We start from the raw sequence: 135,592 nt of genomic DNA, 5'->3' as shown, positions 1-135,592 counted from the left end.
TCTAGCATTGTCTTGCATTAGGAGGAACCCAGGGCCAACCGCACCAGCATATGGTCTCACAAGGGGTCTGAGGATCTCATCTCGGTACCTAATGGCAGTCAGGCTACCTCTGGCGAGCACATTGAGGGCTGTGCGGCCCCCAAAGAAATGCCACCCCACACCATGACTGACCCACCGCCAAACTGGTCATGCTGGAGGATGTTGCAGGCAGCAGAACGTTCTCCACGGCGTCTCCAGACTCTGTCACGTCTGTCACGTGCTCAGTGTGAACCTGCTTTCATCTGTGAAGAGCACAGGGCGCCAGTGGCGAATTTGCCAATCTTGGTGTTCTCTGGCAAATGCCAACGTCCTGCACGGTGTTGGGCTGTAAGCACAACCCCCACCTGTGGACGTCGGGCCCTCATACCACCCTCATGGAGTCTGTTTCTGACCGTTTGAGCAGACACATGCACATTTGTGGCCTGCTGGAGGTCATTTTGCAGGGCTCTGGCAGTGCTCCTCCTGCTCCTCCTTGCACAAAGGCGGAGGTAGCAGTCCTGCTGCTGGGTTGTTGCCCTCCTACGGCCTCCTCCACGTCTCCTGATGTACTGGCCTGTCTCCTGGTAGCGCCTCCATGCTCTGGACACTACGCTGACAGACACAGCAAACCTTCTTGCCACAGCTCGCATTGATGTGCCATCCTGGATGAGCTGCACTACCTGAGCCACTTGTGTGGGTTGTAGACTCCGTCTCATGCTACCACTAGAGTGAAAGCACCGCCAGCATTCAAAAGTGACCAAAGCATCAGCCAGGAAGCATAGGAACTGAGAAGTGGTCTGTGGTCACCACCTGCAAAACCAGTCCTTTATTGGGGGTGTCTTGCTAATTGCCTATAATTTCCACCTGTTGTCTATTCCATTTGCACAACAGCATGTGAAATGTATTGTCAATCAGTGTTGCTTCCTAAGTGGACAGTTTGATTTCACAGAAGTGTGATTGACTTGGAGTTACATTGTGTTGTTTAAGTGTTCCCTTAATTTTTTTGAGCAGTGTATATAACCATTGAGATTCCAACTCCTATAGCTTAACTGCACCCTTCTCTTCTTCAGCCCACTCTGAAAGAGCCTGTGTGTTTCTATGGAAATCTTCAACGCCAAAGGTCAGATACCAATGAATTCTGATGCTTGTTAAAACAAAGACCTTTGCAGTTTGTTTCAAGAGAGAGGGAAGCAATGTATGATTGTTGTGCGATGTGCAATGTTGTTGTGCAATGTTGTGTGGTATCATGCTTTATACCCATGTGGGTTCATTCTAAATAAAGTGGCCATATTGTCTTTGGTTTAGAATGGTTTAACTGAGAGGTTTTGCTTAAACAGAAGTGTGCCTCTTATGTTATAGTGCCTCTATTATGTGACGCTGAATATACAGTATGTTGCTTGGCAGAGGAAAAACCCTTGAATTCTGAGTGAAACAACTCAATGGCAGCCATCTTGTTTCAGCAGCCTACAGGTCCTTTTGTTACTCATATGAGGTCTGAGCACTAAAACACATGGCATGAGTGCGAACCTGACAGATGGGGCTAGCTGTGGCTTTCAATCCAATCAATCCATCCAACTACATGAAAATTCATGAAGAAAATGTATGTTTAGCTGTATTTAATCACTCATGTACATTTGGACTAGTCTTTCTGATATTGGTGTAAAAGTTACCTCACATATAGGTTTAATACTGTTAGAACACATAGTTATTTGATTCATTTAGAAATGACATTGGGAAGAGGGGAAACTTGCCTTTGTGTATCTCTCTGTAATCTGAAGTGGGAATTCCCGCAGATGGGCACCATGTTGGTATCAGCTACCACATTTAGGTTTTAAAGCACAGTAAGAGCACATTTCTTAGATTAATTTCCTGTCTAAATAACTTTGGCAGGAGGGGGAACTCGCCTTTGTTTCTCTCTGTAGTACGAAGTGGGAATTCCCGCAGATTGGCACCATGTTGTGTTGGTGTGTGGGTGCCATGTTTTTGATCGTCCCATTTAAAGACATTGAACCCTGACCTTCACAGAAAGACAACTCTGACACGTAGTGGGGAGAGTTCACACTCATTAGGTCAAAAGCTCACCTCCTTCGCTTTATTACATTGAGGATGTGGGGGTGGGAATTCTGACATCGCTGTCACCCTGTTTCCCATCATTCATCTGTGATTGGTGACCTTTCGGGACCCCTTTTCAAACTTTTCCTTTTAAAGATTAGGGCTCGGGGATGGCTGCTCAATGGCTGGAATCGTCACGGAAGAACATGTGGTGAAAAAACAAGGCGACTCACAAAAACAAACAAAAATCACATAAGTCATCCACCCCATGTGCACACTTTTATGTATATACACAGACATGTCTACACTACACGCACACACTCAAGCATGGATGCATGACACACACACACACACACACACACAAGAGATCTGGCCACCCAAGGCTAACAGTCCCAGAGTTCCGGCATTTCATCTGTGATTGAGATCTGCTTCTATGTGTTGGTGTATTTATGAGTAAAACTGCTGTCCAGACAGGGGAAGTGAGCAATCTGCTCCCTCATTACCCTTGAACCAAGGCTCATATGGCGAGTGGGTGATATTAAAAAGGAGGAGAAAAAATAAAAAAAAGTATTGGAGTGAGGCCAGCTTCCTCCTCCTTCCTGTGTGAGGTGGGTGTGTGGAGAAGAGAGAGAGAGAGAGAGCGCTGAACCAAACCTCAGGGCTGGTGAGCTGCAAAACGGAAAATGCTCATGAGCATTTCTTATTATTTCTTACGTCCAGGCAGTCCCTCCCTGTTTCAGACCATTTTCTCCTGCATGCCTAATGAACACAACCCAGGGTTTTCTCTGTCCACCAGGTCAGGATGAAGTGCTGAGTACCTATGTAGTTAGTTTCCACTCGGCTAGTCACTGGTCAAACCTGCCCTCGTGGTCAGCTCATGGTCAGCCGGTCTGGTCAATAATCAGTTATGTAACTTCCACAGGCGATTATAGAGAAATTAAATGTTAAAAAATGATTGTTACGAAACCAACTAGTGGAAGTGTACTGTCTACCTGTGCACCTAATCACTATATATATATTCATTACTAACACAATATTAGAACAAAGCATCCTTACTGGAATAATGGGGCAAAAGATAGTCAGCTATTTACAGTATCCAAAAATCTGATTCAACATGATAGAGAGCCATAAGTAAAATTAAGATTCTTAGGTGCTATCTTGCCTGTAACAAAAATGTAAAATTCTCATTATCATACTCATTATCCTACACATTATCATATGAATCACATACTAAACGACAATGCTAATGCATGTTTTATATCTCAAAAGTTGACTCAACATGCATGGCATTTAGCAGATGTGCTATATCAGTGACTAATTTTCACAGAAGAAACGTGACACGCTGCTCTAATAATAATAATAATAGTCATAATAACAGGGACAAACTAACACCTTGGCATAACACATAGCAGTGGCAATGCTCACAGGAGCCCATGAGAGAGAGGCAGCCATATGGCCAACACAGTGAGAAGAAGTTCACAGTTTCTCCGAATCTGGATCAGTTCTGCCTTTTAGATCACAGAGCATGATATTTCATGGACGGGGGGAACTGATCTTAGATCAGCACTGCTACTCTGAGACACTTGATACGGCCCCTATATTGGTGTGGGATTGAATCTACATACCACTAACTTTGTAAATCACAGATTATTGCACGACTACAAACATTCTCTCAATGCTGTAATATCGCATGTCATGTGCATTGATATCAAGTTTGTAAATGAGAACTTGTTCTCAACTGGCTTACCTGGTTAAATAAAGGTGAAATAAAATAAAATTAATGTTTAAGCAGATGCTCATGCTCAAGTCTTCTGCAAACTGAGGAATAATATAGGGCAATAATGTCCATATTTCATTCACACAGGCATCAAGACGTGTCACAGTTATCCATTCATCTGCTATAGTAATGTGGGGTGAAGTCGTAACTCTAATTCTATTTCCTTTTATTCTCAAGTCTATTCTTGACCGGTTGGGGGTCATCGCTGCACCTGGAGGAACACAGTGTGAAAAAGGGTTTTTACAACAAAGTTCACTGGCTCTTGGACCCTAAATGACTGAGTAGAGTGAAGTTGCAACTAGACTGACCTTGGGTCAGTTGAGCATTTTCCCCAGTAATGGCTAAGGTTAGGATAGGTAGAAGGGAAGCTGATCCTAGATGTGTACCTAGGGTAAACTTCCCCCTGGACCTTAAACGACACCCATATTCTCAGGCCCTCCACTTAAAATTAGACAGCAGCTGTTCCAGGATTATTGTATTCTGAGACAGATTCCTAAAATACCCATCCAGAATTATCTGGGGGGCAACGCAGAGAGGAGGAATGAAGCTGGAAGCATTTTGGGAAGTGGGTGAGTAAATGCCTATTTTGAACTGTGAGGAGCCCAGCATGGTGACATGGTGGTGGTGGAAGGTAAGTGTGTGTGTGGATGTGTTTGTGTGTGTCATTTCTACGAGGTCCCCTGACAGAGAGATTTACGGCAGCCCTGAACAAGCAACCTATTTCTGGGCTGGATGAAAAACACACTGGGCTGGATGGAAAACACACAGAGAAACACACACACTTTTACCCTCCTGTGGGTGTGAAAGTGACATGGGTATTCTACAAACAACCACTGTGGAACAACTCTGCCACCCATTCCATAGACTTATATTTCATTACATGGTTATACATTTCCTTCAATACATTTTGTCATTTTCAAACAATCATATCCTATTCTAGTGAGTCTCTGCGCATTGACATCCTCATTCATTTTGATCTAATTTTCAACACTGGGCAAGTGCTGTAAAAATGTGACTGAGCAAAGACTATTTGTGGAACGTCAGTGTGTTTTTAATGAGAGTGACCTTGTGTTCGGGGAGATATGTTGTATTATTGATATGTGCTAGCTCCTTCACTGAGCTCATTTCTCTGTCTCCACAGGGGAATGGAAACACTCACTCACCTACAGCCTGGCTGACAGCCTTAGGAGTTGACTATGCACACAGTCAGAAAGAGAGAGAGCGAGAGAATTAACAAAAAAAACAGGGGAAATTAGAATGCTATTTGGCCCAAAACAGAGAGTACACAGTGGCAGAATACCTGACCACTGTGACTGACCCAAAATTAAGAAAGCTTTGACTATGTACAGAATCAGTGAGCATAGCCTTGCTATTGAGAGTCCGCCGTAGGCAGACCTGGCTCTCAAGAGAAGACAGGCTATGTGCACACTGTCCGAAAAATGAGGTGGAAACTGAGCTGCACTTCCTAAACTCCTGCCAAATGTATGACCATATTAGAGACACATATTTCCCTCAGAATACACAGACCCACAAAGAATTTGAAAACAAATCACATTTTGATAAACTCCCATACAGTGCATTCGGAAAGTATTCAGACCCCTTCACTTTTTCCACATTTTGCTATGTTACTGCCTTATTCTAAAATTGATTAAATTGTTTTTTTCCCTCATCAATCCTAATTTTTCCTCATCAATCTACACACAATGCCCCATAAAAGTGGTCCCGTGTGGCTCAGTTGGTAGAGCATGGCACTTACAACGCCAGGGTTGTGGGTTTTATTCCCACGGGGGACCAGTATGAACAAATATGAAAATGTATGCACTCACCACTATAAGTCGCTCTGGACAAGAGCGTCTGCTAAATTGCTAAAATGTAAAAATGACGAAGCAAAAACAGGTTTGTTGACATTTTTGCAAAGGTATTAAAAATAAAAAACTGATATCACAAAAGTATTCAGACACTTTACTCAGTACTTTGTTGAAGCACCTTTGGCAGCGATTACAGCCTTGAGTCTTCTTGGGTATGACGCTACAAGCTTGGCACACCTGTATTTGGGGAGTTTCTCCCATTCTTCTCTGCAGTACCTCTCAAGCTCTGTCAGGTTGGATGGGGAGTGTCGCAGCACAGCTATTTTCAGGTCTCTCAAGAGATGTTAGATCGGGTTCAAGTCCGGGCTCTGGCTGGGCCACTCAAGGACATTCAGAGACTTGTCCCGAAGCCACTCCTGCGTTGGCTGTGTGCTTAGGGTCGTTGTCCTGTTGGAAGGTGAACCTTTGTTCCAGTCTGAGGTCTTGAGCGCTCTGGAGCAGGTTTCATCAAGGATCTCTCTGTACTTTGTACCCATCTCCACAGAGGAACTCTGGAGCTCTGTCGGAGTGACCATCGGGTTCTTGGTCACCTCCCTGACCAAGGCCCTTCTCCCCCAATTGCTCAGTTTGGCCGGGCGGCCAGCTCTAGGAAGAGTCTTGGTGGTTCCAAACTTCTTCCATTTAAGAATGATGTATGGCCACTGTGTTCTTGGGGACCTTCAATGCTGCAGAAATGTTTTGGTACCCTTCCCCAGATCTGTGCCTCGACACAATTCTGTCTCGGAGCACTACGGACAATTCCTTCGACCTCATGGCTTAGTTTTTGCTCTGACATGCACTGTCAACTGTGGGACCTTATATACAGTGGGGAGAAAAAGTATTTAGTCAGCCACCAATTGTGCAAGTTCTCCCACTTAAAAAGATGAGAGAGGCCTGTAATTTTCATCATAGGTACACGTGAACTATGACAGACAAAATGAGAATTTTTTTTCCTGAAAATCACATTGTGGGATTTTTTATGAATTTATTTGCAAATTATGGTGGAAAATAAGTATTTGGTCAATAACAAAAGTTTCTCAATACTTTGTTATATACCCTTTGTTGGCAATGACACAGGTCAAATGTTTTCTGTAAGTCTTCACAAGGTTTTCACACACTGTTGCTGGTATTCTGGCCCATTCCTCCATGCAGATCTCCTCTAGAGCAGTGATGTTTTGGGGCTGTCGCTGGGCAACACAGACTTTCAACTCCCTCCAAAGATTTTCTATGGGGTTGAGATCTGGAGACTGGCTAGGCCACTCCAGGACCTTGAAATGCTTCTTACGAAGCCACTCCTTCGTTGCCCGGGCGGTGTGTTTGGGATCATTGTCATGCTGAAAGACCCAGCCACGTTTCATCTTCAATGCCCTTGCTGATGGAAGGAGGTTTTCACTCAATCTCACGATACATGGCCCCATTCATTCTTTCCTTTACACGGATCAGTCGTCCTGGTCCCTTTGCAGAAAAACAGCCCCAAAGCATAATGTGTCCACCCCCATGCTTTACAGTAGGTATGGTGTTCTTTGGATGCAACTCAGCATTCTTTGTCCTCCAAATACGACGAGTTGAGTTTTCACCAAAAAGTTCTATTTTGGTTTCATCTGACCATATGACATTCTCCCAATCCTCTTCTGGATCATCCAAATGCACTCTAGCAAACTTCAGACGGGCCTGGACATGTACTGGCTTAAGCAGGGGGACACATCTAGCACTGCAGGATTTGAGTCCCTGGCGGCGTAGTGTGTTACTGATGGTAGGCTTTGTTACTTTGGTCCCAGCTCTCTGCAGGTCATTCACTAGGTCCCCCCGTGTGGTTCTGGGATTTTTGCTCACCGTTCTTGTGATCATTTTGACCACACGGGGTGAGATCTTGCGTGGAGCCCCAGATCGAGGGAGATTATCAGTGGTCTTGTATGTCTTCCATTTCCTAATAATTGCTCCCACAGTTGATTTCTTCAAACCAAGCTGCTTACCTATTGCAGATTCAGTCTTCCCAGCCTGTGCAGGTCTACGATTTTGTTTCTGGTGTCCTTTGACAGCTCTTTGGTCTTGGCCATAGTGGAGTTTGGAGTGTGACTGTTTGAGGTTGTGGACAGGTGTCTTTTATACTGATAACAAGTTCAAACAAGTGCCATTAATACAGGTAACGAGTGGAGGACAGAGGAGCCTCTTAAAGAAGAAGTTACAGGTCTGTGAGAGCCAGATATCTTGCTTGTTTGTAGGTGACCAAATACTTATTTTCCACCATAATTTGCAAATAAATTCAAAATGTGATTTTCTGGATTTTTTTCCTCAATTTGTCTGTCATAGTTGACGTGTACCTATGATGACAATTACAGGCCTATCTCATCTTTTTAAGTGGGAGAACTTGCACAATTGGTGGCTGACTAAATACTTTTTTCCCCACTGTACATAATATGACATTTGAGATGTATTTATTATTTTGGAACTTCTGAGTGTAATGTTTACTGTTAATTGTTATTGTTTATTTCACTTTTGTTTACTATCTACTTCACTTGCTTTGGCAATGTTAACATATGTTTCCCATTTCAATAAAGCCCTTAAATTGAATTGAGAAAGGGGTGATGGGAGAGAGATACAGATATAGAGATACAGAGAGGTGGGGAATGAGGGTGGGTGGGAGGGGGGATTAGAACGAGAGAAAGAAAGAGGTGAGATAGATACAGAGAGAGGTGGGGAGGGAGGGAGTGAGGGAGAGATGAGCTACCGCTAGCTGAGGATCAATAATTAAAAGGTCATGTGGAGAGAGAGAGAAAGAGAGAGAATGATAAAGAGAGAGAGGCTGCTGTTGCTAACAGGAGCATGCTGGAATGTTGTCCTTAAAGGGGCAACAATAACAAGAGTAGATAGACGACTTCAACACTAATGCTTTAATCTGCCATTAGAATGCTGCCGTCAAAATCCCTCTTTAAATAATCATCATGTTGGGCCATAATAGGGTATTCTAACAAATGCTTATGCACTGTGCTTTTATTCAGGCAAAACTGCAATCCAATACAAAGAACGGTATTTGCCCCCTCACACTGTGAGAATAGTAATATTAATGATGATTTAACACACCAAACATTGTTGTTTTTCATTAAATTAATCATTAACTAAACATAGACATATCCTGCAGTATGTCCGTTTGAATTGCCCATTATGATACAGTTACATAACCGTTTCATTTGTTTGTGCTGTTCATCCAAGACAACATGTATGATAGCCTAGCAGTTAACAGCGTTGGGCCAGTAACTGAAAGGTTGCTGTTTTGAATCCTTGAACCGACTAGGTGAAAAATCTGTTTGCGTGCCCTTGAGCAAGGCACTTAACCCTAATTGCTCCTGTAACTCGCTCTGGATAAGGGTGTCTGTTAAATGTAATCAAACCTTGTAGTTTTGCATTTCCCCACTAATGGTTAAGGTAATAATTGGGGGAGGGGAAGCTGATCCTAGATCTGTACTTAGGGGAAACCTTACCCCAGAGCTTGGAAGCAGCAATAGTCTTGTACAGTCAATGGCTCTCACTGTGATAGATGATGCCCAGCCAGGTCCACCTGAGAACGCTGAGTCATTCAGAGCATTCCCAGCATTCAGCAGGAGACTTCTCAGGCCTTGCTGCATGCCCCAATTATTTATCTATGGTCCACAATTAGCTCTACTGTAATCTTCTCTGGGTCACAGCACCTTACCTTATCCTGTTTTAACAGTCTGACACGATTGTAAAATGTGTCTTGCGAGTTTTATCTGAAAGCAAGTCATAGATACGGCTTGGGGTTCTCATGTCCTGGATAAATCAAGTTTATTGAGGTAATGTCGGAAGTGCCAAGCTCTAAGCTCTTGCTTCGGCCTGCACTGAAGTGGCTCTATTGGGCTGTTTAGCCTTCATCTCACACAGAGGGGATATAACAGAGAGTAATAAATGCAGCTTTGAACTCTCCAGCTTGCAGTCACTTTCATTATTCAATGCCAGAGCAACTGCTGGCTATGCATCTTCTTTTTCCCATGCCAATTTCCTCACAGGAAGAATTGGATAACTAAGGTTTTCTTTTTTGAAGTCCTATCAAGGTCTTAGAGGCTCCTCCTTCAAGTTAAGTGCATTACAGTTTGGTACTATTTTCAGATTGTGGTGAATTTTCTAAACTCTTAGTACAAAACTCCAAACTGGCAACACTTATAACGCAGCCAGTCTTACATTCAAAACCTTTCATTGTGCATTCATTTTGTTTGTAGACATCTTTCACCACATAACCATTTATCTAAAATATATAAAAGTTTACTGTGAAATATAATGAGTACATTGGTTTAAATCACCAAAACACAACTTAATGATATCTTCTCAATTTAGCTGTTTTAACAACCAGTTAATCCAATAGCAAAAAATGCAAGATGCATGTTTCGAAATTGCCCTTTAATGTGCTGAAAGTAATATGCTACAATAATGTACATTACACTGCTGTTCACATTAGGCTACACACTTGCATTACCCATCAAAATTGACTGAAAATCACATTTCCATAATTTCTATCCCATGTGTGATCAAAGCTGTGTCCAAAGAAGACATCTTTCACAATCATTGATACAAAATATGAATATATTGTTCAGATATAATTACACTATAGTTGTACTGTAATTAAATGAATTGGATTAAATAAACATTACGTTTAGCAGGCACTAGTTTGCATCAAGCCTGTCTTGAGCATTTGGCCATAAGTTCTCATCGACACAGTAAGTCCGTGCTCCTGAATTATTACCAACTCATTGACTGTCCAACTCACGGAAATGCGATGCTTGACCACTGCTACACACCTTTTCGACACGGGTATAAGGCCCGCTCTCGCCCTCCTTTGGAAAATCTGACCACGACTCCATTTTGCTTCTCCCCACCTACAAAACAGACTCAAGAGGGAAGTTCCGATGGTCAGGTCTGTACAGCGTTGATCAGACCAATCAGAATCCACGCTCCAAGACTGTTTTGATCACATAGACTGGAATATGTTCCGGGTCGCCTCTGGGGATAACATCAATGAATATGCCGACTCAGTCACCACACTCATTAAAAAAATGCATAGATGATGTGATACCGATAGTGTCTATCAAAAACCGTGGATTGATTGCAGCCTTGTAGGGAAACTGAAGGAGAGAGATGCTGATCATAAACACGGCAAGGTGACCAGGGACAATAGTATGGTTAAATAGCACAAATACGACCTACACAGATCGATCAAGATGGCGAAACATGGAGGAGCAATTCAGCGGGTTTGGACACGAGGTGTATGTGGCAGGGGCTCCTAACGATCATGTATTACAAAAAGAAAGACAGCCACGTCGCGGACACCAACGCCGCCCTAGCAGATGAGCTAAACACCTTTTTCCTCACACTTCAAGCACAACGACTACTCTGAGCTGCCGAGGAGAGTCCTCTGAGGACAATGAGGGCTACGTACTTACGATCTCCACGGAGGACGTATGTAAGTCATTCAAACGTGTTAACCCTTGCAAGGCTGCTGGCCCAGACAGCATCCCTAGCCACACCACTCAGAGCATGTGCAGACCAGCAGGCTCTCTCTAGCTCAGGCCACTATCCCCACCTGCTTCAAAATGTCCACTATCATCCCAGTGCCCAAGAAAGGAAAAGTAACTGAACTGAATGACTACCGACCCGTAGCACTCACCTCAGTCATCATGAAGTACTTTGAGAGGCTAGTCAAAGATCACACCTCCTCCTCCCTCATCAACACACTCGACCCTCTCCAATTCACCTACCACCCTGACAGATCCACTGACCACGCAATCGCCATTGCACTGCACACACCCACCTGGACAAAAGGAATGCATGTGAGGATCCTGTTCATCGACTACAGCTTGGCCTTCAATACCACAGAGCAATCTAAGCTCACCACAAAGCTCACGGCCCTGGGTTCCTATGCAACTGGATCCTGGACTTCCTGACAGGCCGCCCCCAGGTGGTGAAGGTAGGCAACATTACCTCCTCAACACTGATTCTCAACACGGGGGCCCCACAAGGGTGCGTCCTCAGTTCACTCCTGTACTCTCTGTATACCCACGACTGCGTGGCCTCACACAGTTCCAACTCCATCATCAAGTTCGCTGACGACACGACAGTAGTAGGTCTGATTACCAACAACGACGAGGCGGCCAACGGGGAGGAGGTAGGCACTCTGATGGCATGGTGCCAGATAAACAACCTCTCCCTCAACGTCAGCAAAACAAAGGAGCTGATTGTGGACTTCAGGAGGAACCAGGCTGGGCACGCCCCCATCCTCATCAACAGGGCCGCCATGGAGACGGACAAAAACGTCTAGTTCCTCGGCGTACACATCTCAGAGCAGCTGAAATGGTCAAGCCACACAGACACTGTGGTAAAGAAGGCACGACAGTGACTCTTCAACCTGTCCCAGAGGGCCCCCACAGTGTTCTACAGGAGCACTATGGAGAGCATACTGTCGGGCTGCATCACAGCCTGGTACGGCAACTCCACCGCCACGGACCGGAAGGTGCTACAGAGGGTGGTACACTCAGCCAAACGCACCATTGGGTGCACACTGACTGTCCTCCAGGACACATGTAACACCAGGTGTAGCAGGAAGGCCAAGAAGATAATCAGGGACCACAGCCACCCGAGCAATGGCCTGTTCTTCCTGCTTCCATCACTTAGATGCGGGCAGTACAGGAGCATCATGGCAAAAACTGAAAGACTGGCCAAGAGCTTCTACCCCCAGACCATCAGGCTTCTGAATAGCCATCACTAGTATATTACGGTATTACAGTACTGTATTAGCCAATGCAATTGTGAAACCCCAGCAACTTCATTTTGTTTAGGGGAAGCATTTGTAACATACAGTACATCTCTGATCTTGACAATATCAGATTTTTTAAAGGTGCACTATGCAGAAATTTCCTGGTTGCTAAAATTCTACCAGTTTCCTAATTTCAGTTTATGTAACAAAACAAGCAATTATAGTGTAGAGAATCATTGTACCATCAAAACCGCTGTGAAATTTATTTTCCATAACCAAAAATATAGCATTTTCAGCTGTTTGAAGCTGGTGTACAAAACCGAAAGTAAAAGACGCAAAAACAAAACTTAAGAATGGGAAGCATAGAAATAGCACACATAGAACGGATATACCGCTTCTTAGATTTTTTTCAATGAGAATGAAAGATCTATAACATTTCTTTGTGAATTTGGTCAGGTCGCCCAAAGGAAGCTCACCCAGGGGGGCCCATCTGGGATTTATGGCACCACAACAGGCATCTGAGATCTACAGCAGGTTGGTACTTGATTGATGAATTAAGGTCACTAATTAGTAAAGAACTCCCCTCACCTGGTTGTCTAGGTCTTAATTGAAAGGAAAAAACAAAAACACGCAGACACTCGGCACTCCTTGGATTGAGTTTGACACCACTGGTCTACCAACCTGGTCTCAGAGCATTTCGTACTATTCTGTAAGTAAATCCGCAACATTCCATTTAGTATGATATATTACGTTTCGTATGGTATGTATTAATTTGTGGATGTCCATCACCCATTTTGTATGATATGTTATGAATTACAATTCGATTTATATGTTACGAATTCGCAAAACATGCAATATGTTACAAATTTGCAAATGTACAATATGTTACGAATTTACTAAACGTATGATATGTTACGAATTCTAGCTAGGTGGCTAACTAGGCTAAGGGTTAGGGGTTAGGGGTTAGGGTTAAGGTTAGGGGTAGTGTTAGCTAACATGCTAAATAGTTGCAAAGTAGCTCAAAAGTAGTAAGTAGTTGAAAAGTTGCTAATTAGCTAAAATGTTAAAGTTGCCCGTGATGAGATTCGAACTCACAACCTTTGGGTTGCTAAACGTTCACATTATACACCTACTCATCCACCCCAACCAACCACTCTACATTTTGTTTTTGCCTTACGTAACCATCTGTGTTATGTAACCATACCAAGCGTAACATATCATACTAATTTGAGTGTCCCGTATTTACCTTAACTATGTTAAATCTAGTCTATGAGACCAGGCTGGGTCTACAGATTTCGTATGCTAACACATCGCATGCTGTTAGATTCGATTCAGCCGAACGAGTAGTTCACCACAGTAGACCTAAAGGAGGCTTATTTCTACATCGGAGTTTATCCTGCACAGGAGATATGAGGTTTGCCTTTGAGGACATAGCCTACGAATATCTCACCTTATCATTCGGACATTCACGAAGTGTACCGAAGCTGCCCTACCAGAGAGAGGCTTAAGAGTCCTGACGTACATCGATGACTGGTTGATCTGCGTGAACACTCGGGCTAGAGGCAACGGAGCACACAGCCCAGCTGTTATCGCACCTGCTCGCTCTAGGCTTCAGGATAAATCATGCCAAAAGCTTGCTCTTACCAACCCAGCAGAAACTCTTGTAAAACAAAAACTGTAGCCTGTCGAGCAGCCCTCACTGTGGAGAGCGACAGCTTTTTGCCACTGCCTCTCAGTGTTTCTCCCAGCAACATCAATCACAAACTGTATGTGTCTGAGGCTTCTTGGGCTCATGGCCTTCATGATTGTGGTAGTTCCACGTTGTCTCTTCCTCATGAAAGACTTCCAGTGTTGGATGACCTCACTCCACTTGGACCCGTCTCTCCACCGGCACAGGAGCGTGCCTCTCTCTACAAAGTATCTACTGGCACTTCAATGCTGGAGAGACCCATCCCTGTTGACGCGGGGCTGCCCTACTGTGAGAGTTATGACGCGCAAAGTAGTGACGACGGAGGGTGTACGGTGAACGGCATATGGTCAGACTATGAGTATAGCCCATAACAACGTTCTTGAGCTCTACACTGTGTTACTAGCCCTCAGGCACTTCTGTCCATTCCTACAAGGACAATATTACTACGGTGGCATATATCAACTGTGAAGGAGGAACACACTCCTGTCAACTTCACTCTCTGGTGAGAGAAATCTTGCTATGGCGCAGCGAACATCTGTTGCCTCTCAGAGCAACATGTGCCAGGCAGACTAAACTCAGGTGCGGATTTACTGTTACAGGGGAACCACCACCAGGGGAGTGGCGACTTCATCCCAAGTCGTAGAGGAGGTGTGGGGGCGTTACGGCAGGGGTGCTGTCAATCTGTACGCGTCGCAGGAAAACGCTCCACTAGGTGTGGACGTGCTGGCCCACAAGTGGCCAGACGTGGTTCTGTAAGCCTTCCCTCCCGTGGGCCTGATCCCCCTACTCTGGACAGTGAGAGCAAACAGTCTATCCCTCATCCTGATAGCCCTGCATTGGCCAAGGAAGCCATGGTGGGTGGAGATTGTACCTCTCCTGTGCGTGCAACAATGGTGCCTCCCACAGTGCAGGGATCTGCTATCCCAAGCGCAGGGCAAAATATTCTACCCTTATCCTAAGCTGATGGATCTCTGGGTCTGGCCCGTGAGATGTCCAACTTAGACTCGGTGGGCTTGCCTCTGAACATGGTTTCCACAATTCAGAGTGCCAGAGACCCTTCTACAAGAGGTCTTTACGACCTGAAGTGGAGGGTATTCGAGAGGTGGTGTGAGAGATGCGAGTTGGTCCCCTTTCAGTGTTCCATCCCTGCCATTCTCTCCTTCCTACAGGAATTGCTCGACAACGGCAAGGCATCTTCCACTGTTAAGATCTACTTGGCGGCGATTTCAGCCTGCCATGTAGGACTAGGGGAGATGTCGATTGGGGCTCACCCCCTGGTTCGTCGTTTTATGAAGGGAGAGTGCCCTCTCAGTCTGGTCTCCAAGCCACTTGCCCCATCATGGGACTTGGAGACGGTGGATCTTAAGACTGTCTTATAAAATGACCCTGTTACTCACCTTGGCCACTGCCAAGCGCGTTTGCGACCTGTCTAACAGAAGACAGAGGGTGTTCTTTAATGGAAGCCTATCCAACATAATCCAGGTAGAATCAGGAATTCCCCAGGGCAGCTGTCTAGGCCCCTTACTTTTTCAATCTTTACTACTAATGACATGCCACTATACACGTCAGCTACTACAGCGAGTGAAATTACTGCAACACTTAAAAAAGAGCTGTGGTCAATTTCAGAATGGGTGGCAAGAAATGTTAGTCCTAAATATTGAAAAAACTAAAATAATTGTATTTGGGACAAATCATTCACTAAACCCTAAACCTCAAATAAATATTGTAATGAATAATGTGGAAATTGAGCAAGTTGAGGTGACAAAAACTTCATGGAATAACCCTGGATTGTAAACTGTCATGGTCAAAACATGTTGATAAGATGCAACAGTAGCTAAGATGGGGAGAAGTCTGTCCATAATAAAGTGTTACTCTGCCTTCTTAACAGCACTATCAACAAGGCAGGTCCCACAGGCCCTAGTTTTGTCGCACCTGGACTACTGTCCAGTCGTGTGGTCAGGTGCCACAAAGAAGGATTTAGGAAAATTACAATTGGCTCAGAACAGGGCAGCAGGCTGGCCCTTAAATGTACACAGAGAGCTAACATTAATAATGTGCATGTCAATCTCTCATGGCTCAAAGTAGAGGAGAGATTGACTTCATCACTACTTGTTTTTGTAAGAAGTATTGACATGCTGAATGCACCAAGCTGTCGGTTTAAACTACTAGCACACTGCTCGGACATCCATGCATACCCCACAAGACATGCCACCAGAGGTCTCTTCACAATCCCCAAGTCCAGAACAGACTATGGGAGGCGCACAGTACTACATAGAGCCATGGCTACATGGAACTCTATTCCACATCACGTAGCTGATGCAAGCAGTAGAATCAGATTTTAAAAATAGATACAAATACACCTTATGGAAGAGCAGGGACTGTGAAGAGACACGCACACAGGCACAGACACACGCATACACATACACATGGTAACACACGCACTCTACACACACGTACACATGGATTTTGTATTGTAGATATGTGGTAGTAGAGTAGTTGCCTGAAGGCACACACTTAATGTGTTCTGAAAAGTGTTATGAAATGCAATGTCACATAATATATTTTATTGTATATAACTGCCTTAATGTTGCTGGACCCCAGGAAGAGTAGCTGCTGCCTTGGCAGCTAACAGGGATACTTAATAAATACAAATACAAACCGTAACCATCAGTTACAGTGAGGGAGAAAAATATTTGATCCCCTGCTGATTTTGTACGTTTGCCCACTGACAAAGAAATTATCAGTCTATAATTTTAATGGTAGGTTTATTTGAACAGTGAGAGACAGAATAACAACAAAAAAATCCAGAAAAACCATGTCAAAAATGTTATAAATTGATTTGCATTTTAATGAGGGAAATAAGTATTTGACCCCTCTGCAAAACATGACTTTTCTTGTAGTTGGCCACCAGGTTTGCACATATCTCAGGAGGGATTTTGTCCCACTCCTCTTTGCAGATCTTCTCCAAGTCATTAAGGTTTCGAGGCTGACGTTTGGCAACTCGAACCTTAAGCTCCCTCCACAGATTTTCTATGGGATTAAGGTCTGGAGACTGGCTAGGCCACTCCAGGACCTTAATGTGCTTTTTTTGAGCCACTCCTTTGTTGCCTTGGCCGTGTGTTTTGGGTCATTGTCATGCTGGAATACCCATCCACGACCCATTTTCAATGCCCTGGCTTAGGGAAGGAGGTTCTCACCCAAGATTTGACGGTATATGGCCCCGTCCATCGTCCCTTTGATGCGGTGAAGTTGTCCTGTCCCCTTAGCAGAAAAACACCCCCAAAGCATAATGTTTCCACCTCCATGTTTGACAGTGGGGATGAGGTTCTTGGGGTCATAGGTAGCATTCCTCCTCCTCCAAACACGGCGAGTTGAGTTGATGCCAAATAGTTAAATTTTGGTCTCATCTAACCACAACACTTTCACCCAGTTCTCCTCTGAATCATTCAGATGTTCAATGGCAAACTTTAGACAGGCATGTATATGTGCTTTCTTGAGCAGAGGGACCTTGCGGGCGCTGCAGGATTTCAGTCCTTCACAGCGTAGTGTGTTACCAATTGTTTTCTTGGTGACTATGGTCCCAGCTGCCTTGAGATCATTGACAAGATCCTCCCGTGTAGTTCTGGGCTGATTCCTCACTGTTCTCATGATCATTGCAACTCCATGAGGTGATATCTTGCATGGAGCCCCAGGCCGAGGGAGATTGACAGTTCTTTTGTGTTTCTTCCATTTGCGAATAATTGCACCAACTGTTGTCACCTTCTCACCAAGCTGCTTGGCGATGGTCTTGTAGCCCATTCCAGCCTTGTGTAGGTTTACAATCATGTCCCTGACATTCTTGGAGAGCTCTTTGGTCTTGGCCATGGTGGAGAGTTTGGAATCTGATTGATTGATTGCTTCTGTGGACAGGTGTCTTTTATACAGGTAACAAACTGAGATTAGGAGCACTCCCTTTAAGAGTGTGCTCCTAATCTCAGCTCGTTACCTGTATAAAAGACACCTGGGAGCCAGAAATCTTTCTGATTGAGAGGGGGTCAAATACTTATTTCCCTCATTAAAATGCAAATCAATTCATAAAATTTTTTACATGCGTTTTTCTGGATTTTTTTGTTGTTATTCTGTCTCTCACTGTTCAAATAAACCTACCATTAAAATAATAGACTGATCATTTCTTTGTCAGTGGGCAAACGTACAAAATCAGCAGGGGATCAAATACTTTTTTCCCTGTATGTCGATCCTGACTAATAACAACAGTCTCTCCTGCTGAAATCAGTCAACTTGAAGGATAGTACTTGCATGATCTCATCCACTGTGGCTCTCTTTGTTGTCTCAGCATAGAAGTAGACAAAAATAAAAAAAACTGCATACCAAAGTTCAAGGCTGTAAGCGATAGTCTAGAAAGTCAGAAACCTACACAAAACCAGATGTTAAAACTGAGAGGTAAGTTAAATAAAAATCTCTCTCAGGCAACATGTATAATGAACAATAGCTTAACTAAATAGTTTTTTGTGAACAACAATGCTATTGAAATATTTCTAATGCAAATTAATTATCAATGATATCTTATTCAGTGCCTCCACTTCTTTGACAAGTGCCTCCCCTTCTTGGTAAAGCAACAAGGTTAGCAACATTGGAGCGGTTTCAGCATCTGAAGTGGTTTCTGTCACCCACTCAGCTCCCTTCTGCTTCTCCTGTCCAACACCAAGCTTCTCTGATGCATCCATTTGCAAGTCCACTGACACTGATCCTGAGCAGCAGCCCATGCTGACCAACAGACAAGAGTAGTGGGTATCTTGTAAATAGTCTACCTTTGGATTTAAACAAAGGGTTTATTTTAACCCTTGAACGCAATATACTGTACATATTAGGATACATATGAATACATACTTTGTCATTCTTCCTCCTCAACCCTCACCCCTCCGCTAGTCACGTCTCATCCCTGCACTAGTCAAACATTACATTTCTGCCACTCTTGTTGATCTCTAGGCTTTAGCTCAACACAGTATTGTGGCGCACAGAGGCGCAGGAGACCTGGGTTTGAACAAAGTCAGTTACACTATGGCTGCGTTTGACCAATCAGATCAGCTCTGAAAAAGATCTGATGTGAAAAGATCTGATGTGATTGGTCAACAGACCAATTAGTGGAAAAAATATCAGAATTGGGCTGCCTCTCTAAATGCAGCCTATGCTCACTCAGAAGGTGAAAATGGTATCAAACATATTCTAATGCATTAAACATGAAAATTAATCAATATATTTGACAAAGATGCCAAAATAATGTTTCCATCTTAACAGAGCGATGGATGAGATCAACTTGCTCAACTTGCTAGAATCAGTCTAGAATATTTTCTCATGCCTTTCCTTTACAAATATAAGTTAAGCAGCACCAAAGCAACAGATGTTGACCCAGAGGTTCAATTTATGTCTACAGTGAGGGAAAAAAGTATTTGATCCCCTGCTGATTTTGTACGTTTGCCCACTGACAAAGACATGATCAGTCTATAATTTTAATGGTAGGTTTATTTGAACAGTGAGAGACAGAATAACAACAAAAAAATCCAGAAAAACTAATGTCATAAATTTTATAAATTGATTTGCATTTTAATGAGGGAAATAAGTATTTGACCCCTCTGCAAAACATGACTTAGTACTTCGTGGAAAAACCCTTGTTGGCAATCACAGAGGTCAGACGTTTCTTGTAGTTGGCCACCAGGTTTGCACACATCTCAGGAGGGATTTTGTCCCACTCCTCTTTGCAGATCTTCTCCAAGTCATTAAGGTTTTGAGGCTGACGTTTGGCAACTCGAACCTTCAGCTCCCTCCACAGATTTTCTATGGGATTAAGGTCTGGAGACTGGCTAGGCCACTCCAGGACCTTAATGTGCTACTTCTTGAGCCACTCCTTTGTTGCCTTGGCCGTGTGTTTCGGGTCATTGTCATGCTGGAATACCCATCCACGACCCATTTTCAATGCTCTGGCTGAGGGAAGGAGGTTCTCACTCAAGATTTGATGGTACATGGCCCCGTCCATCGTCCCTTTGATGCGGTGAAGTTGTCCTGTCCCCTTAGCAGAAAAACACCCCCAAAGCATAATGTTTCCACCTCCATGTTTGACGGTGGGGATGGTGTTCTTGGGGTCATAGGCAGCATTCCTCCTCCTCCAAACACGGCGAGTTGAGTTGATGCAAAATACCTCCATTTTGGTCTCATCTGACCACAACACTTTCACCCAGTTCTCCTCTGAATCATTCAGATGTTCATTGGCAAACTTCAGACGGGCCTGTATATGTGCTTTCTTGAGCAGGGGGACATTGCGGGCGCTGCAGGATTTCAGTTCTTCACGGCGTAGTGCGTTACCAATTGTTTTCTTGGTGACTATGGTCCCAGCTGCCTTGAGATCATTGACAAGATCCTCCCGTGTAGTTCTGGGCTGATTCCTCACCGTTCTCATGATCATTGCAACTCCACGAGGTGAGCTCTTGCATGGAGCCCCAGGCCGATGGAGATTAACAGTTATTTTGTGTTTCTTCCATTTGCGAATAATCGCACCAACTGTTGTCACTTTCTCACCAAGCTGCTTGGCGATGGTCTTGTAGCCCATTCCAGCCTTGTGTAGGTCTACAATCTTGTCCCTGACATCCTTGGAGAGCTCTTTGGTCTTGGCCATGGTGGAGAATCTGATTGATTGATTGCTTCTGTGGACAGGTGTCTTTTATACAGGTAACAAACTGAGATTAGGAGCACTCCCTTTAAGAGAGGGGGTCAAATACTTATTTCCCTCATTAAAATGCAAATCAATTTATAAAAAAATTTACATGCGTTTTTCTGGATTTTTGTTGTTGTTATTCTGTCTCTCACTGTTCAAATAAACCTACCATTAAAATTATAGACTGATCATTTCTTTGTCAGTGGGCAAACGTACAAAATCAGCAGGGGATCAAATACTTTTTTCCCTCACTGTAGATATCCACCTCCTCACAGTAAGGCAGACCACTATGTGAACTCCAACTAAACTACAGATGGCATCTCCATACAGCCTTTCTCCCACACAAACTGTATCATATGATAGTCTGTCAAAGCCTGGTAAAATGATAGTGGTATTGTAAGAGCTTACTGTATGTGGTTAGCCAGATGTCTGTATTGTTCAATAACCTGTAGAAATATCAATCAATCAATCACATTATTTTATAAAGCCCTTTTTACATCAGCAGTTTTCAGAAAGTGCTAAATAGCATGCTGGCACCTCTATAACAGTGATGCTTCTGATACTAGGGGTGAGGTGGTACTCAGAGACGACATAAATTACATTGCCTTTTAGATGACATGACATCTTTCCACCTAATTATATGACATTACAGTAGCGGAATTAAAGGTGTGTGTAAAGGCCCAATGCAGCCACTTTTATATCAATATCAAATCATTTCTGGGTAACAATTAAGTACCTTACTGTAATAGTTTTCCATTAAAATGGTTGAAAAGAAACAAAAAATGTTAGCAAAAAAACTATTTCTCAAGCAAGACTTTTTGCCAGGACTGTCTTAACATTTATGTAATGATCAGAAGGTACCTCTATAATGTTTAACAATGAAAATGTGAAGGTTAAACTAAAGAAATGTAACTGTTTACCTTGTTTCCTCCTTAATTGAAGAGGGCTATCTGTCTATTTCCTGGACTGAGTTTTGACAGGCAAATGGGATGCGTTCAAGATTTATTGAGAGTTGTGGGTATAGCAGAAGTAGCTTATCCCGGGGGAACGTACATGATTATATCCCAGTGTTCTATTGAAGCTTAAAACATGGTCTAGCACTGTTATCGAGGTGTGGATATTGACCATGTGGAATATATTACCTGAATGTGTTTGTATTCCTTTTCATACCTTTATTGAAGTTGATTGTCAATTATGTAATTGGTATGTTTGTGATGCATTCTGGGTAATGGGTGTCCTATTTAAAGCGCAACAGAACGCAAAAAAGAACTTCCCTGGTTGAAAATGGTCTATATGGCATCGATATTAGTCAGACACATTTATTACAGTGCCAAAATTGACAAAAAAATGTAAGTAGGACAATTTTGGTCATAAAGTCAGTATATTCCAAAACAACGTTTTGTGAGATTTGTCATCGACCTCAGTTACACAAATCTCACAAAACTCTGTTTTGGAATATACTGATTTCCACAAAGGTTAGGTTTGATTACAATCATGCCCACGCTGATTGTGCTTTATCCAATCGTACCGCAGAACCTGGCAGTGAGACCTGCCCACATTACGCAGCGCCTCAGACTTGTTTACAAGACAACATGTTGCCAATGTCATATTGAAAGAACACTTGGCCCCTAAGCCCTTTATCAAGTGGCCACTTGCTGATCTGTTTGATAGTGATCACTCAAGTCTGCTACAGTTTTCGGCAAAATTAGAATTGTGACGATGCGCACTTGCAACCCAACTGCCACGTGTCAATATCCAAAATTCAAAACCCATTCGCGAGCATATTTTGTCCCACCGCATCCTGTTTTGTAACATGATTCATTTTGAAACACTGCCAGACAGAAGTACACTCTGGTAATACAGTAGATAATGAGAAAGTTGTAAAAAACTAAACAGCACCGAAGCACACGTCGCCAGTGACTTGATAAGCTGATTTAGCTAACGTGACCTGCCTGCTCAATGTGCCTGCTAGCTACTATTAGCTAGCTTCATTGACAAACACAGAGATGGAACTTAGCTGGCTATCTAGTGATTTTGAGCACTGATAAACAGCGTGTAGCAGCTTGTGCTTTATTTACGATAGTTTGACAGCTTGCTGATGATGAAGTTGTAGACATGTTCTCAAAATCAGTCCTGAGCGCATCCAGCAGCAGCTGATTGTACTGTACTGTCTGTCTGCAATACTGCACCAAACACCTTAGCTAGATGTAAAATTGTACACCTAACACCAGATTTCTTGATTTACAGTATTTTGAGGAATTGATAGTGGGCTATGTTGTTGATATCGTGACTCAAGAGGGACAAACAACAGTAACTGTCAGGGTACGATAAAGTGAACACCCACATCGAATGTCAACTACCCAGAGAGGCAACAGTTAATGCTGCCACATGTTGACTGGGGGATACTGGGAGCTACCACACATATGAACACCTCACTATTTTTTAAACTGCAGAATAAATTCTTTATAAATATTCCTTACAAAGTCACCTCAATAGCTAAAACACACATGGACTGTAGTGGTTCCCATCTTAACCTGTTATAATTTAACCCCAAGGAATGAGAATGTTAACTGTGCCGAGGCAACAGTTAATGCTGCCACATGTTCACTGGCAGACACAGAAACCTCTTTTGTATGGAGAACCTGCAGGCCTGCATGCTACAATTACTCCACTTAATAAAACTGTTAAATAGATTGTGTTTGAAGCATGACATAGTGCTCGAACGAGGGTCCATCAGCAGCAGTTGAGCTCTGTCCTTACTTTACATATGAACACACTGATAACGATACTGTTGAACTGAAATGTAGGCCCTTATTCAATCTAAACCGATATCCGTAGCTGCAGCACTGTAGATAATTAAATGCATCTAAACATATATTTTAGAGCAAAAACTAATGGATAGTCATTAATTAAATTAATTATTGAATATTGAGAGGGGGACATATTCCTACAGCATGCTGAGGTATCCGTACACCACAGGAAGCTGCTGAGGGGAGAACGGCTCATAATAATGGCTGGAACGGCGCAAATGGAATGACATCAAACACCTGGAAACCATGTGTTTGATGTATTTAATACCATTTCACTAATTCCGCTCCAGTCATTACCATGAGCCCGTTCTCCCCAATTAAGCTGCCACCAACCTCCTGTTACGTACACCATGCTCATGTAAAATAGTTGGGTAGAGGCATAATCCATAATATACTGAACAAAAATATAAACACAACGTGCAACAATTTCAAAGATTTTACTGAGTTACAGTTCATATAAGGAAATCAGTCAATTGAAATACAATACAATCCCACAGGTGAAGAAGCCGGATGTGGAGGTTCTGGGCTGGCGTTGTTACATATGGTCTGCAGTTGTGAGGCCAGTTGGACATGCTGCCAAATTCTCTAAAACAACGTTGGAGGCAGCTTATGGTATCGAAATTAACATTAAATTATCTGGCAACAGCTCTGATGGACATTCCTGCAGTCAGCATGCCAATTGCACGCTCCCTCAAAACTTGAGATGTCTGTGGCATTGTGTTGTGCGACAAAACTGCACATTTTAAATTGGCCTTTTATTGTCCCCAGCACAAGGTGCAGCTGTGTAATGATCATGCTGTTTAATCAGCTTCTGGATATGCCACACCTGTCACCTTGAGATGCTTTGGGATGAGTCGGACCGCAGAGTGAAGGAAAAGCAGCCAACAAGTGCTCAGCATATGTGGGAACTCCTTCAAGACTGTTGGAAAAGCATTCCAGGTGAAGCTGGTTGAGAGAATGCCAAGAGTGTGCAAAGCTGTCATCAAAGCAAAGGGTGGCTACTTTGAAGAATCTCAAATATAAAATATATTTTGATTTGTTTAACACTTTTTTGGTTACTACATGATTCCATATGTGTTATTTCATAGTTTTGATGTCTTCACTATTATTCTACAATGTAGAAAATAGTACATTTACATTTTAGTCATTTAGCAGACGCTCTTATCCAGAGCGACTTACAGGAGCAATTAGGGTTAAGTGCCTTGCTCAAGGGCACATCGACATATTTTTCACCTAGTCGGCTCGGGGATTACAACCAGCGACCTTTCAGTTACTGGCACAACGCTCTTAACCACTAAGCTACTAAGCTACCACTAAGAAAAACCCTTGAATGAATAGGTGTTCTTAAACTTTTGACCGGTAGTGTATATCTGTTAAAGGGTTATTTAAATTAATGACATATGCATTGATTATGTATAATTTTCCTATTTCTGAAGTAAATCTCTATTTTTGATGTAAACGGCATCGTATAGAAGGGTCCAGACACTTTTTGTTTTGTTTAGGCTTATTTGGGTGTTTTTGGCGCTTTTGTTCATGTCTTTTGCATGCCCTGATACTGCACATCGAGCAATGACGAAGTGAATCGCGGCTGGGTTAAGTTTCTCAAAAACAAGCCAAATCACAAAAACAGTGTCTGGACCCTTCAATAAAATGCCATTTTACATCAATAGAGATTTACTTCAGAATTAGGACAATTCTTCTTTAATAGGTTTAGATGTAGCAAAATAGTTTTAAAACTATCCACAATAAACTCTTATGAATTTGAGAGTGATTATGTGACAATATAAGCTTGTTCTGTTCCAAATCAAGTGGCAGGGTTAGGTTAAGGTGGCCATTAGGCTGAACTACAGAATCTTGTGGCTTTAAGACGGACAAAAGAGGGTTGTGGCTTAGTGATGTAAAAAGAGGCCAAACTTGTCTCCGCAAAAGAGAGAGAGACAGATAGGGAAAGACAGAGAGAGAAGAGAGAGTCTCATCTATAAAGCATGAGGCTCAGGGTGGACTCAAGTGTATCTGCAGTGCTTTGTGAGAGAGGCGTGAGTATAATTTTGCAGTGTTACATTACTTCTCAGCATGTCCTCTACCAACACGCCTCTTCTTTGTCTCTGGTGTATACAGTACCTATCTAACTCCTGGCTTATTTTAATAATGTTGAGTCATACGTGGGTGGGAGGCTAGCCTCACTCACTTACTTCTTCAAGTGCAGCGCCTCTGTTTTGAGCTCCCTCTGCTTTTAAGATGAAAGAAGAGTGAGTCTTTTCCATTTAATCTCTAATTGATATCCAGAGCTTCCTCTCAAATTCCAGGGGTGGTGGGATTTCTCTTTGCGGATGTGTCAAGAGTACAACATTTACAGAATACACAGTAAGAACTTTGTCATTCCTCCTAAGAACTCACCCCTCCCCTAGTCATGTCTCATCCCTGCACTAGTTAAGTGTCACCAGGATGCAGTGGTGATGCACAGGTGGAAGGGTGGGAGAGGTGAGGCGGAGGGGTGATCCTTGAGTGAGGGTTGAGGTCTGAGGAGGAAGGGTGACGAAGTTCTTAATATATATTGAGTAGGCGTGACTTTGGCTGTTAAATATAAATAAACCCTTTAATTCCAAAGGTAGACTACTTAAGCAATAAGGCCTGAGGGGTTGTGTGTGGCATATTGGCCATTATAAACTGGGTAGTTTGGGTCCTGGATGCTGATTAGCTAAAACACTTTCAACCATGGGTATATCAGACAATATGCCTCGGGTATGACGCAAAAATACTTGTTTACTGTTCTGGATACAGCCCTTAGCCGTGGTGTATTGAGCATATGCCACAAACCCTCAAGGTGCCTTATTGCTATTCCAAATAACCCACTAATGAAAAGCATTTGAAGTTCCTAGAATTACATTAGAATCCAGTCTACATTCTTGTGAATCATGGTAAGTTTCTTCTAACATTTTGATGGAACCGTCCTTGAATTTGGTCGATCTTCCATGATAATGTAACAACAGAAACTGTGTTCTTCGTAGTTTAGTCCTAGTGACGATCAATATAAAATAAAAGCTTGTACAGTGCTTTCGGAAAGTATTCAGACCCCTTGACTTTTCCACATTTTGTTACGTTACAGCCTTATTCTAAAATTGATTCAAATGTTTTTTCCCCCTCATCAATCTACACACAATACCAAAGCAAAAACAGGTTTTTAGTAATGTTAAAAATCACATTTACATAGGTATTCAGACCCTTTACGCAGTACTTTGTTGAAGCACCTTTGGCAGTGATTACAGCCTCAAGTCTTCTTGGGTATGATGCTACAAACTTGGTACACCTGTTTTTGGGGAGTTTCTCCTATTCTTCTCTGCAGATCCTCTCAAGCTCTGTCAGGTTGGATGGGGACATCGCTGCACAGCTAGTTTCAGGTCTCTCCAGAGATGTTCGATCGGGTTCAAGTCCGGGCTCTGGCTGGGCCACTCAAGGACATTCAGAGACTTGTCCCGAAGCCACTCCTGCGTTGTCTTGGCTGTGTGCTTAGGGTCGTTGTCCTGTTGGCAGGTGAACCTTCGCCCCAGTCTGAGGTCCTGAGTGCTCTGGAGCAGGTTTTCATCAAGGATCGCTCTGTACTTTGCTCCGTTCATCTTTCCCTCGATCCTGACTAGTCTCCCAGTCCCTGCCGCTGAAAAACATCCCCACAGCATGATGCTGCCACAACCATCCTTCACCGTAGGGATGGTACCAGGTTTCCTACAGATGCGATGCTTGGCATTCAGGTCAAAGAGTTCAATCTTGGTTTCATCACACCAGAGAATCTTGTTTCTCATGGTCTGAGAGTCCTTTAGGTGCCTTTTGGCAAACTCCAAGCGGGTTGTCATGTGCCTCACCATAAAGGCCTGATTGGTGGAGTGCTGCAGAGATGGTTGTCCTTCTGGAAGGTTCTCCCATCTCCACAGAGGAACTCTGGAGCTCCGTCAGAGTGACCATCGGGTTCTTGGTCACCTCCCTGCCCAAGGCACTTCTCCCCCGATTGCTCAGTTTGGCCGGGAGGCCAGCTCTAGGAAGAGTCTTTGTGGTTCCAAACCTCTTCTATTTAAGAAGGATGGAGGCCACTGTGGTTTTGGGGACCTTCAATGCTGCAGAAATTTCTGAACCCTTCCCCAGATCTGTGCCTCGACACAATCCTGTCTCGGAGCTCTACGGATAATTCCTTCGACCTCATGGCTTGTCAACTGTGGGACCTTATATAGACAGGCGTGTGCCTTCCCAAATCATGTCCAATCAATTGAATTTACCACAGATGGACTCCAATCAGGTTGTAGAAACATCTCAAGGATGGTCAATGGAAACGGGACGCACCGGAGCTCAATTTCGAGTCTCATAGCAAACAGTCTGAATAATTATGTAAATAAGGTATTTCAGTTTTTTATTATTAATAAATATGCAACATTTTCTAAAAACTGTTTTCGCTTTGTCATTATGGGGTATTGTGTGTAGAGTGATGAGGAAAAATGTATTTAATACATTTCAGAATAAGGCTGTAACGTAACAAAATGTGGAAAAAGTCAAGGGGTCTGAATACTTTCCGAATGCACTGTATTTTTGACATGGTCACAAATGCATTTATGCCTTGTCTGATCTATAACAAGTGGTCCATTGTCATAAGTAGAGTCAGAGGTTTGACTTAGTCTCAGCTAGTGGGCCTATTAGAGGTTCTTCACCAATTATCCACAGTATATATAGTAAACCCTGGATTGCTGCTGCCATGTATTGGCCAATGAGAGGCTTTGAAGCCACCGGTCAGCCATATATATTGGCACACCTCAGATGAAGCAGTCCTCCAGAGGAATGAATGGAATTCTACAGTATTTCAAATAAATGTTGCAAGGGCAAAATGACATGCATTTAAGTATTTTCTTTGTAGTGGGGTAGTAATTTCTATACCTTCCCAAATATTTATGACGGTGGGGGTGCCAAGATGGAGGCGTGGTGGCTTCAAAACAGCACCCCGCCAGTCATATAGTGTATATATAAATAATTGGTCTTCACACGTAGACTTTTCGCATTAATACCTTTGCCTACACATATTACTGCAATGTAAACTTGTGAACTTGTCACGTTTCGACTGCTATCTCCAAAAGGTAGCGCGCGCCACTCAGTTCAGCATTTAATATTCACCAACAGCTGCCGTTTTATTCCCAGAATCAATTCTCTTGAAATCGCAGGATTTTGATACATCTGTGAAAGATAGCACAGGAACAGTGAACAGATGTTTGTCATTAGCAGAGGAAAAACATCCCACCGATCCTCAAACAGCTTCGGCAATTACCACCTGATAGCTACCCTTAAGAGGCTGTGACTATTTAGAGCGCTAACTCTGGATTGAAGTAGAGGGAAGCCATTACTGTTGTGATTATTCCAGGTGTATTTCACGAAACCGTACCAAAGGGACTTGCTGCACATTGAGGAGTCATTCTTGTTTTACATAAAGTGAGTAGACCAAAGAGAGAATGATATGAAACGGAGGTGCTTTTCGCTAAATTGTGGCAAACAGGTGTGCCCTTAACTGATATGGCCTCTTGTGAATAACAATGCATGTAAATAGACTGCCAGACTAAATTATGAGAAACGAGTGCCAAATGTTCATGGTAAGGAAACTGAGGAACAATTTGAGACGGTATTGCATAATTACTTACATAGAGCCAGCGAGGGGAACGATTTATAACGTTTATCATGGTTCATGAAGTATGCATACCTGTATCTGTATACAAACCACATTCTTGTATGGGGCGGCAGGTAACCTAGTGGTTAAGAGTGTTGGGCCAGTAACCAAAATGTTGCTGGTTCAAATCCCCGAGCCGACTACAGTTGAAGTCGGAAGTTTACATACACTTAGGTTGGAGTCATTAAAATTCGTTTTTCAACCACTCCACACATTTCTTGTTAACAAACTATAGTTTTGGCAAGTCAGTTAGGACATCTACTTTGTGCATGACACAAGTTATTTTTCCAACAATTGTTTACAGACAGATTATTTCACTTATAATTCACTGTATCACAATTCCAGTGGATCAGAAGTTTACATACACTAAGTTGACTGTGCCTTTAAACAGCTTGGAAAATTCCAGAAAATGATGTCATGGCTTTAGAAGCTTCTGATAGGCTAATTGACATCATTTGAGTCAATTGGAGGTGTACCTGTGGATGTATTTCAAGGCCTACCTTCAAACTCAGTGCCTCTTTGCTTGACATCATGGGAAAATTAAAAGAAATCAGCCAAGACCTCAGAAAAAATAAAGTGTAGACCTTCACAAATCTGGTTCATCCTTGGGAGCAATTTCCAAACGCCTGAAGGTACTACGTTCATCTGTACAAACAATTGTATGCAAGTATAAACACCATGGGACCACGCAGCCGTCATACCGCTCAGGAAGGAGACGCGTTCTGTCTCCTAGAGACGAACGTACTTTGGTGCGAAAATTGCAAATCAATCCCAGAACAACAGCAAAGGACCTTGTGAAGATGCTGGAGGAAACAGGTACAAAATTATCTAGATCCACAGTAAAACGAGTCCTACATTTACATAACCTGAAAGGCTGCTCAGCAAGGAAGAAGCCACTGATCCAAAACTGCCATAAAAAAGCCAGACTACGGTTTGCAACTGCGCATGGGGACAAAGATCGTACTTTTTGGAGAAATGTCCTCTGGTCTGATGAAAAAAAAATAGAACTGTTTGGCCATAATGACCATCGTTATGTTTGGAGGAAAAAGGGGCAGGCTTGCAAGCACCATCCCAACCGTGAAGCACGGGGGTGGCAGCATCATGCTGTGGGGGTGCTTTGCTGCAGTCTCAAGACATCAGTCAGGAAGTTAAAGCTTGGTCGCAAATGAGTCTTCCAAATGGACAATGACCCCAAGCATACTTCCAAAGTTGTGCCAAAATGGCTTAAGGACAACAAAGTCAAGGTATTGGAGTGGCCATCACAAAGCCCTGACCTCAATCCAATAGAAAATGTGTGGGCAGAACTGAGAAAGTGTGTGCGAGCAAGGTGGCCTACAAACCTGACTCAGTTACACCAGCTCTGTCAGGAGGAATGGGCCAAAATTCACCCAACTAATTGTGGGAAGCTTGTGGAAGGATACCCGAAATGTTTGACCCAAGTTAAACAATTTAAAGGCAATGCTACCAAATACTAATTGAGTGTATGTAAACTTCTGACCCACTGGGAATGTGATGAAAGAAATAAAAGCTGAAAGAAATCATTCTCTCTACTATTATTCTGACATTTCACATTCTTAAAATAAAGTGGTGATCCTAACTGACCTAAGACAGGGAATTTTTACTAGGATTAAATGTCAGGAATTGTGAAAAACTGAGTTTAAATGTATTTGGCTAAGGTGTATGTAAACTTCCGACTTCAACTGTAGGTGAAGAATCTGCTGATGTGCTCTTGAGCAAGGCACTTAACCCTAATTGCTCCTGTAAGTCGCTCTGGATAAGAGTGTCTGCTAAATGACTAAAATGTAAAAATGTTGTATCAGATTGAACAGCATCATTCTACTTATCTGACCGCAACTGTAAAGGAAGAGTTCAAAAGACAAGAAGCTTTAACCCTTACTATGGCTCTATTGAGTGTGATAAGCCGATTGTTCTCTTCTTTGTTTACTTGTACTTGTTTTTAGTGTCCCTTTCTCACTCTGGGGTGTAGTTTCCCCTAGGTACAGATCTAGGATCAGCTTCACCTCCCCCAATCCTAACCATAAACATTAGTGGGAAAAATATAAAACTGCCCCAAGATCAGTGTCTAGGGACAACTTCACCATACTCCCCCTTTCTCATCACCAAAAGGAATCAGGTCAATCTTCTGCCTAATTTCATAAACTGAAAGGTTTATATGTGGGCAGAGCACGACTAAAGGTAGTGTTCACAAAACAATGTCTGCAATGATGAAATGAAAGAATAGTCTTAGTGTTTTAAAGTTCCTTTAATGGTTCAATTGGTATAGGATTTGGAAGCATTTAGTCAGCAGCCATTCAGCAAGAACCAACTAATCAATGTCAACAGAGAAATACAAAGGCAACACAAAATAACTCAAACGACAACTAGGCAAAGACAGGTCATCACATTGAAAGATACACAGCTCTAGTCATACTGAACAGCATGCTGAAAAATCGAATTTGTAGAATTTTGAACAGAGGAAATCACACACATGCACGCGCTCACACACGCACGCACACACACACAAAGATTAAAAATGAAGGCTGTAGGTCAACTATGACAGGTATAGTATCCACTAAGACACCTTTGCATTGTTGTCTTTAAGATGAAAGCAAAACAATGCATAGAGAAATTAGGTTTAAGAAAGTTTTAAAACAAGAGTAAACATTAAAGGACAAACTTTCGTCATAGGCGGACACTGTAACCGTTTGTTGGCGATGTATGTAACCATGATCGCTGAGGACATTTGATCCTGAAATTATTGCCAACAGGATAACATGGATGACATTTTTTTAAATAGATGGCTATTTTTCTAAAATGTTTTTTAAAGCGCTAGTAGCTTCCATAAACTTAGAGAATGTACAAGCAATGGTCATTGTGGCACAGCTTTCAAGACCCTCCCAGATCTACTTAAATGTACACTGTTAACCACAAGGCAGGCATGCTTGGTTTCAAAACATTAAGTCACAATTGTTTAAGTTAAGCGAGTTAAGAAAATGTACTTACACACATTAAATATAGAGCATGTTACTACAAAAAAAAACTGAGTCGGATTGAAAAAACTCACAAAAAATATTCAATTGAATTGAAAGATTCCAGTTGCAATCGACGAACACAGAAAACAGATCAATTTTGTTCCCAGCACGTCAATTGCTGAAGGGTATGAGAAGGCAGTAAAAACACTGTAGTTTATTTTGCGAGTATTCACCATGTTTCTAGTAGCTCCATGGATGTGGTTAGAGTTTATATAATTACATTAGTGTAAGTCAAGAGTAACCTTGGTCCAATCTAAAGAGTGACAAGATTATGCTCTTGGATACTTTTGATAACGTTACGCGTTTCAATCCGTGTAGATTTTCTTCTAATGAAGATTTGTTCTAATGACAGTTTGGGAGAGAGTAAATTCTATCAATAATAAATTAGAACTACAGTATGTCCCTCGTCAGACACCTTTTAAAAATCATAATGTTACATTTATTTGACAGATAAAAAAATAAAATAATAATTGGCACAATCAATTCATTATTATTGTATTTTCCCTCTAATATCTGTACAATAAAAAAGGTTGTATAATTTGGCAATAATCCCAAGACCTTGTCTGCTTGGGGAAAGGCCATGCACCTATGTATACTGTATGTGTGTTTGTGTGTGTGCTAGTGTCATTGATTCTAATGAACCGAATGGGAAGCCAAGTTGCCATCTCGACAGCCTATTGTTCAAATCAACAATAAGCAGGATGAAGTACAATCGGTTTGAAAGAATATGAAAACAATTCAACCTTTCCACCTCCAGGGACCCTGTGTACAGTTAAAAAAAGTAAAAAATTAAACCAAAGAAAGTAAACAAAAATAATGAATTATCTTCCTGCAAGGTCATTAGTTAAAACACTCACGCTTCTCTCTTTCATTTGACCGAAAAATGATGTCCTTGGTCAGTTCTACCATTGAGCAGAGCAGATACGAAACAACACTGCACGATAAGAAAAAAAGAAAAGAAAGACAAAAAAACAACAAGGTTTTGCATTCACACAATTTGTAAGTGTTTTCATCGACTTGCTCGACACCAAGGCCCTAACCCATGGTAATGCATACCTACTGTGTCTGGGGCAATGGTGTATCCGTTTGTATGGGTAGGAGGCTGAATGAAAGGGAGGGGGAGAGAAAAGGTAACCAACACCCAGTGCTCCCTCCCACCTTCCATCCATCACAGGTGCCCATCCGCTCTCCAGAAACTCAACAGTGTTGTGTTGGTCGGTGGAGTTTGGGTTGCCGTGGACGATGGGGGAGTGGCCCAGGGTCACTGCCGCCGGTCTTCGGTTTCTTGTCGTGAAAAAGCCATCACCACATCCTCCGCACCTGGTGACCCACAACCACAATCAGAGGTCAGGAGATAAACAACACAACAACAACAAACAATCTAGATATTCCTTACACCTATACAAGTCCTATTAGATATGTGAATAAAACACTTTCTAATCATGAGCATGAGTAACATAACTGAATCTACATTACATTTGAATAAACTCTGTTTTTAGGTGGAATTTCTTGAAATCTTTGCTTGTATGAATGAATAGTACATCTATTCTTATTGTTTACTTTCTGACTTTGAGCTCATGCTGGGTGTGTCCTTGACATAACTGATGTCATCATGACTGAGTGTGGTGAGGTTAAATAAGGTGAATCACCAAAGCGACATTTTCAGATAAACTAAGAGCAGCACACACTACACTATATAACCGTGCCACAAGACTTCCACATCGCACATGGAATAGGAAAGTCTCTCGACACCACTTGGTTTAGGGATAGGTACTGTACCTAGGTATTCCAAACTACTGTTATGTTCCCTACAGTCCAAAGACACAGTCTTCTCAATCACACAACCCAAAATCAAGGTCTCCATAGGAGTACCCAGCTGCAGACATAATCCAGTCCTGCGTCCTGCCCTGATAAGCAATACATCTGAGGTCTTAAACGACCCTTCGATCCACATTTCTATTCCAATCCAAACTGCGGGAGGCATGGAATACCTGTGGAGAGCTAACGCTCGAGTCCAGCTGGTGTAGCCAATCTCACTAAGCCATGATAAATCATTGCGAAAAAAGAAAAGCAATGCTGTGCTGTATAGGTACCAAAAGGCAGACAAATGCAGTGATCGCTGCTGTATATTGGGAGGTCCGGCTTGTCTTCCTTTTGCATTCTATTTACTTCTAACAAGTTGAGGGTTAATCAATACCAATCCCAGATTACAAGTTCTGCCATGCCAAAGTCAACAAGAACATGCCAGGGTGTGGAATTGGGAGAAAACGACTGAAAACCAAACTCTACACCAAAACCTCAGTCTGGGCACCTTCAGACCGCCCTGCCCTTTTTCCGCTGAGAGTTATGGGACCCATCTCGTCCAAAAAGTTGACTCAAGTTTGCCAAAAAGCACCTGGATGATCATCAAGACTCTTGGAAGAACATTCTATGGACAGATGATTTAAAAGTATAACTTTTTGGACGACATGGTTCCAGTAATGCCTGGCGAAAACCAAACTCTGCATTCCACAGTAAGAACATCATACCAAAGGTCAAGCATGGTGGTGGTGGTGTGATGGTTTGGGGATGCTTTGCTGCCTCAAGACCTGGACGACTTGCCTTAATAGAAGGAACCATGAATTCTGCTCTGTATCAGAGAATTCTACAGGAGAATGTCAGACCATCCGTCTGTGAGCTGAAGGTGAAGCGCAGCTGCGTCATGCAGCAAGACAATGATCCAAAACACACAATCAAGTCTACATGAAAATTGCTAAAAAGCAACAAATTGGAAGTTTTGGAATGGCCTAGTCAAAGTCCAGACCTAATCCCAATTGAGATGTTGTGGCAGGACTTGAAATGAGCAGTTCATGCTTGAAAACCCACACATCACTGAGTTAAAGCAGTTCTGCATGGAAGAGTGGGCCAAAATTCCCCCACAGCGACGTGAGAGACTGATCAACAACTACAGGAAGCATTTGGTTGGAGTCATTGCAGCTAAAGGTGGCACAACCAGTTATTGAGTGTAAGGGGGCAATTACTTTTTCACACAGGGGAATTGGGTGTTGCATAACTTTGTTTATGAAATAAATATGTAATTATTGTGTTATTTGTTCACTTATGTTCCCTTTATCTAATATTAGGTTTTGGTTGAAGATCTGATAACATTCAGTATCACAAATATGCAAAAGTAGAGAAAATTAGAAAGGGGGCAAATACTTTTTCATAGCACTGTATTTTTTCATTTATTTCCTAAAGGTTAAACTTTCCTATAGGTAGGCTGAATAGGTTTGATGGTAACAAAATGAATATTGCACAGTCATACTTGAATGCCAACATCAGAGGAGGCAGAGCTGCCATACTTGCAACTGATGGATGGTAAGCACTTTTCAATTGATGGTAAATGGTTTGAATTGCCAGTAAATGCTGGTCTTGTTTCAGGTTTTACCAAGCCTTTTTTTGCTCCCTCAAACCGATTTGTCAAGTGCTATCAGGATGCAAATATCATCAACACCCATTTTAACACGTTTTGGAAAGTGGAGAGGTGCACTTGTAACAGCGGTTTCTTTTTTCACAACTTTGCTATAAAAAGTATCTCGCTTCCACAGTACATCGTTGCTTGTTAGATTGAATTATTACAGGGGGAAATGAAAGTAGGCCACACAGACTGTGCTTCCATATCTATTTGGCTCATAGGGCGGACCCTTTTCAGAAGATAGTGCGCAGACACAACCATGAGTAGAGCGACTGTGTTCAGTTTGGTGGTTTCTAAAGGGGAGATAATTAGGATGTTTCTATGGTGCTCTTGAGTCTGCATAATCTAAATAAGTGAGAGACTGGGGAGGGATCTTTTTAATGTGGACTTGCTCTTCCTTTCAGGTTCCCAGTCCCCTAGAGATCTCATCCAATGAGGATGTGGAAAAGAACAGCCCTATGCTACAAAATGGCCCTGCCAGGGAAGGAGAACGAGACACGGCACATCAGAGGAAATAAATGGCACAAATTCTGACCGAATTTGAATGTGGCACACATCCTGACCAATTTCATTAAAATATAATTGAACTGACATGCTTCTCCACTTCACCTGAAATGGACTTGGCCCATAAAATGGTCAAATTCAAATAACATTTAAAAAAGCTCATAAAAATGGCATACACAGTAAACATACAAGGATCGAATAAATGTAATAATACAATACAAATGATAAGGTGCAGGGAGAAGACCACAGAGAAGGTAATATTTAAGTGTTATTATTATTCTTATTCTTTTTAAATACATTTCGGGGGATCATTTCTGTTGGTCAAATGTAGGGCTGACCCCATTTAGTCGGCTGGTCGATTGTTTGGTCGATAGGCTGTTGGTCGACTGAGATTTTCTTTGTCAAGCAGAAACAAATATATTATTTTATTTCATGGCACAGGAGACACCCGTCTGATTCTCCCCTGTCTCAGTGGACTAATCCATTGCGGAGGCCGCGGGGATGGCACAGTCCAATAAGGGGAATGTGGCTAAGATGCACAAGACACTTCTCTCTCCAGAATGAGCTCTCTCCCGCCATTTTGTGCGCATTCATTGTTTCATAACTTCATTGTGTGAATTGTTTGCCCTTTGATTGTTAGTGTCTATCAATTCCCCATTACATATAGCACCAGTAGTATATTTACTGTTAATCCACATAATTTCGAATCTACAATGTTTTTTTGGTTACAGTAAGTTCTGTTAACGCATTTAATATATTATTATTCCAATCATTTACCGTTCTTATTGTCGGAGTGGACACTGTTTGCAGAGCTCACAACCTATGCTACACAGTTTTGGTATATTTCATTCTATTTACGAGTTGTCAATTTATTCATTGTCTTTTAAGGAAGTAAGGACGTGCAACTGATTACGTGTAGAAGTTGGCCTAGGCTACCTGACCTGCGTGCAAATGTAGGCCTATAAATGTGCCCATTTGGGGATGTCTGATAGTATTTCTGATTGTCTTAACTCACCAACACTAATGAGCTTTGGAGCTTCTCAAAGTACTTTTTTTCACCTCAAACAGCAAGTAAACAAAGTCTGTTTTTACATCCATTGAGAATGACATAAAATACATGATTTTATTTGTTGGCTTTATGTAGGCTATTTTTACATAGTTGTTACTTTTAGATTTGCATCATTTCAATTTAGATTTCTATAGTTTAGATTAACCAGATGACAATAATTTTGCGATACGAAGACTGAAACTGTTCCATAAAAATGTGCATATGAAAATCATAACTGGCATGCAGATCGGCAGAAATTGAGGGGGGGAAGTGGTGGGTCGGGAATAGTTTTGTTCTTATGGTTAGGCCATCTTGATCTCTGGCTCCCTTTTGAATCATTTGTGTGTCTTAATTATTTCATCAAACAGTGTGCTTAAAGCATCAGACAAGCTCAGTGCACATAGTTGATTTTATTAAAACACATAGGGTGTGTATACAGATGAAGTCGGAAGTTTATATACACCTTAAATTACCTTAATCCTAGTAAAAATGTCCTGTCTTAGGTCAGTTACTTTATTTTAAGAATGTGAAATGTCAGAATAATAGTAGAGAGAATGATTTATTTCAGCTTTAATTTATTTCTTCACATTCCCAGTGGGTCCGAAGTTTACATACACCCAATTAGTATTTGGTAGCATTGCCTTAAAATTGTTTAACTAGGGTCAAACGTTTCGGGTAGCCTTCCACAAGCTTCCCAAAATAAGTTGGGTGAATTTTGGCCCATTCCTCCTGACAGAGCTGGTGTAACTGAGTCAGGTTTGTAAGCCTCCTTGCTCGCACACGCTTTTTCAGTTCTGCCCAGAAATTCTCTATAGAATTGAGGTCAGAGCTTTGTGATGGCCACTCCAATACCTTGACTTTGTTGTCCTTAAGCCATTTTGCCACAACTTTGGAAGTATGCTTGGGGTCATTGTCCATTTGGAAGACCCATTTGCGGCCAAGCTTTAACTTCCTGACTGATGTCTTGAGATGTTGCTTCAATATATCCACATAATTTTCCTTCCTCATGATGCCATCTATTTTGTGAAGTGCACCAGTCCCTCCTGCAGCAAAGCACCCCCACAGCATGATGCTGCCACCCCTGTGCTTCACAGTTGGGATGGTGTTCTTCGGCTTGCAAGCCTGCCCCTTTTTCCTCCAAACATAACGATGGTCATTCTGGCCAAACAGTTCTATTTTTGTTTCATCATACCAAAGGACATGTCTCCAAAAAGTACAATATTTTTCCCCATGTGCAGTTGCAAACCGTCTGGCTTTGTTTTGGAGCAGTGGCTTCTTCCTTGCTGAGCGGCCTTTCATGTCGATATAGGACTCGTTTTACTGTGGATATAGATACTTTTGTACATGTTTCCTCCAGCATCTTCACAAGGTCCTTTGCTGTTGTTCTGGGATTGATTTGCACTTTTCGCACCAAAGTACATTCATCTCTAGGAGACAGAACGCGTCTCCTTCCTGAGCGGTATGACGGCTGCGTGGTCCCATGGTGTTTATACTTGCGTACTATTGTTTGTACAGATGAACGTGGTACCTTCAGGCGTTTGGAAATTGCTCCCAAGGATGAACCAGACTTGTGGAGGTCTACTTTCTTTTAATTTTTCCCATGATGTCAAGCAAAGAGGCACTGAGTTTGAAGGTAGGCCTTGAAATACATCCACAGGTACACCTCCAATTGACTCAAATTATGTCGATTAGGCTATCAGAAGCTTCTAAAGCCATGACATAATTTTCTGGAATTTTCCAAGCGGTTTAAAGGCACAGTCAACTTAGTGTATGTAAACTTCTGACCCACTGGAATTGTGATACAGTGAATTATAAGTGAAATAATCTGTCTGTAAACAATTGTTGGAAAAATTACTTGTGTCATGCACAAAGTAGATGTCCTAACCGACTTGCCAAAACTAGTGGCTGAAAAACAAGTTTTAATGACTCCAACCTAAGTGTATGTAAACTTTCGACTTCAACTGAAAATGTCAATAGATTGGTCGAAAGAACAGACGACTCTTGGTCGACCAAGATATATTTTTAGTCGGGGACAGCCCTAGTAGAATTTAAGGGAATTAGCTTAAAACTGCAACATTTTCTCTCTGACACATGGCAAAATGTGTAGAATTGCAGAAAATGTGCTTTAAAACAGCTACATTTTGTCACTGCGGCCAACAGGAGGGCCTCTAAAATACTTGGTCAGTGACCGCACCATTGGCCACACCCCATGACTCCGCCACGCCCACCACCTAAGCCCCATTTTGATACAGAAAAATCCCTGATCTTGTGGTTGCATAAGGGAGCTCGCCCTTGCGTAACAGGCAGCTCAGACCGAGCATGTGTCTAGCACAAGGACTCGAGCAGGCTGACCAGCAGAAGGGCTCAGAATAAACCGACAGAGATACAGGGCCGACGGCCATTAGAGTGGAATACACCACTGGACTACTGATGAACTGAAGCAGGATGGATCTGCTTTATAGGAGCCCTCTGTTTCGCAGTCATTACGTGTGGGCCGCACCCTGCTGCACAGTCAACACACACGCTCCCTCGCAGTGTCACACAAGCGCCAGCCGACAGGATAGAAACGTCAGGCCCTAGGAGCCGTTGCCTAGCGACCGAGCCAAATCAGATTGCATCACTGCCCGGCAGGCTGTTACCGCCTATGAGTAAACAGCTGCTGGCTAACGTTCGCTCCAATCCTGCTCGCTCCCTCCCTCCCTCCCTCCTCCTCTCTCACTGATCCCCTCGTCAGCCTGTTCTCTCTCCTCATCTGCCAAAGAAGCACCTGGGAATAGTTCTGTTCATCATATTCTAATACATGTAAATAACAGCAACCGAGCCATCTGATTTACCTGTAATAAATACATACAAATGTGTATGGTGGCTAACTATTCATACACTAGACTTATATAGGGTTAGGATAGATATACACAATATATACACAAACGTATGTGGACACCCCTTCAAATTAGTGGATTCGGCTATTTCAGCCACACCCGTTGCTGACAGGTGTATAAAACCGAGCAACCAGCCATGCAATCTCCACAGACAAACATTGGCAGTTGGATAGCCCGTACTGAAGAGCTCAGTGACTTTCAACGTGCCATCATCATAGGATGTCACCTTTCCAACAAGTCAGTTTGTAACATTTGTGCCCTGCTAGAGCTGCCCCGGTCAACTGTAAGTGCTGTTATTGTGAAGTGGAAACGTCTAGGAGCAACAACAGCTCAGCCACGAAGTGGTAGGCCACACAAGCTCACAGAACTGGACTGCTAAGTGCTGAAGCGTGTAAAGTGTCTGTCCTTGGTTGCAACACTCACTACCGAGTTCCAAACTGCCTCCGGAAACAACGTCAGCACAATAAATGTTCGTCGGGAGCGTCATGTAATGGGTTTCCATGGCCGAGCAGCCGCACACAAGCCTAAGATCACCATGCGCAATGCCAAGCGTCGGCAGGAGTGGTGTAAAGCTCGCCGCCATTGGACTCTGTAGCAGTGGAAACATGTTCTCTTGAGTGATGTGTCACACTTCACCATCTGGCAGTCCTACGGACAAATCTGGGTTTGGCGGATGCCAGGAGAACGCTACCTGCCCGAATGCATAGTGCCAACTGTAAAGTTTGGTGGAGGAGGAATAATGGTCTGGGGCTGTTTTTCATGGTTCGGGCTAGGCCCCTTAGTTCCAGTGAAGGGAAATCTTAACGCTACAGCATACAATGACATTCTAGACGACTCTGTGCTTCCAACTTTGTGGCAACAGTTTGGGGAAGGCCCTTTCATGTTTCAGCATGACAATGCCCCCGTACACAAAGCGAGGTCCATACAGAAATGGTTTGTCGAGATTGGTGTGTAATGTAGTGTACTTGCTCTCAAGACTAAGAAAGAATGGGAAAGGATTGGATAAGGTGTAGGCTAATCGATTTGTTATATTTATATACATCTTACATTGATTTATCTAACAAAATAATAAAGATATTACATGTTTCTAAATGTAAAGTTAAATGTAGAGTTATGATCAGCGAATGGAGGGACAGTCTTTCTCTCTCATCAGCTAGCATCCGCCCAGTGTCAGGTGTTCAATGCTAGCTACTAGATTACCATCCCCACTGGGTCCGTCCTTGGAAACGGGCCTGTTCTGACAGCACCTGCAGGCTATGACCTCCTTCACCTCTCCTCTCCCAACATACGTCAACATTTGTCAGAGACAAAACAAAGCGCCACACATCAAAATATTATTATAGCCCAGAGCATGAACAAATAAAAACATACTTTTTAACCAAATGTACTAAAGTAATATCGATTGAATATCTCAGACTGCCCATCTTAATATTTTCTTTTTATTGGCCAGTCTGAGATATGGCTTTTCCTTTGCAACTCTGCCTAGAAGGTCAGCATCCCAGAGTCGCCTCTTCACTGTTGACGTTGAGACTGGTGTTTTTTGGGTACTATTTAATGAAGCTGCCAGTTGAGGACCTGTGAGGCGTCTGTTTCTCAAACTAGACACTAATGTATTTGTCCTCTTGCTCAGTTGTGCTCCGGGGCCTCCGACTCCTCTTTCTATTCTGGTTAGAGCCAGTTTGTGCTGTTCTGTGAAGGGAGTAGTACACAGCATTGTACGAGATGTTCAGTTTCTTGGCAATTTCTCGCATGGAATAGCCTTCATTTCTCAGAACAAGAATAGACTGACGAGTTTCAGAAGAAAGTTATTTGTTTCTGGCCATTTTGAGCCTGTAATCGAACCCACAATTGCTGATTCTCCAGATACTCAACTAGTCTCAAGAAGGCCAGTTTTATTGCTTCTTTAAATCAGCACAACCGTTTTCAGCTGTGCTAACATAATTGCAAAAGGGTTGTCTAATGATCAATTAGCCTTTTAAAATGATAAACTTGGATTAGCAAACACAATGTGCCATTGGAACACAGGACTGATGGTTGCTGATAATGGACCTCTGTATGCCTATGTAGATATTCCATTTAAAAAAATCAGCCGTTTCCAGCTACAATAGCCATTTACAACATTAACAATGTCTACACTGTATTTCTGATCAATTTGATGTTATTTTAATGGACAAAAAAATGCTTTTCTTTCAAAAACAAAGACATTTCTAAGTGACACCAAACTTTTGAACAGTAGTGTATAATTAAGCAAGAAGGCCCGAGGAGGTGTGATATATGGCCAATATACCACAGTCAAGGGCTGCTCTTATGTACGACGCAACGCGGAGTGCCTGGATACAGCCCTTAGCCGTGGTATATTTGCCATATACCACAAAAACCCCAAGGTGCCTTATTGCTATCATAAACTGGTTACCAACGTAATTAGAACAGTAAAAGGTAATTGTTTGTCATACTCGTGGTATATTGTCTGATATACCACAGCTTTCAGCCAATCACCATCCAGGACCCAAACTACCCAGTTTATAAAGGATTATAGAGTTGTTATTTATTGCAATATTGAATGGGGCAACTCCCTGGGGTAATTTACTTCCCCAAGGCTGACAATTTTGTGTCAGAATGCTCACCATACTTGGTGATGGCTGGTGTAGGCCGTCATTGTAAATAAGAATTTGTTCTTAACTGACTTGCCTAGTTAAATAAAGGTAATATAAAATAAATAAAATGGAGACCAGATTTATTGCAATATTGAGGAAACTCCCTTAAGTAATTTGTATCATTAAGGGCAGTCATTTGGTGGTGGCTCACAATAAGTGAAAATCCTAACATTTTAATACCAGCAAAAAGGTGTGATGTGTCCGCACTCAAAAAGATGTTGCATGAAGCTTACTTCATAAAAATTTTATAAATTGGTCTGAAGACCAAGATAAAGAATAGCCTTCTTGCCATTGGCTACTGGATTACAGTTCATCATGGTCCATGGACTACTGTCACGGTAAAGAACTATAACTCTAAATAACGAACTTAGCTGCTCGTTAAGACTGCATGCGTTGCGTTCAGTAGAGCCAAACGGTAAAAAAGTATGGAAACTGAGGAGGTAGGTTTACTACCTGAACCTATCTAATAAAAATGCTCCATTCCTGTCTAAAAGTATTTTCAGCCTTTTGCGTCAAATGAGCGTGAATCTGGCTCCAAATTATTGTTACTTTCTAGGTTAATGGTCGTGTTTATTCAAGATAATTATGCAAAATGAAGGGTGTGTCCAGCAGCAGGGTTCTTTAAGCCCTAGGCCTGATTTTAATGAGTTAGCCCTTAAAGCGTTGACTCAGGACAAAATAACTACATTTACACACAGCACACAGTCTTCACCCACCAGATCCCGCTCTGAGACAGAATATCATCAGTGTTTCATCCTAAATAAATTCAGAGCATCAGCGTTGGGCGCAATGTTCCTCTCAGGCCTGATTAAAATAGCATAACATCCTATTTTTCATTTATGCTAATCTGCCAATTAAAACCATCTGAAATGCAAATTCATTGACCCATACGCTGAAAGAAACATGACTTGCAGCATATGCACCAGTTCCCTCTTACCTCTGACAGTGCATGCTCTGAAATAAATGTGATGATTTCTAATCAAGATATCTCTGTGTTTAGGCAATATTTCCAAACCGAGCATGACAAAGAGTGACAAGCATTACGATGCCCGAGACACTCACAAATGCATTCCAGTGCTCTAGTCTAGAAAATTCTCACATACAAGCTTGCTTGAAACACATCAAAAGGATGAGGGGACAGAGAGAGACAGAGCGAGAAAGAGCAAGGGGGGAGCATTGACTGTATCAGGCAAACAGAGGCCTCACTCTGTGACAGTGTCCTATTCTGCTACCACTGACCTCCATGCACAAACAGTTCACTGTTGCCTGTTCAAAACTTGCTTTTCCTTTATGTCGTTCTCATTAACGCTAACAGCAGAACCATTTCAGTCTTTGGGAGAAACACTTCAGTACTACACAACAATAATCTCACAGTCCCTATGCTGAATCTGTAGCAGTATAGAAACTGAATAGTGTTCATGATACAACTGCTTGGGGTGGTAAGATTTACATTTTAGTCATTTTATCAGACGCTCTTATCCAGAGCGACTTACAGTTAGTGAGTGCATACATTTTCATACTGAAAAGACCAGTCATCAATATAAAATCACACAATCTCCAAACAGAAAATGTGTTTCATGGTAAACACAAAGCTACACTTTATACATCAAGCTGGCTACAGGCTATGTCAAGATTGAGCATCTCTTTATAAAGAAGGACCAAGGCGGAACATTTTCCTACCAATACCCCTTTATATCACCAAACCCAAAACATTATGTACCTACAACAGCAAACTACAGTACTAAATGCTAATAACTCACAAAATGTTTTGATGCTAATTTGGCTCATAAGGTATCCATCATGTCCTCTGGAGTCTAACTCAACTTTCCGAGCTCTCTTTGGATCAATGAGTCCATGACTGACATATGACACCGTCACTGCAGGACAGGCCTAGACTCCCCCCTGAGAGTTCATACCAAACCCCCTGCAGTCAGCAGGTTTCAGACCAGCACCAAGGACCTCATCCTTTTTCAGCTGCATCTTTTAGTAGCTGGGCAGATGGATTCGGTTTCACTATGCAGTCAGTAAGACACCTTTAGCTCTTTGGATGAAGCCCACCTGACCTCATAGCTATGACCTCTACAAGTAATCTAGCTGTATGTAGTCCTATGCAGTTTTACATTGGCTCAGTGGTACAGAGAAATCTAGGATAGTGGATTATCCATCATTCTTATGGTAACCTAGTAACTCCTGTAGCTATATAGGCCTATATGTGGTGGGATGAAACAAAGATAGCTAGAAGATGTACCGTATATAAATGGCACTCGTCCACCAAACCAAGCATGCCAAGAAAGAGTCATTAATGTTTTATTTTTTGCCAAAATGATATAGCTATCCCTCCTTAGCCTGGGCAAAACATCTGCACCATTAATGTACGAGGACATTCTCTGCTACACATCTACCAATGTAGTAATGGCTCCCAGTGGGGCTTTGGCCTGAACTATAACTGGGTGATTAGACAGACAGAAACAACCTCCCTCTTGGAGATGTTGTCACATATGGCCCGTCTCTGTATTGTAATGTACTCTATTGGTAAGTAGGTCAAAGCTTGGTAGGACAGTTATGACATAGTAGAACCTTCACATACAGTGAGGGAAAAAAGTATTTGATCCCCTGCTGATTTTGTACATTTGCCCACTGACAAAGAAATGATCAGTCTATAATTTTAATGGTAGGTTTATTTGAACAGTGAGAGACAGAATAACAACCAAAAAATCCAGAAAAACGCAAAAATGTTATCAATTTATTAGCATTTTAATGAGGGAAATAAGTATTTGACCCCTCTGCAAAACATGACTTAGTACTTGGTGGCAAAACCCTTGTTGGCAATCACAGAGGTCAGACGTTTCTTGTAGTTGGCCACCAGGTTTGCACACATCTCAGGAGGGATTTTGTCCCACTCCTCTTTGCAGATCTTCTCCAAGTCATTAAGGTTTCGAGGCTGACGTTTGGCAACTCGAACCTTCAGCTCCCTCCACATATTTTCTATGGGATTAAGGTCTGGAGACTGGCTAGGCCACTCCAGGACCTTAATGTGCTTCTTCTTGAGCCACTCCTTTGATGCCTTGGCCGTGTGTTTTGGGTCATTGTCATGCTGGAATACCCAGCCATGACCCATTTTCAATGCCCTGGCTGAGGGAAGGAGGTTCTCACCCAAGATTTGACGGTACATGGCCCCGTCCATCGTCCCTTTGATGCGGTGAAGTTGTCCTGTCCCCTTAGCAGAAAACACCCCCAAAGCATAATGTTTCCACCTCCATGTTTGACGGTGGGGATGGTGTTCTTGGGGTCATAGGCAGCATTCCTCCTCCTCCAAACACGGCGAGTTGAGTTGATGCCAAAGAGCTCCATTTTGGTCTCATCTGACCACAACACTTTCACCCAGTTCTCCTCTGAATCATTCAGATGTTCATTGGCAAACTTCAGACGGGCATGTATATGTGTTTTCTTGAGCAGGGGGACCTTGCGGGCGCTGCAGGATTTCAATCGTTCACGGCGTAGTGTGTTACCAATTGTTTTCTTGGTGACTATGGTCCCAGCTGCCTTGAGATCATTGACAAGATCCTCCTGTGTAGTTCTGGGCTGATTCCTCACCGTTCTCATGATCATTGCAACTCCATGAGGTGAGATCTTGCATGGAGCCCCAGGCCGAGGGAGATTGACAGTTATTTTGTATTTCTTCCATTTGCGAATAATCACACCAACTGTTGTCACCTTCTCACCAAGCTGCTAGGCGATGGTCTTGTAGCCCATTCCAGCCTTGTGTAGGTCTACAATCTTGTCCCTGACATCCTTGGAGAGCTCTTTGGTCTTGGCCATGGTGGAGAGTTTGGAATCTGATTGATTGATTGCTTCTGTGGACAGGTGTCTTTTATACAGGTAACAAACTGAGATTAGGAGCACTCCCTTTAAGAGTGTGCTCCTAATCTCAGCTCGTTACCTGTATAAAAGACACCTGGGAGCCAGAAATATTTCTGATTGAGAGGGGATCAAATACTTATTTCCCTCATTAAAATGTAAATCAATTTATAACATTTTTGACATGCGTTTTTCTGGATTTTGTTGTTGTTATTCTGTCTCTCACTGTTCAAATAAACCTACCATTAAAATTATAGACTGATCATTTCTTTGTCAGTGGGCAAACGTACAAAATCAGCAGGGGATCAAATACCTTTTTCCCTCACTGTAGCATCAGCAGTTCTGGAGGAAAATAGCCTTTACATAGTGCATCAAACTACTTGTTAAAGGGATAGTTCACCCAAAGTACATGTTGGTTTCCTTACCCTGGCTCTCCTAGTTATTGATAGCAACAAGCGTTTCCTTTATGAGGAATGATTTGGTGCATAATTCCATTTGTCCATACAACTCTGGACTTTCTTCTTAAAATGATATATTGGGGCTGCCGCACATGAAAGCAGCCTTGTAGCACTGTAGCGTTTATCTAGTGTTATCTTTGGGCTCAGGGGGAAATTCGTAAAAGTGATTGAGCCACTATTCTTAGTTGTTATCTCCGCTCTTCCTAATCCCAGTCCTTAAAACAACTCCTAAATGACTAATAATTCATCATACTGAGTGGGTGGCATGCTGCCAATTGACTAACTCTGAATCCCAAATGGCATCCTATTTCCTATATAGTGCACTATTTTTCACCAGAGCACTATTGGCCCTGGTCAAAAGTTGTGCACTATGTAGGGAATAGGGTGCCATTTGGGACTCAGCCTACATATTTCTCGTGTGCACCTTTGACGAGTCATACTAGTGTATAATTGATGAGGCTCGGCTCTTCCCTGAACGAGGAGTGCATTATGGACACCGTACGGCTCCCAGACTGAGCTCTGCAAGCTGTATATTCAAGGGCAAAAAGGGACATATTGTACAGTAAGGCTTCATACATAGGCTTATTATGTCCTCCATCTCACAAAATCGGTAATTTTTTATTTTTAAGCAGGCACCTTCTACTCTGCAACTTATGATGCAATTTACTATGTTCTTCCTCATCACCTCATCACAAACAGAAGGCAGATGATGCAAGGACGCAGAGAGTAATCGAAAAATAAACTGCATGAGTGTGTTGGGAACAACGAGCATTGTCCTTCAACAAAAAAAGCATTTTAACCGCTAACACTCCCGGGAATTAGCCTATATGGATAGGGCTACACTGACCATGGTAGCAATTAAAAGGGAACAGTTTGGAGATTATGGGAACATTACACAGTTGATTTTATTTGCATTTTAAATTTGCTGTACTTTTCGCAGCATTTGTTTACAACGAAATCTGAAAATACTCTGGATACATTCAATAACATATTATAACATAATATTCATGGTAAATTTGGGGTAGGTGAAACATAAGACAAAAAAATGACAAGTGCTTGAGTGAGTGCATTTCCACATCGTAAAACAAATCTAATACACAGTGTCAACATTTATGATCACTATGTTTGAAGGTGAACAGAATTAACCTACGTTTGTTGTATTGTGAAGAAAATTTGTCGCAGACCACGCATCTGAATGCACTCATGACTCCATTCTATGCACACCAAAATCACATTCTGCTTCTCTGAATTGCCTTGTGAAAGCCTAACACTGTAAGATGGTATTTTAAAATTTAGCTAGAAATGTTGCCAATAGAACAAGCTTTCAAATTATGCCCACCTGACCCAGATTGCGATTTACAGTGCATTCGGAAAGTATTCAGAACCCTTGACTTTTTCCGCATTTTGTTACGTTACTGCCTTATTCCTGTTTTTGCTTTGTCATTATGGGGTATTGTGTGTAGATCGATGAGGGATTTTTTTTTTATAACCCATTTTAGAATAAAGCTGTAACACACAGTACCCAATAGTGACGAAGCAAAAACTGGTTTTTTGATTTTTTTGCAATTTTATTAAAGATTAAAAACGGAAATATCACATTTACACAAGTATTCAGACCCTTTACTCAGTACTTTGTTGAAGCACCTTTGGCAACGAGTCTTAGGTATGATGCTACAAGCTTGGCACACCTGTATTTGGGGAGTTTCTCACATTCTTCTCTGCAGATCCTCTCAAGCACTGTCAGGTTGGATGGGAAGCATCGCTGCACAGCTATTTTCAGGTCTCTCCAGAGATGCTCGATCGGGTTCAAGTCCGGGCTCTGGCTGGGCCACTCAAGGACATTCAAAGACTTGTCATGAAGCCACTCCTGTGATGTCTTGGCTGTGTGCTTAGGGTCATTCACCCCAGTCTGTTGTCCTGAGCACTCTGGTGAAGGTTTTCATCAAGGATCTCTCTGTACTTTGCTCTGTTCATCTTTCCCGCGATTCTGACTAGTCTCCAAGTCCCTGCCACTGAAAAACATCCCCACAGCATGATGCTGCCTCCACCATGCTTCACCGTAGGGATGGCCACTCTACCATAAAGGCCTGATTGAAGGGAGTGCTGCAGAGATGGTTGTCCTTCTGGAAGGTTCTCCCATCTCCACAGAGGAACTCTAGAGCTCTGCCAGAGTGACCATCGGGTTCTTGGTCACCTCCCTGACCAAGGCCCTTCTCCCCCGATTGCTCAGTTCGGCCGGGTGGCCAGCTCTAGGAAGAGTCTTGGTGGTTCCAAACTTCTTCCAGAATGATGGAGGCCACTGTGTTCTTGGGACCTTCAATGCTGCAAAAATGTTTTGGTACCCTTCCCCAGATCTGTGCTGTGACACAATCTTGTCTCGGAGCTCTACGGACAACTCTTTCGACCTCTTGGCTTGGTTTTTGCTCTGACATGCACTGTCAACTGTGGGACCTTATATAGACAGGTGTGTGCCTTTCCAAATCATATCCAATCAATTGAATTTACCACAGGTGGACTCCATTCAAGTTGTAGAAACATCTCAAGGATGATCAATGTAAACAGGATGCACCTGAGTTCAATTTCGAGTCTCATAGCAAAGGGTCTGAATACCTATGTAAATAAGCTATTTCTGTTTTTTATTTTTAATACATTTGCAAAAACTTCTAAAAACCTGTTTTCACTTTGTCATTATGGGGTATTGTGTGTAGAATGCTGAGGATTAAAAAAAAATCCATTTTAGAATAAGGCTGTAACGTAACAAAATGTGGAAAAAGTCGAGGGGTCTGAATACTTTCCGAAGGCACTGTACCGGGTGCCTGTGCCTCGACACAATCCTGTCTCGAAGCTCTACGAACAATTCCTTCAACCTCATGGCTTGCTTTTTGCATGTCAAGGAAAGAGCAGGTGTTTCTAATGTTTTGTGCACTAAGTGTATATATTTGTTTAATTTTGGCGACACCACTGCAGTTGACCCCGACTTTGAATACCACTGGCCTAGTACAACGCTGCTTCACAATATTTCATATAAACCAGCTTATCTTTTCACAATAGCCCAGCCCATAAGATCACTTTTCTCCAGAAAACAGCAACCACCCAGAGAGAGGGAGATAAGATTGTATTATTTCAGGTACGGTGTTACAGGCAATTTTCTCTGCTTGCCGCTGCTGGCCTGAGGCAATAATAAAATATATGGATAAACTAGACCCAAGACCCAGCAGGGTCACGGAAGAAGGACAGCGGGGGCTTTCAAGGCTCCCGTCACAGCCCGTTTTGGGATTGAGCCTGGAAGGCAACTGTTAAATCTGGTCGAATCAAGAGGACCTCATCCATGCATTATTTTGCTCCTTGTAGTACAGGTATAGCAGGCAGTGACTTCCATCACCCAACCAAATTCTGATTGCTATTGACTTGGCGCCCTCTTGTGTTGGATATGTGTACCGGCAAGAGGGAGAGAGAGATATGGAATATAGAAGCAAACCGGATGGACATCATGAAAATGATCGGAGAGGCTGAGGGTAGAGAAAGTTCAGGAGTAAAAACAAACAAAAAATAATTATTGTAAAATTGACTGTGCCCGTAAAATATACACTACCGTTCAAAAGTTTGGGGTCACCTAGAAATGTCATTGTTTTCGAAAGAAAATCAATTTTTTTGTCCATTAAAATAACATCAAATTGATCAGAAATACAGTGTAGACATTGTTAATGTTGTAAATGGCTATTGTAGCTGGAAACGGCTGATTTTTAATGGAGTATCTACATAGGCGTACAGAGGCCCATTATCAGCAACCATCAGTCCTGTGTTCCAATGGCACGTTGTGTTTGCTAATCCAAGTTTATCATTTTAAAAGGCTAATTGATCATTAGAAAACCCTTTTGCAATTATGTTAGCACAGCTGAAAACTGTTGTGCTGATTAAAGAAGCAATAAAACTGGCCTTCTTGAGACTAGTTGAGTATCTGGAGCATCAGCAATTGTAAGTTCGATTACAGGCTCAAAATGGCCAGAAACAAATAACTTTCTTCTGAAACTCGTCAGTCTATTCTTGTTCTGAGAAATGAAGGCTATTCCATGCGAGAAATTGCCAAGAAACTGAACATCTCGTACAATGCTGTGTACTACTCCCTTCAAAGAACAGCCCAAACTGGCTCTAACCAGAATAGAAAGAGGAGTGGGAGGCACCAGTGCACAACTGAGCAAGAGGACAAATACATTAGTGTCTAGTTTGAGAAACAGGCGCCTCACAGGTCCTCAACTGGCAGCTTCATTAAATAGTACCCGCAAAACACCAGTCTCAACGTCAACAGTGAAGAGGCGACTCCAGGATGCTGACCTTCTAGGCAGAGTTGCAAAGAAAAAGCCATATCTCAGACAGGCCAATAAAAGAAAAGATTAAGATGGGCAAAAGAACACAGACACTGGACTTTTTCTTTGCAACTCTGCCTAGAAGGTCAGCATCCCGGAGTCGCCTCTTCACTTCTTTACACCCGCTCGCTTAACCCGGAGGCCAGCTGCACCAATGTGTCGGAGGAAACACTGATAGGCTAATTGACATCATTTGAGTCAATTGGAGGTGTACCTGTGGATGTATTTCAAGGCCTACCTTCAAACTCAGTGCCTCTTTGCTTGACATCATGGGAAAATCAAAATAAATCAGAAAGACCTCAGAAATAAAATTGTAGACCTCCACAAGTATGGTTCATCCTTGAGAGCAATTTCCAAATGCCTGAATATACCACGTTCATCTGTACAAACAATAGTACGCAAGTATAAACACCATGGGACCATGCAGCCATCATACCGCTCAGGAAGGAGACGTGTTCTGTCTCCTAGAGATTAATGTACTTTGGTGCGAAAAGTGCAAATCAATCCCAGAACAACAGCAAAGGACCTCGTGAAGATGCTAGAGGAAACAGGTACAAAAGTATCTACAGTGAGGGAAAAAAGTATTTGATCCCCTGCTGATTTTGTACGTTTGCCCACTGACAAAGAAAGTATTAGTCTATAATTTGGTAGGTTTATTTGAAATGATCAGCTGCCTTGAGATCATTGACAAGATCCTCCCGTGTAGTTCTGGGCTGATTCCTCACAGTTCTCATGATCATTGCAACTCTACGAGGGGAGATCTTGCATTGGAGCCCCAGGCTGAGGGAGATTGACAGTTATTTTGTGTTTCTTCGCACCAACTGTTGTCACCTTCTCACCAAGCTGCTTGGCGATGGTCTTGTAGCCCATTCCAGCCTTGTGTAGGTCTACAATCTTGTCCCTGACATCCTTGGAGAGCTCTTTGGTCTTGGCCATGGTGGAGAGTTTGGAATCTGATTGATTGATTGCTTCTGTGGACAGGTGTCTTTTATACAGGTAACGAGCTGAGATTAGGAGCACTCCCTTTAAGAGTGTGCTCCTAATCTCAGCTCGTTACCTGTATAAAAGACACCTGGGAGCCAGAAATCTTTCTGATTGAGAGGGGGTCAAATACTTATTTCCCTCATTAAAATGCAAATTAATTTATAATGTTTTTCTTGATTTTTTTGTTGTTATTCTGTCTCTCACTGTTCAAATAAACCTACCATTAAAATTATAGACTGATCATTTCTTTGTCAGACATTCAAAATCAGCAAGGGATCAAATACTTTTTTCCCTCACTGTAATTAGTTAAATAAAGTCCACCTGTGTGCAATCTAAGTGTCACATGATCTGTCACATGATCTCAGTATATATATACACCTGTTATGAAAGGCCCCAGTCTGCAACACCACTAAGCAAGGGGCTGTCACGATCGTCGAACAGAGAGGACCAAGGCGCAGCGTGGAATGCGAACATACTTTTATTTTTAGAATCACACGAACAAAACGATACGTGACGTCCTTGGCAAAAGACACTAACCAAACACGGAACAAGATCCCACAACACACTGTGGAAAACAGGCTGCCTAAGTATGGTTCCCAATCAGAGACAACAAGCAACAGCTGATACACGTTGCCTCTGATTGAGAACCACACCGGCCAACATAGAAACAAATTAACTAGATAATTACCCTAGCACACAAAACACATAGAAACCACACACCCTGGCTCAACATAAGAGTCCCAGAGCCAGGGCGTGACAGGGGCACCACCAAGCAAGCGGCACCATGAAGACCAAGGAGCTCTCCAAACAGTTCAGGGACAAAGTTGTGGAGAAGTACATTATAAAAAAATATCAGAAACTTTGAACATCCCACAGAGCACCATTAAATCCATTATTAAAAAATGGAAAGAATATGGCACCACAACAAACCTGCCAAGAGAGGGCCACTCACCAAAACTCACAGACCAGGCAAGGAGGGCATTAATCAGAGAGGCAACAAAGAGACCAAAGATAACCCTGAAGGACCTGCAAAGCTCCATAGCGGAGATTGGAGTATCTGTCCATAGGACCACTAAGTCGTACACTACACAGAGCTGGGCTTTACGGAAGAGTAGCCAGAAAAATGCCATTGCTTAAAGAAAAAAAATTGCAAACACGTTTGGTGTTCACCAAAAGGCATGTGGGAGACTCCCCAAACATATGGAAGAAGGTACTCTGGTCAGATGAGACTAAAATTGAGCTTTTTGGCCATCAAGGAAAACGCTATGTCTGGCGCAAACCCAACACCTCTCATCACCCCGAGAAACACCAACCCCACAGTGAAGCATGGTGGTGGCATCATCATGCTGTGGGGATGTTTTTCATTGGCAGGGACTGGGAAACTAGTCAGAATTGAAGGAATGATGGATGGCGCTAAATACAGGGAAATTCTTGAGGGAAACCTGTTTCAGTCTTCCAGAGATTTGAGACTGGGACAGAGGTTCACCTTCCAGCAGGACAATGACCCTAAGCATACTGCTAAAGCAACAACTTGAGTGGTTTAAGGGGAAACATTTAAATGTCTTGGAATGACCTAGTCAAAGCCGAGACCTCAATCCAATTGAGAATCTTTGGTATGACTTAAAGATTGCTGTACACCAGCGGAACAAATCTAACTTGAAGGAGCTGGAGCAGTTTTGCCTTGAAGAATGGGCAAAAATCCCAGCGGCTAGATGTGCCAAGAGACTTGCAGCTGTAATTGCTGCAAAAGGTGGCTCTACAAATTATTGACTTTGTGGGGAGTGAATAGTTATGCACGCTCAAGTCTTCCGTTTTTTTGTCTTGTTTCTTGTTTGTTTCACAATAAAAAATATTTTACATCTTCAAAGTGGTAGGCATGTTGTGTAAATCAAATGATACAAACCCCCAAAAAATCATTTTTAATTCCAGGTTGTAAGGCAACAAAATAGGAAAAATGAGTGCTTGGCAGGGACAGGGAATAATGACACCTCTGAGTCACTGACAGCTCCACCCAGACAGCCTGTTGGTCTGGTGAGTAATCCCTCAGGGCTGGTAGACCAGAGAACAGGGGTGTGTTCACTAAGGTGAAACGTTTACAACATTGCAGGTAGAAATGTAACCAAACAGAAATTCCAGTTCCACATGGCAGACAATAAAATCTGTTCTACACAATGCTTTTCCATCTGCTGTGTGTATGTGTATGGCCCTTACCCTGGTCTATGTTGTGCTGTGGTAGCTGACTCATCTGAGCGTTGACCACGCCTGCATAATTCCGTAGAAACGCCTCCTCACTCGGCGTCAGCTGAGAAACAATAAATTCATAAAAAATGTATTATTCTTTTTTAAAAATGTTTTCCCCCCGTTTCTCCCCAATTTTGTGATTACTATCTTGTCTCATCACTGCAACTCCCCAACGGGCTCGGGAGAGGCAAAGGTCGAGTCATGCGTCCTCCGAAACATGACCCGCCTAACCACGCTTCTTAACACCCGCTCGCTTAACCCGGAAGCCAGCTGCACCAATGTGTCAGAGGAAACACTGTTCAACTGACGACCGAAGTCAGCCTGCAGGCGCCCGGCCCGCCACAAGGAGTCGCTAGAGCACGATGAGTCAAGTAAAGCTCCCCCGGCCAAACCCTCCCCTAACACAGACGACGCTGGGCCAATTGTGCACCGCCCTATGGGACTCCCGGTCATGGCAGGTAATGACAGCCTGGGATCGAACCCTAGGCTGTAGTGACGCCGCACAATTAATTAATTAATAAAAATGAATAAATTATTTATAACCGCAAGAGCTTTGAAATTGATAATGCACCAAATATCTATGCTACTAATACAATATGGGTATACGTACATTTGATCCCATCTTCTTCAGCATGAGCAGGACCCGCACCTTTTGCTGGACGTACATCTCTTCAGGAGACTTCCCCGGGGCCTCCTCGCGGTTCATCCCCCCTGCTCCTGTAGCTCTGAGACACAAAGTACATTTTCAGAAAGTGAAAGGCGTCCTCCAGCAATTTCTTTACTTTTCCTGTTGAAAAGCGATATCTCAAGTATAACTAGAGTAATGTACACACACTTAAGGGTAAAAAAATATGTTTTGAGCAAAATAGTGTTGTTTAGAAAGCTACAAACTACAAGGAGTAGGGCATTCAAGGAGTTGGTCTGGTGGTCTGATGTGATGCCGACCCCCCTATTTAAAACCACTGAGAGCGGGGCAATGATGATGCGGGAAGTCAAGGCCTATCCTGGGCTAACATTGCGTCCCAAATGGCACCCTATGCCCTACATAGTCTATGTAGGGAATAGGGTTCCATTTGGGATGCATCCTAAGTCAGTGCAGGTTGGTACGTCACAGTATAAACAGCTCTCATTAATATTGCATGGGTGTTTTCACAGAGCTCTCTTTCTCGCCCCTGCTTGCTTCCTCCGTTACTAATGACCTATTTTCGCAGTCAATCTGTGGAGAGATGGGAAGGATAGAAGGAAAAAAGGGAAGGAAAACAGAGGCGATAAAAAAGCCCTTCCATTGCTAATGCAAATGACAGAAGGGATAGGTTCCTTCGTGACAGGGTGCTGCCGATCACAAGATTTGTTGGTGTCGAATTTGATTTATTTCTCGTGGTGCACCAACAAATAATTCATTTTTTTTCTCCAAAAAAGCCTAAAGCGGTTTTCTACAAAGTGGAACACTGAAAAGGAAAGTAAAAAGTGGGATAACCAAGAAGAGGAAGATTAATCCTTTACAAATAAATTCCCCCGGGGTGGGGTATCACAGAAGAATCCTATGGGAGACACTGAGTCTGATAGGATTTCTTTCACGTTTGTTGGGCCTCTTCCTGTACAAAGGGCTGCTAACACATGTTGACAGGCTGTTTGATGTGGGTTTGGATTTAATCGAAAAGCTGGATCATCCCCCTTTTTTTAGAAGGATGCTGTGGCTGCCGTTAGCTCGAGTTTGAGTGTCACTGAGGGAACAGACAGACATTAGCTGAGCACATAAAAAAAAAACTTGCTCAACTGACCATAGTTGTATGTGGATAATTTCTACACATGGGTTGATTTTATCCTCCCTTAGCTGTTGACTACACACTAAAAACCCAAGATATCTATGATGCAGTCCAACATAAGAAACTTAAACCAACAGTGTCAATAGAAGCTCTCCATATTGACAGACAGAGATGGATAGACTGAGTGCCTGCTTTTTTACTTTACCTCCGAGTGGAGAGCGAGCGAGGACTCAAAGTGAGAGGGACATTAAAGACGTACACATTTGGGCAAAAGGGGGTTGGGATGGGAGGCAGTGTAATGGTGGCTCAGAGCCTTAGTGGTGACACATTTGATCAAATGTCCCTCCCTGTCCCCCCTCCCCATTTCAGACAAATGGGTCAGCCAGGACTCTGGGCAGGCAGAGACCTAACAGACGACGCACAATGCATGATAAAAACACAGAGCAATTTGTCAAATCAAATCAAAGTTTATTGGTCGCGTACGCAGACTTTATATACAGTAGCTACAACAGTGCAGTAATATCTAGCAAAAAAACAACATAATCCAGAAAAATAAATAAGTTATATAGGATGAGCCATGAATAGAATACAGTATATACACTGAACAAAAATATAAATGCCCAACATGCAACAATTTCAAAGATTTTACTGAGTTACAGTTAATAGAAGGAAATCAGTCAGTTGAAATAAATAAATTAGGCCCTAATCTATGGATTTCACTAGATGTGGAGGTCCTGGGCTGGCATGGTTACACGTACTGCCATATTCTCTAAAACAACGTTGGAGGCGGCTTATGGTAGAGAAATGAACATTAAATTATCGGGCAACAACTCTGTTGGACAATCCTACAGTCAGCATGCCAATTGCACACTCCCTCAAAACTTGAGACGTCTGTGGCATTGTGTTGTGTGACAAAACTGCACATTTAGAGTGGCCTTTAATTGTCCCCAGCACAAGGTGCACCTGTGTAATGATCGCACTGTTTAAATCAGCTTCTTGATATGCCACACCTGTCAGGCGGATGGATTATTTCAGTAAAGGACAAATGCTCACTAACAGGGATGTAAACAAAATTATTTTTTATTTGTATTTTCTTTATAAGCTTTCTCTGCGTATGCAACATTTTGGGGATAATTTTTTTCATCTCATGAAACACGGGACCAACACGTTACATGTTGCATTTATATTTTTGTTCAGCATACATATAAAGTGAGAGAAATAGTATGTAAACATTATTACTGACCAGTGTTCAATTACTATGTATACATAGGGCAGCAGTCTCTAAGAGGAGCGAGTCGAGAGTTTCAAGTTCCTTGACAAACTATGGTCCAAACACACCAAGACAGTTGTGAAGAGGGAACGACAACACCTTTCCCCCCTCAGGAGACTGAAAAGATTTGGCATGGGTCCCCAGATCCTCCAAATGTTATACAGCTGCATCATTGAGAGGATCCTGACCGTTTGCATCACCGACTGGTACGGCAACTGCTCTGCATCCGACCGTAAGGCACTACAGAGGGTAGTGCGTACGGCCCAATACATCACTGGGGCCAAGCTTCCTGCCATCCAGGACCTATATACTAGGCGGTGTCAGAGGAAGGTCCAAAAAAATTGTCAAAGACTCCAGTCACCCAAGTCATAGACTGTTCTCTCTGCTACTGCATGGCAAGCGGTACCGGAGCCAAGTCTAGGTCCAAAAGGCTCCTTAAAAGCTTCTACCCCCAAGCTGTAAGACTGCTGAACAATTAATCAAAATGGCCACCCGGACTATTTGCATTGACCCCCCCTTGTTTATACACTACTGCTACTTGCAGTTTATTATCTATGCAGTCACTTTACCCCTACCTACAGGTACAAATTACCTCGACTAACCTGTACCCCCGCACATTGACTCGGTACCGGTACCCCCTGTATATAGCCTCGTTATTGTTATGAAATTGTATTGTGTTACTTTTTATTACATTTTTTATTTTATTTAGCAAATATTTTCTTAACTCTATTGAACTGCATTGCTGGTTAAGGGCTTGTAAGTAAGCATTTCATGGTAAGGTCTACAGCTGCTGTATTCGGCACATGTGACAAATACAATTTGATTTGATTTAAGGTGCAGGGTAGAGAACCGGGTGGTAGCCGGCTAGAACCGTGACTAAGGTGCTGTAGATGTCCTGGAGGGCAGAGGGTGGGCTGACCGCAACAGCCTCTGGAGAGCCCTGCGGTTGCAGACCGACAGGATGGTGCATCTGTAGAAGTTTGTGAGGGTCTTGGGGGCCAAACCAATTTTTTTCAGCCTGAGGCGCTGTTGTGCCACGCGGTCTGTGTGAAGGGACCATTTCAGGTTGTCAGTGATGTGCACGCCGAGGACCTTGAAGCTTTTGACCCTTTCCACAGCGGCCCCGTCGATGGGGGCGTGCTCTCTCTGCTGTGTCCTGTAGTCCATAATCAGCTCCTTCGTTTTGTTGACATTGAGGTTATTTTCCTGGCACCACCCCGCCAGGGCTCTCACCTCCTCCCTGTAGGCTGTCTCATCGTTGTTGGTAATCAGGCCTACCACTGTTGTGTCGTCAGCAAACTTGATGATTGAGTTGGAGACGTGCATGGCCACGCAGTTATGGGAGAACACAGAGTACAGGAGTGGGCTGAGTACACACCCCTGTGGGGCCACCGTGTTGAGGATCAGCATGGCGGAGGTGTTGTTGTTGACTACCTTCACCACATGGGGTCGGCCCGTCAAGAAGTCCAGGACCCAGTTGCACAGGGAGCTTGGAGGGCACTTTGGTGTTGAAGGCTGAGCTGTAGTTGATGAAGAGCATTCTTACATACGCATTTCTCTTCTTCAGATGGGATAGGGCATTGTGCAGTGCAATGGCAATTGCGTCGTCCGTTGATCTGGGGCGATATAATAATTGTAGTGGGTCTAGGGTGTTGGGTAAGGTGGAGGTGATATTGTCCTTAACTAGCCTTTAAAAGCACCTCATGAGGACAGAAGTGAGTACTACAGGGCGATAGTCATTTAATTCAGTTACCTTCGCTTCCTTCGGTACAGGAATAATGGTGGAAATCTTGAAGCAAGTGGGATATGGAGAGATTGAATATGTCCGTAACCACTCCAGCCAGCTGGTCTGCACATGCTCCGTCTGAGCCGGCAGCCTTGCGAGGGTTAACGCGACGTGGCTGTCTTTCCCTTTATAATCTGTGATTGTCTGGAGTCTGCCACATACGTCTAGTGTCAGGAGATCTGTTGATAGAATCTCTGTAGTGTTTTCCTCAGAATTCCATTATTAAAGTCCCCAGCTACAATAAATGCGGCCTCAGGATATGCGGTTTCCAAATTGCACACAGTCCAGTGTAGTTCCTTGAGAGTCGTCGTGGTGATTAGGAGCTAGAAACAGGGCGAACCTGTCTGTCAGCGCCATCTTGGTCTGCCTCAGACGCACACAGGGTGCAAAATGGCCACCCTGATGATGATGAGGGGGAGGAGGATGGACACGTCGTGATTATGCTCCATAAAAGAGAGTTGTCTTAAAAGGGATGCTTCGAGATGTTTTATATACTTCCCAAGTCAGATGAACTTGTGGATCCCATTTATATGTCTCTGCGTTCAGTATGATGGAAGTTCAAGGTAGTTTTGCGAGCAAATGCAAACTAACTTTAGCGCTGTTCCCATAGTCTTCCAGTCATTGCGCTAATGCTAGTTAGCAATTGCGCTTAATCTAGTCAGCAACTTCCTTCAAACTGCATGCAGAGACATACAAATGGTATCCACAAGTTCATCGGACTCTGGAGATGTAGATGAAGGTCATTGCCAAATTCTCGAAGTATCCCTTTAAACTAATTGCCATCTGTATTTAATGACCATTTGGAGATTTTGTCTTCGATGACCTCATTTCTGAAGTCTGACAGGGACTAAAAAGAAGAGCAAGTAATATGCCCTACATAGCATCTTTACAATGACAACTTCCACAAATTTCCTTTTGAAGTAAATAAAAATTGGTCATATTTAGATATTTTCCTGTTAAGGCCCCTGACTGTTTTTGATGTAAACATTTTAGTTTTTACCATCCCAATGAATTCTTTAATCTTACTGGGTTTCTACAATAATAACTCATGTAAGAGATAAAGCACAGACCGAGGAAGGAAGAAACAATTCCAGAGAGAAAACTCTCACTGATGTTCTGTGGTTGTAAAGTCATGTTTATAAGCCTCTTTAAAAAGGGATGGGGAAAATAGTGTTTTTTGTTTAATGTTAACTCTTGACTGACTGACTGCTAGGCTAACCTTTCCCATGCAGATAGAATAGAGTGGTGGAGTTTTAATCAAATTCTCTAGGGGAGATACAAAACCCAGAACTATTTTTATAGACACAAACTCTTCGGTCACGTGCTGCGTTCATTTGCTCCTTTGACAAAAACGAGGTCCCATTTTGCCAGAGACCTTATGTTAACAACACATGCCCTACAAAGAAATGGGGTTGCGTTTACTCGGGAGATAATATACAGTATGCTGTAAGGTAGCTTGTGGGTTCTCCTAACACCAATATTATAAATGCACCAAAGCTTGACATAGGTCACTAACTTTAGACCCACAAGCTTACGTTTCTTAAGTAATGTTTAAAAAAATCTGAGCGGTAGCTATCGGCTTGCATTTTGACTCAGAAAGTGATATTGACTCAGAAAAGGTTGGTGATCACTGCCCTATGGAGACAGACTTTACGGAGCGTAGCGCAGTGTCACTCTCAATGTCGTTTTTAGTCACAAAAGGGGCGGCTCCGACATCCGACGTACTCCCGTGCCACATGAAAATTGTAATGTGTCGTATCATTCCTTGCATAGCCGTGGGGGGAGTGTCGTGTAGGTGTTTGAAGCGTGCTTGGTTCCTTGATCTGATCTATAGGCTATGCTTTAAAGTAGCCTATATTGCATTGATAAGCAAAAATAATCTCAGCGACTGTTCAAACAATAAACCAAACATTGTAGCCTTATTAGAATTAACTAGTGATTCCAGGCTATTGGTAAAAGCAGCTGCGAGATATGCTTTTTCTACGCGACCAAAACATGATGACATTCAGCATATTAAACTGGGATAACATTGTAGGTTACACAGGCAAGTAAATAATATTAATTATAAATCTGATCATTTCACATGGGGGAGATGTGGGAAGCTAAAAGGCTAGCTTGCTTGCTGATTTTAGCCAGCTAGCAAGCTGCTAGCAGTGTAGCCTACAGCAAACTGTCAGGCACAAAAACAAGGCAATGTAAAACAAACAAATTTTCATTACATGTAGCTACACTGAACAAAAAAATTAACGCAACATGCAACAATTTCTAAGATTTTACTGAGTTACAATTATAAATTGAAATAAATTAATTCATTACGCCCTAATCTATGGATTTCACATGACTGGGAATACAGATACACATCTGTTGGTCACAGATACCTTAAAAGAACAGGTAAGGGCGTGGATCAGAAAACCAGTCAGTGTCTGGTGTGACCACCATTTGTCTCATGCAGCATAGAGTTGATCAGGCTGTTGATTGTGGCCTGTGGAATGTTGTCCCACTCCTCTTCAAAGGCTGTGCGAAGTTGCTGGATATTGGCGGGAACTGGAACACGCTGTTGTACACATCGATCCAGAGCATCCCAAACATGCTCAATGGGTGACATTTACATTTTAGTCATTTAGCAGACGCTCTTATCCAGAGCAACTTGTCTGGTGAGTATGCAGGCCATGGAAGAACTGGGACATTTTCCAGAATTGTGTACAGATCCTTGCGACATGGGGCCATGCATTATCATGCTGAAACATGAGGTGATGGCGGTGGATGAATGGCACGACAATGGGCCCCAGGATCTCGTCACGGTATCTCTGTGCCTTCAAATTGCCATCGATAAAATGCAATTGTGTTCATTATCCGTAGCTTATGCCTACCATTACCATAACCCCACCATGGGGCACTCTGTTCACAACGTCAACATCAGCAAACCGCTCGCCCACACGACACCATACAAGCTGTCTGCTATCTACCCGGTACAGTTGAAACCGGGATTCATCTGTGAAGAACACACTTCTCCAGCAAGCCAGTGGCCATCGAAGGTGAGCATTTGCCCACTGAAGTCGGTTGCGACGCTGAACTGCAGTCAGGTCAAGACTCCGGTGAGGACGACGCACGCAGATGAGCTACCCTGAGATGGTTTCTGACAGTTTGTGCAGAAATTATTCGGTTGTGCAAACCCACAGTTTCATCAACTGTCCGGGTGGCTGGTCTCAGACAATCCAGCAGGTGAAGAAGCCGGATGTGGAGGTCCTGGGCTGGCGTGGTTACACATGGTCTGCGGTTGTGAGGCCGGTTGGACGTACTGCCAAATTCTCTAAAATGGCTTATGGTAGAGAAATGAACATTAAATTCTGGCAACAGCTCTGGTGGACATTCCTGCAGTCAGCATGCGAATTGCACTCTCCCTCAAAACTTGAGACATCTGTGGCATTGTGTTGTGTGACAAAACTGCACATTTTAGAGTGCCCTTTTATTGTCCCCAGCACAAGTTGCACCTGTGTAATGATCATGCTGTTTAATCAGCTTCTTGATGTGCCACGTGTGTCAGGTGGATGGATTATCTTGGCAAACGATAAATGTTCACTAACAGGGATGTAAACAAATTTGTGCACAACATTGGAGAGAAATAAGCTTTTATTTCAGCTCATGAAACATGGGACCAACACTTTACATGTTGCGTTTATATTGTTGTTCAGTATATTATTCAAATATGCAGTTGGTTTTCATTGAAATGAGCTAACAGTGGTGATGTTTTTTTGTGTGTTTCTTTTTGTATTTCACCCCCCTTTTCTCCCCAATTTCGATCTTGTCTCATCGCTGCAATTCCCCAACGGGCTCAGGAGGCGAAGGTCGAGTCATGCGTCCTCCGAAACATGACCCGCCAAACCGCGTTTCTTAACATCCGCCCGCTTAACCCGGAAGCCAGCCGCACCAATATGTCGGAGGAAACACCTTCAACTGACGACTGAGGTCAGCCTGCAGGCGCCAGGCCCGCCACAAGGAGTCACTAGAGTGCGATGTGCCAAGAAAAGCCCCCCCGGCCAAACCCTCCCCTAACCCGGACGACGCTGGGCCTATTGTGCGCCGCCCTATGGGACTCCCGATCAAGGCTGGTTGTGACACAGCCCGGGATCGAACCCGGGTCTGTAGTAACACCTCCAGCACTGTGATGCAGTGCCTTTGACCGCTACCCCACTCGGGAGGCCAGTGGTGATGTTTTAAACGTGATTCTTCTTTGCTTTTACCACAAATGGGAAGAACACAACAAGAAAATCTCTGCTAGCAGATACCCATAGACTTCCAGTCATTGCGGTAACGCTAATTAGCATTGGCTTGGAAAACTTTCTCTAACTTCCTTAATACTGGATACAGAGACATAAAAATGGTATCCACGAGTTCATCTGACTCTGGGAAGTAGAGAAAGGGCCTCATAGCGAAAATCCCGAAGCATCCCTTTAATGAACAGGCTAATTCTGTGGTATCTGAACACTGATCCACAAGAAGTGCTCAGAGCAACGGGGTTAATAACCCAGCCAGACGCAATCAAACGCTTCTTAAGGCCCGATCTAATCCTCGTCTCAGCCTCTGTTTGGGCTCGTCAGTGTTGCCATGTTTTGCAGCACGGAGCAGGCAGGCACTCCAGGAGGCTAGCTGTCTGAGCCTTACTGGGCAGCGCTGTTAAATCTCAACATAATATCAGGGATCCTCACAACAATAACAGTAGTTGCATCTCAAATGGCACCTTATTTCCTATATAGTGCACTACTTTCGGCCAGGGCCCATAGGGCTCTGGTCAAAAGTAGTGCACTATGTAGGGAATAGGGTGGCATTTGAGACACAACCAGTGCCATCTGAAGTCTGGACTATCTATAGAACAGAGATGTGACATTTGAAATAAATCGCTACAAGCAGAGTAGCCTAAATGCGTCATAAAAACAGAGGAATTGCTTCGAGATCCATTTGCGATTATCCACCAAGCATCTTCTGCATGCATGCGTGACTGAGTTTGTGTGTGAGAGAAACAACAACACGGCTACTCAGGAGCATTCTGACACTGCCTACTCCCCTTACACTCAACCCTGTGCTTCTAGGGACTACAGCTAGGGACTACAGCCAGGGATTACAGTGTGCAATACGATAGGCCTTCGCATGTGACGGGGTCAGGAAGGCCACAGGCCTTCACGGTGCACCAACCCAATGATGACAAATTGGAGCCCTTTCCACACGTCTGTCCATTTAACCTGTTATTAAATCACTCACAACTCACAATGTCTGATTGTTCAGAAATAGTATGCTTGTACAGTGGGCCTGGGAAAGAAGCCAAATAGGCTTTGATAGAATTTGACTTGGGAATTGGCATTTTACATTTTAGTCATTTAGCAGACGCTCTTATCCAGAGCGACTTAGTGAGTGCATAATTTTTTTTCCATACTGGCCACCCGTGGGAATCGAACCCACAACCCTGCCGTTGCAAATGCCATGCTCTACCAACTGAGCTACACGGGAGTAAAGACCAAATCCTGTTGTAGGCAGGACATTTCAGTGCTTGTTTCCATTCTTGTGGTCAGACACCTCAAGGTGCAAGATGGTTGATGGGCAGAAATGGCTTAGCTTGCATTTTCTGAGTTATCCTAGGCCTAAGTCCATCTCATAAGCAATCTTCAGAAACCAAAGTCCTGTATGCACACTGGCAGCTTGATTCCCAACAACTAGGCCGTTCTCTGCGGCCGAGCAGGTCCAGACATGGACCAGAAACACATTCACATAGGGCCTAGGCCCTACGGGCCTCTCTTCCATTTGGGAAGTGAACAGAGCTGGGGGTCAATTCCAATTGATCAGACAACTTCTCATGAAAACATTCTCTTAAAATAAGCACTTGACTACCACCTCCTGCTAGCTGTAACAATCCCTTCTATGGTTGTGAAAACAAGCCCTATATAGCACATCAAGGAAAGTACTTACATAAAATGCAGGCTTGTTTTGAAAAAGGACCTCAACTGGAGAGGGTCATACGATATCGGCCAAGAAGGCCCAGGCTGTGGAGGGCTCCATCTAGGCCAGGGATGGGCAACTTTGTTGGTGGTGGGGGCTACAAAAAAACTGAACTCATCATGAGAGGCAGCAGTGGCGTGGGTCTGCGTACCCACTTCTCCCCCCCGCGAGCAAATTTTTTGTTTTAAAGTACATTTCCAGCAATTCTGCACATTTAGCCATGGGGCGTAGAGAAAATGTTGCCATTTTAACGCAAATTACCCGGTTGGTAATTTGACCATGCTACTTGTTTAGATAGCTGGCCGTTAGACTAACTTACCAATCTAAAAAAAAAATGCTTGACATGGGCTAATTGAGTGACTGCTGATACACAACCAAATTTCGAAATTGCACCTTGTGTATTCTATTATTCTAACTCTCAACAGTAAGTGGAGACCCCGACTGAGTTCCCCCAAAAAATATATAGAATTTGACTTGCTGTCCGACTCATCCCAAACCATCTCAATTGGGTTGAGGTCGGGGGATTGTGGAGGCCAGGTCATCTGATGCAGCACTCCATCACACACCATATATACATCTTTATAATTTGTTTGGTGAAATTGGTCTGTGGGCCCACAAAAGGGCCGCCAGTTGCCCATCCCTGATCTAGGCTACAGTATATCCTGCTGGGTGCTACTGTTATCTGCAGCAGGCTGCTTTTGTGGCTACTGGCTAGGCTACCTCTTCACATTTTCAGTCCCACAACAATGGCCACAGTATTTGAAGACAATGGTGATGAACTGGATTGCGAAAATATGATTGATAAGTAGGTCATGTCTTGTTATCGCCACGTGAGGCATGAATTCATATAATTCTCCAAAACTATATCATTATGACAGTCTCTCTGTGTTGATAAGCTAGGCTATGCCATGTCTGTGCCAATTTCAGTTGAATAAGTGGAAAGAACTACAAATAGCAGCAACCTAGAAATATTGTGTGTCAACTTGACTAATTAATGTGACTGTGTCAATTAGCCTAGCCTAAGTAAAGATTTGCCTGCCCTTTTTCCCTTATTGGTTTTTGATTTGATTTAAGATGCCCCATTAGCGACAGCTAGTCTTACTGGGGTCCGACAAATAACGAAAAATACATTATAGACAAAATACTTTACAATTTCCGTACATTTAAAAACATCAACATGTAGTGTGTGTGTATCTATCAGTTACACATACAGTACCTGTCAAAAGTTTGGACACACCTACTCATTCAAGGGTTTTTCTTTATTTTTACTATTTTCTACATTGTAGAATAATAGTGAAGACATCAAAACTATGAAATAACACATATAGAATCATGTAGTAACCAAAAAAGTGTTAAACAAATTAAAATATATTTTATATTTGAGATTCTTGAAATAGCCACCCTTTGCCTTGATGACAGCTTTGCACACTCTTGGCATTCTCTCAACCAGCTTCACCTGGAATGCTTTTCCAACAGTCTTGAAGGAGCACATGTTGGCTGCTTTTCCTTCACTCTGCCGTCCAACTCATCCCAAACCATCTCAATTGGGTTGAGGTCGGGGGATTGTGGAGGCCAGGTCATCTGACGCAGCACTCCATCACTCTCCTTCTTGGTCAAATAGCCCTTATACAGCCTGGAGGTGTGTTGAAAAACAAATTATAGTCCCACTAAGCCCAAACCAGATGGGATGGTGTATCGCTGCAGAATGCTGTGGTAGCCATGCTGGTTAAGTGTGCCTTGAATTCTAAATTAATCACAGACAGTGTCACCAGCAAAACACCCCCCACACCATTTGATTTTATTTGTATTTTATTTAACCAGGTAGGCCAGTTGAGAGCAAGTTCTCATTTACAACTGCGACCTGGCCAAGATAAAACAAAGCAGTGCGATAAAAACAACAACACAGAGTTACATATGGGATAAACAAAACATACAGTCAATTACACAATAGAAAAATCTATATACAGTGTGTGCAAATGTAGTAAGTTATGGAGGTGAGGCAATAAATAGGCCATAGTGCAAAATAATTACAATTTAGTATTAACACTGGAATGATAGATGTGCAGAATATGATGTGCAAATAGAGATACTGGGGTGCAAATGAGCAAAATAAAGAACAATATGGAGATGAGGTAGTTGGGTGGGCTAATTACAGATGGGCTGTGTACAGGTGCAGTGATCGGTAAGCTGCTCTGACAACTGATGCTTAAAGTTAGTGAGGGAGATAAGAGTATCCAGCTTCAGAGATTTTTGCAGTTCGTTACAGTCATTATCAGCTGAGAACTGGAAGGAATGGCGGCCAAAGGAGGTGTTGGCTTTGGGGATGACCAGTGAGACATACCTGCTGGAGCGCATACTACTGGTGGGTGTTGCTATGGTGACCAATGAGCTAAGATAAGGCAGGGATTTGCCTAGCAGAGATTTATCGATGACCTGTATCCAGTGGGATTGGCAATGAATATGTATTGAGGGCCAGCCAACGAGAGCGTACAGGTCACAATGGTGGGTAGTATATGGGGCATTGGTGACAAAACAGATGGCACTGTGATAGACTACATCCAATTTGCTGAGTAGAGTGTTGGAGGCTATTTTGTAAATAACATCGCCGAAGTCAAGGATCGGTAGGATAGTCAGTTTTACGAGGGCATGTTTAGCAGCATGAGTGAAGGAGGCTTTGTTGTGAAATAGGAAAACACCTCCTCTATGCTTTACGGTGGGAACTACACATGCGGAGATCACCCGTTCACAAACACCGCTTCTCACAAAGTCACGGCGGTTGGAACCAAAAATCTCAAATTTGGACTTCAGACCAAAGGACAAATTTTCACCTGTCTAATGTCCATTGCTCATGTTTCTTGGCCCAAGCAGGTCTCTTCTTATTATTGATGTCCTTTAGTAGTGGTTTCTTTGCAGCAATTCAACCATGAAGGCCTGATTCACACAGTCCCCTCTGAACAGTTGATGTTGAGATGTGTCTGTGACTTTTTTTGGGGGGGCTGCAATTTATGAGGCTGGTACTCTAATGAACGTATTCTCTGCAGCAGAGGTAACTCTGGGTCTTCCATTCCTGTGGCAGTCCTCATGAGAGACAGTTTCATCATAGCGCTTGATGGTTTTTGCGACTTGAAATGTTCCGTATTGACTGACTTTATGTCTTAAAGTAATGATGGACTGTCGTTTCTCTTTGCTTATTTGAGCTGTTCTTGCCATAATATGGACTTGGTCTTTTACCAAATAGGGCTATCTTCTGTATACCCCATCTACCTTGTCACAACACAACTTATTGGCTCAAACGCATTAAGAAGGAAAGACATTCCACAAATTCACTTTTAAGAAGGCACAACTGTTAATTGAAATGCATTCCAGGTGACTACCTCATGAAGCTGGTTGAGAGAATGCCAAGAGCGTGTAAAGCTGTCATCAAGGCAAAGGGTGGCTTTTTGAAGAATCTCAAATATAAAATATATTTTAATTTGTTTAACACTTTTTTGGTTACTACATGATTCCATACGTGTTATTTCATAGTTTTGATGTCTTCACTATTATTCTACAATGTAAAACATTTATAAAAAATAAAAAAAACTTGAATGAGTAGGTGTGTCCAAACTTTTGACTGGTAGTGTACATGTCAGTACATACACACAACAAGTTGGTCTTTATCAAATAAAGAATTTCAGAGACGAAATAGGCCTACTGCATTACGAAATACAATCCAAAGCTTTCTCCTCTTGCTCTACACAGCCTCTAAGGAATTGAGACAGAAGTGGCAGCAGTAATCTGGTCCCACAGCGACAAGGCTGTGAGATCTGAAAGAGCCAAAGACGTCTGGCACCTATTAAACAATGATATATTTGCCTAGTTAAATAAAAATATATATATACAAATAATAACATTTCTGTAATCAGTTTCATCTCTACAAAAGGAACGGCATAGGCTAAGACGTCTGGCACCTATTAAACAATGATATATTTGCCTAGTTAAATAAAATAAAAAAATATATATATATACAAATAATAACATTTCTGTAATCAGTTTCATCTCTACAAAAGGAACGGCATAGGCTATTGCTGCCATGGTAAGATCTGGGGTAATACTACCAGTATTAGAGAATACATTTTAGGGGGAAATGACAGCAACAGGCCAATTTCAACCAACCACCCAGTTACACTGAAAAGGCATCTGCTGCATACAGTCTACTAGGTCGAAGCATCATCCTCCTGGTTCAGTACTTTCAGCAAGTCCAACACCTTGTGGTGGTGGACTGAGGCCACTGTTCATTTTACACTAGGTCTGGTGCTGTATGTACGAGTAGCCTATTTCTACTTGATAACAGCACCTGCCCTGGCATAATGAGGAGAGGGGGGTAGGGTAGAGAGGGAGGGTAGGGCAAGGGTCCTAATCTGGTTCCAAACCCCAGCCACCCAGGGGAATGTGCAGACTAAGAGAGCCATACGGTTCAACCAAGTTCACACATTGCCAGGAGAATCTCAAGCCCCTGTCTGTAGCCTGCCCTAACACCCACTCCCTACACCACTCGTCAATGCTCCACTGCAGGCAATATGCCAGCTTCACAGCTGAATGTGTTGTCAGCCATCTGCCAGTTGGGGAAATCAGACCTTGCAAGGCTGAGCACAATGCACTCATGGGTGTGGAGAGACCCTAAAATAGCCTACAGAAGTCAATGTGATGAGGTTTGAGAAGTAGAAGAGGTAGCCTAGCTAGGTAGAGAGCTTTATTTTGAAATGCACCAACAAAACATTCTTACTGTTGATTATTATAATATTGGAAATAATGTAGGAAAGAGGAAAAGGACAATTTCACAATGACAACAAGGGGTTTGACTGTAAATACAAATAGGTTGAGCATTTAAGTCAGTAGCTGTTATTATTTGTATTCTGTTGACAATATAAACAACTCATACCCAACACTACACATCCCTAGTTTTTGTTCGATTCAAGACCCCTTGTTTGATATCAGGACGTATATCACTGATAACCTTACGTCCGGAATGTTGAAACGTTCAAACAATAAGCTACAACAGAGAGGACGACGCGAGGCGAAGCGAGAGGGTTAACTCTGCCCAAAATCTGTCCACGAAAATAAGACCACATAGTGAGTTGATGAGTCAACAAAAAATGTAATTGCTAATTTGGTACGTGAGGATTATTTGATAGAATAGACCATCTTCTCAATATAATAGATAATATTTGCCTATAAGAATGTGAAGAGGAAATCACAGAAAACGCCTAAGTTCCATTTTCCTGACAGGGATAACGTACATTTTTATTACACTCATGGTATTGAGTGTAAAACGAACAATACAATGGTTATAGCTAGCTATTAGTTACTTTGTTGTTACTGTTGCAGCATTCCAAGTGTTACATTGTAGCTAGCTAGCTAGCTCGCTAACTAGCCAGCAATCATACAACGCCGTTTCCTGTCTCCCAGGATAGCTTGGCCGGTTGCTATTAACTGACGAACTCGTGGATAATTGCAAATCTCCTCATGCAAACCGGGACTGAAAGCATTGGAAATATATTGCGAAACCCACACTACTTATTAACGTGCAAACTTGACATATTATGTCTGTAACAACTGAGCTTCCCTTTGCCACCAAATAATGCTAGCAGCACTAGGCTCGAGACAAAAGCCTTGTGAATGAAGTTCCTATGCTATGGGGGGTGCAATTCCATCCAGGTACCGCTAGCCGATTGTAAGTATTCAACGGAGTAAATGCAATATCTGACAATACAACGTTCCCCAAACTCGGAGAATTACCCGAGATCAGAACATTTTACATTTGAGCTTACCCCTCCTGGTCCAGTTTTCCTTTCTTCTGTGTTTTATGTTAATGGTGTGTTGTTTTACGAAGGCGTCCTGTTCCGGGGTCACATCCCTCCAGTTGAGAATCAAGTGTAAACCCTCCAGTTGGAGCTGCGTGGTGGAGCTGGCTCCCGCTGTTGTTTTAGTTCCAGGCGACCACTAGGGGAGCCGTCCGCCCAGAATGGAATTTAGTGCCTATTACACTTTCTTTGTGTGCTATATTTTGTTACTTACATTTCAGTCATTTATATACAAGTTAGCTGACGTCACGAAAACTATGCGCAAGTTTCAATGGGAAGAAGGCCGTGTGTTGTGCTTCTGGATTGCAAGATAGATAGCGGGAAGCTTAGGTGGCTCATTTCAGCTAGTTGGGGGTTCAGCAGCAAAGCTGGTGAAACCCTATTGTAGTTGTTGGCGTTTATTAATATTATTATACTGGTTCCGTCAATTTGGTGAAAAAATTTCAAATTCCCGTGAATTTTGCATGATGGTAAAGGACCATGGCCCACACCCTCTCATGCGATGCCATGCCAATTGGCCACATGGTGGTGCTATAACAAACAATTGAAAATCCAAACTTTGAAAGTGCTGTGTAACCTAGAGTCATGAAATTCGGTACATAGGTCCATCTGCTCACAAGGAACACATTAGCCTATAGGACCAATAAGGTCCGCCATGAAGGATTTTGTGAAAAACATTCAAAACGCTATTCCTCTGGCACTGAATGACCGATCTACACAGAACGTGATATATAGCATCTATAGACCAAGGTTTCATAATGCAATATTTTCCAGGCTAACATCTCAAACAATATGACCGCTACTGACCAATAAACATTCACGTGGGCGTGGTCTGGTACATAAATGCATATAAATCAGACATGGATTTTTGTATTGTAACAAAACTTGGTACACAAGTTCCAAACACTGTGAAGACAACATATGCAGGCACATTCAGATGGACCACATGGTGGCGCTATAACGGGCACATGTTTATATCTCTTGATCAATTTGACTCAGGATGAAATTTGGCACACATGCTCAGGGAGATGTGTCTAGCTAACCTGTAAAATATAGTTCAGTTTGGCTGCATGGTGGCGCAGTTGGACAGGAAAAAACATTTGTGCAAGCTCATTGGCTTATAGTGGCCATATTGTTTCAGCTAGTCTTGGAAAATATTGTGTTTTTAAGATGGAGCATCCATCGATGCTATGTACCAAATTTGGTGTCGATCAGTCCAGCGGTTCTGGAGAAGACGTTTAAAGTAGTCAATATCATAAAAAATAGTCAAAAATACATCAAAAGCATATTGCATGATCAGTTTGATTTTGAGTTCTGATATTTGGCAAGCAGTACAGACGTAGCTCATCCTAGGGTGATGTGTCCAATTTGTCCTGATGGTGGCACAGTAGGCCCACAGATGAACCCCAGAATTGCTGCTTGCAGCTTTATTTTATATCTTGTTCTTGATTAGATACCATGTCTTGTTTTGATGTGTTTTGACTGATGTCACGTCTATGCTAATATGGCAAAAATTAGCAAACTAGGTAACCAACAACTGTAACGATGTATGTGAGAGACAAGTGCTCTTAGTGCAAATGTATTTCTGTATTCAATAAACATTGCAGACAAAATATAGTTTACATGTCAACAATCTAAGCCAACCCTGTCGGTTTTGCCCCATAGTTGTGCACACGTCGGTTTTGTTGCTAAACAACCAACCCGTCTATAGGGATGTGGATTTGTTTAAGGACTGCTTATTTCTGAAGAATGGATGAGGATTATTATAGAGGTCAATAATAGTAATTGTCCTACACAAGGTACAGTGTCCCCATTTATTTCACAAACTTGATTCCACAGATAAGTGTGCATGGTTGAAACAAATTAGCAAATGCCAAATACAAAACAAAGGCCTTCCCTACTTCCAAGTCTACAGTGTATTTGTTGTAAGAGTTGAAAGAGCCATAAAGCGCATTAACTTGAATAGGTATAACACAGTATGTTTGAGTGTATCACTTGAACTTCATGATGGTAAAACATTGATAAATAGTATTACACATTCAGGTAATTGATTCAGGTAGTTCAAAAGCAGGGATACATTTCCAGCCAATCCAGTATACTTGCGAGCACAAGGTTAATGGGAAATGTAGTTAACTATGGTTCTCAAATTCCTCTTTTTTTTTTTTCCATAATCAGTCTATGCACATGTTCAGAGCCTTTGTCATAAATACAAATATATATTTTCATAAAAATATGCTGCAATGAAATGAACAGAGGCTGTTCACCATAATTTAAAAAAGCTTGAAATGATAATGATGACAATAATATTGATGATAATGATGGCCGTAATAATAATAAAGACACAGTGTCATGTATTTTACACCACATAAAGATTATCAATAGCGAAAATCACAAAGAAACATATGCCTAACAAAGAAGCCTTGCTCTTCACTGGCCATTAAAAATATAAGGGTATTCTGTAGCTCTCCAGGAACAGGGCTCTCCAACCCTGTTCCTGGAGAGCTACACTCCTGTAGGTTTTCAATCCAACCCCAGTTGCGGTAGATTAGGGTTGGAGCAAAAAACTATAGGACGGTAGCTCTCCAGGGACAGGGTTGGAGAGCTCTGCCTTAAAAGATCACTTTACTCAAAAACTATTGGTCATTTGTTCATTATTCCACTGTTAAAGGTCCAATGCAGACGTTTATATCGCAATATCAAATCCTTTCTGGGTAACAATTAAATACCTTACTGTGATTAATTTCAATTAAAGTGGTCAAACAGAAACAAAAATAGCTTCTTAGCAAAGTGCAATTTCTCAAGCAGGAATTTTGTTAGGACTGTCTGGGAATGGGGAGGGAAAAACTGAAAACTAGATGTTATTGGCAGAGAAATGTGGAACTCCTTATTGGTCTGTAAACGAATTAACTGCCTGGTGAGGTAGGCCAAAACTCCATCCCACCATAACAGTCTGACATTTCAGGTGGTCTTTTCAAACAGCTCTTACACTAAAAGGGCATTTTCACAATTTCACAGTATTATTCCAACCTCACAGTGTGAAAATATATATAAAATCTTGTTTTTGACTTCACTGGGCCTTTAATGCAATCCCCCCCACCCCAAAAAAGAAATTGTGTGTGTCAGCAGTCAAGTTTTCAAGATAAACGCATCACAGTTTTTGCTCTGTACTGAAAGTGCTCCATCTTGAAAACTTGACTGCTGATATGCAAATACAAAAGGTGGGATTGTGGACTAATGAACAAAATACTAAAACATAGTAATTTAGTAAAGTACCATTTAACTGGCTATATCAACACCAATCAATGCAGATATCACTGAGCAGGTTAAGCATATTGTCAACAATGGAATGCATATTAAAGCTATTCTTCAATTCACGCCATTCAGTGTTCCACACAGCAATGCCCTATGTTTTACAATTCACCCTTGTTTGCAATCTGCAACAACAGAAAATACATTAAATCAATTAAATAGGTACCAGTGTTCAATAGCAACTCTTCCTCCCCACACACACACATCCTATGTTTAACACAATCATTGGTGGATTCTGTCCACAGTAGACTCTGATCAGGAGAGTATAGATACAGAATGCATAATTCAATGACAAATATACGTTAATACAGTAATATCATGGTTTGTTTTCACAGAACATCAGTCACTCTACACAGCATTGGGCACAGTACTGACACAGTATTTTGAGATGACAGAGATGCTAAAGCCGGCTAGGTATGTACAGTATTCTTTTCTAGAATCATTTTCTCAAGCATAAAAGTAAAAGGCATAGATAGGCACATAGGTCAGGACTGCCACTGGGGACAATATACAGTGCATATCTGAAAGCCAAAACATACAGAACCGTCCCTGCATTTTCTTCGAGATATTGTAGATCAATTCAACTGATCTATCATGAGAATCTACCCTATATCATTTCACAGCATGTAGCAGGTAGCTTATGTTTAATGACACCACATAGACATTTAAGAGCGACAATTGAGATAAAGAGCTATGGCTTATTATAGACTAAAACTTGTGGTCTTGGTCTGAAGACCGCTCAAGATCACTTGGTCTGGGGATCACTGTCCAAGTTTTCGGCTTCAGTCCTGGCATCAGTGTATGGGTCTGGGTCTCGCGTAATGGTCTCTGACAAGACCGTATGAATATCAACTCCTGAGTTAAATGGCCAAGTAGCAGTGACTCAAAATCCTGGCCGCCAAAATGTCTTGCTTTACGTATGTGGGAGCAGGGCTGTAATGCAATGGAGTTGAAGGAAATATTGTCTTGACTCCATGTCTGTTACAGACTGGGGTATCTCATTACACAAGGTATAACACATCCCAGACGGCAAAATCTCATACATACACAATAGACAAATAAGGCAGTATTCCACAACATTATCATGGCAAAACCTCACAAAGTACCTTTACAAAGAAAGCTTGATTCTTTGCACAAAAACCAACATTTTAAATACAGTGAGCACCGAAAGTATTGGGACAGTGACATTTTGTTGTTGTTTTGGCTCTGTACTCCAGCACTTTGGATGATACAAAGACTGAGGTTAAAGTGCAGACTATAAGCTTTAATTTGAGGGTTTTTCCATCCATATTGGGTTAACTGTTTAGACCTAGGCAGAGTTTCAAAGAAAAAGCAATATCTCAGACTGGCCAATAAAAATAAAAGATTAAGATGGGCAGTCTGACATATGGCTTTTTCTTTGCAACTCTGCCTAGAAGGTCAGCATCTCGGAGTCGCCTCTTCACTGTTGACGTTGAGACTGGTGTTTTGCGGGTACAATTTAATGAAGCTGCTAGTTGAGGACCTGTGAGGCGCCTGTTTCTCAAACTAGACACTCAAATGTATTTGTCCTCTTGCTCAGTTGTGCACCGGGGCCTCCCACTCCTCTTTCTATTCTGGTTAGAGCCAGTTTGCGCTGTTCTGTGAAGGGAGTAGTACACAGTGTTGAACGAGATCTTCAGTTTCTTGGCAATGTTTCGCATGGAATAGCCTTTCAGAAGAAAGTTCTTTGTTTCTGGCCATTTTGAGCCTGTAATCGAACCCACAATTGCTGATGCTCCAGATACTCAACTAGTCTCAAGAAGGCCTGTTTTATTGCTTCTTTAATCAGCACAACAGTTTTCAGCTGTGCTAACATAATTGCAAAATGATTTTCTAATGATCAATTAGCCTTTTAAAATGATAAACTTGGATTAGCAAACACAACGTGCCATTGGAACACAGGACTGATGGTTGCTGATAATGGGCCTCTGTACGCCTATGTAGATATTCCATAAAAAATCAGCCGTTTTCAGCTACAATAGCCATTTACAACATTAACAATGTCTACACTGTATTTCTGATCAATTTGATGTTATTGTAATGGACAAAAAAAATGATTTTCTTTCAAAAACAAGGACATTTCTAAGTGACCCCAAACTTTTGAAAGGTAGTGTAAGTGAATTTGTCCCAATACTTTTGGGTCCCCTAAAATGGGGGGACTTTGTACAAAAAGTGCTGTAATTTCTAAACGGCTCACCCAATATGGATGAAGATACCCTCAAATGAAAGCTGACAGTCTGTACTTTAACCTCATAGTCATTGTATCATTTCAAATCCAAAGCGCTGGAGTACAGTGCCAAAACAGCAAAACAACGTGTCACTGTCCCAATACTTTTGGAGCTCACTGTACAACAGAGGATATATTTCAATGAAAATAATTAAATTAAAAAGTAGAAAAGTCATAGAACCATGAATGTAAACCGCATGAAACACTTGAGGTCCTACATACCTCTCTCTGGCCTGGTCATTTAAGTATAATCAATGCAAACAACTTATCAAGTCATTTAATCAATGGCATCATCATTAATCAATCTCCTATTACAGTATTTCACCTACTATTTAACTTCTCTCTCGTATTACTCTCCTGACAAATTGTTGATACATTGTTTCATTAGGCATCATTATTACGTTGTTTGCTCCCAATTTGGTTTGTGATCATTGTCACTTTCAGGGCGCTGTTCATGTGGTGATAGTTCTGGTTGACGCGGGTCGTGCCGCGTGCAAATGATTTTCAACGCTGTACTGTCTGTATGATATAGTAACAATGGCTATTACTCCCGATGAAATGTGACTGTCAACAAGTAGTTGTAGTTTGTCATCAGTTCATAAACCATAAGCATGACTGCCAGTCAGGTGTAAACATCTGTAAAACATTGCCAAATGCTTCTATTTACGACAAAGACTTCAGTGCATTTTCATTCCATTTGGCTCCATAAGCTGAAAACCCTGATCAGATAGACAAATCAGGGGTATTAAGGTTCAGAACGCTTCTCCGGGCAGTGCCTTTTATTCAAAGTCTGCTATCTTTGGCTAGAGAGTGCATCATCCAGTTCACCTTGGTCTTCCAGCTCTCTCTCAGAGCTTCGTTAAACTTCACTTTGAAATTCTTCAGCGCTTCTTCCTCCGATTTCCCCAAAGCCAATGAGTCCTGAGAAAAGGGTGAGACAAGAGCAACAATATCAGAAGGATGACAGATGTGCCTTTACCATTTAAAACAACTCTCATTACTATATTGGTAATCATCATCAATATTAATATCATGATCATTAGATTATCATCATCATTGTTATCAAGGTCCCTGCCACCACCACCATCAACATGATCATCTTCACTATCATTGAGGTCCCTGCAAACAACATCACCACCATCATCACCATCGCACTAGTCATCGTCATCATCACCATCAGTAGCTGCAGACGTATCCTTGTAACCATCACCAAATCATAACCCTATTTTGAAAAGGACACTGAGCTCACGTGTAGGACCTTGCATAGACGTTATCTGACTACTGTGGCTAAAACTAGAGGAACTAACAAGTGTAAAATAACATAAATAATTGAATGATGTACTACAGTACACATCATGCTCCGTTCAACATATCTGGCAATAAAAGGAGGCACTCCTCTCACCTTTAGGTACTGGATGTCCTTGAAGGAGCTCAGCTCAGGCAGTCCGGCTGCCTTCATCATGGCAAACAGGTTCACAAACAGAGTCCCGTTGCGACACAAGATCTTATAAGCCTGCTCACAGCACTCTCTGAACCTGGTGGTGGCGCAATAAGAGAGGTACCACACCATTATCATGGAGCTTCAGGATCACCGTAAAATCAGTATGCATGGTTATATAAATAAGTATAGGTATAAGTAAAAGTATTCACAGTTGGGTGCTACAAATCACCATATGAGATTGATAAATACATTAAGATGACTGGATGTGCCCCCTATAGTCCCTGATTTGGAGTTTAAAAAAACAACAGTAATTGAATTATATGAATACGGTGACAGATTCCTATTACATTATGTTTCTTTCTCTTTTCTTTTTATCTTGGCACAACTCTATATTAACAGAGACAATACAGTGTTGGAAATGAACAGTATTTAATACAATATAAATACAATACAATATAATACTATATAACATAATATATGCCATTTAGCAGACGCTTTTATCCAAAGAGCCTTACAGTCATGCGTGCATAAATTTTTCGTATGGTTGGCCCTAGCGGGAATTGAACACATGATAGGAGGTAAGATAGATTTCATGTTTTACCTTTCAAACTTCTCACTGTTGTTGGTCCTCCCTTGTTGGATGACGTGGACAAAGTCGTACGTCAGAATAAAAGGCACACGTTCCCTGTTGATCCCAAATTTGCTCTTGAAGTTTCCCAGAAAGTGCCCAAAGTCAATGTGGAACAGCTAAAAGAGATACAGGGAAGTCAAGCAGGACTTTAACAGAAGCTTTCCACACCATCCAAACATTATTATTAGACATCATTATTCGAGATAACCATTGTTGCTGCAGGCAAATGAGGTCTTAAAAATGGATCAGATTAAATATGTTGGTAACACAATCAAAATAACTAATTTAATAACTCATGAACAAGCCATTAAATGGAAAATAAACTGGATAATCTCAGCTCGAGACTATCCGACCAACAGGACATTAAAAACTGTAATATCTTATGTTTCACCGAGTCGTGGCTGATTGACGACGCGGATAATATTCAGTTGGCTGGGTTTTCCGTGTATCGGCAGGACAGAACAGCTACGTATGGTAAGACAAGGGGTGGTGGTGTGTGTCTATTTGTCAATAACAGCTGGTGTGCGATGTCTAATATTAAGGAGGTCTCGAGGTATTGCTCGCCTGAGGTAGAGTACCTCATGATAAACTGTAGACCACACTATCTACCAAGAGAGTTTTCATCTATATTTTTCCTAGCCGTCTATTTACCACCACAAACCGATGCTGCTACTAAGACCGCACTCAACGAGCTGTATGCCATAAGCAAACAAGAAAATGCTCATCCAGAAGCGGCGCTCCTAGTGGCCGGGAGACTTTAAGGCAGGCAAACTTAAATCTCTTTTACCTCATTTCTACCAGCATGTCACATATGCAACCAGTGGAAAAAAAACTCTAGACCACCTTTACTCCACACACAGAGACGCATAAAAATCTCTCCCTCGCCCTCCATTTAGCAAATCTGACCATAATTATATCCTCCTGATTCCTTCTTACAAGCAAAAACTAAAGCAGGAAGTACCAGTGACTCGCTCAATATGGAAGTGGTCAGATGATGTGGATGCTACGCTACAGGACTGTTTTGCTAGCACAGACTGGAATATGTTCCGGGATTCATCCAATGGCATTGAAGAGTATACCACCTCAGTCACCGGCTTCACCAATAAGTGCATCGACGACGTCGTCCCCACAGTGACCGTACATACATATCCCAACCAGAAGCCATTGATTACAGGCAACATCCACACCGAGCTAAAGGCTAGAGCTGCCGCTTTCAAGGAGTGGGACACTAATCCGGACGCTTTCAAGAAATCCTGCTATGCCCTCAGACGAACCATCAAACAGGCAAAGCATCAATACAGGACTAAGATTGAATCCTACTACACCGGCTCTGACGCTCGTCAGATGTGGAAGAGCTTGCAAACTATTACGGACTACAAAGGGAAACCCAGCCGCGAGCTGCCCAGTGACGAGAGCCTACCAGATGAGCCAAATGCCTTTTATGCTCAAGGCAAGCAACACTGAAGCATGCATGAGAGCACCAGCTGTTCCGGACGACTATGTGATACGCTCTCCGTAGCCGATGTGAGCAAGACCTTTAAACAGGTCAACATTCACAAGGCCGCAGGGCCAGACGGATTACCAGGACGTGTACTCAGAGCATGCGTGGACCAACTGGCAAGTGTTTTCACTGACATTTTCAACATGTCCCTGACCGAGTCTGAAATAACTACATTTTTCAAGCAGACCACCATAGTCCCTGTGCCCAAGAAAGCGAAGGTAACCTGCCTAAATCAGTACCGCCCCGTAGCACTCACGTCAGTAGCCATGAAGTGCTTTGAAAGGCTGGTCATGGCTCACATCAACACCCTCAACCCGGAAACCCTAGACCCACTCCTATTCGCATTCCGCCCCAACAGATCCACATATGACGCAATCTCAATTGCACTCCACACTGCCCTTTCCCACCTGGACAAAAGGAACACCTATGTGAGAATGCTGTTCATTGACTACAGCTCAGCGTTCAACATCATAGTGCCAACAAAGCTCATCACTAAGCTAAGGACCCTGGGACTAAACACCTCCCTCTGCAACTGGATCCTGGACTTCCTGACGGGCCGCCCCCAGGTGGTAAGGGTAGGCAACAACACATCTGCCACGCGGATCCTCAACACGGGGGCCCCTCAGGGGTGCGTGCTTAGTCCCCTCCTGTACTCCCTGTTCACCCACGACTGCGTGGCCAAGGACAACTCCAACACCATCATTACGTTTGCTGACGACACAACAGTGGTAGGCCTGATTACCGACAACGATGAGACAGCCTGTAGGGAGGTCGTCAGAGACCTGACAGTGTGGTGCCAGGACAACAACCTCTCCCTCAACGTGAGCAAGACAAAGGAGATGATCGTGGACTACAGGAAAAGAAGGGGCCGAACACGCCCCCATTCAACTCGACGGGGTTGTAGTGGAGCGGGTCAAGAGTTCTTTGGTGTCCACATCAACAAACTATCATGGTCCAAACACACCAAGACAGTCGTGAAGAGGGCACGACAACACCTTTTCCCCCTCAGGGGACTGAAAAGATTTGGCATGGGTCCCCAGATCCTCAAAAAGTAATACAGCTGCACCATCGAGAGCACCCTGACCGGGCGCATCACCGCCTGGTATGGCAACTGCTCAGCATCAAGGCACTACAGAGGGTAGTGCGTACAGCCCAGTACATCAGTGGGGCCAAGCTTCCTGCCATCCAGGACTTATATACTAGGCGGTGTCAGAGGAAGGCACAAAAAAAGGTGACTCCTGTCATCCAAGTCATAGACTGTTCTCTCTGCTACCGCACGGCAAGTGGTACCGCAGCGCCAAGTCTAGGTTCAAAAGGCTCCTTAACAGCTTCTACCTCCAAGCCATAAGACTGCTGAACAATTAATCAAATGGACACCCGGACTATTTACATTGACCCCCCCTTTGTTTTTACACTGCTGCTACTCGCTGTTTATCATCTATGCATAGTCACTTTACCCCTACCTACATGTACAAATTACATCAACTAACCTGTACACCCGCACATTGACTTGGTACCAGTACCCCCTGTATATAGTCAAGGTATTGTTATTTTATTGTATTTTAACTTTATTTTATTTAGTAAACATTTTCTTAACTCTATTTCTTGAACTCATTGTTGGTTAAGGGCTTGTAAGTAAGCATTTCACGGTAAGGTTACCTGTTGTATTCGGCGCATGTGACAAATAACATTTGATTTGATTTGAAATGCTTATAGATGTTTACAAAATGCTTTACACATTATTATGAATGAAATAAATGCTCATTTGTAATGCTTGTAATGTTTATAAATATACACAAATATTCTAATACTTATTTATTAAGTGGCTAGTTTGTCTTCACTAAAACCAAAGGTTTTGCCTTCAAACTTTGTTTTGAATCACGACGTTATGGCATATCTGATTTCCTTTTCGAAGTTACCAGACCCTAGTCACTGCTGTTGCCTAGGGTTGGGTTTTCAAGACAATTAGCATTGCTGTGTGTAGTAAGACATGTGTCACCTTGTGGTAGAACTAACTACTATGCACATCCATCTATCTATATATCTATCCATCTATCTATATATCTATCCATCTATCTATCAAAAAGTATGCGGACACCCCTTCAAATGAGTGGATTCGGCTATTTCAGCCACACCTGTTGCTGACAGGTGTATAAAATCAAGCACACAGCCATGCAATCTCCATAGCCAACCATTGGCAGTAGAATGGCCTTACTGAAGAGCTCAGTGACTTTCAACGTGGCACCGTCATAGGATGCCACCTTTCCAACAAGTCAGTATGTCAAATTTCTGCCCTGCTAGGGCTGCCCTGGTCAACTGTAAGTGCTGTTCTCTGGAGTGATCACGCGCATCACCATCTGGCAGTCCGACGGACAAATCTGGGTTTGGCAGATGCCAGGAGAATGCTACCTGCCCAAATGCATGGTGCCAACTGTAAAGTTTGGTGGAGGAGAAATAATGGTCTGGGGCAATTTTTCATGGTTCAGGCTAGGCTCCTTAGTTCCAGTGGAGGGAAATCTTAACGCTACAGCATACAATGACATTCCAACTTTGTGGCAACAGCTTGGGGATGGCCCTTTCCTGTTTCAGCATGGCAATGCCCCTGTATACAAAGCGAGGTCCATACAGAAATTGTTTTTCGAGATCAGTGTGGAAGAACTCGACTGGCCTGCACAGAGCCCTGACCTCAACCCCATCGAACACCTTTGGGACGAATTGGAATGCCGACTGTGAGCCAGGCCTAATTGCCCAACATCAGGGCCCGACCTCACTAATGCTCTTGTGGCTGAATGGAAGCATCTATCTATCAATCTCATGTAGTAGACACAGTATCATCGTTTTTGAGAGGCCAAATGTGATTAATTTGACTTACTGGCATTTCCATTGTCTGTCTAAGAATAAGTGTTTATCCGGTTACTTTATGAATGATAAATTGTGTAAGATAAAAAAATAATAGTTTCTTAGATATAAACAATGAGTTCTATTCCTACTAGGAATACCCACTCTAATCAGACGTATACAAATTATCAAGATTCTACACATTTAAAAAAATCATATTAACAAAAGGAAATGCTGTGCATCTCACCTGCCCAGTCTCCTTGATCATGATATTGTCGTTGTGGCGATCTCCGATTCCCAACACGTAAGTGGCTACACAGTAACCAGCACATGATAGTGTGAACTCCTCAATGGCCTGGTCAAGTTTATCCCTGCTGACAAAATAGATGAGAGAGAGAGAGGAGAGACGACATGGGATCAGTTTGCTTTCTCTGCCCTTTCCTTTATCCCTTCCTCCTTTGAATGTTCTCTCTCTTCACCTTTCTCTCTCTCATTCTCTTTCCCAAGTCAAGTGGAAACAGTGGGGCACGCACGCTCTTCCCCCTCTCTCAATATATTTGAGGCAGTTTTTTCTCACAGCTCTATTAAATATTTGCAGAGAAGATTCGGAGGGCGACAGATGATTGACAGCCATGTTACACCACGGTCCTGTCTAGACGTCTATTGGGTTCACTATGTTAAACTATTACATCTATCCCCCATTTCATTGTAACCAAGAGCTTCTGTGTGATATGGAGCTGTTTTGCCAGCCCTTGCACTGCACCCACCGAACATTACTTGTATGATGCCAATAGTATTCATTTGTTTATTCATTATTTCAAGGTTTCCTGTTTTTAAAATACTTTTCCAAGACATTCAGGGCTGTCAAATCACATGACCCTAGCTGTCAATGGGAATATTTAGGCAGGTGTAGGGAAGGTTGCCCCTAGACGCTGATCTTGGATCAGTTTGGCATTTTCCCCAGGTTAGGATTGAGGTAATCTTGCAAAGCAGGAATGTTCTTTTTTTTTTGCGTGATTGCGTCAGATGCTCGATTCGTTTCTTGGGGGAAATGTATGAGAAAAGACACTAACGAGACTAACGAAGTCTCCACCCCCCTAAACGGAAACTATGAGCCAAAGAATTGGGCCAAATGTCCCCTTCCCTTCTGAAATTCAAAAGATGCATACACCTGCGTGACGGAAAAAAGTTCCTTGTTAGTCGTCGCATCCCACAGTCTGTTGACAGACGCATTGATACCATCCTATGTTACGTGCGTCTGTCCATGAGAGATTAGGATTGAGGGAGGGGAAGATGGTCCTCAATCTGTACCTAGGGGAAACTTCACCCCAGAGCCTTCACATCTCACAATCCATCTAGCCAGGGTGTAAACCCATGCATTACATCCCTCTCCATGCTCCAATCTCTGCTGTGGAGCTTTGCAGCTCCTTCAGGGTTATCTTTGGTCTCTTTGTTGCCTCTCTGATTAATGCCCTCCTTGCCTGGTCCGTGAGTTTTGGTGGGCGGCTCTCTCTTGGCAGGTTTGTTGTGGTGCCATATTCTTTCCATTTTTTATTAATGGGTTTAATGGTGCTCCATGGGATGTTCAAAGTTTCTGATATTTTTTTATAACCCAACCCTGATCCACAACTTTGTCCCTGACCTGTTTGGAGAGCTCCTTGGTTTTCATGGTGCCACTTTCTTGGTGGTGCCCCTTGCTTAGTGGTGTTGCAGACTCTGGGGCCTTTCAGAACAGGTGTATATATACTGAGATCATGTGGCACTTATATTGCACACAAGTGGACTTTATTTAACTAATTATGTGACTTCTGAAGGTAATTGGTTGCACCAGATCTTATTTAGGGGATTCATAGCAAAGGGGGTGAATACATATGCACGCACCACTTTTCCGTTATTTAATTTTTTGAATTTTTTGAAACAAGTTATTTCACTTCACCAATTTCGACTATTTTGTGTATGTCCATTACATGAAATCCAAATAAAAATCCATTTACATTACAGGTTGTAATGCAACAAAATAGGAAAAACGCCAAGTGGGATGAATACTTTTGCAAGGCACTGTAAGGTCAAATCATAGGTCCAGTTTAGTATGTTTGAGAGCTAGCCTATCTGTAATTAATTTTTTCTAAGATATAGTTTAAGGTATTTTCAGATTACACTAAGTATACCAAACATTAGGAAGACCTTCCTAATATTCCCCTCCCCCTAAAATCCTCCCCTTCATCTACACTGATTGAAGTAGATTTAACACATGACATCAATATGGGATCATAGCTTTCACCTGGATTCACCTTGTCAGTCTATATAATGGAAAGAGCAGGTGTTCTTAATATTTGGTATACTCAGTGTATATATTTTGCCCTCAGAACAGCCTCAATAATTCGTCTGGACATGGACAGGGGTGCTGGCCCATGTTGACTCCAATGCTTCCCACAGTTGTGTCAATTTGGCTGGATGTCCTTTGGGTGGTGGACAATTCTTGATACACACGGGAAACTGTTGAGTGTGAAAAACACTACCATAACCCGTTCAAAGCACTTAAATCTTTTGTCTTGCCCATTCACCCTCTGAATGGCACACATACACAATTCATGTCTCAATTGTCTCAAGGCTTAAAAATCCTTCTTTAACCGGTCTCCTCCCCTTCATTTACACTGATTAAAGTGGATTTAACAAGTGACATCAATAAGGGATCATAGCTTTCACCTGGATTCACCTGGTCAGTCTATGTCATGGAAAGAGTAGGTGTTCTTAATGTTTTGTATACTCAGTGTATATTGACCAGATAGAGATAGCGGATGACAGTTGGGAAAGATAGAGAGAGGTTGTGTCAAAGGGCAGTAGGCTGGATACAAACCCATGCCGTCACTGTAGAGATGACCGCTAGACCTGTGTCTCTGTCACACTTACTCTGGGTTCTTGGATTTAAGCCAGTTGAGCAGGGCGTCTTTGTTGAAGGCTGCGGTCGCGGCACTGTTGCTGTTGTTGCGCTGGATGTTGGCGATGGTGTCTGAGTTTTTCACCACCTCGATGAGGCCTGTCTTGTTCCCGGTGGAGAGGCAGCCGTAGGGGATCATCCTTACAGAGACAGTAGAGAAAGTTCATTCATAAAGCATTATAAGGCCTATTATATGCTTATAACAAGTAATAACGCATTATAACTGTATGCCCTAAGTACATTGTTACAAAACCATCATATCAGTTTTCCCCAAACCTGTTCCCAGTATGTATGTAGAACCGTTTGACTGCAATGTCACCTACTTATTTCAAATCCAGGTTTCCTGCGCGCCACAAGCAAAACCCTAGGTATTAGCTTACGGGGCTAATGCAGGTCTTCACTGGGTCTCAAGCAAGGTTACTCATCCTGCAAGTGTGGTTCACCGAACCCAGCTCTGTTATACAACTAGGTCCACTGCTAAGCAGGGGTTGGAACCAGTTCAGGGAACAGAACCGAAAACAGAAAAAGAATGCAATTTTTCAAGGAACAGAATCAGAACCATGAACAAAAGTGGTCTATACTGTTCCGCAACAGAACCGTTATTTTAAAAGCATGGGAACCGGTTAATAACGTTATTTTACTTTCCAGGATTTTTTCCCAGTCCCACAAAAAACGCAACAATGTACCTATGCAAAGCCCTCCCTCTGTCAATCAGAAACTTTTTCCAGTCTCTGCCTGACAGCTGAAAATCTTTGTCAGTGTATGTGTGTAGGCTACCTGCCCCTCACCCTCCATAGAAGCCGTTCCTCCGAAGGTATAATTCTGTGGGCCTAATTTAGATAATGCATGTTATCACAAGATGCCCAGCGCTTCAAGCCAAGCCTCCTCTACTCTCTCTGGCTTGTCTTTCAATCACACATGTAAATAACTCACTGAGCTATAGCTTGCCCACTCCATAGCAAGCTTTTCTATCCACTAAGTAATTTAATGTCGAGCTAAATGAAAATAAATATATGATTTCAGAGGTTTAAAAAGGAACAGAAAGGAATGATAAAAAACAGTACTTATTTTTGGTTTGAACCGGTTCAGAACTTTATTTTGCTTGTCGGAACAGTGAAACTTTTAGGTTCCAACCCCTGCTGCTAACACATACCTTAGATCCAGTCCCTCTTTCTTCCAAAGGATTTCCATCAGCTGGATCATTTGGAGGGTCAACATGTCTTGTCGGAGATCTGAAAGGTTAGAGGTTATGTCAGGCAAAAGGTACACTTATATCCAACCGAGACGGGATGAGAATCACAGATCCAGACTCCCCAGGCGGCCAGACTAGCAATTTAGACTAGTATGATTAATGCTCCCGATGGCATGCGTGCAAAAGTAGCATGATAAAAGGTTGGTCTGCAGAGGAATTGTTCATAACTTTAATTTACAAGTGACTGTACCTAATAGTCCCGCATCGGACCAATATAAATGCGACATTACTCAATACACACAAATCGATGGGCCATGGAGTTGGGGAAAACACTGCAAATTATTAATCTATGAACAAGTGTCTTTTTGTTGCATCTCTTCCAATATCTGCATGGCCATAAATTAGGTAAATACAGTAGTAAAAGGGTATATTTTCTAACCGGTGTAAGAACAGAATAACTTGAATTTCCTGCAAGGGATCTTCTTTTTGGAGTGGTTCAGAAAATAAAGAAATAACAAACATAGTAGCTTGGGGATACACACAGTAGACCTAGCTACTAGGCTGACAGGATGACGATAACACAATATAAAAAAATAAACTTTAAAAATAGTGCTACTCTATGGTGTTGGCTGGCCGTTTCTCTGATCTTTGATGAGGAGGATATCTGATATACTGTACAGAGCAGTGGGCTGTGCGTAGCCTAGGCTACAACAGGCTAGCATATTCGCAGCTAATTAACCTAGCTAGCTACATTGACGGAGCTTGGAGATCATCTGGAGGGTCCGGAGTGAGTCTCTTTAGTTCTCCTGTTCTCCAGTCCTATGGACTTGCCCATGAAGCCAGCAGTGGTTCTTCTCCAGCCTCGACTGTAGTCCCGATGCCCCTGGCTCTCTCGATCTGGATACTGCTTGCATCCTGCATCTCCATGGATACCACCAAGGATGCACTTGAGATATGCAAACAAAGCTACCAAAACAGCACTAAAACAGCGCTAAAAGGCCTCCAAAAGACACATATGTGTGTCCATTAGTTGACTAATACACTCCCACGAAGAGTCATACATAGATATAATATGACAACAGGACACACAAAAATAAATGAAAATAGTCAAGACAGGTGACATACAGAACCAACACCACCGGTCGCCATTACAGTGCCCCCCAAAAAATACAAATACAAAAATAAATAAATAAATACATTTTCAAAATGTATCATTTGGAATCCCCTGTGTTCTTTGAATCTCTCACCATCTCCATTCTTGAAAATTATGCCGACAGTGTCCCCCTGCACCCATTTGTTCTTGTACATGAGCCACAGGGGCTTCATCTTGGAGTCCATGAACTTGCATCTGTCCGCACTGCAACATCAAGCAAATCTGTTAACACTGGGAGAAGACTTTTCCCTATATACAGTTGAAGTCGGAAGTTTACATACACCTTAGCCAAATACATTTAAACTCAGTTTTTCACAATTCCTGACATTTAATCCTAGTAAAAATGCCCTGTCTTAGGTCAGTTATGATCACCACTTTATTTTAAGAATGTGAAATGTCAGAATAATAGTAGAGAGAATGATTTATTTCAGCTTTTATTTCTTTCATCACATTCCCAGTGGGTCAGAAGTTTACATACACTCAATTAGTATTTGGTAGCATTGCCTTTAAATTGTTTAACTTGGGTCAAACGTTTCGGGTAGCCTTCCACAAGCTTCCCACAATAAGTTGGGTTAATTTTTGGCCCATTGCTCCTGACAGAGCTGGTGTAACTGAGTCAGGTTTGTAGGCCACCTTGCTCGCACACACTTTTTCAGTTCTGCCCACACATTTTCTATAGGATTGAGGTCACGGCTTTGTGATGGCCACTCCAATACCTTGACTTTGTTGTCCTTAAGCCATTTTGCCACAACTTTGGAAGTATGCTTGGGGTCATTGTCCATTTGGAAGACCCATTTGCGACCAAGCTTTAACTTCCTGACTGATGTCTTGAGATGTTGCTTCAATTTATCCACATAATTTTCCTTCCTCATGATGCCATCTATTTTGTGAAGTGCACCAGTCCCTCCTGCAGCAAAACACCCCCACAGCATGATGCTGCTACCCCCGTCCCTCACGGTTGGGATGGTGTTCTTCAGCTTGCAAGTAACCCCCTTTTTCCTACAAACATAACGATGGTCATTATGGCCAAAAAGTTATACTTTTGTTTCATCAGACAAGAGGACATTTCTCAAAAAAGTACAATCTTTGTCCCCATGTGCAGTTGCAAATCATAGTCTGGCTTTTGTATGGCGGTTTTGGAGCAGTAGCTTCTTCCTTGCTGAGTGGCCTTTCAGGTTATGTCGATATAGGACTCGTTTTACTGTGGATATAGATACCTTTGTACCTGTTTCCTCCAGCATCTTCACAAGGTCCTTTGCTGTTGTTCTGGGATTGATATTCACTTTTCGCACCATAGTACGTTCTTCTCTAGGAGACAGAACGTGTCTCCTTCCTGAGCGGTATGATGGCTGCGTTGTCCCATGGTGTTTATACTTGCGTACTATTGTTTGTACAGATAAACGTGGTACCTTCATGCATTTGGAAATTGCTCCCAAGGATGAACCAGACTTGTGGAGGTCTACAACTCAGAGGCCCTGAGTTTGAAGGTAGGCCTTGAAATACATCACAGGTACACCTCCAATTGACTCAAATGATGTCAATTAGCCATTCAGAAGCTTCTAAAGCCATGACATAATTTTCTGGAATTTTCAAAGCTGTTTAAAGGCACAGTCAACTTAGTGTATGTAAACTTCTGACCCACTGGAATTGTGATACAGTGAATTATAAGTGAAATAATCTGTCTGTAAACAATTGTTGGAAAAATTACTTGTGTCATGCACAAAGTAGGTGTCCTAACCGACTTGCCAAAACTATAGTTTGTTAACAAGAAATTTGTGGATTGGTTGAAAAACGAGTTTTAATAACTCCAACCTAAGTGTATGTAAACTTCCGACTTCAACTGTAATATAATTTCTACCCATTTGTAGGATAAATAAATATACAACATAGTAATTTCTAACACAGAATTAATTAAAAGATGCTGAAGGTGGCTATCAGTGCCCTCAAAACATGGAGGTGCATGATGCTTCTGTATGTGTGTGTGTGTGTGTGTGTGTGTGTGTGTGTGTGCATTCCTGGATGTCTGTCTGCGTAGGTCTGTCTGTGCATATTTGTGTGCGTCTGTGTCTGCGTGCCTGTATCTGTGTGTGTGTGCCAGGTACCCACCAAATCTCAGAGAGCATGATGCTGGGGTTGAGCGGGGACAGCAGGTATGAGAGGGCCTCAATGTATGCCTCCTGTTTGATACACAGCTTCATGTCGTCTGTCATCTGCTGGCGCGACGTCTTCTGCCAGCCCGACTTCACAAAGTCATTCAGAGCCTTCATCTTGTTCAGAGCCTCATTCTGCACAGAGAGAAGAGGAGGAGGGAGTACAGTGCCTTGCAAAAGTATTCATCCACCTTGGCGTTTTTCCTATTTTGTTGCATTACAACCTGTAATTTAAATGGATTTTTATTTGGATTTCATGTAATGGACATATAAAATAGTCCAAATTGGTGAAGTGAAAGGAAAAAAATAACTTGTTTAAAAAAATTCGAATAAATAAATAACGGAAAAGTGGTATTCACCCCCTTTGCTATGAAGCCCCTAAATAAGATCTGGTGCAACCAATTACCTTCAGAAGTCACATAATTAGTTAAATAAAGTCCACCTGTGTGCAATCTAAGTGTCACATGATATCTCAGTATATTACACCTGTTCTGAAAGGCCCCAGAATCTGCAACACCACTAAGCAAGGGGCACCACCAAGAAAGCTGCACCATGAAGACCAAGGAGCTCTCCAAACAGGTCAGGGACAAAGTTGTGGAGAAGTACAGATCAGGGTTGGGTTATAAACAGATATCTGAAACGTTTAACATCCCATGGAGCACCATTAAATCCATTATTAAAACATTGAAAGAATATGGCACCACAACAAACCTGCCAAGAGAGGGCCGCCCACCAAAACTCACGGACCAGGCAAGGAGGGCATTAATCAGAGAGGCAACAAAGAGACCACAGATAACCCTGAAGGAGCTGCAAAGCTCCACAGCGGAGATTGGAGTATCTGTCCATAGGACCACTTTAAGCCGTACACTCCACAGAGCTGGGCTTTACGGAAGAGTGGCCAGAAAAAAGCCATTGCTTAAAGAAAAAAATAAGCAAACACGTTTGGTGTTCGCCAAAAGGCATGTGGGAGACTCCCCAAACATATGGAAGAAGGTACTCTGGTCAGATGAGACAAATTGAGCTTTTTGGCCATCAAGGAAAACGCTATGTCTGGCGTAAACCCAACAACTCTCATCACCCCGAGAACACCATCCCCACAATCTGTGGTATGACTTAAAGATTGCTGTACACCAGCGGAACCCATCCAACTTGAAGGAGCTGGAGCAGTTTTGCCTTGAAGAATGGGAAAGAATCCCAGTGGATAGATGTGCCAAGCTTATAGAGACATACAGTGAGGGAAAAAAGTATTTGATCCCCTGCTGATTTTGTACGTTTGACCACTGACAAAGACACGATCAGTCTATAATGGTAGGTTTATTTGAACAGTGAGAGACAGAATAACAACAAAAAAATCCAGAAAAACGCATGTCAAAAATGTTATAAATTGATTTGCATTTTAATGAGGGAAATAAGTATTTGACTCCTCTGCAAAACATGAGTTAGTATTTGGTGGCAAAACCATTGTTGGCAATCACAGAGGTCAGACGTTTCTTGTAGTTGGCCACCAGGTTTGCACACATCTCAGGAGGGATTTTGTCCCACTCCTCTTTGCAGATCTTCTCCAAGTCATTAAGGTTTCGAGGCTGACCTTTGACAACTCGAACCTTCAGCTCCCTCCACAGATTTTCTATGGGATTAAGGTCTGGAGACTGGCTAGGCCACTCCAGGACCTTAATGTGCTTCTTCTTAAGCCACTCCTTTGTTGCCTTGGCTGTGTGTTTTGGGTCATTGTCATGCTGGAATACCCATCCACGACCCATTTTCAATGCCCTGGCTGAGGGAAGGAAGTTCTCACCCAAGATTTGACGGTACATGGCCCCGTCCATCGTCCCTTTGATGCGGTGAAGTTGTCCTGTCCCCTTAGCAGAAAAACACCCCCAAAGCATAATGTTTCCACCTCCATGTTTGACGGTGGGGATGGTGTTCTTGGGGTCATAGGCAGCATTCCTCCTCCTCCAAACACAGCGAGTTGAGTTGATGCCAAAGAGCTCGATTTTGGTCTCATCTGACCACAACACTTTCACCAAGTTCTCCTCTGAATCATTCAGATGTTCATTGGCAAACTTCAGACGGGCCTGTATATGTGCTTTCTTGAGCAGGGGGCCCATGCGGGCGCTGCAGGATTTCAGTCCTTCACGGCGTAGTGTGTTACCAATTGTTTTCTTGGTGACTATGGTCCCAGCTGCCTTGAGATCATTGACAAGATCCTCCCGTGTAGTTCTGGGCTGATTCCTCACTGTTCTCATGATCATTGCAACTCCACGAGGTGAGATCTTGCATGGAACCCCAGGCCGAGGGAGATTGACAGTTTCTTTGTGTTTCTTCCATTTGTGAATAATCGCACCAACTGTTGTCACCTTCTCACCAAGCTGCTTGGCGATGGTCTTGTAGCCCATTCCAGCCTTGTGTAGGTCTACAATCTTGTCCCTGACATCCTTGGAGAGCTCTTTGGTCTTGGCCATGGTGGAGAGTTTGGAATCTGATTGATTGATTGCTTCTGTGGACAGGTGTCTTTTATACAGGTAACAAGCTGAGATTAGGAGCACTCCCTTTAAGAGTGTGCTCCTAATCTCAGCTCGTTACCTGTATAAAAGACACCTGGGAGCCAGAAATATTTCTGATTGAGAGGGGGTCAAATACTTATTTCCCTCATTAAAATGCAAATCAATTTATAACATTTTTGACATGCGTTTTTCTGGATTTATTTGTTGTTATTCTGTCTCTCGCTGTTCAAATAAACCTACCATTAAAATTATAGACTGATCATTTCTTTGTCAGTGGACAAAATAAGCAGGGGATCAAATACTTTTTTCCCCTCACTGTACCCCAAGAGACTTGCAGCTGTAATTGCTGCAAAGGTGGCTATACAAAGTATTGACTTTGGGGGGGTGAATAGTTATGCACGCTCAAGTTTTCTGTTTTTTTGTGTCTTATTTCTTGTTTGTTTCACACACAAAAAATATTTTGCATCTTCAAAGTGGTAGGCATGTTGTGTAAATCAAATGATACAAAGCCCCAAAAGATCCATTTTAATTCCAGGTTGTAAGGCAACAAAATAGGAAAAAGTCCAAGTGGGGTGAATACTTTCGCAAGCCACTGTATTGATAAAGTTTTGGGATAGTACAGTGAGATATAGTAGATCGGGAGAAGGGATATAAAGAGGGGCACACTCTGAGGAAATGTAAGGGCAAAGACAGCAGAGGCCGAGGTGAGACTAGTAGCGTTGTGTGTGTGTGTGTGTTGGTGGGGTTGGGTCTGGGGGGAAAGCTAGTGATGAAAGTCACACAGTACATTCTCATTTAGGTTCCCTCCCTGCTTGAAAGGTTTCCCGCAAAATATCTCACTATTTGCACGTTTTATGAGCGAATGTTTGTTTTTTTAGTGGTGAATGTAGTTTTTTCCACCGGTTGTATTGTTCTTATACTGTCCTGAGCATTAATGTCCAAGAATTCAAACTAGCATAATTTTCATCACTATATGTTGGCTAAACATTGGCATGATTGACGTGTCACTATTGTTGTCTATTGGTAGGCACATGAGTTATACAGCCAGCCGCACCAATGTGTCGGAGGAAACACAGTTCACCTGATGACCGAGGTCAGCCTTCAGGTGCTGCCACAAGGAGTTGCTAGAGCGCAAATACCCCCCCTAACCCGGACGATGCTGGGCCAATTGTGCGCCGCCCTATGGGACTCCCGATCACGGCCGGTTGTGATACAGCCCGGGATCGAACCCGGGTCTGTAGTGATGCGCCACTCGGGAGGCCTAGCACATTAAGTTTTGTCATGGCTTGGGGGTAATTAAAATGACCCTGAGCCAAGCAGCCACATTATGAAAACAAGTGATTTTAACTTTAAGATTGTATGAATTTTACATGAAATATACAAATACTAACTTTAAATAGCCTTGGGGTCCTGTACAGTGCCAAATAAGTTGTAAACAGATATATTCTGGGCACCATCAGACTATTCAGATGTTTTAAGAGGTACCGAATGGCCATGCACAAACAGGGGTGTTACTGTAAATATTTGTTACGTACATAGAAATACTTATATTTCTTGCAAAATTATTACATATGTCTATGATATGATAATTCATAAACATTAATTATTTAAAAATTAAGGTAATTTATTTTGTTTATTTTTTAGGTGTTACATTTGACCCCAGCTACTGTTACAATTTCCCCTGGCACGGCAGCAAATGTAACGTCCGGACTTTTCGGATTAAAATCAATATTGTGATACGACCGTCTTATATACAGACCTTTAAATGGTATGAATGATTAGGAGACAGATGTACGTTTCTTATATAAAAACATTACTGGCCTAGTTCGAGTGGTCCCTGAGCAATAGAGTCAAATACAAAACATGTTACAATTGCCCCCAGTCTCCCCTACTCCTCTATACATGCTATTTCTAAGGAATGTCTAAGAATGACCAAGTATATAGTCTCAAGGTGTGCTCACCTGTTTCCATAAGCTCTTGATGTGATAGATGTTGCCCCTGCAGTAAGCCTCTAGAATCAGTCCGAAACGCAGACTGACTGAGGATACATGCATTTCTGACCTGGAGTGAGGACAAAGGCTTCTGTCACAACTTCTACCAACACCACCCGACAACACCACCTTAGTGTTCAATTCATATACAGAGTTATAGTGCTTGTTCCACACGAAAGCGCACACACGTGCACATAGCCAGGCGCGCACACACAATGTAATACTAGAAAAGACATATGAGAAATACAAATAAATATGAAGAACACAATAAGTAAGTAAGCATACTATATAAAGTGTCAGTTCCAATACCATATTTACATGTGCATGTATACTGGAGTGATGGAGGTAGATATGTATAGGGGTAAGGTGACTAGGCAACAGGATATAAGATAAACAGAGTAGCAGCAGCTTGTATGTGAGTGGGTGTGCGGGTGTGTAGAGTCAGTATAAATGTATGTGCATATTATGTGTGAGTGAGCAGATGGAGTGTGTGTGTGCGTGTGTAGGGCCCTGTGAGTGTGCATAGAGACAGTGCAAAAATGTAAATAAAAGGTAAATAAAGATACAAGGTTAACTCAGATAGTCTGTGTAGCTATTTTGTTTGCTATTTATCAGTCTTATTGCTTGGGGATCGAAGCTGTTCAAGAGCATGCTCCACTGCAGCCCCGTCGATGTGGATGGGAGCGTGCTCGCCCCTTCGTTTCCTGTAGTATACGATCAGCTCCTTGGTCTTACTGACGTTGAGGGAGAGGTTGTTGCTCTGGCACCACACTGCCAAATCACTGACCTCCTCCCTGTAGGCTGACTCAACGTCGCCGGTGATCAGGCCTACCACCGTCGTGCCGTCAGCAAACTTGATGATGGTGTTGGAGTCGTGCGTGGCCACGCCATCGTGGGTCAACAGGGAGTACAGGAGGGCACTAAGCACACACCCCTGTGGGGCCCCGTGTTGAGGGTCAGCGTGGCGGAGGTGATGTTGGCTACCCTCACCACCTGGGGTCGGCCCGTCAGTAAGTCCAGTATCTAGCTGCAGAGGGAGGTGTTCAGACCCAGAGCCCTAAGCTTGGTGACAAGCTTGGAGGGGACAATGGTTTTGAACGCTGAGCTGTAGTAAATGAACAGCATTCTCACATAGGTATTATTATCTAGGTGGGTGAGGGCAGTGTGGAGAGCAATTGAGATTGCATCTTCTATGGATCGGTTGGGGCGGTAGGCAAATTGGAGTGGGTCAAGGGTGTCTGGGATGGTGAAGTTAATGTGTGCCATAACCAGCCTTTCAAAGCACTTCATGATTACTGAAGTGAGTGCTACAGGGCGGTAGTCATTGTGGCATGTTCTTGGGGACAGGAATGAAGGTGGTCATCTTAAACCATGTGGGGATTACAGACTGTGTAATATGATTCCACCTTATTCCTATATTGTCCTTTTGCTCATTTGATGACTCTGCAGAGGTCATAGCGGGACTTCTTGTACTTATTCCTGTCTTCGGCCGTAGCATCAGGGTTGTCTGTGAAGGCTCTGTGTGCGGTATCTCTGTCCTTTAGTTTAGAGCCAACCTTGGTGTTAATCCAGGGCTTTTGATTGGGGAAGCAGTGAACCCTCACCGTGGGGACAACGTCGCCGATGCATTTTCTAATGAAGCCAGTGACGGAGGTAGTTAGCTCGTCAATGTTATCGGAGGAGTATCTAAACATATTCCAATCAGCGCTAGGCAAAGCAGTCCTGTAGCATAATCTATGATTCTGGTGACCATTTCTCAACAGAGCGAGTCACGGGTACTTCCTGTTTGAGTTTCTGCTTGTAAACAGGAGCAGGACTACGGAGTCATGATCTGATTTGCCGAATGGCGGACGAGGGAGGGCCTTGTATGCTTGCTTGTGGGTAGAATAACAGTGGTCTATGACTTTATCGCCCCTAGTGGAGTTGGAGACGTGTTGATGGAAGTTGGGTATCACGTGTCTTAGTGACGCGAAATTAAAACCAGAAAAGCAGCCTCTGGATGTAGGTTTTCTTGCTTGTTTATAGCTTTGTATAGTTAGTTAATTGCCAGCTTGCTATTTTTCTTGTCACGATAACAGCTGAAAACTCCCTCGGGAGGTTGAATGGTTGGTATTTGACCATCAGGTATTCCAAGACGGTGAACAGTGGGTCGACACTTCCTGTGACTAATCAATTAGGCTATTTAAGCTCTGAATACCACATACCCAACTTTATCAGGAGGAGTTATCCTGAGCCTATTTGCAAGGTGTTTACAGAGCGGGAAATGCAGAAGTATTTTCTTTTTCGCTATGATCAGCTCGTCAAAAATTAATGGATACAAACTTGAAACCACTGATCATGACCACTGGATTAAACTCATGGACAGCAGTTGTGAGTAGCCTGATTGTCCATTCCATATTGTCCATTTTACTTTGATCTGTCCTGTTTTTAGGATATGTTGTTTGTTCGCACACGCATGCGCACATGCACACAGCCTTACCTGAGATGCCAGAAGAGGAAGTGGCCTATCCTCTTGTTGGAGAGGGCTCTCTCTAGCAGGAAAGTAGCCAGGTCACAGTCCAGGTAAGACTCATACTTCAGAACCTGAACCAACTGCAGCAAGTACTGGAGCAGCTCCTCATCTCTGCTGGGAGGTAGATTAAATGGGGTCATTTACAGCAACATTTTCACAACATTGTAAAAACGATAATTTTTTGCCAGCTGTATATAGTCTTTGAGCAACCAAGTTATTGACGGGCATCCAGTATGGTTGGAACTTGTTGACACTTCTAAAAACCAATTTTCCACTTGTTTCAAATTCTTAACATTAATTTCACACCATTGTTAAAGTGGTACCACTTGTTTTTATTTGTTATTTGTACCACTTGTTTCTATTTCAGGAGATATTTTTTTGTTGAGAACCTATCAAAAACGAAAAGCATAAAAGAGGTAATGGCAAGAGCCAAATGTTTCCCAGACATGGATTGAGCCTAGTCCTGAACTAAAAAGCACTTTCAATGAGAATTCTCCATTTAACATAATTTTTAGTCAAGGCTTAAAGCTGCAATATAAAACTTTTTTGGGGACCTGACGAAATTCACATAGAAATGTGTTTTATATTTTTATCATTCTCATTGAAAGCAAGTGTAAGAAGCGGTAGATCTGTTCTATGTGTGCTATTTCTATACTTCTCGTGCTTAAGTTTAGTTTTTGCGTCTTTTACTTTCGGTTTTGTACAACAGCTTCAAACAGATGAAAATACAATAGTTTTGGTTATGTAAAATATATTTCACAGCGGTTTAGATGGTACAATGATTCTCTACACTATGCTTGTTTTGTCACAAAAACTGAAATTAGGCAAACTATTAGAATTTTAGCAACCAGGAAATGGCGGAGCGATTTCTGCATAGTGCATCTTTAATCTGTGTCCGGGAAACTACCCCTAAGGTTACAGTACCTCAGCTTCCTTAGGCATCTGATGGTGAAGGAGCGGACCATTGGGTCAGGGAAACTGTAGTCCAGCAGCTCCAGGGCATGGAGAGCAGGGAGATCCGGCCATTTCTGCAGAAAACCCACCATCTGGACACAATGGCACAGGTCAGACCTTGTCTTTTGACATTGAACCTACTGGAACTATAAATTCCTTTTCAGTATACATGCGCATTGCTAATGCATACTGAAAGCAGGAATCAATTTTAACATGATAATGGAAAATAATTACTTATTTAATAATCGCAAAAACAGCTGCACTATGAACTAATGCACTGCATGTCTATCACATCGTAACTAAATCTCTGGTTCAAACAAAGTTCCTCCTCACTGAAATGTTTTAAGAAAAGTTACAACATACAGGTAACTGCCAAAATAATGGAAACACTTTCGTAAATGAGGGATACAAAGTATATTGAAAGCAGGTTCTTCCACACAGGTGTGGTTCCTGAGTTAATGAAGCAATTAACATCCCTTCATGCTTAGGGTCATGTAAAAAAATGCTGGGCAGGTCATTATTTTGGCCGTTATTTTGGTTACCATGGCTATACCCCAATAGGATGACAATGCCCCCATCCACAGGGCACGAGTGGTCACTGAATGGTTTGATGAGCATGAAAACGATGTAAACCATATGCCATGACCGTCTCTTGTAGAATTTATGCCAAGGTGAAGCTGTTCTGGTTTGTGGTGGCCTAACGCCCTATTAAGACGCTTTATGTTGGTGTGTCCTTTATTTTGGCAGTTACCTTTAAGTCAAAGATGCAGATGATAATTTCCCTTGCAGTGCCTTAACTCACAGCTCAGTTGTCTTTGCGAGAGGAAAATGTTGCCCATAGTGTCCTACCTGTGCTACATCCTCGTGCTTATTCCATTTTGTGATGAGGAGAAGTTTGGACAGACTCTCTGGGTAGCGCTCCCGCACCACACCGCGTAGCTTCCACAGAAGCTCTTTCTCGTCCTCAAAGAACTCTGTGTAGTTCTTATTGTCTACTATTTCCTTTAGCTTCATATGCTGGGCAGCACAATACAAAGATAACAGGGAAGGGGTTGAGTGAACCTACTGTAGATCTGTAGGTACTAGCATGGTAATTTCTTAGCAATTAATGTATACTTTGATGTAAAAGTAGTTTTAAAAAACACTGGTAATTTTGAGGAACATAATTGATAAGTAATGGTATTGATAATGAATTCAAAGTTCAAACATACAATAAGATATAATATAAATAATAATAAATGGTTTATGCGTTTTAAAAAGTTGAATGTGGTTTTCAAAGGATTACTTTAATGTAATCTTATACATTTCAAACAAACAATAGAGAGTCCCTTACCTCCACCTTAGTGGCTATAACCTTCCCTCCATTTTTTTCTAGGTCCCTCAACTGAAAATAGGAGGTGCATACAAATGTGTAGATATCTTAATATAGCACTAAAAATATAATTCCAATGTCTAATTTCATAAAAGCTATAGTAAGATCTAATATATATATATTTTTTACATGTACAGTACAAGATGGTTACAAGTGTAATGGTTACAAATATACGAGATTGGTTACAAATGTACAATGTCAACTATTGAAACATGTGTGCAGTAAAAGGTGTACCTTGTCGAAATGGGGGTAGTAGAGAGGGTGAGGTCGGATATTGGGGAAGCGAATAAGGAGTCCTGCTGCACTATCAATGTTGGGATTTTTCTCCACTGTGCCCATTGGATTCAAGAGGTCGCCTTTATCATCTGTGATGCCAAATTTAACCGAAATAAACATATTCAGCTATTAGAGAAAAATCAATGTGTAAAAGCTGCAATCAGCAGGAGAAACAATAAAGCTTTCTCCCCGCCACTGTGGGATGGGGCTGAAGAAATGTAACCATTCTCAAATTCATAGACAGAGCTATGAACGCAAGGACTGACCATCCATGATATTAACATTATAGTTTTAACCATGTTTTGAGGCTATATAGTGTTTGTTTACATATACTTTGTTTACAAACATTTTTGGGGTTCTGTAGGGGTACCACAGTTGAACTAAGCTCAAATTCTTCAAGAATCAATAGGAACATATCAATAATTTGGATGTAACAACTGCTAAATGGATATAGCAACTGTTGATTGCCCTTTTAAGGCTCCAAGCCACTTAGCGGCTGGAAGCCTTATTCTTTTTGTGTGATTCTCCTTGCATGGGGCCAATGTCTAAAGGCCAGATAAAAAAAAAAAAAAAGGGAATACAAATAGAACACAGAGGGAGTTATTATGGGGCCAAATCCCGAACTGAATGGCCCGTAGGTGATGATATGATGATGATTAAAAGTCCAAAGTGCAGCCCCACAATTTCGTTTGACGTAGAGCTTCGAAAGTCTGTACAAAAGTGTTTCTCAGCATAAGGAAAATGTTTTGCCTCAAGGACCTATGGACCTCCACCATATCTGATTTTATTCCATCTTGGATGTTTGAACAAACATTGAAACATTTCATGAACCAAAAATCTGATTCACTCAAAACTATGAAAATATGGTAACAATCCCTGTCTCTACTGAGTTTGCAAAAAGCAAGAAATGTAATCAACAGATGACCAAGAAAATGTCAAATTTGTCCCCACCGCAAACCCAACGAAACTCAAAACTATTCAACTGTTCTTTGATTCATCAACATGATACTGATTGAGTGGCTTAAGGACACTACAAGAAAGGTCCACTCTGAAGCACGTATTGATATTTCCAAAATCATCACGACCACTTTTGCAAAGGAATAATGACTACATCAAACATAGCCACTCCAAACCAGTCGATGGCACTATAAAACCTTTACGTGCATCTTTTCAGTAAATGTAGTGGTAAAGTGTTTTGAATTGGTATGCGTGCACTACAGAGGTATCGTATCTAGTATTATTATTGTAGGTTGTCTAAATTGTGTAATTTGAACAAAAGTGAAACAGATTTTGACCAGCCTCACTCCTTTTTTTAGTATATCAGTAACAACATTTTTTAAAACAAGGAAAAGCCTTTATTTTTGTAGCATTTAAATGTCATTCCTTATCCCAGATATATAAAAAACAAGTTGCAAATGTGTTGTAATTCAAATTAAAAAAATGTGTGGCTAGGAGCCTTTGTTGCTGCTTGCAGCTATATTTAATTCATTTTTAAATGTATTATTACTACCTATTACCCAGTAATTTGCAGCAATTTAATGACAAACAACTATAGGTAAATAGTACAATGATTAAAATTGTATCGGAACAATGGTGTACATTTTGCAGTTCAGAAAACAACTAGCTTGTGAAGCAACTACTTAGTACAATAGCAATTTGCGATACTATGTAGCAGTGTGTGTTACTCTGGGTGGTATACTTCAATCCTTTTGAAGACGTGCAGTGGTTCCAGTGTGTGTGTGTGTGTGTGTGTGTGTAGTTCTACTGTACCAGGGACTGAAGGCCAGGTGGAGAGAAGGAACTCCCCAGTCTTCAGCTGATCCTTGTAGTCAAACACCATGGTGTTTACCCAGGCTAGTGGACAATCCTTGTGGGAGAAACCATAGAATGAGGTGACTGTTAATAAAGCACAGATTGAATGCCGAACTTCCATGCTTTTACTTCCTGCTTTGCTCCTCGGTTGAGGATAACAAAGGTTAAGGCAAGAGGATTCTAATATCCCATAACTCTTTGCATTCATGTGGAAGAATTCTAAAACTAAGGGACCAGCGATGCTAGTTAGCAATAGTGCTGGTCCCATGAATCTGTTTATTTTCGAAAGCTTCCGCATGTGAGGGACGTTGGACGTTGTCCTAACCTGGATATCCTCAACCTAGTTTTGCTCCAATCGGGACCCTCAAAATGGCCCCAGTCCATCCATTATAGCATCATGACTTGAATGGGGACGTCCATTCTATTCATTCTAATTCTATGGGAGAAACACAGTGGTCATGTCCAGTAAGGGAGAAAAAAAAGTGGAACGGGAGGTACTACCATAACTTGTCCAATAAGAACAATATTGTTTTTCTCATCCCGAAATGTTTTGCTACGGTGTGCCCTACTGAACACGACCAAGGTTGATAGTCATTAGCACACTATTTACAAATTCAAACTTTCTAACCTGTTTTCGTTTACATCTGTTTAGAAGAACCCAAATGTGTGAGCACATCTTGGGCTTCATTCAATCCAAATCAGTATGTGGCCCCAGGCTCTCAATACCACAGTTTAACTAAGTTGAAGCCCCACACGGTGTAAAAAATGTATAAAAATACAACTTGATATTCAATTCAAACTGGATATCTAGCTGCATGGGAGGAATGATGTGTTGCCATAAACTGGAAACTTACAGATTTATTAAATGGAGCCTCCAGTCTTTAAATGAATGACTGAGAATGGCAATGGTGCAATGAACAACAACCGACTCATTCTTGCACCACCAAAATGCACAGTCACTTTGCGAAAGTTTCCACTTAGGTTAACAAACAGGTCTTCGTATAATAACTGATATCATTATGTCTCACAAGCCATTTGTGATGTAGGCCTCTATGGTTCCTTTAATCGCTTGAAATGATTGCATTTCAATATACAGTATACATAAAACAATACAAGCCACAATATTTAATTGGCCATCACAAGGATTTCAATTAACCTTAGAAACTGTTAAATACTTGATATTAGAGTTATAAAATAAAGGTTCATTGGGTTCTCATTGTATTGTATCTCATTGTATTGTAAGTATTGAATGATTGTATTGAATCATAAATATGACAAATGTGCCCATGTCCAAATCTCCCTTCCTGGCACAAGGTTTAATGAGAATGACTTGTAAATTACTTATGGTAAATGGTTAGCTTCTCAAGCTAAGGTGGGAAAACCAATATAGTCTAATGCATCTCTCAGCTGCGAACTTGCAAAAAAAACAAGCTAAAATAAGGCGATGCGAGTGGCCATGGCTAGCCAAAATAACAACTTCTCGCTTCCTGTTTTGTGTTCCAAATGGCACCGTATTCTCTACATAGTGCACTACTTTTGACCATAGCCCTTGGTCAAAAGTAGTGCATTATACAGGGAATAGGGTGGCATATGGGATGCAGGCCCGCTGTCTGGCCTGCCTTCTCCTCTGGGTGACGGAAGAGAGAAGTGGCCCAGAAAGCAGAAGTGGAGTCGCTGAGGCCTAGCTCCCCACAGCACACACATGGGGCCTTTCCTCACACCTTGCCTCTTTTAAATCAGGGCGTATTTACTAGGAAGCAAACGGGGCAAAACTAGGAGGGAGTAGCCTTGTTTTTGTAGCAAAACATTTTCCATTGCAAAAGGTTTTTTCTATAGTGTGCACTAATGAATACACCCAGGACTGTGCCAAGAGCCAAAGTGAAAAGGTGAAATTGGGCCCAGGCCTCAGTGTACTGTACTATTCTACAAATTGTTTACATTTTTACATTTTTAGTCATTTAGCAGACGCTCTTATCCAGAGCGACTTACAGTTAGTGAGTGCATACATCATTTTTTATACTGGCCCCCCATGGGAATCGAACCCACAACCCTGGCGTTGCAAACGCCATGCTCTACCAACTGAGCTACATCCCTGCCGGTCATTCCCTCCCCTACCCTGGACGACGCTGAGCCAATTGTGCGCCGCCCCATGGGTCTCCCGGTCGCGGCCGGCTACGACCCATGCCCTCTCTACACAACTACATACACGCTCCACTTCCTGAAAGCAACAGCAAACAAGTCCATAGTAACCAATGGCATGGGGATTCAAAGAGGTGGTGTTGCTAACTGTGTGTTCATGTATCGAAGTGAAACCATTCTTATGGCATTTCGCAAAAAGGGGAGAACATAAGAGATATTCCTGACTTGATCGAAACAAAAACACTTCAGAACACAAACATGACTTTTTTCTGTATGTCCTTATAAACACCCGTATGACACATGCAAACTGTTTAGTAGCTACATTTTTAAATAAACTGACAATGGGGTCGGAAGGATGAAAAGATAATAAATGAACAAATCTTTGGGTAATGTTTATGAGCAAATATACATTGTTACAGGCCACCACCATGCTTCACTGTGGGGATGGTGTTCTCGGGGTGATGAGAGGTGTTGGGTTTGCGCCAGACATTTTCCTTGATGGCCAAAAAGCTCAATTTTAGTCTCATCTGACCAGAGTACCTTCTTCCATATGTTTGGGGAGTCTCTCACATGCCTTTTGGTGAACACCAAACGTGTTTACTTATTTTTTTCTTCAAGCAATGGCTTTTTTCTGGCCACTCTTCCGTAAAGCCCAGCTCTGTGGAGTGTACGGCTTAAAGTGGTCCTATGGACAGATACTCCAATCTCCGCTGTGGAGCTTTGCAGCTCCTTCAGGGTTATCTTTGGTCTCTTTGTTGCCTCTCTGATTAATGCCCTCCTTGCCTGGGCTGTGAGTTTTGGTGGGCGGCCCTCTCTTGGCAGGTTTGTTGTGGTGCCATATTCTTTCCATTTGTTAATAATGGATTTAATGGTGCTCCGTGGGATGTTCAAAGTTTTGGATATTTTTTTATAACCCAACCCTGATCTGTACTTCTCCACAACTTTGTCCCTGACCTGTTTGGAGAGCCCCTTGGTCTTCATGGTGCCCCTTACTTAGTGGCGTTGCAGACTCTGGGGCCTTTCAGAACAGGTGTATATATACTGAGATCATGTGACAGATCATGTGACACTTAGATTGCACACAGGTGGACTTTATTTAACTAATTATGTGACTTTTGAAGGTAATTGGTTGCACCAGATCTTATTTAGGGGCTTCATAGCAAAGGGCTGAATACATATGCACGCACCACTTTTCCGTTATTTATTTTTTATAATTTTCTGAAACAAGTTATTTTTTTTCATTTCACTTCACCAATTTGGAATATTTTGTGTATGTCCATTACATGAAATCCAAACAAAAATCCATTTAAATTACAGGTTGTAATGCAACAAAATAGGAAAAACGCCAAGGGGGATGAATACTTTTGCAAGGCACTGTAGCTATCTAGCTAGCAAAGCGATTGACATTTCCTGCTAGCTAATCAAATGACACCTGCATCTCTAGCTGTGTAGCCAATGAAAAACAAGATAAGGGGGAAAAGTCAGTCACTCACTCCTCCAATTACATGACATCCTCCCAGCAGCTAGCTAGCTAACGTTAGGCTGTGTTTTTAGCTTGCTAAATAAATAGCTACAGAAATAGATACGCTAGCCTATTAGCCACGCTGACTTGTGATCATTGCCCTTGCTAGTTTGATTGTATTGACATTCCCAGCCTTAGTTACATTAGTCAGTTTTTGTCCAAAATATTGAGTAATTGAAACTGAAACAGTGCATCCCGAATGGGTGGAGGCAGCAAACAAGCTGTGATTTGCAACCTGATAGCAGTATTTCTGGGACTACCAAGAAATGTCTTGGTGAATTATTTTAATCATGCATTTACAGTGGGGAAAAAAAGTATTTAGTCAGCCACCAATTGTGCAAGTTCTCCCACTTAAAAAGATGAGAGAGGCCTGTAATTTTCATCATAGGTACACGTCAACTATGACAGACAAATTGAGAAATGTTTTTCTCCAGAAAATCACATTGTAGGATTTTTTATGAATTTATTTGCAAATGATGGTGGTAAATAATATTTGGTCACCTACAAACAAGCAATATTTCTGGCTCTCACAGACCTGTAACTTCTTCTTTAAGAAGCTCCTCTGTCCTCCACTCGTTACCTGTATTAATGGCACCTGTTTGAACTTGTTATCAGTATAAAAGACACCTGTCCACAACCTCAAACAGTCACACTCCGAACTCCACTATGGCCAAGACCAAAGAGCTGTCAAAGGACACCAGAAACAAAATTGTAGACCTGCACCAGGCTGGGAAGACTGAATCTGCAATAGGTAAGCAGCTTGGTTTGAAGAAATCAACTGTGGGAGCAATTATTAGGAAATGGAAGACATACAAGACCACTGATAATCTCCCTCGATCTGGGGCTCCACGCAAGATCTCACCCCGTGGGGTCAAAATGATCACAAGAACGGTGAGCAAAAATCCCAGAACCACACGGGGGGACCTAGTGAATGACCTGCAGAGAGCTGGGACCAAAGTAACAAAGCCTACCATCAGTAACACACTACGCCGCCAGGGACTCAAATCCTGCAGTGCCAGACGTGTCCCCCTGCTTAAGCCAGTACATGTCCAGGCCCGTCTGAAGTTTGCTAGAGTGCATTTGGATGATCCAGAAGAGGATTGGGAGAATGTCATATGGTCAGATGAAACCAAAATATAACTTTTTGGTAAAAACTCAACTCGTCGTGTTTGGAGGACAAAGAATGCTGAGTTGCATCCAAAGAACACCATACCTACTGTGAAGCATGGGGGTGGAAACATCATGCTTTGGGGCTGTTTTTCTGCAAAGGGACCAGGACGACTGATCCGTGTAAAGGAAAGAATGAATGGGGCCATGTATCGTGAGATTTTGAGTGAAAACCTCCTTCCATCAGCAAGGGCATTGAAGATGAAACGTGGCTGGGTCTTTCAGCATGACAATGATCCCAAACACACCGCCCAGGCAACGAAGGAGTGGCTTCGTAAGAAGCATTTCAAGGTCCTGGTGTGGCCTAGCCAGTCTCCAGATCTCAACCCCATAGAAAATCTTTGGAGGGAGTTGAAAGTCCGTGTTGCCCAGCGACAGCCCCAAAACATCACTGCCCTAGAGGAGATCTGAAAGGAGGAATGGGCCAAAATACCAGTAACAGTGTGTGAAAATCTTGTGAAGACTTACAGAAAATGTTTGACCTGTGTCATTGCCAACAAAGAGTATATAACAAAGTATTGAGAAACTTTTGTTATTGACCAACTACTTATTTTCCACCATAATTTGCAAATAAATTCATAAGAAATCCTACAATGTGATTTTCAGGATTTTTTTCCCTCATTTTGTCTGTCATAGTTGACGTGTACCTATGATGAAAATTACAGGCCTCTCTCATCTTTTTAAGTAGGAGAACTTGCACAATTGGTGGCTGACTAAATACTTTTTTTCCCCACTGTAACTGCATCCATCTATTCTGCCAACAATGTCTTACTGTACGTCATGACATTTTGAGTCAAATATAATCTATTGTTAAAACCCATTATAAATGTGGGAATCTGATATTTTTTTAAACTGATATAATGATTGTATGTTTGTTTCATATCTGCAAAGTAGTTAACACGCTGTCAGTTCCACTTGAAGGAAGTTGTCTTTGCAGTGAAAGTGGAAGTACTTGAATATCTGTGGGTTGGCTTAGAAACTGAATATAGAATTCCATGAAATTGACGCTCTAATCTTCCTTGGAGTGATAGTGTAGCAGATAAGAGTAGAAGCGGATAAGACATTAAAACACAGAGTTGCCGCTGAACACGCTTGCACAATCCGACAACAGCAAAACATACACCCCTCCACCACACACACACTACTCACTCAAAAATACATGTTTTGTGCAGGCAAACAAATTCACACACTGACACTCACCCACACAGACACCCATGCAACCACAGAAACACAAAGTGTGTCAGAGCACGTTGAAATAGCAACATGGTTGTAGCTGCAAAAATAGCACACACACACCCAAGGTTTTACATATTTCCCTTCAAGGTGCCCAATATTTGGAAATACATTGAGCTCCAAAAGTATTGGGACAGTGACAAATTGTGTTTTGTTTTGGCTCTGTACTCCAGCACTTTGGATTTGAAATGATACAATGATTAAAGTGCAGACGGTCAGCTTTAATTTGAGGGTATTTTCATCCATATTGGGTGAACCGTTTAGAAATTACAGCCCTTTTGGTACATAGTCCCCCCATTTTAGGGGACCAGAAGTATTGGGACAAATTCATTTATATGTGTATTAAAAGTAGTAAAAAGTTAAGTATTTGGTCCCATATTCATAGCACGTAATGACTACATCAAGCTTGTGATGCTACACATTTGTTAGATGCATTTGCGGTTTGTTTTAGTTGTGTTTCAGATTTTGTGCCCAATGGAAATTAATGGTAAATAATGTATTGTTCCATTTTGGAATCACCTTTATTGTAAATAAGAATAGAATGTTTCTAAAACCTTCTACATTAATGTGGATGTTACCATCATTACGGATAATCCTGAATGAATCGTGAATAATGATGAGAAAGTTACTGACGCACAAATATCAAACCCCAAGACATGCTAACCTCTCACCATTACAATAACAGGGGAGGTTAGCATTTTTTGGGGGGGTATGATATTTATGCCTCCAACTTTCTTACTCATTGTATCATTTCAAATCCAAAGTGCTGGAGTAGAGCTAAAACAACAAAAAATGTGTCATTGTCCCAATACTTTGAGTTCACTGTAAAGCAGTTTTACGTGCCAAAATTTCCTCAGAATTCAGATAGGGATTTAATGTACAGTGACATATGTTCTTCAACTAAAACGGTGTTTCCCCCCATTATACTCAATTCTCAGTCAGTTTTCTTAAAGGGATCTTAACCCTTAACACTTGTGGGAATTGGTCTATATGGATAGGGCTAAATCGAAATGTTTCTTACAGAAGAAATATGAAAAGTATATGCATAAGCATTGTAGGAATTAAAAGGGAACAGTTTGGAGATGATCGGAAAATGATTAGACCAAAGTTAAGGACACAACAGTTCACCTAACACAAGACTGAATCCAAACATTACACTGTTGATTTTTTGTGCTTTTACATTTACTGTACTTTTCGCTGCATTTGTTGATAATGAACTCTGAAAATACTCTGGATACATTCAGTAACATGATAAGAATATTCCTGTAGGTCTACATAAGACAAAAAAATTGTGTTTGAGTGAGAGGACTAACTGGTGTCTCCAAGTGACCACACACACCTCTCCAAAGTGTGCATAGTTCCTAAGTAATTTCAATGCACTTATGACTCAAAGAAGAGTCTTCAACTATAAGGTTGCTTTTTGAGCTCTTCTAGCTGTGCCGTTGACGAACTAGAGCAAGCACACTTGTAGTTGTTTTGTTTGGAACACAACACTGCAATCCCGCCATCACACAATTGCTGTAGTTGTTTACGCAATTCAAAAACAGCCCATTTTAAATCGCAATCTGGTTCAGGTGGGCATCATTTGAAAGCTTGCTCTACTGCCAGTTACAGTGCCTTCAGAAGGTATTCATACCCCTTGACTTATTCCAAATTTTGTTGTGTTACAGCCTGAATTCAAAATTGAATTTTCTCACCCATCTACACACAATACCCCATAATAACAAAGTGAAAACATGTTTTTAGAAACGTTTGCAAATGTATTGAAAAATAAATACAGAAATATGTAATTTACATAAGTATTCACACCCCTGAGTCAATACATGTTAGAATCACCTTTGGCAGCGATTACAGCTGTGAGTCTTTCTGGGTAAGTCTAAGAGCTTTGCACACCTGGATTGTACAACATTTGCCCATTATTCTTGAAAACAAATATTCATCATTGCTAGACTGCCATTTTCAAGTCTTGCCATAGATTTTCAAACCGATTTAAGTCAAAACTGGAACATTTACTATCTTCTTGGTAAGCAGCTCCAGTGTATATTTGGCCTTGTGTTTTAGGTTATTGTCCTGCTGAAAGGTGAATGTCTCCCAGTGTCTGTTGGAAAGCAGACTGAACCAGGTTTTCCTCTAGGATTTTGCCTGTGCTCCGCTCTATTCCGTTTATTTGTATCTTTAAAAACTCCCTAATCCTTACCGATGACAAGCATACTCATAACATGATGTGCCACCACCATGCTTGAACATATGAAGAGTGGTACTCAGTGATGTGTTGGATTTGCCCCAAACATAAAGCTTTGTATTCAGGACATAAAAATAATTTGCAGTTTTACTTTAGTGCCTTATTGCAAACAGGATGCATGTTTTGGAATATTTGTATTCTGTACAGGCTTCCTTCTTTTCACTTTGTCATTTAAGTTAGTATTGTAGAGTAACTACAATGTTGTTTATCCATCCTCAGTTTTCTCCTATCACAGCCATTAAACTCTGCAACTGTTTTAAAGTCACCATTGGCCTCATGGTGAAATCCTTGAGCGGTTTCTTTCCTCTCCGGCAACTGAGTTGGGAAGGACGCCGTTACCTTTGTAGTGACTGGGTGCATTAATACACCATCCAAAGTGTAATTCATAACTTCACCATGCTCAAAGGGCTATTCAATGTCTACTTCTTTTTTTTTACCCATCTACCCATCGATGCCTCCAATGACGCTATCTCTTTCATTGTTACCCAACGCTTAGGGTTACCTGAACTGTACTCATATCCTTCCATATCCTTTTCTGTACATAATGCCCTGAATCTTTTCTACAACGCCCGGAGAACTGCCCCCTTTATTCTATGTACCCAACGCACTAGAAGACCAGTTCTTAAAGCCTTTAGTCGTATCCTTATTCTAGTCCTCCTCTGTTCCTCTGGTGATGTAGAGGCTAACCCAGGCCCTGCAGCCCCCAGTATCACTCCTACTTCCCAGGAGCTATCATTTGTTGACTTCTGTAACCGTAAAAGTCTTGGTTTTCTGCACATAAATATCAGAAGCCTCCTTCCTAAGTTTGAGTTATTCACTGCGTTAGCACACTCCGCCAACCCTGATGTTCTAGCAGTGTCTGAATCCTGGCTTAGGAAGGCCACCAAAAATTCTGAAATTTCCATCCCCAACTATAACATTTTCCGTCTAGATAGAACTGCCAAAGGGGGTGGAGTTGCAATCTACTGTAGAGATAGCCTGCAGAGCTCCATCATACTATCCAGGTCTGTGCCCAAACAGTTTGAGCTTCTACTTCTAAAAATCCACCTTTCCAGAAATAAATCTCTCACTGTTGCCGCTTGCTACAGACCCCCCTCAGCCCCCAGCTGTGCCCTGGACACCATATGTGAATTGATTGCCCCCCATCTATCCTCAGAGTTCGTACTGCTTGGTGACCTAAATTGGGATATGCTTAACACCCCGGCCATCCTACAATCTAAACTAGATGCCCTCAATCTCACACAAATTATCAACGAACCTACCAGGTACAACCCTAAATCCGTAAACATGGGTACCCTCATAGATATCATCCTGACTAACTTACCCTCTAAATACACCTCCGCTGTCTTCAACCAGGATCTCAGCGATCACTGCCTTATTGCCTGCGTCCGTAACGGGTCCGCGGTCAAACGACCACCCCTCATCACTGTCAAACGCTCCCAAAAACACTTCAGCGAGCAGGCCTTCCTAATTGACCTGGCCCAGGTATCCTGGATGGATATAGATCTCATTCCGTCAGTAGAGGATGCCTGGTTGTTCTTTAAAAGTAATTTCCTCTCAATCTTAAATAGACATGCCCCATTCAAAAAATACAGAACTAAGAACAGATATAGCCCCTGGTTCTCCTCAGACTTGACTGCCCTTGACCAGCACAAAAACATCCTGTGGCGTACTGCATTAGCATCAAATAGCCCCCGCGATATGCAACTTTTCAGGGAAGTTAGGAACCAATATACACAAGCAGTTAGGAAAGCAAAGGCTAACTTTTTCAAACAGAAATTTGCATCCTGTAGCACTAACTCCAAAAAGTTTTGGGACACTGTAAAGTCCATTGAAAATAAGAGCACTTCCTCCCAGCTGCCCACTGCACTGAGGCTAGGAAACACTATCACCACCGATAAATCTACAATAATCGAGAATTTCAACAAGCATTTTGCTACGGCTGGCCATGCTTTCCACCTGGCTACCACTACCCCGGCCACCAGCTCTGCACCCTCCACTGCAACTTGCCCATGCCCCCCCGCTTCTCCTTCACACAAATCCAGACAGCTGATGTTCTAAAAGAGCTGCAAAATCTGGACCCCCTACAAATCATCTGGGCTAGACAATCTGGACCCTTTCTTTCTAAAACTAGCCGCCGAAATTGTTGCAACCCCTATTACTAGCCTGTTCAACCTCTCTTTCGTAACGTCTGAGATCCCCAGAGACTGGAAAGCTGCCGCGGTCATCCCCCTCTTCAAAGGGGGTGACACTCTAGACCCAAACTGTTACAGACCCATATCCATCCTGCCCTGCCTTTCAAAAGTTTTTGAAAGCCAAGTCAACAAACAGATCACCGACCATTTCGAATCCCACCGTACCTTCTCCGCTATGCAATCCGGTTTCGAGCTGGTCATGGGTGCACTTCAGCCACGCTCAAGGTCCTAAACGATATTATAACCGCGATCGATAATAGACAGTACTGTGCAGCCGTTTTCATTGACCTGGCCAAGGCTTTCGACTCTGTCAACCACCGCATTCTTATTGGCAGACTAAATAGCCTTGGTTTCTCAAATGACTGCCTCGCCTGGTTCACCAACTACTTCTCAGATAGAGTTCAATGTGTCAAATCGGAGGGCCTGTTGTCTGGACCTATGGCAGTCTCTATGGGGGTGCCACAGGGTTCAATTCTTGGGCCAACTCTTTTCTCTGTGTATATCAATGACGTCGCTCTTGCTGCTGGTGACTCTCAGATCCACCTCTACGCAGACGACACCATTTTGTATACATCTGGCCCTTCATTGGACACTGTGTTAACAAACCTCCAAACGAGCTTCAATTCCATACAACACTCCTTTAGTAGCCTCCAACTGCTCCTAAACACTAGTAAAACTAAATGCATGCTCTTCAACCGAACGCTGCTTGCACCCGCCCACCCGACTAGAATCACTACTCTAGACGGGTCTGACCTAGAGTATGTGGACAACTACAAATATCTAGGTGTCTGGTTAGACTGTAAACTCTCCTTCCAGACTCACATTAAGAATCTCCAATCCAAAGTTAAATCTAGAATCGGTTTCCTATTTCGCAACAAAGCCTCCCTTCACTCATGCTGCCAAACATGCCCTCGTAAAACTGACTATCCTACCGATCCTTGACTTCGGCGATGTCATTTACAAAATAGCCTCCAACACTCTACTCAGCAAATTGGATGTTGTCTATCACAGTGCCATCCGTTTTGTCTCCAAAGCCCCATATAATACCCACCACTGTGACCTGTACGCTCTTGTTGGCTGGTCCTCACTACATATTCGTCGCCAAACCCACTGGCTCCAGGCCATCTATAAATCACTGCTAGGCAAATCCCCGCCTTATCTTAGCTCATTGGTCACCATAGCAACACCCACCCGTAGTCTGCGCTCCAGCGGGTATATCTCACTGGTCATCCCCAAAGCCAACACCTCCTTTGGCCGCAATTCCTTCCAGTTCTCTGCTGCCAATGACTGGAACAAATTGCAAAAATCTCTGAAGCTGGAGACACTTATCTCCCTCACTAACTTTAAGCATCAGTTGTCAGAGCACCTTACCGATCACTGCACCTGTACACAGCCCATCTGAAATTAGCCCGCCCAACTACCTCATCCCTATATTGTTATTTATTTTGCTCATTTGTACCCCAGTATCTCTATTTGCACATCATCTCTTGCACATCATTCCAGTGTTAATACTAAATTGTAATTATTTTGCACTATAGCCTATTTTATTGCCTTACCTCCATAACTTGCTAAATTTGCACACTGTATATTATATGTATTTCTGTTGTATTTTTGACTGTTTTGTTTTACCCCATATGTAACTCTGTGTTGTTGTTTTTTTATCGCACTGCTTTGCTTTATCTTGGCCAGGTCGCAGTTGTAAATGAGAACTTGTTCTCAACTGGTTTACCTGGTTAAATAAAGGTGAAAAAAAAAAAAAAAAAAATCTACCAATAGGTGCCCTTCTTTGCGAGGCATTGGAAAACCTCCCTGGTCTTTGTCGTTTGAAATTCACTGCTCGACTGAGGGACCTTACAGATCATTGTATGTGTGGGGTACAGAGATGAGGTAGTCATTCAGAAATCATGGTAAACACTATTCTTGCACACAGCATGAGTCCATGCAACTAATTATGTGACTTGTTAAGCACAATTTTACTCCTGAACATATTTAGGCTTGCCATAACAAAGCGGTTGAATACGTATTGACTCAAGAAATTTCAGCATTTCATTTTAAATTAATTTCTAAAAACATAATTCCACTTTGACATTATGGGGTATTGTGTGTAGGCCAGTGACACAAAATCTCAATTTAATAAATGTTTAATTCAGGCTGTAACACAACAAAATGTGGAAAAAGTCAAGGGGTTTGAATACTTTCTGAAGGCACTGTATAAAATACGATCTTATTGTTAGGCTTTCACAGGGCAATTCAGAGAAACAGATCATAATTTCGGCGCGTATAGAAAGGAGTCATGCGTGCATTCAGGTGCGTGTCCCACGGCAAATGTTCTTCACAATAGACAAACATAGGCTCATTCTGTTCAGAACAACTCAGGGTATGATGCCATGTCATCTTGTAACTGTACATCAAACATAGTGATCATAAACATTGACACTGTATATGACATGAGTTTTATGATATGGAAAGGTGAAGTGCACATTTGGACTCATGGGTGTTTGGCTTGCTTGTATGACATCAAAGCGGTGTTTATTATAATTGTCAGTGTTTCATCTTTCAAAATACATAGAGTCCCCTTAATTTACAGCATTTCCCTCACTCAGAGAACAAACAATGGGATGCAGGAGGGATGGGGACAACTTCTTGTCGCGTGCGGTGCTCAAGTTCAGAACGGCTGTCAGTCAAAACACATACAGCACTGTGAAGTGCAGAGCCTGAGCTCTGACGTCATTTCTAGTATGTTAGTGTTAGAGTTCCAATTTAGGCGCTTATCAGTGCCCAAATCCTGCAATTTTCAACCCGTATACAGGTACGAGTGTAAAGGGTTACGCACTTACAAAATATACATTTTCGGAGACTCGTTTTGGCTCGTGAGCACTACTTTCAAAATTACTGGCTGAAATTATACAAAAGCTGTAGAGCATCACTTTAACAGCTACAGTGCCGAAACAAAACTCTGCTTTCTTGTGCTCTGGGGCTGGTCTAGTGGTAGTGCTGCCTCCCCCAGACCACAAGTACCCCTGGCTGCAGCGGTACGAAACCCCCGTTCTGCCACTCACTTTCTATACAGTATCCCCATCTACATTTTTAACTGTCTCTCTCTGTCAATAAAACTTGTCAAATTCATACACAATATTTATTTTTCTTGAGCTCTTACACCTCTATCACACCAACAGGGTCATTGCATTTTGGCACACCAGAAGTACATTCATTTCCAATGGAACGCTGCGTTTGCCTTGCAGCATTGCTTTGCAGAGGCAGTTGCAGTGCGTTCTGTGTGGTGCATACATTGGATTTATTGAACGTATGTGTCAAACTGTATGCGTAGACGGCTTAACAGAAATGGTAGCAGAAGGTGAATGTTGAACTTTATATCCAGATGATGCTGCCTACTATTTTGCGCAATGACGCTATCGGTGTGATCAAGGCGTAACATCTCTTACAGCTGCAGACTTACAGCTTTCTTGTTCTTCTTCTTGGTGGAGCGGGGCTTCTTGGCCTTCTCGATGATGGCGTAGAGAGCAAAGCACAGGCGGCTCATACGAGGCAGGTCGCTCACGCTGATGTCAAACACCAGCTTCTGGTCCCACAGGGGCTCGGAGCACACGTTAACCTCCCCGCTAGTCACCACCTTACACAGCAGCTCACTGCCGTGGAACAGACCCGCCTGGACCACCAGCTGGGAGACACACACACGTGCATAAATGCATGCACACGCACGTATACACACACGAATAATGAGAACCCACATGAGAGACTGAGTTGGACATCCTTGTGTTAACTGATTTTAACTGTGTTAACTGTTTTTTCACAAAACGAATAAAATTGCTTTTGGTAAGGTAAGTAAGGTGTCTGAATCTGTTCCTTCATAAGCAATGCATACTGCGTTCATAACATCAATAAATGTCTACAGTAAATTAAAAATCATGAATGAAGTGAATGAATGACTCTATTTTTCCAATGTGATTAATTCAATATCAAGCAGTCAATTCCTCAAGGCTCGGTGTACTGCCTACCTTGGATATATTCAAACCAGGCTGTGTTGAAGCCAGATTAGCAAAGTACTGTGTGCATATGACCCAAATGGCACCCTATTCCCTACATAGGGCACTACATTTGACCAGGTCCCATTGAGCTCTGGTCAAAAGTAGAGCACTACATAGGGAATAGGGTGCAATTTGGGACTCACCCTATATGAGTGGATATTTTCCCCTAAGGTATCTTGGCAAATTTCTGCCTGCCAACAATGTGACAGGACAAATAATTTACAGTGAGTCATGCTCGGCTCTGAGGTAAGAGGCCGGAAGTGCACTTACACAACAACCAATCTAAACAGTAACAGTAAGCAAAAAGCTGAATCAAACACACAGACAAAACATTAAGCCAATTCCCCACGTGTCTTTCTTGATTGTTCTTTTACATCCAATTCACAGCATCCAAGTTAAACAACCTTTCTATAATGAAAATAAGAGATGTATATGAAAATATTTGCAGCACAGACCATTTCTACATAATATTGCCCAGTTGTTCAACGCAGTATCAACAGTACAGTATCACAATTCTATGTAGTAATTAGAGGGCAGAGAAATTCAACAACTTTCAAGATAGGGCATGATGACGGCTCTGACCTATCTGCAACAGTAACGACAACCATCTCTCCTGTCAACAAAAAAAAGTTAAAGTGGCGAGCGAGAGCACAAAGCCTGTCCTTTTCTAAGAATCTAGGTACCAGAGTGCGACGTGAAAGCCAGATAGGCCCTCCCCACTTCCTGTTTTGTAGAGTTTCAACCAACTGCCTCTGATGAATTATGGGAAATGTGCGGTAAGGGTCATATGACCCCATCGTTTACACTTCACCTCTCCTTCGTACACCCAAAAGTGAGATATTGGTAAACAACTCTATGCTGCACTTCATTGAGCAACAGTCAGAGCGCGAAAGCTCACATGAAACCACACCAACCTTCATTCCTTCATCTGCGTTGACTCGGTAGCCTTGTAGCAGGTGAATGTGGAAAGGCTCCTCAATGGACCACAAAGAGGAAGTGTTCTGCTGATAGTAAGAAAAAAAAGAGGACATTTGCTTTGGTTAACATTGAAACAGTTAATTTTGCAAGGCCCAAAATGTGAACTTGTTTTACCTTCAACAACAACAAAACATGATAAAGAAAGAGAAGAGGAACTAAAGCTTCCAAAAGCTGAAGCTGATATAAGGCTAAGTTGGTTCTTCCCTTCTGTGTTGGTATCAGTTATGGGAAGTAGAGTTTGAACCGAACCTAAACAAAACTACACACACTCATTTATTGTCATTTAGCACCATTGTGTGTGATAATTGGGAGAGATAGGTGCTACCATTTCAAAGCTACACTGAAGATCATACAACTAAGGCAGACAGTAAAATCCATTAACAATACATTGGAAATGTATACCTTTTCCTTTTCATGGAGACAAAAAAACTCAAAGTGAGTTCAAATCAGCAAAGTTCATGCACGTAAAAGTGTAAAAAGTAAATGATTTCAGGCAGACCGCCCCAGTATGTTTTGGGCATGTCAAAGTCCATAACACTGGTTGAGGAACAACAGTAAGAGGTACAAAAAAAGGGTGACATTCTGTTAATAAAAAATTACTGTGGTCCCAAGAGGCTGACCTCTCACCTTCTTCACAGGTAGAGGGGGGGGCTTGGACAAGGAGCGACTCTTGGACACCTGGCTGCCCAGGCAGCCCTGCTCCTCCTGGTATTTGACAATGGTGGAGTAATGAACCATGGTCAGGTGGGGGGTTTGACCCCCTCTCAAACAGGAGAAGATGTACTGAGGAAAGAGTAGGGAAAGGAAGAAGGGAAGAGAGGAAGAAGAAGGGTTGGTTGGATGTCAACCACACAGATCACCCACACGCTCCGGGGTGAAGTTTCCCCTAGGTACAGATCTAGGATCAGCTTCACCTCCCCTAATCCTAATTCAATTAGTGGGGAAAATGCAAGACCAGCGTCTAGGGGCGACTTCACGCTACTCTGTCCAGATATTCACTGGTGTACTCATGTACAAGAACTGGAGGCTGTTCATTTACTGAAGCTTAATAATGCAGCTGAAATCTCATTTCGTGTAATGCAGTTCCCTTCTGAGGGCTGCTAGAGAGATATGAGTCATCCCTGGTCTGAAGGTAGCAGGAGTTTCAAAACCAACAACGGAGTCTCCTGCCACCGAAACATTGAGTCATTCCACTAGAGACCAGAGAGCCAAAGGCTCTCATTACATACCTCGCATATACAGACAAAATAGACCACATGCACAGAGCAGACAGAGGCAACATGCAGACAAAATAAGAAACAAATACAGACCAACTCAGACTAAACATACCAGACACAACATATTGAAAAAACTGTTAACATCAATGGAGAAAATGGGTAAACTCGAAGTGAAGTAAGCTTGTATTATTGTGCTTACTCACTTTGAACTGGCACAGGGGGTATTTCCCGTATATGAATTCCCACCTCCCGTTGACCTGTAAAGTGTAGTCCTCTGGCTTCTCCTGTCGCACTGAGCGAAACACAGTGGCCTTCTTCTTTAGGGCACTCCGCATTAAGGTCACCGGCAGGTCCTGGGGCTCCTGCTGAAGCATAAAGCTTTCCTACAGAAAATAATAGATTCATTTTATATAGCAGTTTTCATTACAATCAGAATCTCAAAGTCGCTTAAAAAAATATGGATCTGGTAATTCTTGAACGATGGTCTTCCATAGCTTCAGATGATAGGCAATTCGAAAAGGCAGTAGCTTGAGAAAAAAAGAAAGCTTGAAAAGACAGCTTTTAGTTAAGTCCTTTATGAGTGCTGTTTTTACAGTACATTTTGTAGTTACGTTTGGTATGAAGGATACTCTATAAAATAATAAATTAGACCCTAGGCTTGGTAAGTATATCATGTAGTAGTTATAATGTCAAATTCTCTCCATAGGAAAGCGCATTTTATTTTATAACAATTGTATTCTTTCCATCGTCACTAAGGCTGTTTTTGTGCACGCTGACAAACGTCACATCTTAATAATTTTCTGTTTCAACTGTTAGTTTTTTCTTTCTACATTCATAGTGATTCCGAACTGTTGTTTTGAAGACTTGTAAAGTGACAGTGAGTGGTGTTTGTGGTGTGTGGGAGGGGGAGGGGGAATTTCCCAAAGTTCTTTTTTTTTTTTTTACTAAAGTCATCCTCCAGATCTTAACTTGGTCTACGCATTGGTACAAATTCTGAATTTTCCAGTCAAAGATATCATTGCTGACAGATCTATCATTGCTGACCAATCCAATCACAAGATCCCATGTCCCTTCCCAATACATTCACAAAAAGTAACTGATTGATTTACTAGGAAAAATATTGAGAATTAGAGTAAAAAATGCCAGAGGAACAAGGCACTTACATCGCTGGCCTCAAACTTGACGTTGACAAAGATCTTCTTAGTGCCTTTTGTCTTGATGCCCCCGGGCTCTGCCAGGGAAACACATGGCTCTAGGTCACACGAGAAGCTGTACTCCATCCACTGGTACCATGGCAACCGCTGGCGGTCCTGGGCCCTCTCTTCACAGAAGGACCGCATCTTGGCCCGGAACTCGTTCACCTCATGGTTCTTCTGGGAGTCAAATTCGTGCAGACCTGAGAGACATGAACAGGAGTGGACACAAGGTCTGGTGTTGGAAACTAGCAGGATACAGTGCATTTGGTGATTCAGTGACAATGACCTAATAACCAATTACACCAATTCACATCTATGTTTGATAGGTGCCATTTTCAAAAAGCTAGTCCTAAGATGTTTTCCACAAACTTTGTGCTACCTCTACCCAAGATCAAACAGGGCTAGGTGGGTTTCCCAAAGCTTTCGTAGCTAAAGTAGTACATTATTTATCTCGACAACCAACACTCACGGCACTCGTAGACCAGAAAAATGCTTCATTTGTCGATTTTCATTAGCTAGTGTATAGAAGATTTGCCGTCAAACGTCATAATTGTTATTCTCTCGTGGCTGTGCGGCTGAGTTGTGGAGAGAAAATACGTACTACTTAAGCTACGACTATTTACTAGTAGCATTGCTTTGTGCTGATTGCTGCATGTCTCTGAGAGGTGATGCAGACCTTTGCCAATCAGCAGGCTGATCTGGGTGTTGGTGAGCTTCTCCACACGGTCACCCTCCCGGGCCACCAGCCTCAGGACGGACATGAAGGGCCGGACATCACACAGACGACGGGTCTCGTCTTCTAGCTCCTCACGCTCTGCCGTCGAGTTGATGCAGGTGAACACGTAAGCGTCCGCGTCGCTCAGCGCTCCATACAGGGGCTCGCTACTAGCGTTCCTCCACACCATCTATCCAAACAAACACACAGATGCACGCACACATGGACACGCACGTACAAACACAGGGTTCATAACCAATATGACCAATGCTGACCATTTACACACCCAGTCACATTCTGACTGGCAAATACACAGAGTAGCTGACCATACCCAAACACACAAATCAACTGATCACACACTGAAAAAGAGGAAGCTGACTGCACACACACTAGAGCAAGAAACCACACCATTTAAAATTAACAGAAACATGCAGGTCAACTGTCTATAACACCACTGGTACTGCATTCAAATCAGGTGTAATATATATATAATTAAGTATTGCATATTTTAAAGGGGCAATCTGGGATTCAAACAACAAAAAAGTGGTCACTCCGCTAGGGTTTTTAAATCTCTATCTTAAATTAATCAAAATAACAAAAAATGTATTTAATTATAAAACAATAAGTGATCTCCCCGATTGAGTCATTTACAGGGGAAAGTCTGTAAAGGCCTGTAAATAAAACCACTCAAAGGGTAGTAAAATCTCTGAAGCAAGCTGCCAACAGTATCATTATTTAACATATATAAATCAAACAGTATGAAGAGGCAGGACTGTTGGCATAGAAACAGGCACATTCAATGGATTTGAGAGAAGTTCTGACTGCTACAGCAAATTGTCAGACAGATTTGTATTAGAGAGGTAGAGACTCTCTCTACCACTGTACCATCACATCCAAACATGCACTTCCATAACAGGCTACAATTCAATAGGCAGTGAAGTTAATGTATTAATCCAACCTTTATCTAAAGAGGTAGGTAATTGAGAACAACATTTTATTATAATGACCTGGCTATACTTCGTTTTTTCTTCAAAATAAGATTGTAACAATAATAATAATAAATAGATGTATTTTATGTAGCGCTTTTCATTACAAGTAGAATCTGAAAGTCACCCAATATTTCCTAAATATGACTGTTTCTTTGAGATTCATTGAGAATGCGGTATTACGTACCATTTGGCAATAAAATACCAGTTCCATTTTGGTACTAAAGGAATCAGATCTGCTTTACTGCACTGAGCTGGCTCAACTCCATCTGACTCTCCACAAAATAACACTCAAGTCACTCAACAGTAAATGCAATACAGAGTGCTCCCTTGGAACTGGGAGCAGACATAGAACAATTTCAATTTATGACAATATACTGCATGACCCAACCTTTTGCACATGCATTTTTAGAGCTTTCTTGTCATTTGCTCATACATTTGTATCGATTCCATATGATTTGGTCCCATGTTCAAGCAAATTAAAAATATCTGGAATGTACTGAAAAATATGACAATATACGGGTCTCTCTTGATACACGTTCACATGTGCACATTTGTACATTCACATACATTCAGCTGAATGTGGGTCATGCAGCCACAGACCGGGAAATGAGGACTTACTTTTTTGATGGACCCGATGGTGTCATTGCGAGACACAGGGAATTTCAGGAAGATCCCGGTGGGCAGCAGGAAGTCCATCATGATGTCATGGTCCCCCTCCTTCTCCCACTCGCCCAACATCCCATACTCCCCCGGGGGCATGGTGACGGTCTCTCATTTACCGTCAGCTCCACTGCTGTATCACGGAAAAGGAAACCCAGCCAGCCATTCAGACAAGCAAAGCAGGACACAAAGACAATGCAGCAGCCTTAGTTAATGATCAATATGACAACGTGTTATCTATGTAGCTACCATAGGCCTACATGTGAGCCTACGAAGTTAGCAGTATGCCTACTAACACCATAGCAGGGTTGGGGTCAATTCCACTTCAATTCAGTCTAATTGGGCAGTAAACTTGAATTCCAATTCCAAAGCAAAGAAAATGTGACTTTGTTTACATCCTGAATAGACTGAATATAAATAGAATTGACCCCCTGGTACATGGATAACCCGTTGTGTGCTGCGCCTGCTATGATGTCTGAATGGTCGCCTGGAATTTCTGTTTACTTCGTGAAATGAAATAGAATTGACCCCAACCCTGCTATGTTGTTAGTAGGCATGCTGCTAACTTTGTAGGCTCACTTGTAGGCCTATGTGTAGGCCAACTTTATACAGTGTATCTCAAGTTTGATATCACAGGAAGGCTTATTTTTCTAGGAATCTGAAATGGGGGACAACAGCTCCATGGCTGAAAATATTATCAATAATAAGATTAATATTAGAATATAAAAAATATGATGAACATTGTTGTCAAAAAAGACACGGTAGCCTACTGAATAGTAAGTCTTGGTGAAGGCCTACTACAATGAACCAGATCCCTTCAAGCATACAGCCCTGTTTCAGAGTCTAGTAGTGCCAGTCACCAGTGGGGCATAGAAATACTTATTATGGCAGTAAATCATTATACCAAACTAGCAGAACATTGGGGTTATGCAGATGTAAAATTAGAATTTCAAAAACATAATTTGCATGTGGTTTTCAATTTCTGTAAACAGAAAATCTAAATCTATTCAAGAAATGTCAATTCTGTGCTAATTAAATGATTAAACCTACTTAAGTGCAGCCTGCATTGCCTACGTATAACCAAGCACGTGAATGTGTTACAAAGACCGAGGCTGACGTTCTGTTAAACATTTTATCCGTTCTTTTACGTAGCACTATACGTAGGCTAACTGTGAAAGTAATGTACCCTACAACAGTGCACATTCAGTAAACTAGCCCATAGCACAAAACATCAGGAAGATTGAAGAACAAAATACCTGTAACTACAGGAGTTAAAATGTATGGTCTTGCATCAAAATTCTCTAATAACGTAGGTTACACCTTTTCTATTATGATTAAAATAAGGTCCCATGCCCAAAAACGAAATATATAAAACAAATGTATGTTTCACACAAAAGACAAGTCAACATAGCTACTGTATTATGGTTCAGTCACTTTATCTGCTACAAGCCGGTTGCTCATCTCTTCATCTTCTACAAGCGCTGGCAATGCTTCTCATCCATTGCTAAATGGCGTGCCAAAAAAAAATATTCTTATGATTCGCCGTCGTTATCCCTGTTCCCCCACACAAGATAATTTTCGCAATTTGCTGAATATCTTTAAGGCTCCTAAGCGAGAGGAGCTCCTTCAGTGCGTAGTCAGTCTATTCTAAAGGAGCGGCGAGGTGCGCTCACTGAACGACAATGCGCTTCGCCTCATCATCCCCGAACACGCCAAGGGAACGTCTACAAAGTTTGTTTAGACTAGGAGGTGTGTTTGTGTGTAAAATAATATTCCTGCATAGCCTATCAGGACAAAGCATTTGCAACACAACTGTGAGGCAAAGGATTCAAACCAAAAGGTGTTAAAAATCTATAAATAAATAAAGAATCCACATAAAAATACATGTGAAATTAAACTCAACCCTTCTCGAAACAAAAATCTGTTTAAACGGACTCCTCCATATACCATAACCCTCCTCAGGAAACGATTCCTTAAAGATTGGCCACTGATTAAGTCCAGTTTGCTACAATTCATACCAACATGTAGATTGATTCAGTGTGGTTTAGGCTTAATCAAATAGGGATTGAAGGCTATCCTGAGTGTAGGTATATCATCAACAAACCGTATACATTGTCTACTCATAAAAGACTAAGCTGATACAGATCAAACATCATGCAGTCCCCAACCAACCAACACAATCGATTTTCAATATTCAAAATAAGGACAAGGAAAAAAACATTGTAATTACTTCCTAAATAGGTTACCCAGCATGTAAATGCCTTATGTTTCTATTCAATGACGATCCGTTTTTCTAGGGTGAAACTGCCAAATAGATGTGCACTGTGCAGCTGCCATCCATGTTACAACTAAATCACCAACTAGATCAGTTCGGCACATTAATATAATTAGGAAAGGGTTAAATGATTTTAGCCATTCAGAAAACACGGATGTCCATTTTTCATCATGTGGTACAATTCCAGTAAACTTCTCTCTCTCTCTAACCGTTAGCCAACAGTTTCCTGCTTTCAGTGAAGGAAAACCCACAAGATACACAGAAATAGTAGAAACAGTAAAGGATGAATAAGCAACATTCACCTGGGGCCTACTAGACCCCAGAAACACGCATGCACACACACTACCACTAAATCCACACTGACTTATCATACAATGACTCCATTACCATGGAAAGCAGAACTTAAACCAGAATAGTTATGAAGGCAATTCGTAATACAATTCATAAATACAAGCAAAATGTATTTGCCAGAAAAAGGCTCCACGTTTCCAAACACAGGTAATTTCAAAGGTTATAGTCTATCCATGATCAAAGCAAAAAGCGATCGGATTCAAAGGAAAACAAAAGGGTATAGTAGCAGCGTTCTTAGTTCAAAACTGTATGGTAACACCATACCTGAGGCCTAGCTGAGCCATAATGCCAAACCACTAAATAGGTACACTGAGTGTACAAAACATTATGAAGACCTGCTCTTTCCATGACATAGACTGACCAGATGAAAGCTATGATCCCTTATTGACGTCACTTATTTAATCTACTTCAATCAGTGTAGATGAAGGGGAGGAAACAGGTTAATGAAGGATTTTTAAGCCTTGAGACATGGATTGTGTATGTGTGCCATTCAGAGGGTGAATGGGCAAGACAAAATATTGATGTGCCTTTGAACAGGGTATTGTAGTAGGTGCCAGGCACACCGGTTTGTGTCAAGAACTGCAACGCTGCTGAATTTTTCATGCTCAGCAGATTCCCGGGTGTATCAAGAATGTTCCACCACCCAAAGGACATCCAGCCAACTTGACACAACTGTGGGAAGCATTGGCGTCAACATGGGCCAGCATCCCTGTAGAACGCTTTCGACACCTTGTAGAGTCCATGCCCCGACGAATTGAAGCTGTTGAGGGAAAAATGGGGGAGTGCAACTCAATATTAGGAAGGTGTTCTTAATGGTTTGTACACTCAGTGTATAGGGAAGGGGAACATGGGGAAAAGGGGTGTGCCCAGGTGAGGCTCCATAGTGCTTTCCCATGATAACCATAATAGAAAACCAAAAACATGATTTCATCATCCACACTCCATAATTCAATATTCATATTTATATTTGATTAGTCAACATTTCATGATTCTAATTAGGCAAAACAAACATTTATCATGAGACAGAAAGTAAGGGAATTTGGCTCCAACAATAGTACTACTGAAGGAAATGGAAACCGTCAGACTCAAGTCAATGAACTGCGTGATCTGAAATGTCCATAAGAATCTTTTCCTTATTTACACATTCCCAAGTCCACTGTCAAGAAAATATTGAAGTTTAACGTATATAAACATGTATTATGATATAGTGTAAATAAAAATTGTTCTGACAATATAGCATTAAGAAATAAGATACCAAATTAGAATAAACAAATATTAGACGAAAACATGGATTGTACTAAGAATACCAAAAATATATGTGAATCCAAAATGCACACACCTCAATAGGGGTGCTTTATTATCTTACCTCGGAAGCCATTAGATAGAGGGGCTTAGGTATAGCATTTTACAATCAATGTGAACAGCAGGAGGACTTGGATCAGAGTCTAAAAACACACCAATGTGTAACAAGAGTGCACTTACAACCAGCTGGTGAAAACAGGAAGTTAGTGTGCAGAAGAGAAACTGCAGGCCATATAAAGTTACAGACCCCATAGCCCTTACCCATCCACCATCACTGAGCAGTCACCATAGCGCAAGACAATGCATGACAAAATCGAATCAAATTTTATTCGTCACATGCGTCGTAAACAACAGGTGTAGACTAACAGTGAAATGTTTACTTACGGGCCCTTCCCAATAACGCAGAGAAATAAAATAGAGAAATAATAGAAAAGTAAAACACGTAGTAACGATAACTTGGCTATATATAAAGGATACCAGTACCGAGTCGATGTGCAGGGGTACGATGTAATTGAGGTAGATACAGTATGTACATATAATAAAGTGAAAGATAATAAACAGTAGCAGCCGAGTATGTGATGAGTCAAAAAAGTTAGTGCAAAAAGGGTCTATTGAGTACCTCAGTATGAGTCATAATATCCATAAAACCTAGTGGTCAAACAGGGAATAATGGTAATGAATATGATATCATATACACAATTTCTGCCCCCAGTCACGTGTTTCCATGTTCCCCTGTGGGAAGTTGAAATTACTACCATTCTAATTCATTTTAGTACCACACTATGATCTGGTTTCCCAGAAACAGGTCTAGCCTAGTTTTGGAATCTCAATTGAACTGTGTTTGGGAAACTGTCCCTAAGTGTTAGGGCTGCACGATATGGGCCCAAAAATCTAAATGCGTTTTTTTCTCTGCAACTATTGCAATTGTGATTTGATTTGCGATATAGTATAGATCAAAACACTTGGGTGAACTGTTGGAATCATAGAAATAGAATGATTTATATTAAGACACAATATGGAAAGCAACATCATTCTTGTTTGGAACAGCATGCAAACTTATAGTGAATCTAACAGCGAGGAGAAGGAACCATAAAAACGGATGTTACACACAGCTGAGTGGGGTTTCAAAATATTGCATGCCCATAGACTTCTTTTTTTTGCAGCGTTAAAGTACATTGTCCTCAATTCCTAACAATTTGCTATGGGGCATAGAACATTTTGAGATTTAAAAGCTAATGTTCTGCAATTCTACACATTTTGCTATGACTTATACCATGTTCATATGAGATCTGTGTGAGAGTGACTAACAAAATCAATGGGGGCCCCCTGGAGGTCAGGGCTCCTGAGCACATGCGTTGCGTGCCCAGTCGGTAAATTGGTGATGACTAGGCCTACCACAAGGTTTTGATAGCTGGCTAGACTACCTTACCTAGCAATGTAAAAAATGTTATCTGACATGGGCTAATTGAGTGACTGACATACAGTGGGGGAAAAAAGTATTTAGTCAGCCACCAATTGTGCAAGTTCTCCCACTTAAAAAGATGAGAGAGGCCTGTAATTTTCATCATAGGTACACGTCAACTATGATAGACAAATTGAGATTTTTTTTCTCCAGAAAATCACATTGTAGGATTTTTTATGAATTTATTTGCAAATTATGGTGGAAAATAAGTATTTGGTCACCTACAAACAAGCAAGATTTCTGGCTCTCACAGACCTGTAACTTCTTCTTTAAGAGGCTCCTCAGTCCTCCACTCGTTACCTGTATTAATGGCACCTGTTTGAACTTGTTATCAGTATAAAAGACACCTGTCCACAACCTCAAACAGTCACACTCCAAACTCCACTATGGCCAAGACCAAAGAGCTGTCAAAGGACACCAGAAACAAAATTGTAGACCTGCACCAGGCTGGGAAGACTGAATCTGCAATAGGTAAGCAGCTTGATTTGAAGAAATCAACTGTGGGAGCAATTATTAGGAAATGGAAGACATACAAGACCACTGATAATCTCCCTCGATCTGGGGCTCCACGCAGGATCTCACCCCGTGGGGTCAAAATGATCACAAGAACGGTGAGTAAAAATCCCAGAACCACACGGGGGGACCTAGTGAATGACCTGCAGAGAGCTGGGACCAAAGTAACAAAGCCTACCATCAGTAACACACTACGCCGCCAGGGACTCAAATCCTGCAGTGCCAGACGTGTCCCCCTGCTTAAGCCAGTACATGTCCAGGCCCGTCTGAAGTTTGCTAGAGTGCATTTGGATGATCCAGAAGAGGATTGGGAGAATGTCATTTGGTTAGATGAAACCAAAATATAACTTTTTGGTAAAAACTCAACTCGTCGTGTTTGGAGGACAAAGAATGCTGAGTTGCATCCAAAGAACACCATACCTACTGTGAAGCATGGGGGTGGAAACATCATGCTTTGGGGCTGTTTTTCTGCAAAGGGACCAGGACGACTGATCCGTGTAAAGGAAAGAATGAATGGGGCCATGTAACGTGAGATTTTGAGTGAAAACCTCCTTCCATCAGCAAGGGCATTGAAGATTAAACATGGCTGGGTCTTTCAGCATGACAATGATCCCAAACACACCGCCCGGGCAACGAAGGAGTGCCTTCGTAAGAAGCATTTCAAGGTCCTGGAGTGGCCTTTTTTTTTTTTTTTTTTTATTGGGGGAATGGATCAGCTTAATATTGCAGATAGATTGTATCTTCTATCAATGTAATTGTCTGCATCACTTCCAATCCCCCATTAATTTTTTTTTTTTTTTTTTATATATATATACACTCCCCTTTATTACTTTTCAACCCCACCATCCTTTCCCTACTTGGAGTAAATTAGTGAACAACAATGCCCAGGCCTCTACTTCCGGTCTATACTTACTATCTACACCTTATGGACAGAGTTAATTTTACAATAATTATATTATATATATATATATATATTTTTTTTTTGCTCCTGAACTTCTTCTACTCTCAACCTCTCCGATCATTTTCATGATGTCCATCCGGTTTGCTTCTATGCCACCCAGTATTTGTATTTAGGCAGAAGCTACTCTTCCTGGGGTCCAGCAACATTAAGGTAATTATATTCAATTAAAAATATTACATGACATTACATTTCATAACACTTTCACAACACATTGTGTTCCTTCAGGCCACTACTCTACTATCACATATCTACAATACAAAATCCATGTGTACATGTGTGTAGAGTGCGTGTCTTATCATGTGTATGTGTGTCTGTGCCTGTGTGTCTCTTCACAGTCCCTGCTGTTCCATAAGGTGTATTTGTATGTGTTTTTTAAAATCTGATTCTACTGCTTACATCAGTTACCTGATGTGGACTAAAGTTCAATATAGCCATGGCTCTATGTAGTACAGTCTTCAACCTCCGTTCGGTTGCTATTTGTGTCAGTCTTGTTCAATGTCTTTACAACTTATCATGTCTATTTGTACTGCTGGGGAGATAAACTAAATACACTCCCCTACATATTTATTTGGATAGTGAAGCATACAATTAATTCGGCTCCATAGTCCAGCATTTTAGATTTGACATCAAATGTTTCATATGAGGGTATTGTCATAAATATCAGTTTTACAGTTTACAAATGAAAGCACTATGTATCTAGTCCCCCAATTTGAAGGTGTCATAAGTATTTGGACAAATTCACTTTTTCGACTGTAACACCAGTGTTACACTAGGGAAATTGTGTTTCCATAGCTAGGGCTGACATTGAGACTTGTGAGGAGCAGCATCAACAACCTCTGCATCATAGGGCGGCAGGTAGCTTAGTGGTTAAGAGCGTAGTGCCAGTAACCGAAAGGTCGCTGGTTCTAATCCCAAAGCCGACTAGGTGAAAAATCTGTCGATGTGCCCTTGAGTAAGGCACTTAACCCTAATTGCTCCTGTAAGTCGTTCTGGATAAGAGCGTCCGTTAAATGACTAAAATAATCAAAACTTTTGCTTTGTGAGAAGGTGTTGATGTTCAGTTAGCCATTGTTATGTAAATGACAGATGGTTAGTACCAGTGGCCTGGCTTTGGCCCCAAGCTAAAGCAGGTCCGCCGGAGCCATGGCCCTGTAAGACACGGGTGCCGGCCAGCGTAGATGGAAACAGAAAAGTCTGAGCCTTTTGGAAATGCGCCATCTTGGAGTGTATTAAAGCAGTCAAAAGCTTAGTATTTGGTCACATATTCCTAGAACGCAATGACTACATGAAGCTTGTGACTCTACAAACTTGTTGGATACATTTGCAGTTTGTTTTGGTTGCGTTTCGAATTATGGGTCTTTCTATAAACTAGGGTACCAGTGAAGATTTCCAACACTTGACAACTTGTTACAGCTGTTGATAAGTCATTAATAATAATCTGCCAATTTGTTCCATGTCATTACATTAAAATATAAGGGGGATCATAGCTATACTCAATAAAATTCACGAGTTTATTTATAACCTGTTTAATCCTTTATCATGGTTTTGTCTTGACGGATTTGTCCAAAATCGTGTGACAAAACATTACTTTTCCATCCTTGCATTTATGGCAGTTTAAGTTGTCGTTATATCATATATTAAGCTTTAATCAGTTCAATTATTATAATTGAACTTGAACCCTGTAAGAATCCTAGATCTAGCTGTCGGACAGTTTTTTGAATAGAGATCTCAGAAATGTAGTGTAACTACATAACATTTAGTGTCTGAAAACAGTTTATGGTCACACCAATCCAAAATAATAAATGCCATTGCAAAATTGAATGCTTCTAACCAAAAGTCACCTTACCTTGATACTTAAAACTTAAATACTGTCATTAACGTGGTTTTCTTCAATAATTATGTAATACTTGTTGGATGCCCATTTGGTGTCCAGCTGATTAGTTACGCCGTGATATTTTCACATCTGATCTAGGAAGGAATTTTCCGTATGACAGTCAAGTGACAAACAGCTGTTGTGATAGCGCATGTGATGCAACAGCCCAAGTGCTGGAAAAAAGGTGTTTGTGAACAATGTCCAGAATATTTGTGTCTTGCATTCGTTATGCCGGTGAAGACAGTTGTGCCTGATGTTGATCATCTGTCGTTGTCTGCTTGATTTACAGCAGGGTATAGTTAGATTTAACAGAGAAAGCATCAAGGTAATGTGTTCATGTTTTCGTGCCTTGGTTTGGACACAGTCTACTGTGTGCAATTGTGTAGGATAGACTATTGCGCAACACCCAACACCCAACGCTATTCCTATTAATTATTACATTTTGCATTTTAGTCATTTAGCAGACGCTCTTCTGGATATAATGACAACAAATCACATAGCCTAGTGATCTTACTCACAATATGATCTGGTAATGAAATAACATGACAAATATTTTGTTTTCCATGTTACACTTTCAATTTTAAACAATAAAAGAGGCTTGAAGTAGCCTAGCCTACTTGAACTTGGAGCTCAGAAATTCAAGTACTGGTTACACCTACCTTGAAAATCAGACATTTCTTCAATTTGGTGCTTGAAAAGTCCTTGTAATTATTGTAGCCAATTTATAAGTTCCTGCTGCCTTATAATTTTCTGTGACTGATTTTTTATCAGTTTTTGTGAAAGATGTGGCCACTTTCATTTGTTCAATTGAAGGGTGTTGCGGTAAAACCATGCGTGGTTATTATGAGCGGGGGTTCCCAAACTTTTTCACTCTGGGACCCCTTCCGCATGACCGCCACATCTATTTCTATGGGCACAAGCACTTTTCATGACACAAACTGTTCACATCCCTCGTTGGAAGGCCTGTTGTCTGGACCTCTGGCAGTCTCTATGGGGGTGCCACAGGGTTCAATTCTCGGGCCGACTCTATTCTTTGTGTATATTAATGATGTCGCTCTTGCTGCTGGTGACTCTCAGATCCACCTCTACGCAGACGACACCATTTTGTATACATCTGGCCCTTCATTGGACACTGTGTTAACAAACCTCCAAACGAGCTTCAATGCCATACAACACTCCTTCCGTGGCCTCCAACTGCTCTTAAACGCTAGTAAAACTAAATGCATGCTCTTCAATCGAACACTGCTTGCACCCGCCCGCCCGACTAGAATCACTACTCTCGGCGGGTCTGACTTAGAATATGTGGACAACTACAAATACCTAGGTGTCTGGTTAGACCGTAAACTCTCCTTCCAGACTCACATTAAGCATCTCCAATCCAAAGTTAAATCTAGAATCGGCTTCCTATTTCACAACAAAGCCTCCTTCACTCATACTGCTAAACATGCCCTCGTAAAACGGACTATCCTACCGATCCTTGACTTCGGCGATGTCATTTACAAAATAGCTTCCAACACTCTACTCAGCAAATTGGATGTAGTCTATCACAGTGCCATCCGTTTTGTCACCAAAGCCCCATATACTACCCACCATTGTGACCTGTACGCTCTTGTTGGCTGGCCCTCACTACATATTCGTCGCCAAACCCACTGGCTCCAGGTCATCTATAAATCCCTTCTAGGCAAATCCCTGCCTTATCTTAGCTCATTGGTCACCATAGCAACACCCACCCATAGTATGCGTTCCAGCAGATATATCTCACTGGTCAACCCCAAAGCCAATACCTCCTTTGGCCGCCATTACTTCCAGTTCTCTGCTGCAAATGACTGGAACGAACTGCAAAAATCTCTGAAGCTGGAGACACTTACCTCCCTCACTATCTTTATGCATCAGTTGTCAGAGCAGCTTACCGATCACTGCACCTGTACACATCTATAATTAGTCCACCCAACTACCTCATCCCCATATTGTTATTTATTTTGCTCATTTGCACCCCAGTATCTCTATTTGCACATCATCTTCTGCACATCTATCACTCCAGTGTTAATACTAAATTGTAATTATTTTGCACTATGGCCTATTTATTGCCTTACCTCCATAACTTACTACATTTGCACACACTGTATATAGATTTTCAATTATGTTACTGACTGTACGTTTTGTTTATTCCATAAGTAACTCTGTGTTGTTGTTGTTTTTATTGCACTGCTTTGCTTTATTTTGGCCAGGTCGCAGTTGTAAATGAGAACTTGTTCTCTACTGGCTTACCTGGATAAATAAAAAAAATAAAAAAATAAAAACTTTGCAGGTTGAAAGCTTATTTCCTGTAATTCTACACATTGACATGGGGTGCAAAGAAAATGTTGCCGTTTTAAAGCTCATTTTCTTGTAATTCTATACATTTTGCCATGTCTAATGTGTATTCATGTGATATTTGAGTGACTAAAAAATTACAACAATATCTATGGGCTAAATAAAAAAACATTAGCTGACATGGGCTAGCTGATCTAGACATTTCGGACAATTTATAAATAGCTCTCTAAGGTATGAAATGACTAACATGACAAGAGGAACTGATGATGCACTACCAAATTTCGAAATTGCACCTTATGCATTCTACTATTAAAACTTTCAAGAGTAAGTTTAAAGCCAGACTTAGTTACTTAAATTATTTGTTTAAAATACAAAATAAATAAAACACCCACCCCTGCCGACCCCTCGCGCCCCCTGAGGGCCCCACAGTTTGGGAACCACTGATTATGAGGACGACAACATCTAATGTTGGCTTCCCATACAAATCCTTCCATTAAAAAAGGAACCTGGTTTTTGGTCACTTTCTCATTATGAAAACAGCGATGGTGAGATTGAAATGGTGAGATTAATTCTACCACTATTCATAGCTTCATTATTAGGCTACAGAAAAATCAGCATGCATACATCCAATCTATTTAGTCAGGCAATGTCCACATTATTCTCACAAGACCTACAAAATGCATTATTCTTAAAGTGGTAATGGCCTACTTTGGCACTTTATGCATGTTCTATATTAGGCCCTGTATGTACATTTATATAAATTATACAATTGTATAACATTGAGGTCCTTGAAAATTACAATTAAGTGCTTGGAAAAAGTCCCTAAAAGTCCTTTCCAAATGCACTGTATATTGTTGTATAGGTGGAGTTATGGGTCAATTTGGATATACAGTGGGGGAAAAAAGTATTTAGTCAGCCACCAATTGTGCAAGTTCTCCCACTTAAAAAGACGAGAGAGGCCTGTAATTTTCATCATAGGTACACGTCAATGAGAAGGTACACAGACAAATTGAGAATTTTTTTCTCCAGAAAATCACATTGTAGGATTTTTTATGAATTTATTTGCTAATTATGGTGGAAAATAAGTATTTGGTCACCTACAAACAAGCAAGATTTCTGGCTCTCACAGACCTGTAACTTCTTCTTTAAGAGGCTCCTCTGTCCTCCACTCGTTACCTGTATTAATGGCACCTGTTTGAACTTGTTATCAGTATAAAAGACACCTGTCCACAACCTCAAACAGTCACACTCCAAACTCCACTATGGCCAAGACCAAAGAGCTGTCAAAGGACACCAGAAACAAAATTGTAGACCTGCACCAGGCTGGGAAGACTGAATCTGCAATAGGTAAGCAGCTTGGTTTGAAGAAATCAACTGTGGGAGCAATTATTAGGAAATGGAAGACATACAAGACCACTGATAATCTCCCTCGATCTGGGGCTCCACGCAAGATCTCACCCCGTGGGGTCAAAATGATCACAAAAACGGTGAGCAAAAATCCCAGAACCACACGGGGGGACCTAGTGAATGACCTGCAGAGAGCTGGGACCAAAGTAACAAAGCCTACCATCAGTAACACACTACGCCGCCAGGGACACACATCCTGCAGTGCCAGACGTGTCCCCCTGCTTAAGCCAGTACATGTCCAGGCCCGTCTGAAGTTTGCTAGAGTGCATTTGGATGATCCAGAAGAGGATTGGGAGAATATCATATGGTCAGATGAAACCAAAATATAACTTTTTGGTAAAAACTCAACTCGTCGTGTTTGGAGGACAAAGAATGCTGAGTTGCATCCAAAGAACACCATACCTACTGTGAAGCATGGGGGTGGAAACATCATGCTTTGGGGCTGTTTTTCTGCAAAGGGACCAGGACGACTGATCCGTGTAAAGGAAAGAATGAATGGGGCCATGTATCGTGAGATTTTGAGTGAAAACCTC

General features: G+C 42.1%; 2 protein-coding genes across 8 annotated transcripts; both read right to left on the bottom strand.

Moving 5' to 3' along the window:
* Nucleotides 1–31,600: 31,600 nt before the first annotated feature.
* Nucleotides 31,601–71,580, bottom strand: ctnnbip1 (catenin, beta interacting protein 1). Its single transcript, XM_041846336.2, has 4 exons — nt 71,449–71,580; nt 55,439–55,553; nt 54,799–54,889; nt 31,601–33,704 (listed from the first exon to the last, which is right to left on the bottom strand). The coding sequence occupies exons 2-4, from the start codon at nt 55,532–55,534 to the stop codon at nt 33,646–33,648; spliced, it is 246 nt and encodes an 81-aa protein (XP_041702270.1). The 5' UTR covers nt 55,535–55,553; nt 71,449–71,580; the 3' UTR covers nt 31,601–33,645.
* Nucleotides 71,581–77,028: 5,448 nt separating this feature from the next.
* Nucleotides 77,029–126,653, bottom strand: pik3cd (phosphatidylinositol-4,5-bisphosphate 3-kinase, catalytic subunit delta). 7 transcript variants are annotated; one of them, XM_041846339.1, is made up of 23 exons: nt 126,595–126,653; nt 122,561–122,735; nt 120,915–121,143; nt 120,206–120,438; nt 119,246–119,425; nt 118,453–118,608; nt 117,762–117,851; nt 116,259–116,480; nt 102,262–102,358; nt 100,450–100,580; nt 100,177–100,227; nt 99,693–99,860; nt 98,814–98,935; nt 97,857–98,003; nt 95,348–95,447; nt 90,839–91,017; nt 88,827–88,936; nt 87,541–87,619; nt 86,360–86,527; nt 83,697–83,823; nt 79,081–79,226; nt 78,441–78,573; nt 77,029–77,959 (listed from the first exon to the last, which is right to left on the bottom strand). In XM_041846339.1, the coding sequence occupies exons 2-23, from the start codon at nt 122,699–122,701 to the stop codon at nt 77,822–77,824; spliced, it is 3,147 nt and encodes a 1,048-aa protein (XP_041702273.1). In that variant the 5' UTR covers nt 122,702–122,735; nt 126,595–126,653; the 3' UTR covers nt 77,029–77,821. The 7 variants fall into 7 exon arrangements, with proteins under 7 accessions (XP_041702273.1, XP_041702271.1, XP_041702277.1 ...); XM_041846337.2 differs by lacking the exon at nt 126,595–126,653 and adding an exon at nt 123,859–125,159; XM_041846343.2 differs by lacking the exon at nt 126,595–126,653 and adding an exon at nt 123,859–125,159 and having other exon boundaries at nt 117,762–117,848.
* Between the last annotated feature and the right edge of the window lie 8,939 nt (nt 126,654–135,592).

The sequence above is a fragment of the Coregonus clupeaformis genome, chromosome 24 (assembly GCF_020615455.1).
Source record: "Coregonus clupeaformis isolate EN_2021a chromosome 24, ASM2061545v1, whole genome shotgun sequence".
Classification (NCBI taxonomy): Eukaryota; Metazoa; Chordata; class Actinopteri; order Salmoniformes; family Salmonidae; genus Coregonus; species Coregonus clupeaformis.
Note: the sequence above shows the minus strand (reverse complement) of the source record. Positions and strands in the feature narration are given on the sequence as shown.

Bases quoted from the DNA above. Each gene is read 5' to 3' on its own strand.
- pik3cd (XM_041846339.1), bottom strand. From the start codon at position 122,701: ATGCCCCCGGGGGAGTATGGGATGTTGGGCGAGTGGGAGAAGGAGGGG. The intron at 100,581-102,261 runs GTACAGTAGAAC...TTGGCATCACAG, and splicing joins CACCTGGCCTTCAGTCCCTG to ATGATAAAGGCGACCTCTTG. The intron at 99,861-100,176 runs GTAAGGGACTCT...TGTGCTGCCCAG, and splicing joins TTATAGCCACTAAGGTGGAG to CATATGAAGCTAAAGGAAAT.
- ctnnbip1 (XM_041846336.2), bottom strand. From the start codon at position 55,534: ATGAACCGCGAGGAGGCCCCGGGGAAGTCTCCTGAAGAGATGTACGTC. The intron at 54,890-55,438 runs GTACGTATACCC...ATTGTTTCTCAG, and splicing joins TGAAGAAGATGGGATCAAAT to CTGACGCCGAGTGAGGAGGC. The intron at 33,705-54,798 runs GTAAGGGCCATA...GTGGGTCACCAG, and splicing joins ACAGCACAACATAGACCAGG to GTGCGGAGGATGTGGTGATG.